This window comes from Alosa sapidissima, chromosome 2, assembly GCF_018492685.1.
Source record: "Alosa sapidissima isolate fAloSap1 chromosome 2, fAloSap1.pri, whole genome shotgun sequence".
NCBI lineage: Eukaryota > Metazoa > Chordata > Actinopteri > Clupeiformes > Clupeidae > Alosa > Alosa sapidissima.
The window spans coordinates 10,087,153-10,231,331 of NC_055958.1; the positions used below are offsets into that span (position 1 = coordinate 10,087,153).

The 144,179-nt window shown below is 39.2% G+C and overlaps 2 protein-coding genes and 3 long non-coding RNA genes across 7 annotated transcripts; 3 read left to right on the forward strand and 2 right to left on the reverse strand.

Moving 5' to 3' along the window:
* Positions 1 to 12,361: 12,361 nt before the first annotated feature.
* On the forward strand, positions 12,362 to 30,378 carry LOC121685731. The gene is made up of 3 exons (XR_006023418.1): positions 12,362 to 12,372; positions 28,466 to 28,607; positions 30,023 to 30,378. It is a non-coding gene; the product is annotated as an uncharacterized LOC121685731 (long non-coding RNA).
* Positions 20,418 to 99,085, reverse strand: tnfrsfa (tumor necrosis factor receptor superfamily, member a). Of its 3 annotated transcripts, XM_042066240.1 has the most exons (11): positions 98,803 to 99,082; positions 70,000 to 70,147; positions 68,710 to 68,841; positions 53,457 to 53,568; positions 43,049 to 43,188; positions 37,993 to 38,073; positions 37,764 to 37,807; positions 37,372 to 37,680; positions 36,340 to 36,376; positions 23,721 to 23,809; positions 20,418 to 23,639 (listed from the first exon to the last, which is right to left on the reverse strand). In XM_042066240.1, the coding sequence occupies exons 1-11, from the start codon at positions 98,833 to 98,835 to the stop codon at positions 23,517 to 23,519; spliced, it is 1,248 nt and encodes a 415-aa protein (XP_041922174.1). In that variant the 5' UTR covers positions 98,836 to 99,082; the 3' UTR covers positions 20,418 to 23,516. The 3 variants fall into 3 exon arrangements, with proteins under 3 accessions (XP_041922174.1, XP_041922167.1, XP_041922159.1); XM_042066233.1 differs by having other exon boundaries at positions 20,418 to 23,809; positions 37,372 to 37,677; positions 98,803 to 99,085; XM_042066225.1 differs by having other exon boundaries at positions 20,418 to 23,809; positions 98,803 to 99,081.
* Positions 55,058 to 60,943, reverse strand: LOC121685743. The gene is made up of 3 exons (XR_006023425.1): positions 60,544 to 60,943; positions 56,454 to 56,462; positions 55,058 to 55,067 (listed from the first exon to the last, which is right to left on the reverse strand). It is a non-coding gene; the product is annotated as an uncharacterized LOC121685743 (long non-coding RNA).
* Positions 99,086 to 115,873: 16,788 nt separating the features above from the next.
* LOC121688038 (vegetative cell wall protein gp1-like) lies at positions 115,874 to 116,308 on the forward strand. The gene has a single exon (XM_042067359.1). The coding sequence runs from the start codon at positions 115,874 to 115,876 to the stop codon at positions 116,306 to 116,308; it is 435 nt and encodes a 144-aa protein (XP_041923293.1).
* Positions 116,309 to 119,418: 3,110 nt separating this feature from the next.
* LOC121685726 lies at positions 119,419 to 120,791 on the forward strand. The gene is made up of 2 exons (XR_006023417.1): positions 119,419 to 119,502; positions 120,439 to 120,791. It is a non-coding gene; the product is annotated as an uncharacterized LOC121685726 (long non-coding RNA).
* Positions 120,792 to 144,179: the final 23,388 nt, after the last annotated feature.

Genomic DNA, 144,179 nt, shown 5'->3' on the forward strand with positions numbered 1-144,179 from the left:
GTTTCTTAACCAGTCATGGGTGTGTTTTGGGCATAACAATTTAAACCAATGAGAATGACATCTGTAATTCCCTTTAACAGCAGGCAGCGCAACTTCAAACAGCGCATCGGTATTTTGATAGTCAGCGCATTTGAAGGAATCTGCTTGCACGTGAGACCCTGAACAAGTATTCCACTAAACCATGCTTTACTAAAACCTATATAGCCTACACACATCTGCACTCGTCTATTATTTGAACTCATTGGCAAAGTGAGACTAACTTCACCGTGGGATCATAATCAATGACAAAACAGTAATACATCGATAATTTTATTTGTTTTTCATACTTAGTTCATTAACAAAGTTCAATAGTTATATATAGCTACACATTTTATCATATCTCCGCTGTACTTGTTTATATACAGAGTTGAAGTCTGACATGCCTGACCTGCGTCTTTGACTGGAGGATGCAAGTAACGTTAAACTTCATCGCAATAGCCTAGCCTAAGCCAAGGCCCTCTAGGACTAGACCTACTTACCCACAACAAATTCCTGCATCGGCTACATCTGCTGGAGTAAGGATGAGGAAATATTTAAGTGAACTTTAACGGCTATGGGGAAACTATGCACCTTCTGCAGAGCTTTTGTGTCAACGCGACATTCTCCGACGTCCAAAGTATGTCCACAGAGGATCTCGTCGCAACAAAATCTGCATGGCTCGCAAGGATGGCAAAATAATCCCCTGTCTCTGGACTGTTGATCGCAGTCATTTGAAGCCTGATCGACAAGTTGACCATACTGTGCTTGCCCGTCTGCCCAGATCGGATGTGCACAGTCAGTCAAACCGACTGAAAGCTGGATTGTTCAACATAAGATCCCTCACCAACAAAGCTTCTCTCGTCAGCGACTTCATTTTGGACCATAAACTGGACTTTCCATGCCTCATTTTTTTACATTTAATTTATATAGTATATTTAGTATTTAGTTTTTCTTATCTCCTTGTAGCAGGGCGAGGTTTTGGAAGAGGACGGACAGCGGCACTAACAGCCAATCACTGTAGCCAGACTACGCCACCCTAGGCCTAGCACCCAGAGAATGAGTTAAGAGAACACACAATTGCACACAGGTTTGTATACACGAGGCAGAGACGTGAATTCCAGGGAAAACATGACCAGGTTTATTGAACTGAAGCCAGGGAAAAGGAAGGGGGGGTAGCTGCAAAAAGACAAAGACTAATATGAGTTAGGAAAGTACAAAAATATTTATTATGTTATGCTTTAAAATTGATCATAACCAACACAGGTTCAAGTCAAGTCAAGTTGGCTTTATTGTCAATTTCTTTACATGCACTGGTCATACAAAGAATTGAAATTTCGTTTCTTACTTTCCCATGCAGACATAGACATACTTTAGACAGACATACTGTAGCCATAGACAATAAAAAATAAAAATATACAGACATACCACATACAGACATTAAAGTGCGAGACTGAAATATAGAACATATATCAAAATATAGAAATATAGAACATATATTTAAAAAATAGAGGTAGTTGGTGTTGTATATTTACATAGTCCTAGCGTAACCTTCTGACAGTAGTAGTAGCAGCAGCAGCAGCAGCATTGTGGCAGAGTGATAAATAACATTGATAACATTTACATGAAGTTTAAACTTGTGCTTGTATGTACTGTATATTTACATTGATATGCATAGGGGTTGCATTGGTTCCATAGGGGAGGTACGATGGAGCAGGATGAGAAAGGCAGGGGCTTACCTGGGGGAGGCAGACTACTGATAATGTGCCCTAGAGCCCACACACATGCACAGCAAGAAAGCTCAAATAGTAACACCGCAGACCACAGCAAACATTCTGATAATTCACACCAAAATGTGCATCTTTACTGCACCCCCACTAAGTGACTGACTAGCCTCCCACCAGCGAGAATCCTGCCTGCCAAATTAACAAACAATTGAAAGTTGTTGCTCCCAGACTCTATGGATAGACAGACACTTGATAACTAAGATAAAAGTAAAGTAAAACAAAAGGGTACAAGTACAATGCAGGCAGTTGCCAAGTGCAAGCAAAGCTAAACAGAAACCAAACAAAACTAAGACAAGACAAGACAGCAGCACGACCTACAGTGGGTCCCAGTTAAGTTTGGATGGGTTCCTTCATGAATCACGCACCCCATTTTCTCAGCAGAAATGGCACAAACTGCAATTGACACAAAAAACCACAAGGTGTCACTTGGAAGTTCTGCCACTACTATTTTTGATGAGACTTGACTGCTTCCATGACGCAGTGAGCTTACCAAACATATATGATAATACAATAGCGTGAGTTTATATATCTTATACCCCATTTGTCACGGTTACTTATAGATGTGATCGTGTAACGATAAGCGCATGAGACTTTCAGCGGGGGCACGGGAACTTAAATTGATCACGGTAGTTTAAGCTTACACTTAAACAGACAAAACATTCTAATATGAAAATGTAGATGCAATTGTTGTAAAATGGTGCAGCTCCTTTAAGAAAGCCCCGTGTGCAGGGATGGAAAGAGAGAAAGCTAGGGGGGATCTGTGTTAGAACTTAGATGCATGTGGAAAAAGTAAACGTGCTGTTGAGACTGGAGCGTCATATTCAAAATAATGCAAAAAATAAATCCGCAGATAAAACCAATTATCCTCATTCATTGCAACCGCAGCATGCCTGCTTGCCGACGTTGCGTTTGAATGTAGCACGATTTTTTTTTAAACAGCTGGACAAATGATTTAGCTAATTGATTATAGCCTGCACACCAGCAATTGTTGAACATTTACCTGTACAAGACAGTAGCCCAGCCTAACAAGCATGTTGCATGTTGTTTGGCCTACTGTAGAAATTTCACTTAAATTGCAACCGCAACATGCCTGCTTGCCGACGTTCAAACGACAACGAAAAAGATAAAGCAACAAGAGGGTTGAGTCTGAATGACACTGAGTTCAGATTCATATTGCTCCTCATAACCATAAAAAAGGTTTTTTTTTTTTTTTTCTTTTTGAGCACGTCCGAATCCCAGGACATAACGCACTGGACCTTATAATAGGCTCGAGATATAATTCCAAAGGGGGCAGATAGGGGCCTACTGCACTTAAAACTTAAAAAGATTGAACGAAGCTTCCCGAAATTTGAAATTGCGATCAGTGACTGGCATCGGGTGAAGCTTTTCGAAGTTGAACAGGCTATTAAAAACTATTTGCGCACCTCAATGTCACAGGAGAGACTGGGCTCTCCCTTCTATGAATTGAAAAAGACGTTATGCTACAGTACCTGCAAACTGGACTATGATTTCATTGCTGAGTTTGCGGCAAAGCAAGACAATGTTTTTTCAGAGTCAGGATATGGCGAGTCAGTGTCATTTATTTGTCCAATGTTAGCCTACAGACCAGTTTCCATAGTGCACATCTTATCAACAGTTTGAATGTCGTGTGCGTTTCTGCTCATTGACAAATACCGTTCAGCACAATGATTCATGCCCAATTAATTTCCCCTGTTAAAGTGTTCGCCTTTGTTACACTATTTGGTTTCGTGATGTAGCCTATGATAAACACCATATGGCCAAATATGTGACTCAGCTAATGTTATAGGCTATACAATTTCCCCTCTTAAAGACAAGCTGGTGTAGCTTATTAGACTAGGCTACTAAAATGCACCGACGGTAGCCTTGACTATGTGTAAAGTAAGCCATCGCATGATTTCATGCACGTAAGTTCATGCATCTGTCAAGTTCGCACAGGGCCTCGCACCCCCTTGCGACGGCCCTGCAGCTCCTCCTAAGACAGCGAGGAAAAAGTTAAAATACGCAATAAACCCGGGAAAAGTTGACAGGTTTGTTTCGGTCCCGGTGATTATTTGTGAAATTGTGCAAACGACAGCCTTTTTAAGGCATTTCAAGGAAGGTGTTGTAGCATGCAAGTTCCCAAATTGACCCAGTAGCCTACAGTTTGGACAGAGACTGTAAACTTTCTGGCAAAAAGAAGGGAGGCGGACTGGCGCTGTACATTAACAATAGATGGTGCAATCCCGGACATGTAACAGTAAAGGAGACTGTATGCTGTAAGGATGTGGAGTTATTAGCGGTTAGTCTCCGTCCGTACTACATGCCGAGGGAGTTCTCGCACGCAATTGCTGTCTGTGTTTACGTTCCACCTCGAGCTCTTCCGGATACAGCGTGTGACGTCATCCACTCCACAATCGCAAGGCTTCAAACCCAACACACTGACGCCTTTTTTGTGATCTCTGGCGACTTCAATCACATAACACTGGACTCCACACTCACAAATTTTTACCAGTATGTTGACTGCCCTACAAGGAAAAACAGGACAATAGACCTCATGTATGCAAACGTGAGGGATGCATACAGTGCAAACCCCCTCCCCCCACTGGGAAAGTCAGACCACAACCTCATTCATCTCCAGCCAATGTACAAGCCCAAAGTACAGAGGCTACCAGTTCCCACACGCACCTTCAGGAAGTGGACACCCGAAGTGGATGAGGCTCTGAGAGACTGCTTCGAGTGTACTGACTGGAGTGTGTTACAGAATGGAGAGGACTTGGAGGAGGTCACACAGTGCACAACTGACTACCTGAACTTCTGCATGGACATTGTTGTTCCCACCAGAACTGTACGCTGCTTTCCCAACAACAAGCCTTGGATAACCAGCAATGTCAAGACCCTTCTCAACAGGAAAAAGATGGCGTTCCGAGAGGGGGACATGGCAGAGCTGAGGCGCGTGCAAGGGGAACTCAAATTCAAGCTGAAGGAAGCTAAGGAGGATTACAGAAAGAAGGTGGAACAGAAGCTGCAGGAAAACAACTTGAAGGAGACATGGGACTGCATGAAGGTTATCACTGGCCTGAAGAAGAACAGCAGCTCTGTGGAGGGGGACCTGCACAGGGCGAACCAGTTGAACCACTTCTACAACAGGTTTGACTCCCCTGCTCCAGCTCCAATGGCAGTGGTCTGTCCACCATCCCCCAGCCCCCACCCTCACACCCCCTCAATACCAGCGCAACACTCACCTCCATCATCACAGGCTATCGTACCCCCACCATCACTGGATTTTGCACCCCTCCCCCACACGGTGATCACGAACAATGAGGTGACAACGACCTCAGTCAACAGCCATCAGACACACAGATCCCAGATGCACCCCTCCCCCTCCCCTCCCCTTACACCCCTCACCATTACAAAGGATCAAGTGACAGTCCAACTTAAGAAATTACGCAGCAATAAAGCAGCTGGGCCTGACAGACTGTGCCCAAGGCTACTCAAGGCCTGTGCTGCTGAACTGGGGGAACCACTGAAGCACATCTTCAATTTGAGCCTACGCCTTGGACAAGTTCCAACACTGTGGAAGACATCATGTCTCACCCCTGTCCCTAAGAAGCCACACCCTAGTGCAGGGGTGGGCAAACTTTTTGGCTCAAGGGCCACACTGGGTTTTGAAAATTGGCCGGCGGGCCGCACAACAACCGCCCCCCACGACACACACATAAAAAAATTACATTTTTTATAGCCTATAATTTAGTATGACAAAATATTTCTTTTAAAATATCAATTGCTTAAAATACTGCTAATTTAATGCTGTTTAACAAATGTATAAATTGTGCACTGTCGCTTTAATTCACGTTTATTTCTCAATGATCTTCTGCCCGCTACGGTATGGCCCTCTTACACTTTTTAAATGGTCAGTAGTGGGAACTACTGCTGCCTTCATGATTTCCTTTTAAAAGTTTCTTATAAGAAGGAGATATCAATTATCAACAATGACAAGCCAGCTGGAACCTGCGGCTCTCTCTCCCTCTCGTGAGTGCAGACGCGTTCCCAATTAAATGGATCGCATGTTCACGTTAGATCTGCTGCAAAGGAGATAACTAAGAGTTAACTTAGTTTAACATGATGTTATCTCTATTTAACATGATGTTTTGACATTGACATTGTAAACGTTCTCTAAGGAGAGTGAAAAGCAGTTTGCAGTAAAGCTAACCAACGTCGTCTCTATCGCAGGAAAAAAATAGCGAGCAGCCTGATAACCAAATGAAATGCTCAGCGGGCCGGATGAAAGTGCTTGGCGGGCCGCAGTTTGCCCACCCCTGCCCTAGTGAGCTTAATGACTACAGACCTGTCGCTCTTACATCACATGTGATGAAGACAATGGAGCGATTGGTCTTAGGCATGCTCAGACCCCAGGTACGCCATGCACTAGACCCGTTACAGTTTGCTTACCAGGAGAAAGTGGGCGTGGACGATGCCATCACTTATCTTCTACACAGGACACATTCCCACCTGGACAAGGGGAAAAGTGCTGTGAGAATCATGTTCTTTGATTTCTCAAGTGCTTTTAACACCATCCAGCCCCTCAGATTGGGAGACAAGCTCTTGCAGATGGGTGTGGACGCTCACCTGGTAACCTGGATTACAGATTACCTGACCGAGCGACCACAGTTCGTCAGACTGAAGAACTGTCTCTCTGACACTGTGATCTGCAGCACCGGAGCGCCACAGGGAACTGTGCTCTCTCCAGTCCTGTTCACCCTGTACACATCTGACTTCTGCTACAACACCGAGTCATGCCACATGCAGAAGTTTTCTGATGATACTGCAATTGTGGGGTGTATCAGGAACGGGCAGGAGGAGGAGTACAGGAGCCTGGTGGAGGACTTTGTGCAATGGTGCAAACTCAATCATCTTCAACTTAACACTTCAAAGACCAAGGAGATGGTGGTGGATTTCCGCAGGTCTAAGCCCACTCTGCTACCAGTTCACATTGATGGGGTCAATGTGGAGGTGGTTAGCACCTACAAGTATCTGGGTCTCCACCTGGACAATAAACTGGACTGGTCAGCCAACACTGATGCACTCTACAAGAAAGGGCAGAGCAGGCTGTACTTCCTGAGGAGGCTGCGATCCTTCAATGTGTGCAGTAAGCTCCTCAGGATGTTCTACCAGTCTGTTGTTGCCAGCGTCCTCTTCTATGCAGTAGTACGCTGGGGTGGAAGCACAAGGAAGAAGGATGTGGGGCGAATTGACAGGCTGGTAAGGAAAGCTGGCTCTGTAGTGGGAGCTGAACTGGAGTGTATCACTTCACTATCTGACAAAAGGACCCTGAACAAACTGATCAACATCTTGGACAATGAGTGTCACCCACTCCTCAGCACTATTGTTAAACAGAAGAGCCTGATCAGCTGGAGACTTCGCTCACTGCCTTGCACAACTGACAGACTGAGAAAGTCATTTGTCCCCAGGGCCATTGAACTGTTCAATGCCTCACTTAAGGGAAGAGGAGAGATAGACTTCTCTGCATAGTCTGTCTGCCTCTTCATCCCCTCCATGTTTGGTACTGTCTGTCCACTAGCCACTTGTACCACTGTCTTTATGCCTCACTGTTTGCGTGCTATATTAGCACATTAGCACATATGCATAACCCCCCCCCCCTCCATGCCACAGACTAACTGTGGCCACACTTATACATTTTCTTAAATAGTTAAATATATATATAGATATATAGACTTTACTTTACTTTATTTCTGCATTGTTGCACTGTTGACTTCACTCACTCACTACTTCACCATTGCACTACCACCAATCAGACTTGCAAGTAGCTTCATCCACCAAGCAATCAGGATGCTGAACACTCTATCTACCCACTCTCCCATCACTGACAGCCCATGATGATGGTGACCGTCCAGTGGAGGACTGGCCAGCCAACTTGCCCGACATGGTCTTCTACTTGCCCTGGGCCAGCGGGCCTCTGCTTATGTTCAAACCTGCCGTGTGTGTGTGTGTGTGTGTGGCCAGGCATGCTCTGCAGCAGTCTTTGCCCTCAGTCCCTGTGGCACTTTGCCAGGTCTGGCACTCCCTCTGTGTGTGTGTGTGTGTGTGTGTGTGTGTGTGTGTCTGTAGACAACAGTATGTTTTTTGTGTTTGGATTTGTATGGATGTGTTTGTGTGCATTCTCCCCCTGTTCGCCTTTCTTATTTCCTGACCCTGTTCAAGTACTGTGTCATCAGTATAATTACAATAATTCTCTCTCTCTCGCTCTCTCTCGGCCTTTCTACCCCCCCCCCCCCAACGACTAACGTTGCGATGTTCGTTAGTCAAAAACATCGACACATCGAAACGTTAGTCAAAGTTTAATAATGTTCTGCACCTTTTACTAAAGAATAAAGAAAATTTAAGAAGACATCTGAGCTGCACTTGTTGTCTACCAAAAAGTGTTACTTTGTGCCCCGCGCTCCCCCACTGCTTGTAAAAGAAGGGGGTGGGGGAGGGGGGCTTAATGTGAAAAAGCTTAATGTCCCAAAACGGCAACAAGTCGTCATGGAAGGCTACAGGAAGTGGGGGGAGGGTATGGGATGACCAGAGCCGTCTTCGCTGTGCTATTCAGAAAGCATCTTGTATTGTCTTTCCAGGCGCACACAGCTCGTTACCATATAGCCTATCGAGTGCCTTAACAGATCTGCTCTTGGGTTTGGCCTCACAGCAAACTCAACCCTCTTGTTGTTTGCAGTTTGTTAAATAAAGCGATGCAGATTACATCATTTATTTCTGATTAATTGCGTCTTTTGATGTCTTTTGCAACATCTGCTTGTTAGGCTGGGCTACTGTCAATGTCCTGTACAGGTAAATGTTCAACAATTGCTGGTGTAGGCCTACAGGCTATAATCAATTAGGGACTGTTCGTTATTTATTTAATAGGAGTTTTGGGAGCGTTAGTCAAAAAAGACGTGACCCTCCCTGGCCCTCCAAAGTGATTGAGAAAAAACGCATGACCCTCCCCAGTCCCAACAATTTATTGATGCCTTCTGATAGATAGATACTTTATTGATCCCCAGGGGAAATTCAAGGTCTCAGCAGCATACATACAAGACAAACACATTCTTTAACAGCAGAAGAGTAATTAAAGTATATAATATAAAAACACAACTAAGCAGTAAGGACAGTAGAAGATAAAGAATATGCTAAATATACTAAAATACAAATTATACTAACACTTAATACAATATATAAAAATATACTAAAATACAAATAACAAAATTACAAAATTATACTAACACTTAATCTAAATCAATTCTAAAAACAGTATCCACATAGTGGTGATTAATAAATGAGAGGCGCTTGCAATAACTGAGGCAGGGACTGAGCCTGTGATTCTCTGTGCATAGTAAGGTGCTCTGTGTGAATGAGGGTCGTGCGGGAGCGGAGGCTCCTGTACCTCTTTCCAGAGGGCAGGAGGCTGAACAGTTCGTGTGCAGGGTGGGTTGTGTCCTTGACAATCATTAGTGCTTTGCGGGTGGTGTAAATGTAAATGTCCTGTAAATGTTCTGCACCTTTTACTAAAGAATAAAGAAAATTAAGAAGACATCTGAGCTGCACCGGCGTCTCTCCTTCTCTCTAACACTTTTTGGCTTTGGCTAAATATTTCTAAAATCATTTGAGTTTCACTAGTCACATGTTTTAACAAGGAACACTTGTTATTGAACTAATAACAGACGTGTGTCGAAAATTTACTTTATTTCCATACGGAGAAATAACATATGCAGAGTCTAACAAAGGTCAATCTTGCCAAAAAAGCCCTCAAACCTGAAAACACATGAGGCAAAAGTGCAAAACATCACAAAACTAACTAAACTAACATGCGCATATTTTTGTATTGCAATCATTGTAGCCTACAGTTGTAACAGCGCGTAACAGTCGTTTTACTCCCCGTATGCGCTCATTATAAAGAATGTTTAACGTGTCCCAAAAACAGCTATCAACTAATCACCAAACGTCTTATAAACAAGTATTGCCAGGAGCAACACCTTGCAAAAAATGATAATAATAGGCCTAGGCCTTTATATGGCTCTGCTCCTGCCTAGATTCGAACTCAGAACTGCCTGCCTAAAGTCCAAGGTTCAGTGTGTGATGTCATATCGCAACATTAAAAAGGTGGACCCAGAGGAACTTGCTTCTGTAATTGCTACTTATCCCTCCCCTGCTTTTAATACTTCCTTGGGGGATTTAGTTGACCACTATAATGACTGCATGTCTACAGCACTTGACAGACTTGCTCCTATGAAGACGCAAACTGTTTCATTTGTGCGCTCCGCTCCTTGGTTTACACCTGAACTTCGGCATATGAAATCCTTGGGCCAACACCTGGAGCGGCTGTCAAAAAAGACTGGTCTTAATGTGCACAAAGACATGTAATCTGGACACCTGCATCAGTATAAAAACACACTCTGTGTTGCAAAAACACTATGCAAAGATGTTGTGAAGGACAAGGAAACACCAGGGCTCTCTTTTCTACTGTTAATGGTCTCCTTAAGCCATCTGATAACATCACCCACCAGGAACTCTCTGATGAACGCTGCTCAGCCTTCCTGAATTCTTTCAATACCAAAATTGAGGCAATCCACCAACAATTAGAATGTTCCATTACTCAGTTGAAACAACCATACTCACTGAGCACTCTGGGCTCACCTTCCATCAATGAACTCTGTGAATTCAGTCTCTCTGCTGAAAGTGCCATCTGGGGCCTCATCAAAAAGTGCAATTCCTCCACCTGTCAGCTGGACCCTCTTCCAACAAACCTGGTTAAGAGCTGCCTGCTATCTATTGCTCCGATGATTACATCAATATTTCACACCTCTTCTCTCTGGCACTGTACCACCATCCTTTAAAACTGCTATCGTCAGACCAACGCTGAAAAAACCTGGATTGGATTCTGACAACTTCAACAACTACAGGCCTATTTCCAACTTGCCTTTTCTCTCCAAAGTTCTTGAGAAATCAACTCCAGGATCACCTGAAGGACAATGACCTCTTCGAGCCATTCCAGTCTGGATTTCGTCCAATGCACAGTACTGAAACGGCCATGATTAAGATTACTAACGACCTCCTCTGTGCAGATGCTATGCTGATGACATCCAGCTGTACTTATCTACAAAACCCACTGCCACTCTTCCGCCAGCTGCAATTACTGCCTGCCTCCATGACATAAACTTGTGGATGACACAAAACTACCTGAAGCTGAATAGCAGTAAGACTGAGCTGTTATTGGTTGGCTCCAAATCAGCTCTTGCTAAGATGGAACCTTTCACTCTTTGTATAGATGGCAGCACCATCTCTTGCTCCAACCAGGTCAAGAGCCTTGGTGTCATACTGGACAATACACTTTCATTTAGTGCACACATAAACAGTATGTCTCGAAGTGCCTTTTTTCATCTAAGGAACATTGCTGGGTGAGCGCTGGGCGAAGCCGTGGAGAGTGCAGAAGTCCTTGTAAATGCGTATGTGACATCCCGCCTTGACTACTGTAATTCCATCTTGTCCGGAATCACTCCATCGGCTCCAACTAATTCAGAATTCTGCAGCAAGGATTATTATAGGCTCAAAATCCACTAGTCATGTAACACCATTACTGATGCAACTGCAGTGGCTTCCAGTTGCCTACAGAATACATTTCAAAAAGTCCTACTCCTGGCATACAAGGCCCTACACAATTATACCCCCACCTACCTCACTGACCTCCTAGAAGTCTACACTCCTGCCCGCTCACTGAGATCCTCCTCAGCAGGCCTACTGCATGTCCCTAATGTGAACCTCAGCACCCAGGGAGAGAGGGCTTTCAGCTACATCGCCCCCAAGCTGTGGAATTCACTGCCAGACTACATCAGACACTGTGACTCAATTACTGACTTTAAAAACAGACTTAAAACATATCTCTTCAAGAAGGCTTATGGACTGACTGACTGACTGATTTTTACTTTTACTTTTATTTTTTGAGATGACTAATTTTAACAAACTTTTTGTTTTTGTTTATTTGTGAAGTGACCTTGGGTGACATGAAAGGTGCTCTAAATAAAATGTATTATTATTATACACTTTTTTTATAGACCCGACAAGAAAAGCAAAAACAATGTTTAAAGGTGCGATTTGTAGGATTGATACCGAACGTTCTGTGGCCAAAATCAAAACACTGGTGAACGTTCTCAAGACTACCAGACGCGAGCCTCTTCTGGGTTGCCAGATGTAGGCCTAATGAAGACTTAGCTAACGTTAGTGGACGTAGATAGATAGATAGATAGATAGATAGATACTTTATTGATCCCCTAGGGAAATTCAAGGTCAGGACCTGCAGCTGCTTTAACGTTTCTCCAACCATGACCCAGCTACACATTACGGAAACAGTGAAAACAAAAAATACCTCTCTAACCAACGTAACATATTTAGCTGAAGTTAGCGATGCAGATGAAGTTTAGCATAGGCTACCTGTTGTGGAGAAATATGGCCAGCTCTGCGTCAGACTTCCAGATATTCTTCGTTTCATGAAGACGTCACCATCTCAGGAAGCTCCTCCGATGTCCACTTAATTTTGAAATTTGCCTGCCTCTCGTAGACGTTCATGACTACAACTGACAGCTGGCAACCCAAATAGGAGGACGCGCTAGCCCATTATTAATACGCTATTCTAGAATTAATCGTTCAAAACATAAACGAAAATTCCAAGAAATTCCGCCCCGTAACTCATTTTTTTTCATTGGTTTTACAGGTTAGAGTAATGTTGTCAAATAAGCCATTACTTCAATTTATCGTGTTTCCTTACTCTCTGACAACACATGGTGATCATTTTTGGAATGGTTACAGTTTATTTTCCATTATTTCCTACATACTGGTCATCATGTTCATTTCAAATACTTATATCACTGACAACAGTAGTCCGGCCAGGATATTGTAATTTTTAAAGTGAAGTTGCAGCCCTCAACTGATGTTGTGTTTTGTCATGTAATGTTGTGTTTTGGCCTGATGCGCCACCCTCTACCTATCTACTAATCACAAAGTTAGTAGTGTTTCGGCATCCGGGTTGGCAACCTTGAGTCAGGGGGGAGGGGGAGGGGATACACCGCTCTACAGTAATTTGAAAGTGATTGCAGTACCAGTTTTGGCCACAATCTTACATATGGTTCCTTTAAACATTCTATTTTGTTCCCAATCTACTTCCTCTTAGATAACATATGGAATGTTAAAACGGAAGCCTGGTGGGAACAACTATGATGCTGATAATGAAACTCTCTTGAAACGGTCAAGTTAATGGGTCTGTTTGAAACGGAAGACAGCTGCCTACTGCCTCCCTCCCTACTAGGCTAGTGACAAATGGTCAGAAAGGGCTTTAGTTTTTGAGATACCCCTACCGGAGGTAGAACTAAACCCAACAATGTTTTTCCTGGATGTGAATATCTTGATGTATGGAATGAATAGAGACATGTAAACATACACCTAAAATAAGAAAATTCTGAAATATAATTTTTCCTTTTCACTAGTCTTTTGAATTATGGAGAATGTCTTACAGGCATTGGATCCAAAGCGTTGTATCATTTGTGGGAACATTGGGGCAAGAAAAAAGATCCCTATGTCCAAAACCCCACAGTAGAAGGCCTCCAACGCATACTTACCTTTGCTCAGCAGAGAGAGAGAGATGGTGATGTCCATAAAACTCTGGCTCCATATACAGATGATATTTCCTCCAAAATCAAAGTTTCATATCATGTATCATGTAGAGTGAACTACTGCAGTAAGACAAAAATCAGTGAGCAGCAGCAAGTTGCAAATGTTGAGTGAGAGCACATCTGCACCAAGAAGTAGGGTTAAAACAACATCATTTCAAATACTGAGAGATTGTTTCATTTGTGGGAAAATGGGGGTAAAAAGTTGATTTAGTTATTGCCTTCTTTGTAGCTGTTCAAATGTAGATCACTGTCAATAATGACACCAACATTTTTAACAGTATCCTTTGCTTTAAACCTTTCTGTATCAAGGAGAGTGGCAACCTTAAGTCTTTCCTCCTTTTTTCCCAAATATGATTACAGTTTTTTCTTTGTTAAGCTGAAGAACATTGAGACATCCAGTTGTTGATCTTGTCAATACACTGACAGAGATTCAAGGGGACCATAGTTATTAGGTGACAGAGCTAAGTAAAGTTGGGTGTCATCAGCATCAGCATCAGCTGGAAACCACACAGCTGGATAAACTGAGGTAATATATGTTTTTACACCGGTTCTAGTTATGGTTTATCTTAATTTGTAGTCCTAAAATCATGTTATTTGACAGAAATATGCTTTCTCATCAGCATCAACATCAGGGTTCTCAAGTCTCACGCAATGGGCGTGAGACGCACGCAATTCAACAAGTTCACACGCTCACACCGTGCATTTCTCACGCAGAAATAATATTAATAATAATATTACTAGGAATGTCAAGGTATCTGCATAATTATTAGTGGAAGCGCAGGGATACGAGAGGATATCTCGCAGGGTTCGGAACTAGCGCACCACTCACCAGCCAAATAATAAAAAAAAAAAAATAGCCACCAACATCAAAAAATAGTGTTCGTTGTATCCGGGTAAAATTCCAAAATAGGACACCACGTTATGTTTGTGCGCTTATGTGGGGTTACATGTTTAAGATGTCAAAACTGCACCAACATTATTTTTATTCAGAAATTCAACTGTGTCATTTTGGTAAACCAGCCTACTTATGGCACTTTAACAGTGTGTGTAAATCAGGCCTTTCTACAAACACTTGTAACGCTGTAGCTTACATTATGGCAAAATTATTTTCCTATTTATAAACTAAACTGTCGGTCATTAAGAAAACATAATGAAGTGTCGTTGTAGCTTTGTGTAACCCAGACATCAGCAACGTTCATTTTATACGACCTTTCACTCTTGTGGCTGCCTGCATTTTCCCTGTCGTCACGGCTGCAACTTTCGCACTCGTTTGTGCTTTTTAGCGGCGTGTTCATCAGGTCCCGAGACACCCGTCTGGGCCTCTATGGCTGGACCATGTCAACAATGAATGAAATTAGCTTATTATCAATGAGTGTTATAAATTTGAGCGAGTAGCCTATTCTACACATACATTGTTTTCTTAGGATACAGGACTGCTACAGACAATACAGGACTGCTACAGACAATACAGACAAAAAGCTGCCAACCACCACAATGTAGCAACCCAAAATAATTAACTTGCTGTCCTTATAAGTTGGTCTCGGCATGCCAATTCTTGATCCAATGGTTCAGTGGCAATAGACTACTCAAGTGAATAAAGCAATTAGCCTAATAAATAAAATATTTGTCTCACTCCGTAGCCTACATATATCTCGTAAATTGGTGAGCCATAGAATATCCCACCGTCAAGATTATTATATTTGAAAATTCCAATCTATCCCACCTAAATATCAAAAGTTACTTCTACTGACATGCTTCCTGGTGACATAAAAACACAAATGGGTTTCCCCTTGATATAAAGGCTGACATAAGAGACATAAGCTATGCAAGATACAAATCCCAGACTGTCCTGAAAAATAAACAAAAACAAGAGGATGTACTGTATACAATGACAAATTCAAGGTCTCAAAGTGTTAATGCTTCTTTCCAAAAATCTCACCAGAAGTTGTTATTTAAGGGGTTATTTAAAAAAAAAAAGTTACCAACCTTTTGAATTGGAGGGCCCATTTCACATCTGTGCCTGGGGGGGGGGGCATTTCACATCTGATAATCCGCCCATGTGTGCACACCTTTTGCTACATAGTGCGCAAATTTTACACACTTATTTTAGTAAATGGTGCACTCATCTTAGTAAATAATGCACTTACTTTATTCAATTCTACACACAAGCAAAACATTTTAGTGAGTGAGTCCCCCACCCCCCAAATCTCACTCCAAGCTGAGCTCAAAACTTGAGAACCCTGATCAACATTATGGCATAGCGGGGGCTAGTGCATTTTTTAGCTAGCTGCATTACTCTGAACTGCTTGCAGTATTCTCATTTGCTTTTGATGCCAGTTATTTTCATTTGACAATTTCATTTTAAAACCTGTTAGTATATAACCTATAACTATATAACCTGTAAGTAAGTACCAATTTGCTTGTTAGGTAAGCATTATTGGCAAGTCAGTATAGCATACCAAAGCTGAATAAATCAATGGGCGCCGGGTTTCTAAGTTGCGTCGTTACGTTCTCTGACATAAAATAAGTTGAGCAATATTTTTACTCCTCTCAATATAGAAAACATGATGTGAAATCACGGATTCTGTCAGAAATGTAATTAACAACTCGAGTTGTTACCTCGCTAGGCAATTTGTAGTGAACTATTTTAGCATGCTAACTTCTAAAAGATGACATGACTTGATAGCTATTCTACTCCTCTCAATATGAAGTTATAGAAAACATGATGTGAAATCACATATTCTGTCAGAAATGTCATTATTGCATTTCAGCAGTTAGTTACTAGGTGAAATGTAATCTGTCTTTATCAAGATGCCAGCCAGGCAATCAGATTTAGGGTAGCTAACCCATGTGTAATAAAATTACTTTTCATATTTCTAAATATTTTTGAGTTACTCAGAATGCTTCAATAGTTTAGGCTACCTCTTCTTGTGTATGTATGTGCACACACTCACACATCTGTAGTTTTGTTATTTTATTTTTGGTCAAGTCATTACTGAATAATGGAAAATAATTAATAAAGGTAGTACATTTGTATGATTTTTTTGGCCTTTTAATGACAGGACAGTGGAGAATGACTGTTTAATCAAATGTATTTTATGTCTCTATTCCAAAATGATCTTTAATAAATATACAGTATACTTACTTCCTGTATTACTGGTAAGGTACATGTTTATATCATTCTTATTGACTGTAGCAACTCCCCTAGAGTTAAACTGTTGAGTTTTACCTTTCTCCAGTTCATCCAGCCGCTCTCTGCGTCTGGCGATACCACTTTTAGCTCCAGCCAGGTGCAGAGATATCACGCGACACAGTACTTTCTCACTCCCCACAGCACAGACAATCTCTGTGCCCAAGTAGCAGTGCTTGGACATCTTCGTCACTTTTAAGCGTGATGCTAGTGGGCGAGATGCTAATGGTCTAATCTGATTCAATGATCTATGCTAGGCTAAAAGTGGTATCGCCAGACTCAGAGAACGGCTGAATAAACTGGGAGAAAGGTAAAACTCAATTGTTTAACTTGAGGGGAGGTGGAAAATGAGTGTATTTCCCCAAATGGTGGCGTATCCCTTTAAGGACACCAATTTTCTTGGGGGGGGGGGGCTCTTTGTTCATTGTTTTTTTCTGGGTGTGACATACACAGGAATAAAAAAACATATCAACACTTGAAGCTTTTATTAAAAATGTAAACATCCTAGATACATTTTAGCAACAAACATATATAACAATACAAACAAGCCAACAACATGGGATGTAAAATATGAGACTTGGATTTGGTGTGCAAAAACACTAGCTGTCAAATTTAGTGAGAGTATCGTCAACTTTACAACATAAGATGACAGCCATCTACTCCTTCATGAAACTACATTTTACAACATTTACATGCACACCATATTCCTGTTTTAATAGGAATAATGACAATATTCTGATTGCATATGAGTCATGTAAACACCATCACTAAATTAAGATCATATTCTGATTACCGATTGCGGCATGGAAACACATTAGTTGGAAAATGCCCCTTTCAGAATACCAGTTTATGTCTGCGAATGTTTGTACAATTTTGGCTACATGGTGAAAAATGTGTTTTCTAAATTTTGCACTTCTGGAGTGAAGATGAGGCCAATTTATTTGTTCAAATTATGAAAGTTTGAATGTTATGGAATTTATTGATGAGCGGAAATATCACAATAGTGGCATCTTTGAAAGAATTAGTGGAAAATCCACAAAGAACATTATTGTAAGGCTAAAAAAGCAAAACAGTAGCGGCTCTTATCCAGCCAATTTCACTTATAGATGAAATTCAGGGACAAACCGCTGAGAAGTCATTTATTTACAGTGTATTCAGGACACAGGCAGCTAGCGGATGGTGAGGTGATGTGTGCTGTAAGTGACAAAAAAAGTTTTAGCCTAAAAAACGTATGACATCGCTTAGAGCACCTTTAATCAGAATATGGATTGTAATCGGAATATGCCGTGCATGTAAACAGTCCTTGGTACAACCTAACAACATGTCAGCAGTTGCTGGTCATTCTGATGTCTTAAGTATTTTCTGTGTAAAGAAGAAAATGTGTATAAGAGCTAAATTTGTAATTACTATAAACAACTAGTAATATTAAGGTAATGCATGAAATGCATGAATACATGAAGCTGTGCATGTCATGTGGATGTGGTTTTAGTGTTTGTACAGTCTTAGCTTTATGACCCTAAATGTTCAAACATAGTAATTTTCAAATTAGTTTGAAAGATTCCTACTAGTTTGGATATGGTGCGATCAACAGGACTATTACTGTAATTAATTATTCCAACAGCGTAATTATGGATGACGGTTCATTAACCATTACCACAAATAGAAAAAAAAGATAGAAACCAACTATTGATGTATAGTGCACTACTAATGTACTTCTATTTGGAGGTTTCTCATTTGACTATAAAGATCAGTATAACTCACAAGTGCAGTCATCATCAGATTTCAACACAGAAACAGGTAACAACAACAAATCAATTAGGAAATATATTATGTATACCTTCTCTGCGTACCCTTCTGTCTGTATAGACTCAATTGTCAAAGGGCAATATATGAATGATTCTGTATTGTACTTTGTAGGCAAGTACTGTTACTGTTGTAAGTTATATATATATATATATATACACACACACATATATACACATATACAGTGGGTTGCATAAGTATTCACCCCCATGCTAAAGTTGACTAGAAAGAGGAATAAAAAAAATCCTCTTTTGGAAATTGATCTTAATGCCTTAATTAAAAAAATGAGGAACATTTTGGATGATGGACACCAATAAGGACACCAATTTTCTTTGTGAATGAATCATGTATCGTAAATAAACACATGTTATTCCTCATTTTTTAATTAAGGCATTTCCAAAAGATGATTTTTTATTCCTCTTTTTAGTAAACTTTAGCATAGGTTTCTTAACTTATGCACAGCACTGTATATGAAGAGCTCTTTTCCAAAACACTATAAATTCATTTAATGTCATGTTATTTAATTTATTTAGTATTTCAGGTAATATCAATAAAAGTGCAGTTGTATTGTTTTAACCCAAATGAAAATGATATATGAAAATGCATTTAAATGGTGGATATAGCTTTTTGGAAAAGAGGTCTTCATACATACATACACACACACACACACACACACACACACACACACACAAGTCAAAAGTTTGGACACACCTACTCATTCATGTTTTTTTTAAATTATTATTATGACTATTTTTCCACAATAACTTTTTTTAACTAAAAAAAACATTGTTTGTATGATATTATGCAATAAGCAAAAATGTGTAACCAAACCATTTAAAAAATATATATTTTAGGTTCTTCAAAATAGACACCTTTCCACCACACTCTTAAACAAATTCTGGGAATTTGGAATGGAATGGGTGTCTTAAAAGGAATTTGCAGATATTTTTAAGGAATTGTTCGCTGCTTTTCTTTCACAAATTTTAAATGAAAAGCATGAAATTGACTTTAATAATGCCAATAGTATGCAAAGATTCATTTTTAATATAACATGTGAAACAGATCTATTTAAAGACATTTGTGTTCTGTTTAGGGCTGTCAAAAATAATAAAAAATTTTGATTAATTAATTACAGAAAGAATAACGTGTTAAAAAAATTAACGCTGATTAATCACATTTCATGGTGACATTTGACCCAGTCCAGTCTGGCTACAGTAACTGAAAGAGGCAGACGAGAAAGCACTGTTTGGTTAAGTGAATGAAACATATAGCCTAGGCTACGCTAAAAAAAACGCCCAGACCTCTCTACTATTTCTGTAATAGGCTAAAGAATTTCCGTTGCCTACCATAGGAGTTCGTCAAGTCTCACATCAAATTACCTCAATGCAAAGCAGTCCGGACGTACGAGTTAGCACACATCTTCATGATAATAATGCTAGACGCCAGACTTGTCAAAGCTAACTTTGGAAACGTATTGTTTACTTAGCCTAACCTATGATCGACTAACTAACCGACGAACTCCCTTACTAAATCGACTAGGCCTACATTTGTTGCATACTTGAAACAAAATGTCTTCACAAGTATGTTGAAGGTGGTTACATTTATTTCCACTCCAATAACACACATTACATTTCCGTTCGCACTTGTATGCTGCTTTTATTTGTATAGTTTTTACTACTGTTTTCATCTTTTTCTACTCAACTACTTTGTCTCAGAGCCATATATATATATATATATATATATATATATATATGGCTCTGCTATGTCGTATCCTGGACTGTCACCTACTGGATAGAAAAAGCAACAACATATTAATTATATGAATAAAATATTCAACATGTTTGAATGGCCAAAAAAAAGACAAATCATGGGGGGTATACCATTTACAGTGAGAGGAAACTTCAGTCATTTGCATTTAAAATGCTAAAAATCTGACACCAGGCACTACACTGCGCCAAAAGGGAAAATTATAATAAAAGAGAGACGTTGAACTTTAAAGTTTATAATGTTGGTTTGACTCCTCAATGATTTACTCATCTGCCAAATGTTTTTTTTTAAATAAGTTCATAGCAAAAGTGGATGCATGCGATTAATTTAGATGAATCAATTAGAGTATGTAATTAATTAGATTATTATCGGTTGACAGCCCTAGTTACAGTATGTCAAACTTTTCATGTCTTCAGTAATGTTACATTTCTAATGTCCAATGTAGGAATCTATTACAGTGCCCGTTCAAAACATGCTATTAGGTAGGTAGGCCTGCTTTAAAAATAGGACTAGGGCTGGGACGATTAGTCGACGTGATCGATTACATAAATTTGTCGATGTAAATAATTTGTGTCAACTATTCGCAATGTTCACTTCTACCTGTCAAATTTGAAGTAATAGTTGTAGTAATAATAACAATACATCATGCTGATAGCTTCTGCTTTTCCCAAATACAATGTAACCTACCGGTGTGCATGACCTTTTATCAGTCCAGTTGCAATTGATGTACTGTGATGAACTGTCCTACATGTGATAGTTTTTAAAGATTTTTAAGGTTTTATAACGATGCTAGAGATTTTGTGACTGGTGCTACAAATCTATTCACCAATACTCTGCGCAAAAAAAAGTTAACATACAACCCTGGTATCGCACATATCTTATGTAGGCTATTCTATCTGATACGCCATGCTGATGTTATAACCCTAAAATAACTAGCCCTCATCACCTCACACATGAAACATAAAAAGGTTAATGCAAATAAAATGAATGAAAATGTTAGAGAAACTTTCTGATATTTCGGAATGGAAAATTAATAACTAATGGACAAATTAATCGTTAGATTAATCGAAAAATTAATCGTTAGATTAGTCAACTAATAGAAAAAAATAATCGTTACATTAATCGACTAATCGGAAAAATAATCGTTAGATTAATCGTTTATAAAATAATCATTTGGGACAGCTCTAAATAGGTCCATAGGGATAATTCTAGCTAAATAAATAATGAATATTGAATATTATTATATCATAGGCTAATATATTAAATTGTATTATAATAAGTAAGCATAATTTAAGCATGGCTGCCTGTGAAATTTTTTACAGATCAAAATGGCATAAGCGTAACAGCTGTTTTGAGTTAAGGCTATATGTTTAGCCGAATTAATTAACTTGATGATAGGGAAGACAAACCATTTTGTGGAATGATGCATTGTCATTTGAAATTTGCAATGATGTGACTTTGGTAGCCTGTAAGTGACACATGCTCTGTCTGCCACTCCGTGTCTGTAGCTGGCCATGCTTTTCATGTGTGCCATTCTGAAACTCGGTCCTCGGACCAAACAGTTCAAATTTTCCCTTGTTTCAATTTGGGACCCTGCAATCGGAATTGTTGTTTGTTTATTCATAGTCCAAAGACAGTCCAAATTAGCCTAGGCTATTCGAAGTGTTAGTTAATGAACACTTTGTTTCATTTTCGTTGATCATTTTGAATAACCAATGCATAGCCAACCCGTGTGGGCTGGCGTGTTGTTGCAAAATCCTCTGAATCATTTTATGCAAGCACACCACATCTATAGGCAGTCTTTATATTGTTGAAGTCAGACATGATAATCATTCAAACATCTGGCATTCACTTGACTTTCTACCCGTGTGCATTGACTCAGTGCTGCCAAAGCTCTGCTTCTACCCTCTCTGGTGCTGCTGCGCTGTGCTGTGTGGGCTGTGAGAGGAGGGGTGGCTACAGTGGCTATATCGTTTTGCAGATATTTAACGCTATCTTTTGTATTTCTTATCCAAACAACATGAAACTTGGCACTCTGGTCCGCAGCAAGACACTTGCAAAGTCTGAAATCAATTGGACAAAATATAAAGGAAAAGTAATGAATGAATGCATGTGTCCAAACTTTTGACTGGCATATACATGTTGCAAGGGCGATGTGAAGGTCTCTGTAATGAATATCATGGTTACAGACTTGCCAGTTGAGTCCCAAGTACTACTGGTGAAATATCTATAAACAGTATAAATATTGACAACATATTGACAAATAAATAAATGTATCCAAAAAATAAATTAAGCAAGGAAAGCACTGGTGACTTAAGAGACAAGAAAAAAAAGCTTTCCAAAAAAAGATGTTTTACTGGAAAAAAACAAATATTGGTAGATATTGATAGACAGAAAAGGCAATCAGTGTTGATAGGTTTGAACTGTGACTATGTTAGTGTACTCCATTCCTGTGCTTCTATTCTATTAGTTTACGTGGAATACATTTACAGTGCACCTGAGCTATAGCACCACATATGAATCCTTAGAACTGCCACTGAGTGTTTTTAACATAAATCATCTTAAAGTTAAAGCTGACTGGTATTTAGCAGACACTTTTATCCAAAGCAACATAGACTCGCATCGGCAGGTCAACCAATTGTCAGGTGAACATTGTCAGGCTCCACCATGCCCACTAATCATCTTGTGGCCAGTACGTGCACTCAGAGCAGTAATGCACCATTGGTAATCTGTGGTAATAAGTGGTGGTAAAACCACTTTAGCAATACTTTCGAGAAGAGTGCTTACCAGTAAGGTAACTAAGTCCATGCATTAACTTAAACTGGCCATGGAAACACAATAAAGTAAGCCTACCATGTTTTACTTTTTTAAGCAGTGCATACCACTGACATCACAGAGTCTTCACAGAGATATTAATTCAGCTAATTATTACAGTCATAAACATGCCTGAGAGCAGTGCATAGGGCCTGTATGGATAGGGAATGTACAATCCAGAGCAGAGTTCAGTGTTGGCTTTATAAAGCTAATCATATGCTACATACAGGGCAGAGAGCTCCACTCTCAAAAATGTCTGGATCATTCCAACCAGCTAGTCCACAACTGGTGAGTAGAGACAAACCAAAGGGCTTGGTTTTGGTTCACAAACACCCCAATTATCAGGAATCTAGACCTCTAGGTTCTCCTTTCAGTCCTAATTTGACTTTTCTTCATACTCCCTTCCTGAGTTGAACCAGGCATAGGTCATGCCAACCGGTAAAATCCTCTCTCTACAGCCTTAGTGGCAATGTTTTCAGCCGAGTAGCGTTGGTCCAGCTGCAGCAGTGCCTGGATCAGATCATTGATGTTGGCACGGAGCCCTTCTCTCTGCATCCACACACAAAGTAGTTCATACACCTTGTCCGCAGCTGGACTACTCTCAGCAATCTTAATAGCATTGTCACTCACTCCAATACTGCGGAAGAACTTGTTGTGGAACCGTACATCCAGAAAGGTGTCAAACAGGTCAAAACTCTTGCTGAGGGATGTCTCCTCTCCTGGTGTGAGAAATTAAAAAAAATGATGTACATAGGTTATATATGTTATGTTACATGACAATATTACAGAGGGTTGTCAAACAAAATGTTAGTTCATGTGACATTGGTTCTGGCTCTTTAAAAAGCTTAATGGTAGAGATCTGCAAGAGGATACTCTTTGTTTCTGGTTAATACAACTGGTAGCTTACATTTCATATATTAAAGATGCAGTCAGCGGGAAGTCGCATTTGTTTATGTTTATGTTTATAGTTAAATGTATAATTTAAAAGTAATCATCTCCTTACAGCTGCTAGCTGCCCATTTGGTGAGTACAGTGTAAAGAAAAAATGGTTTCCAGGCTCCGAAAAACTGGAAACAAACAAAGTGGGGGCAGCCTGTTCCCCAAACAAAAATGAAGCCCTGCGTGGAATTTCTCTGGGAATACTGATGGGAGGGGAGAACTACCTCTCTAGTGTGTTTCGTTTGGTCCTTGGTTAAATGATAATATATGCTGTTTTGGACTAAAGCATCTGCTAATCATTTTAAATATAAATTTAAACATAAACAAATGCAATCGCTGACTGCACTTTTAACGTAGACTTACCAATATATATATATATATATATATATATATATATATATATATATATATATATATATATATATATATATATATATATATATTTTTTTTTTAATTGTCTTTTTAAATATCATTTTTAACTATTATAATGTTGTTCATATTCTGAAAGTCACTTTGGACAAGTGTCTGCTAAATAACCATTACTGGTAATAATAAAAATCTGGATTTGGCTTCTGATCATATGGCATTGTCAAAACTATAACATTTCAGGAACACCATGAGGAAATTTCGTACAAAAATTCCCTTGGGCCCAATCTTAAAGGAACCGTATGTAAGAAAAATATTTCAATTAATCATAAAATGGCCCTGATATGTCACTAGACATTAAGAAATCATGTTCATTTCAAAGACTTATATCACTGACAACAGTAGTCCGGCCAGGATATTGTCATTTAAAAAGTTGCAGCCCTCAACTGATGTTGATGTTGTGTTTTGTCATGTCATGTTGTGTTTTGGCCTGATGCGCCACCCTCCACCTATCTACTAATCACGAAGTCAGTAGTGTTTCGCCATCAGGGTTGGCAACCTCGAGTCAGGGGGGAGGGGGAGGGGATACACCGCTCTTCAGTATTTTGAAAGTGATTGCAGTACCAGTTTTGGCCACAATCTTACATATGGTTCCTTTAATATCCAATGATTCATGGTCTTAGAGGTCCATTTCCCGCTAAGTATATGGGGGCTAAGGGCTGTCCCACTGTCAAATCGTGGGCATGAGGTGTTTCCTTCAGAATTTTTGAGACCTTTATGCCTACTTTCAGTATGTTGGCCTTTCTGTAGACTTTACACAGGGGGATTACCCAAAGTTCATAGTGTTGTAACATGAAACAATATAGGGAGATAGTTCATTGTGCTCTGAATCAAAGTGTGGATTCATCTTCTGACATACACCTTCTCCATTCTGGTGGTTAATATGGAAAAGGACAGGCCTCACTCCACTTTTTTCCACATATACAATCCACCTTCCTCAACGCAATGAAAAAAGACCTTTATTACCCCAAATCAGAGGCGTCACTAGACTTAAGGCACAGGCCCCCTCCACCAGTCAGAAAATGTTGCTTATTTTAAATGTAAAATGTATCCGTCTGGTGCTTGAAGGCGGCATGACAACGTGGAATTACATCATGATTTTTTCGATGGAATGTCTTTTTTTTACATCGTTTACATCGTATCCTAACTGCTTGTCCTATCTTAATTTAAGTTACAAAAATAGGAAAAATCCTATCTTCCTATAGACCTCCAAGACCTCCTATCTTATCTTAACTCAAGAAATGCTAACTGTAACTGTCAGTTAGATTTTTAAATCAGCAATCAGCCTGTCATGCCTGTTTCTATGATTAGAATGTATGGACCCTTTCAACAATAAAAACAAAAACAATGCTTGAACGTTCTATTTGGGCCCCAATCTACTTCCTCTGCATTAAGATAACATATGGAATGTTAAAAAGGAAGTCTTGTGGGGCCAACTATGATGCTGATAATGGAACTCTCTTGAAAGGGTCCATACGAGACTGCCTGTATCTATGATTAGAATGTCAGGTTGCAAAGATGGTGTTCTAAAGACAGTTGGTTGCTCAAGATAAACAAACCAAAATATCAGAGAGAAGTAGTGTGGGTACCTGATCTGCACGGGTTGAACAACAAACAACCTATTTCACAGTCTTTGGTTGACAACTTCAACTATCAGTTGCGTTAAAATTGTTCAACGTCCACGACCAGAATGATGATTTGATTACTACCCATCTCCATAGAAACGGACAAGGTAGTAGCCGGCCAATCACAGGGCAGGTAGGGCGGGACTCCTCCCCTACCATCCTGGGAAAAAAAATATCGCCCACGGAGAGCCGGATCACTCCCTATTAACTCCATTATACCTGCAATCTGCTGCAGTTCCGCTAGGGGCGATCACGAATAAGTGCAAAAACAATGGGGGACTATGGAGCTAGACGGCTAAATGTGTCTCTCTAACCTGGTTGTCCTTGAAAAATCGAAGATTGGATTATGGTTTCTGCAAGATCAATATGGATTATAGGTCAAAAGTGAAATGAACGAGTACTTACGTCCTTTCGCTTTCTTACAGGTTGGGTCGTTGTTGCCCACAACTCACTAGCTTTCTGCTAAAGCATGACGTCATTGACACATTTGAAAGGCTTCTTAGAACAAATAAGTGACTCAAAAAATATAATACTCAGCGGTGTGTATTTTCTCTGCCCTCTCTTTCGCATGCAACATTCAAATTTCTGGCCAAAAAATTATATCCCGAGAAAAGTGGATTTGAGGGGTACAGCTCCATAGCCCTCCATTCATTCTGCACTTATTCGTGAGCGCCCTCATGTGGAACCAGAATTGGAACTGCAACCAGTTCAGAAACCGGAAGCTTCCCGAGAGTGGCGGTTCTCCCCTTATTAGACGTTAGGCGAGTTCGACTTGCGGCAGATCTGTGCAGATCTGACTTGATGTGATGCATGCTGGGTTGAACACAATGCATACTGGGATGGACGCAATGTTTGCTGGTTAGAAATTCTGTCCGACTTCTGTCAGCCGGGGAGGGACTTACCACCGTGACACCATGTCACATGGCCTTAAAATATCGCGGGAGTCTTAGCCTGCAGACAGATCTTGCAGTTGCCTTCCACCAGCTGCACGAGCTGAAACACGCCCTCATGACGTCAGTTCAAAGACGCGATAGGGCCATTTGGGAGGAATGTCCTCATGATGATTATGACGGGAGTCTCATGCTGCTTCCTTATGTTGGAATATGCGAAAATAAACAGAAATCGAAGGGATACCTTCTAATATGTGATTTCTGCAACAATGGTAGGCTAGCCTACTGAAAACGTTATTATTACGTTATTATTACGTTAGTAGATATTCTGTTATTTTCTGCTGTTGGCTAAATAGATAGACACACATATAGGGGAAACACTTGATATTGAATTTATGTGCTACAATGCAGGCCTGTTAACTGTATGACAACAGTGGTTTATTTAAACTACATCATAATAATTTATTTCGTCAGTCATCATGCTCATTTTAATGAGTAAGAATGAAAGTTCTGCTGTGTTTATTGCAAACAACATTCCGCGATATCTCCCGTGATGTCTCCCGCGAGTCACGTCAGCCAGACTGTAGCCTGCCTGTCCGGGATGAGCTGCCCTCTGTTGTAGCTCCTCCCGGCTAGCCTCTGAAGATCACGTTTACGTAGAAAGCCAGACCAAGTCAGACTCAGTCGAAGTCGAACGAGCCTGTTCTCTGGCACGGGTTACCAGATCTGCATGATTACGTCATAATAGATGATGTGTCGCCACCTCATTCGTCCAAAGTCGAGAGTAGAATTCGGCTGGGTTTGAAGCGTAGCTGCTCAAGCGATGCCTGAGGTAAAAGTTTTAATATTTAAAGTGGACCCTTTCACAGCAACAGTGGTGTGATTGGCTGGTTTGTGTGACGTCACCTACGACTGGGCTCTGAACGCTGTCTGATTAACCCTGCTGTAATTGCGGGAAAATAAGCTAACTTTAGGTTATACTTTGATCTATTTTTATGTTTCTTAAGTGTAACGCTATTGCATTGCTGTTTGACAGTAGTAAAATCAACCGTAAACTAGCTCATATTTGCGAGTTATTTAGCTAATGCTATTGTATTGCTGTTTGACAGTAGTGAAATCAACCGTAAACTAGCTCATATGCTAGTGGAAACATCATATAAGTATAACTGCAGCAGAAGTTTATTCTTCCTGCCGCTCTCACCGCTCCCACACACAGCTGCGTGCATCGCGTTGCTGGAGACACATCCCATTCACTTTAAATGGGCTCACGTGATCCGTTGCCGAACTGAATTGTGGGTCCGTCGCGTCGCGTTTCTCCCGCTGCTCGCGTTGAGGAGTTCAGCTGTTGCTGCACCGACAGACGGCACCGGCCAATCAAGCCAATCTACGGACGGCACCAACCAATCATATTACGGTTTTACTTCAAGTCATTTGCATAGCTACCGTCGGGAACACCAACTGGAATGCGTTGACGGAACGCAGCTGTGTGTGGGAGCCGTCAGAGTAGCACTTCCATTGTCAAAAGCAATCCTCAGCCAAAAGCTATATTTTCTGAAAAACGACTCTTGGATATCACCTTGTCGTGGGAAACAGCAGATCACCACCCTCCAGCTAACAACAACTCTCCAACGATCAAGGTAAGTACATGAATTACTTGAATTTACCATAACAATTGCTTGATAACATTTGTGAAGTTACACAACTATCACTTCCTCTCATGAAAACAACGTTAATCAGTCATTTGGTCTTATAAGTAATGTTACCCTAGCATAGTTATTACGTGAGAAGTGTAAGTCTAACAGTGGCTAGCTAACAGTCCAATTTGTGAATGGGTTTTCCAACTCTCGGTCAGGGTCAATCTTACAGTTGTAGACCTATGGAACCGTTGTTTTTTTACGTGTATCGGTAGAGTTAATACATGTGTGTTTATTAACCTTTTCCTCAGTTTATAGCTAAGCGCCACGGTTCATTAGTAGCCTCTGGTTTGTGGTCAATCATTTGCGCGTAAAGCGACGAGCTATTAGGACTTATGAATGGGTTTTCCTGTGGCCATCACTCGATCGAGTCAATCTTACAGTTGTAGACCTATGAAATCGTTTTTTTTTTTTTTTTTACGTGTATCGGGAGAGGAAATACAGATCGTATTGAAAGCATTTCCCATATCGTAGCCTACTAGTTCGCTCGCAACAACAGCAAAAATGAAACATGGAGAGTGGATGTCTCCGCAGAGACACCACTGTTACATTAGATGCGCACTCAATCGCAATTCGACGCAGGGGAAAAAAAGCAACGACTAGTAGAAACGAAGGTAAATTGGATTAAAGCAAAACCTGGCCAAAAACATTGTGTATGCACTTGCGGTGAGCCTAGTGAATAGCGGACTATAGCCTAACCAACGAAAGTAAAGGAGATTTGCACCAAATAAAGGCAGTGTTGTGGGTTGTGTTTCTACAACATGTTGGCACCAAAGTTTATTTCTGTCATAAACGGAGTAAGCTAAGCGTTTTCTCCATTGTCCACTCGATTTTCGCATAGACCTCAGTACCAGGCAGCCACAGAACCACACTCTTGGGGGCATGCTCATGAGCCCCCATGTCCATGCCCCCAAGACTGTAGTGCTGTGGCTGTCTTGTAACCTACATATTGTTTTTATTTTTTCCCTATTATTAACACTCTATGATTTTCCAAAATAGTAAAGGGGAATTCCTGCGATTTTCGCATAGACCTCTTTACCAGGCAGCTACAGCCGTTACACTTACTGCCCATGTTCATGCCCCAAGACTGTAGCGCTGTGGCTACCTGGTAACTCGAGCTAGGTGAAACCAACTGAAACAGAGATTTATGAGAATTATGTTTTAACCAAGGACTAAAAGCGTCAGCGAATACATTTTAATCATAAACATAACACATGAAAACTTCCTGTTCTAGTTCGATGTATGTTATACACAGCAGTGGTCATGCTTTTCTATGTATGTCCTTGTGAAGTTTGTATGTCCTTGTCAATGATTGTCCTAACTTTGTTTGTCTTTTGTTGTTCTTTGTTGTCCGTCAGGCCTCAACGAAAAAGACCACCTTCAGCATTCACTCCGCATTACTCCCGGCAGAGACAGGTGTCTTGTCCTACTAACACCCCACTCGTGGCCTGCACCTTGATGTGGTGAGTGGGCTTTCAACTATACAAGTCTTACTTTCATGTTCCCATGGAGTATGGAGGTTAACTGGCACCATAATTGATGTAAAAAGTAGTGATGCTCCGATTGAAGTGGCGTGAATGCGAGGCTATTGACCAGACGGATAAGCTACCAAGTTGAATTGAACATAGCCTCACGCAGACACACACACACAGTGAACCACTACGCAACCATGGCGAACGTATACATTTGGAGAGAGCTCCTTCCTAACTACCACGCTAGCTCACGTCTGTCAGTAGGCCCTAGAGCTCACTAAAATCATTAATGAACATTGCAAGACACTTATCTCCTATGATCCCAGAAAGATTTTCTTCCGATTTGTTATCTAATGACATAGAAAACAATGAATTGCATCCACATTGCATCCTTATGCACTATTACATTACATTTGGCACTATGCGCAACTTGTATTCACTAGCGTGAGACTGATAATTACTCTCACGTATTTCTTAAAGTGACAGGCACTCAATTACACCTACACATCACCAATGTGCACTCAATTAGACCTATACACCACATTAACGATATGCCTAAGTGTAATAGTTTAAAAATCAATATGAAGTATTCAGATTACTAATTATGTTTAGCTACTAGTAATGGTGCAATCATTGTTACAATTGGTGCAAATTCTGATAGATTATAGATAAAAGATTCCCATTCCCCTGCCATTCTGTGATCGGCAATCGGCAGATCATGATTTTGGTGATCGGCCCCAAAAATGCTGATCGGAGCATCTCTAGTAAAAAGAGCAAAGAGAGGCTGAGTCTCTCAGAACTAAAGATACCGAGGTATTCATCTCTGTGAAAACTTCTTAAACTGCTTGGTTTTTACTGCAGGTACGTTAATCTTATAATATCAATAAGGACCTAGGTACAATAATGTTACCGTTAGCATTGGTTGAGTTATGGAGGCTAATTTGATTGCATTTGTAGAAAACTATAAATGCGGTTATACCAAGCAAATTGATAGCAGCACTGTAATTGTATCTATCGACTGTCATCTCATTTTGGCCTACTAACAAGATAAGTAAGTTAGCCACAACGTTCCCTAACGCGATGGTTTTCTAATGGAAAATATACCTGAAAGATAACCTGTCTATGATGCAAACACCGGGCTGGGACATTTCTGCTTGCTAAATAGGTTATTCTGCTGTTGATTTGGTCACAGTCCTTGGTGGCCCTGTCAGTGCTTTGTAAAGTGCTGCATTAAGACCACAAAAAGTCTCAAAAAGCATCTGAGCTAAGGTTCATTCCCAAACACCAACTAGGCTACTTCAATACTCTATTTTCAAAATTAACGCACCCTTGATGATCTACATCTAAACCAAATATTTTAGAGCGCACTTTGAGAGATGTATCCAAGGCTGGGGCTGTACACATAATCGTAATATTATTTGTTGCACGTGCTACAAAACTCATTCTGTGCAATGGAAGATTTACCAACGTTACACTGGTCTGATACAGTTTTGCCTATGGCTATACATGCGTGAGACTGAGACGCCTGTTTATTTGTTTTAAGTGCGTGCAGGGTGTGAGAGGGGAATCGATGTGCTTTGATTTCATCTTGGTAGTTGTAGTCTGTGAGATTAAAAAGCATGTGTGTGTGAAGTATCCAAACCGCTTGATACTGTAAGGCGTAAGCCATTGGTTTCCAAAGGAGATTTTATATGTTGCCAGCATAGCCTATTGACAATTTATGTTGTAAATAGGCCTACCTGTAGCTTAGGGAAGCTAACAGCTTTCTATTAGGATCTAGTTTGTTAACAGTTACGGTTTTGTCATAACTCCCTGATGCATTTTTGCATTTAGAATAGCCAGAGCGTGGATATTTCAATCAGAAAATTAAACAATATCAGGCGCCTACCATGGACTAGGCTGGGTGAATCCAGCCTGATCTGCCGGCGATTTATTTTTTGATTTCTTAAAAGATTGAGCTTGGTATGGTGAAAGCCAGACTAACCATGGACCTCAGTTACAACATGAATCAGCCTATATTTGCACGAACAATAACGGACAACAGCTCTTCAACTTGGCCCGTTAAAATGTGTATGAACAGTCTAGCGACGCATTTCATGAAGGCCCATTTGGACATGTCAGTTATTTGCACCACTGGTTAGATGTAAAACTGCATTTTGTTTCAGACTACTGGTAAGCTTACTTAATTTGTGCATTGACAATAAAGTATCACATGAACTAAAGATGACTAAAATCTTATGTAGAAGAAGAAACATTCACAAAAAATCCATCCATCCAAAAATGACCTTTGTTTTTGATAGCTGTTGAAAACTGCATGGAACTGACTGAGATGTTTTTGTTTATTAATAAATAAATAAATAAAAATATAACATTACCTTCTGCTTTTCCCAAATACAATGTAGCCTACAGGTGTAAGTGACCTTTCATCACTCCAGTGATTATATATATATATATATATATATATAAAATTAGGTGGCAGTGCAGGATAAGAAATAGAAGAGCCGTATTAACAGGCTAGAAGTTTGCAATTTAGGAGCCTACTGCAACAAATGTTTTCTTTAAATTACAAACAGTAGGTAAGACTGCATGTTTTGGTGGCTAGCTGGGTAGTTCTGTATTTCAAGGTTTGACAGGCTAGAAGTTCGCAATTCAAATTTCCACTGGAGCTCCAAGCAGATTTCTACACGCAGCCTTCAACACTGTTTACAGCTCTTTTTAGATACACGTGTGGGTGCTTGTGTTTCTTTAGGAATCCGCCGTCTTGGTTTGTATAGAAATGAAGTGACACACATAAGAGGTTGGAAATACATATATAGCCTACATCGATGTTTGATGGCTAGCTATTAAGTGACATAGTCTACACTAAGGTAGGAAAATACATTCCTGTAAGTAAGACAGTACATCGATGTTTGGTGGCTAGCTGGTAGTTCTGTATTTCAAGGTTTGACAGGCTAGAAGTTTGCAATTTAATACTGCAACTAATGTTTTATTTGTTTATATTACAAAAACGGTAGGTAGGCCTATCGGTGTTTGGGCGGCTTGCCGGCTAGTTCAATATTTCAAAGACACTTACGTTCCTTCCTGTACGTTGGGTCCTTCCAACAGAAAACAATAAACTCAGGCGAATTATCGAACAGCAAACAACATTCTGACCAATGAAATTCTGGAAGTGCAAAGGATAATAGACCAATCAGAATGTATTTTATTTATTTTGTGACGTAATCATGCAGATCTGGTAACCCGGGCAGATTAGGTTAGACTAGGTTAGGCCTATGTAGGAAGCAAGAGTCAATATTGATTCATTTGATGAACAGGATAAAAAGATGAAAAACAAAAAACATATTTATAATAATACATACCGGTAATAGTCTAATATTCTGTTATAATGATTAATATTTATTTGTTATAAATGTTTTAAAACACATAGCTTATAGGCCTAGGCTACATTTTTAAGTTTTCACTTAATTAACTTATTTAGTGAAATATGCTTTATGGTGTCCATAACAGTCATGTCCATCATCTTGTCATACTCATAGGCTAGGCAACAACTCAACAAGACTGTTGCAGTCAGTTTTGGCAGTTATTTTTAATTTAGGACAGGGTATGTGCCATCCTAAATTAGGATTCCTAAATTAGGAAATTCTTGAGTTAGGATGGTTTTGTAATGGCCAAATTCCTATCTTAAGTTAAGATAGGCCTTTTATAAATGCAGTTAGGAAACATGCTTCTGTAATACCAAAAATCCTAAATGATTAGATTAGATATTTTATTGTCATTGTACACAGAATACAACGAGACATAGTTTGGAACAATCCTGAGATGCCCACAGATAAGCTAAAAAAAAGACAAAAAAATATACATAAAATAAGTTAAATAAATAGGTAGTTACACATGATATGCCAATTGCACTAGTACCCATACAAATAGTTTGCAGTGACTAATGTGTGTACACTAGCACACAGGCTGGGGTGGTGGGGGGCAGAGGAGGTGAAGTGTGTTCATCAGTGCAACTGCTTGTGGGTAAAAACTGTTCCTTAGCCTACTGGTCCGGGCATAGAGTGCTCTGTAGCGCCTGCCCCTGCCCCTAAACTGAGATAAGATAGGAAGTTTCTGTAATGAGGCCCCTGGAGAAGAGTTTTATTCCGAGTTTTTGTTCACCAATCTTCAGATGTCACTACTGGTGGTGTTAGCAATGTCAACGGGTTGCCAGGAATTTTGATGTACGTGTCAATGGCTTTGCGGAACGGAAGGCCCATAGAGTGAACTTCTAAGGGTGAGTTAAGGGCCTATCACATTACACGCTGTATGCGCTATGAAATGCATTATTGTCAATGGCTTGCACGTGCAAGAACTAGTCTGCTGCTGCGCTGAGCAAAAGCCAGCGCAACCGGCATTTTGCCGCAGTCAAGTTTAACTTTGACCGCGGTGCGCTGTAAGTCATTGGTATTTTGTGCTGAGCCCAGCAACAAGCACAACAAAAATCTTTGGGACGTTACCTCAACCAAGAGCAACCTAGCGGCGAGCGCAGCCTTTACAGGTTTATTTTTGTTATGGAGTTAAATCACCAGGGATAGTAATTGCGTTGGCGTTGTTGGGTTTGAAAATAGGGCCAGTGTGTTGCAAATGCCAGGGTCGTTTTTTGATCACAGTAGATCACTGCATTTTACTTTTAAGAGACTTACGTTTGCTAGCTACAGCTTGTTAATCACCAACTACAGCCAGATCTTACCTCCCTCACCATCCTCCATCATCTCTCCTCCTTAACATTACTGATTCCCTGACTCTGCTTCACATTCATCCAAAGAATTTCCTTATATCCATTTACAAAAGTAATTCAATAATGTTTTAGTTAGTACGAGACCATCGGTTCCCGTTAAAAACTTAATTTAGTCGCGTCATGTTACCTCCTCAATGCTGCTGCTGCGATATACGCAGACACAGACACACAGAATGTGCGTGTTTTGATTCTATTGGGGCGGTGGTAGTGTAGTGGTTAAGGAGCTGGGCTAGCATGCAGTAGCCTGAAAGTTGTCGGTTCAATTCCCGGCTTCAACCGTTGTGCCCTTGAGCAAGGCACTTAACCCCAAGTTGCTCCGGGGACAATGTGATCCCTTGTAATATAGCTGACATATGTAAGTCACTTTGGTCAAGAAGTGTCTGCTAAATGTAATGTAATGTAATGTAATGTAATGTAATGTATTGGGGTTAAAACAATCTTACTACATTTTAGAGTGGAAAAACAGCCACTCTTTCCCCGATATATTATCAATCTACATGAATGCAAAGATTTTACTGGTGCACAGCTTATAAATACTGGGGCACGTGCCCCAGTAAAAAGGGTCTAGTGACACCCCTGACCCAAACATTCTCAAATTAATTGAAATGTCTACTATTTGGAGTTGCATCAACATAATGTTTAAGAGCCATGTTGGAGCATGGTCAGAGATCAGACTACATGCATACTGTACCGTGGCCAACTTCAGCTCAACCATGCCATCTCGTCAAGCAGGCTCAGGCAAGGATTACTGAACCATGCCCGTGTACAGTATAGAGCATTCACACTACTATAGTCAAACAAATTGGACTTAGGGGCTCAGAGTTGCCAACCATTCTATGAAAGCTAGAAACTACCTCGTTCCAGAAACTCGTTCCGCTAAAGGCAGGTTTCGGCGACAAGAGTTAGTTGCCTGTGATTTGTCCTCCTATTTTGTGATGTCAGAAAATCGGGCTAATCATCTTAATCCTCACGAATTATCTTTGATTTTTGCCGCAGTGGGTCGTTAATAATGTGGCAAAAAAAACTCCATCGCCCTTAACATACCTTGTGAACAGCACTTGACTGGAACCAACCATGACTGGAACCAACTTGACTGGAACCAATTTCATACAATTTCACAAAAAAACGTTTATTGTGCCAAATATGAAGACATTTATCAAGGCAGTCTTGAGACATCATATTGTGACCTTGGCCCATGACCACCAAATTCTAATTAGTTCATCCATGAATAAGGTTGTGCCAAATATGAAAAGATTCTCTCAAGGTGTTCCTGACTGGCATTCAAAAAATGTGTTTTGTGACCTTGACCTTTAGGCGAAAATTAAAGAAATCCTTCAGGGCGTTTCTGAAATATTGTGTTTACAAGAATGTAAGGTGACAGTGGCTTTTAGCTGCCTCTTATAAGAATATCATGAGTGTTTCTTACCAAGGAGAGGCACCAGGCGTCTGTTCAAAACTTCATCCTGAAAAACATACATATAATCAGACAAAGCTGTATTGCCTCATGGTCAATCTCCTATAGATCTTAAAATGAGTCAAACTAACGCATAAATGCAGCTAGGCAAAATTAACTACATGAGGGGGTCAGCAGAGATTGCATTAGACTTTTTAAACTGTCCGTCATTTTGCCAGAGAGGGTTGTAAAAATTCCATTGTTATCTATTTTTGCTTGTTGTTTTAATTTTAATGTCAGTTTGATGTGACATCACATCCCACAAATCTCAGTGAAAACAATCACTAGTAGCCTGCTTTCACTGTTTCCTTGCGATTGTTGTGTTAGCTCATGGCTTTTGTGACATTTTGATAGTGACAGAAAACGCGGCAGAGTTTTAATCATAAGAGAGACCGAAGACTTACTTATTTTTTAGAACACCAGTGGTTGTAATGTTACACCATGAGTCAAAAACGGGCTTACAGGCTTGTAACCGAAGGGTTGCCGGTTTGATCCCCGACCAGTAGGAAAAATGTGGGCGGGGAAAGTGGTTAAGTACGGCCTATGTCTGGCGCATCATTTAAAAATCGATCGCTCACACCCTCAAAAAATCAAAATAATCCGTAAAAATCTGTGAGGATTTTTATTCAGTCATTCAAACATTATTGGGGTGTGTTGCTTTTTTCAGGCTATTTTTTCGATTGTAACCCCTTGTCAGTCAATTGTGAAAGTAAATAACTGTGTAGATCTGTTTTTTCCGTTGCTTGTGAAAACACTTAGTTTCACTTGCCTATGAATTCAAATAATAGACGAGGCTGTATAATAAATGTAATAATAGATGTAGGCTATACTCAGCTAATCACACACAGGTTTTAGTAAAGCAAGGTTTAGTGGAATTCCTGTGCATACACTGTCTCACTTGCAAGCAGATTCCTTATGCGCTGAAAATGTTTCATGTTGCGCTGCTTGCTGTTAAAGGGAAAGATGGCAAGAGATATGAAAGATAAAGAACAAAACAGCACCCACCTTGGACCAGTGCTCTGGCTCACAATCTGTAGAACAATTGGGCCTCATCATGGGGGGGCTGTGGTCTGGTGTCTCCCCTCCACTAAGTATAGCTGCAGGCACTGCAGTTAGACTTGTCTGAGAGGAGCTTGTGGTGTTGGGCAGACTATCGCCCAACCCCCTGTCCTCGTCCTCAAGGGCAGAACCTTTAGTGACAATGCCCTGTGTCTCCTGGAGCAGGGGGCTTGACTCAGGACGAGGCTCCTCACCCTCTTCCAGTCCAGCATTTTTGGTGTTCTGCTTTTCCTCTGCTGATTGGGGGGAAACCTCCTGAGTGAAAATAACAGTAATCATTTACACCTGATAAACTACAACACATAACTGCTTTAGTATGATATGTATGCTCCACTTACAATTGGAATCTTCACATCCTCAGTTGGACATTCACATACTGAAGCTAAGAGAATAGTAAGTTCACATTAGTCTCATTTCAATCATTTATGTAATTTCGGACAATTCATCTGGTTTCAAAATGGGCTAAAAAAAAACACTTTTTGATGGATTTAATTCAAATCTAAAAAGGGCAAAGTTAGGTTGGGCAGGCATATTGAATGGAGAGATGGGACAGAGGTTAATACTCACCCAAATCGGATTGGCTCTTGCACCAACAAAAACCACCAACAGCACATCCACTCAGACAGAAAATTAGTAGTATGACTCCCCCTGGATGATGAAAAAAAGCCCATACTCAGCAACTCTATGTGCTACAGTGAAATAAAAAGATACAGTGCCCCCGTAATTATTGGCACCCCTGGTACAGATGAAAAAGGCCTATTTTAAATCACCTTTCATTCATCAAAAAATCTAGCCTGGCCACGCTCACCTAGATCTCCTTTCAGGAAAATACTAGTCTGGAACACCAGAGCCCCAAAAGGTCAGGCCAATCAGTGACAAGAAAGGATGACGCTATAATTTCGAAATTGAAAGTGGCTTGATAACGGGTGAGGAATGTTTAGGCAACAGACTATCGTAAATCTTCAAATTATCGCTGGGGTCTTTTTATTTAGGCTGCGCAAAGCACAGCACCTTTATTTGGGGCATGGCTTACTGTTTGATTATATTGCTAAATATCGGGACTGATGACCACTGAAATCTATGGGGTATTTGATGGTTCACTATTAAGTTTCATGTATGGAAGGGTGTTGGGATCTCCATCCGCTTACTGCGAGATAAGGCATCCGCTTTCATTTATTCATGGAACGTGTGTTATGCTGAAATGGAAACCTTATTCAGCCTAAATTTAGTTATTTTTTTAATTATGCTTGATTTACTTTTTTATAAAATTCGTAAGCTCAGAAGGGGGCGGCATGCAACTGGTAGCTTGAGAGCAAGGTGTTGGAAACTCATGGCAACAATATTAAACCAACCAACAATACAAAATATTAGGAAGAGCTCTTTTAGGAGTTAAATTGAAACAAATTATTACTGGCTTTTATTTGTTCGAATCTGAGGCCCAAACAGAATCCTGGGCATAATTTGAGGATTTAGGTATGCACGTGTGTTTCAGGCATAGCGCAACCACTAATCTCTGACTGGAAGTGCACAGAACTTGTGCATTTGAGAGCACTCTCTCGCGGCTAGACAGTTCATGTCAGTTTAATATGAATTAACATTTAAAAACATGTTCAATTATATATTTTTTTCATATATAAGTCGCACCTGACTATAAGTCGCAGGGCCAGCCAAACTATGAAAAAAGTGTGACTTATAGTCCGGAAAATACGGTACATAGGTACAGGACCCAATTAGGAAGAGACTCAAACAAATTGGTGACCTTAGACCTATAGGTGGCGCTATAATTAGCAAAAATATGTTTTTGCCTATAAAGGTTGATGTGTTTGAAATAAAACTTACTAGTGATGTCCTTTCATACTTTGGGAGGTCCTTAGGCCGACACATACCAATTTGTGATGTCAACGTAATTGATCCGGCCTCCATATTTGATTTCATCAAAAACACTTAAAAGTTTTCACAAATTTCATCCAATTTTCACAAAACTTGGCACAGATGATCTTCAGACCATCCCTCAAAGAAGATATTCGTTTCATGTTGATATTCAAAAGCATTTGCCTGTCACGACCAATCAGATTTGGCAGCAAAGCCGCCAAACAGGAAGTGAACTCGTATCTCGGCAAGTCTTTCATGGATCAACACCAACCTTTGTACATAGGTACATGACCCAATTAGGAAGAGGCTCAACCAAATTGGTGACCTTAGACCCATAGGTGGCGCTATAATTAGTAAAAATAGATTTTTGCCTATAACGGTTGATGTGTTTGAAATTGAAACTTACTAGTGACGTCCTTTAATACTTTGGGAGGTCCTTAGGCCGACACATACCAATTTGTGATGTCAACGTAATTAATCCGGCCTTCATATTTGATTTCATCAAAAACACTTAAAAGTTTTCACAAATTTCATCCAATTTTCACGAAACTTGGCACAGATGATCTTCAGACCATCCCTCACAGAACTTATTCGTTTCGTGTTGATATTCAAAAGCGTTTGCCTGTCACGACCAATCGAATTTGGTGGCAAAGCCGCCAAACAGGAAGTGAACTCATATCTCGGCAAGGCTTTCACATATCAAAACTAAACTCGGTATATAGACTCGGGACCCAATTAGGAGGAGGCTCAAGAAATTCGGTAATCTTTGACCACTAAGGGGGCGCTATAATCACAGGAAGTAGGCTCATATCTCAGCAACGCTTACACATATCAAAACCAAACTTGGTATATGGACTTGGGACCCCATCCCGAGGACACACAATCAATTTGGTGACCTTCGACCACTAGGGGGCACTAGAGTTACAGGAAGTTAGCTCCTATCTCAGCAACGCTTTCACGTATCAAAACCAAACTTGGTACATGGACTTGGGACCCCATCCTGAGGACACACAATGCATTTGGTGTACTTTGACCACTAGGCGCGCTATAATTAGCAATACTTTCTCGTATCAACCTCAAACTTGATACATGGACTCGTGGCCACAACCTGAGGACGCATAATACATTTGGTGACTTTTGACCACTAGGGGTGCTAGACTTTCTCGTATCAACACCAAACTTGGTATGTGGACTCGTGGCCACAACCTGAGGACATAATCAACAATCACTTGAAGTAGGCTCATATCTCAGCAATCCCAATCCAATCCAGTCCATTCCAATCCAATCCAGTCGGCTCATTTCTCAGCAATCCTAATCCAGTCCAATCCAATCCAATCCAGTCCAATCCCTGCATGCAGCCTACCAATGACCGCTGTTCCCTGCACTGCTCAGCCTGATGCACTGCTCAGTTTGGATGCACTGTGGACTAGTAGAATTATGTTAACTATTAGTAGGGTAGTTAGCCTATACAAATAATGACGATCAAAAATCAAATGTGTGGCACAGCAGAAGGCCAAGAGCTTGTCCCTCGAAACGGATCAAACGTTGTTCGAAAATATTTCGGATTTCAGGCAAGTGAAGTTAACCAACATAAGCAAAGCAGGGCTCTCAACTCATACCGTGAAACACATGCCTTTTTATCACGTTAACTTTTAGTCCTTGTTTGCTTCCTCCGATATAGCCTATAATAAGAGTTGAGCTAACGACGGGATCCGTGAATTATATTCATGTATTTTATGAGATACATGTGCAACCTACAATGCATATGCGTTTCAAGACACAGCCTACTCAAAACGAGTGAACAATAATGAAAATGTAGCCTACACGTCAGTGTTTCACATATCAACGAATGACTAAACCAGGGGCATCCAAACTGCGGCCCGCCACGCACTTTAATCCGGCCCGCCGAGCATTTATTAGTTTATCATAGATCCGGCCCGCCACACTTTAATCCGGCCTGCCAAGCATTTAATTAGGTTATCATAGGCCGCTCGCTATTTTTTTTTTCCAGCGACAGACGACATTGTGGTTAACTTTAGGCTACTGCAAACTGCTTTACACTCTTCCTAAAGAACGTTTACAATTGTCAATGTCACGTTGTTGTGACAATGAACGTTGTCAATGTCAAAACAGCTTGTTACATCGAGATACATAGCATCTCCATTGCAGCAGATCTAACTACCTTATGCTACTCCATTTAATTGGGAACGCATTTGAGCGTGCACAACAGGGAGAGAGCGCAATTGCAACAGTTCCCACTACTGACCATTTACAAACTGTGAGCGGACACAGCACTAGCCATAGGCTATTTGAGTGGAGCTGGCAAAGGGTCTTAAAGTGCAGTACACCATTTATAAATGAATTAAAAAACATCAAATTAACAGTATTTCTTAAGAAATTAATTTTCTACAACAAAATTACTTTGTTGTAATTACTGTGCCGTTAACGTTTCCCCAAATATTAACAAAGTAGCTCGCTCAAAAAATTTGTTTGGAAGTTGTTTGGAAGTCGCAGTCAATCTATATTTGCTGTAATTTTGGGGAGTAAATGTGAGGGGAAGAATTTGGGTGAGCCAGATAGCAAGTCCAATATGTTTAAGGGAAAAAATATTTTTGTCACTAAAATTAATTAATAATCGTGATCTCAATATTGATCAAAATAATCGTGATTATCCTTTTGGCCATAATCGTGCAGCCCTACAGCAATCCCAATCCAGTCCAGTCCAATCCAATCCAGTCCAGTCCAGTCCAATTCAATCCAATCCAATCCAATCAACAATCACATGAAGTAGGCTCATATCTCTGCAATCCCAATCCAGTCCAATCAAATCCAATCCTGTCCAATCCAATCTATAGTCACAGGATGTAGGCTCATATCTCAGCAATGCTTTTACGTATGGAAACCAAATTTTGTACATGGACTGAAGACCCATTCCCAATCCAATCAAGTCCGGTCCAGTCCCAATGCAATCCCAATCCCAACTACTGTTCACTGCTTGGCCCCCACATTGCTGCTTGAAGATATATTTAGCCTAGTTTTTGCTGTGTGTTGATCATCTCCAAACAAGCTGCGATTTTATCCCATGCTCATTTCTACAGGCTGTCTCTGATGTTAGGCTATGCCTTTCGCTCCTTAGCAGATAACTTTTGACGTAGCCTACGCATGCGTGTGAAATGGTTTCATGAGTTGTACATGATATAGGCTATGGCTGTTTTATAGCGCGTTGGCATATAACATTTTGCCATGTAACATTTTAAATGAGTTGTTACAAGTTGTTAGGCTGCACCAGACTAACCTGTTGTTGATTTTTGTTTTGTTTCTTTCTTCTTTGTTTGTTATTTGTCGGAGCACCAAGTTTTGTCCACTGTAAATAAATCTGCACCATAAATAACTCTCCACCCATTTTTACACAACCCCTGAACTTCATAATGTAACCAACTAATATACTAATACTAATAACAACACAGTATCCACAATTTAAGAATCTCCGAATGTTAAGTCACATTTCTCACAAAGTGGTCTAGAATTCTGTAGAAATGAACTTATTCCATTTGAATGTGACTATAGTTCACATTTACACAAAGACGTATTCCTATATTGTATTTTTAAGTTTGAGAATTTGGCATTGCAGTTGGGTAAGTCACATAGACCATTCCAGTGTTTGTCTATGATTGTGTGTGTGCGTGTGTGTGTAGGCTACCTGTGAGGATGCCAGTGGCATTTGGGAACATGAGACATTATTACATCTTACCTGCAATCATAGCAATGTGGCTGGAAAAATTAGTGGTTGCAGGAGAGTCAGTTGCGGAGTCTAAGGGAGGGTTGAGCTTCTCACAAATGGTGTTGGATGTTGGTGTGCATTTCTTCACCTCCTCCTCTTCTACCTTACACCTGCTCATAGATGGGAAAAGGAAGAAGTAGCTGGTAGCTGCTCTGAAATGTACACAACACCTCATTTGATCTTATATAATTTCTCAAATGATTGTACATGTGATTCAGAGAAATGCACACACAAACAATTGTGAGTATGCCACTCTTTCAGACGTGCCATTTATAAATCACAAATTGTGAAATATTGCACAGCTGAATGGTGGGGAATAGAGACATGACAGGTGGGGCGCGATGAACAGGAGGAAATTAGTTTCTTTGTGCCTATATTTAACTAGATGTACCGCATAGCGGTACAAAATATGACCGCCGCTCAGTCCTGTACATCTGTTCCGCGAAAATAAATCACACTTCAATTTGTCTCCATATTTTACTCCATCCCCCACTCTTGAAACTTTTGTGTATGCTTGTTTGGCATGCCTGAGTGTGTGTGTGCGGCTGCACAGAAAGTACCCTACTGGTGCTGAAAAGGTGAATAGATTGTAGAATAGCCAAAGAAGATGTAGAATTGTTATAAAACCTTTAAAATCTCTAAACAATCACAAGTAGGGCAGTTCATCACAGTTCATCCATTGCAACTGGATTGATGAAAGGTCACTTACACCTGTAGGCTACATTGTATTTGGGAAAAGCAAAAGGTATCAGCATAATGTTATTTATTTATTTATTTTTTTATGTATTTTTAAACAAAAACATCTCTGTCAGTTCCATGCCGTTTTCAACAGCTATCAAAAACAAAGGTCATTTTTGGATGGATGGATTTTTTGTGAATGTTTCTTCTTCTACATAAGATTTTAGTCATCTTTAGTTCATGTAATACTTTATTGTCAATGCACAAATTAAGTAACAGTAGTCTGAAACGTTATTGTTAATGCACAAATTAAGTAACAGTAGCCTAGTCTGAAACGAAATGCTGTTTTACATCTAACCAGTGGTGCAAATAACTGACATGTCCAAATGGGCCTTGATGAAATGCGTCGCTAGACTGTTCATACACATTTTAACGGGCCAAAGTTGAAGAGCTTTTGTCCGTTATTGTTAGTGCAAATATAGGCTGATTCATGTTCCCTTGCATTGTTTAACTGAGGTCCATGGCTAGTCTGGCTTTCATCAGACCAAGCTCAATCTTTTAAGAAATCAAAAAATAAATAGCGGGCAGATCAGGCTGGGTTCACCCAGCCTAGTCCATAGGCACCCGATATTGTTTAATTTTCCGATTGAGATATACACGCTCTGGCTATTCTAAATGCAAAAATGCATCAGGGAGTTATGACAAAACAGTAACTAACAAACTAGATCCTAATAGAAAGCTGTTAGCTTCCCTAAGCTACAGGTAGGATTATAAGGTAGGCCTATTGACAACATAAATTGTCAATAGGCTATGCTGGCGACACAAATAAAATCTCCTTTGGAAACCAATGGCTTACGCCTTACAGTATCAAGCGGACTTAAACTGTCATATCGTGGCGAAAAGTTGTAATAACATTCACGCAGCTCCATGAGTCAAGGAAAGCGCGAATGAAGTAGCCACTTCTAAATGGGACCCACTACACAGTAGCTTAAGGTGTTTTGCTAAAGCAGCCATAATGAAATGAAGGTGTCATTGTTTGGATACTTCACACACACGTGCTTTTTAATTTCACAGACTACAACTACCAAGCTGTAATCAAAGCACATCGATTCCCCTCTCACACCCTGCACGCACTTAAAACAAAATAAACAGGCGTCTCAGTCTCACGCATGTATAGGCAAAACTGTATCAGACCGGTGTAACGTTGGTAAATCTTCCATTGCACAGAATGATTTTGTAGCACGTGCAATAAATGACAGTCGAAAGATACAAACAGTGCTGCTATACATTTGCTTGGTATAACCGCATTTATAGTTTTCTACAAATGCAATAAATCAAATGCCTCCATCACTCAACCAACGCTAACGGTAACATTACCTAGGTCCTTATTGATATTACAAGATTAACGTACCTGCAGTAAAAACCAAGCATGTCCGATAAACAGCCGCAGATTTATTTCGGCTTCAAGAAGAAATGGGAATTACACTTCATGTGAACATCGTCCTATCCTTATTAGATGTTCGCTGCGGTAAATTACAGTCCTTGTATGAAGCGTCCATTGTTTTTTCCAACCCACTTTTAACTTCCAACAAAATTACGTCTCACTGCAACGATGCGCCATCTAGTGGACAAACGACTACTTCTCGCCAATACTGAAAATGCAGCCATGATGATGATGATGAATATTTATTTTGGCTTTCTTTTAATCCTACTGATTTTCATTTTTTACCGGGGGGGGGGGGGGGGGCAAATCACAAATGAGTGATTATGAGCCAGGTTGATGTGGGCCCTTGAGACCAACATACCATAAAAGTTTCACAGAGAACTGTGTCTGCCCTACCCTCCTTTCGGGGGGTCCAGTCCAGCGGGGGGGGCTGCAGATGAAAACGAAAAATGACGGTTCCATGCTATCCATGTGGGGGTACATGCCCACCAAGTTTTGTGTACCCCGGTCTTTCAGTGTCCCGGGAATCCTTGTTGGTGTACGTCACTAAATGTACACATAAATTATTTTATTGTAAGGCCCTCCATGAACGAAAGTACACAAAACTTGGCATGCATTCAGAGGGTGTCATAATGATCCTACACTTTTAATTTCGTGCAGTTTTGACCTTGTCAGCCAGAGATATTGAGATGAAAACACCTAATTTTTTGCTTTTTAATTTTTAACTAGGTGGCGCTATACATGAAATAAGTGGTAATGGGATGGGTTGACATGCCCTCTTAAGACCAACATACAAAAAAAAGGTGGACCTCCTAGGCCCTACGGTTCTCGAGATATTCACAGAAAACTGTCTCCGGCCACCTACAGGCCAGTTGGTGTATAGTAACATAAATTAATTTATTGTGTGGCCCCCCATGAACGGAATTCCACAAAACTTGGCGTGCATACAGAGGGTGTCATAATGATCCTACACTTCCAATTTCGTGCAGTTTTGACTATGTTAGGTCACAGATACCTTCAATTACACCACCTCATTTTTACTTTTTTGTGTTTAACTAGGTGGCGCTATACATGAAATGAGTGGTTATAGAATGGGTTGACATGGCCCCTTGAGATCAACATACAAAAAAAAAATGGTCCTCCTAAACCCTACGGTTTTCAAGATATTCACAGAAAACTGTGTCTGCCCTACCCTCCTTTCGGGGGGTCCAGTCCAGCGGGGGGGCTACAGATCAAAACGAAAAACGATGGTTCCATGCTATCCATGTGGGGTTACATGCCCACCAAGTTTCGTGTACCCCGGTCTTTCAGTGTCCCGGGAATCATTGACGGAAATTTGGGCATGCGAAAAAGAAAAAAAAAAAAAAAAATCTGACTAAACCTATATGACCGCCGCTTCGCTGCGCGGCGGTCATAATAACAGCTTTCTTTTTTGACAAGGAAGACACTTACATTAATAACAAACATAGTGGAGAGTGCATGTTGATTTGGTCATTTAATTGACAACTTTATACCAGACAGTTGTAAGTAAAAAAGTAAGCCTAACTATTTGATCATGTGTGTTTGGATCATAAGCATATGACCTGTATAAACTTTTGTTTATTCATGGCTTCATAAAATACCACCATCCCATGTAGCTGTTAAGAGTATGCAACCATTGGCCCAAGCAGTGTGAAATAACTCAAAAATAATAAAAGTAGAATTGCATAGGCCTAAGTGTAAAAGCTGAGACTTCCCACATAGCAAGAAGATGGTCTCTGGCATTCTGCACATTCTCAAATTTGGCAATTTTGATCAAAACATATTTTAAAATATTATGATGGTCGTCAGTGGGTCAAAAGTGGTGGTCTTATAACTGGAAGCCTGATTTCACTATGTGGGTTTTTGCTCACAATTTGGTCCCCCTCACTTTGAAAATATCTCCTACGCCGCTGGTTTTCTGAGTATCAAAACTGCAGTTTTGGAGGAAATATTTGCTAGAAATATGTGTCTTATACAGGAAATACAGTATTTTGGACACAACAAAACTACATTGTAGGCCAACTGCATAGTAGGCTACTGTACTTTACTACAGAAATGCAGTAATTTAGACATGAAAATACTAAAGTACTGCACTGTATTGTAGTATAACTGCACTGTAAAAACTGCAGTTATTCTTTGTAAGGGAGGTTATTTTGTAGTAATGGTAATGCTGCAGATGCTCAAATCTACATAAAACAGATATATTAATTTACTTTGAAATGACTAGGGCTAGTTTACAGCATGACATTTGTTGTGCATTTGAATAAATTGCACTTAATAACACAAAATATTTTTTCATGGTATATGTTTATACTTCTCATCCAACCACAATCAAATTCACACTATCTGGATGGCGAAATTTACCTGATAAGTTTATTTATTTATTTTTTTGAACGATGACAAGCCGGAATGAAAACAAGCCAAAATGAAATAGGAGTAACAAGGCTATTTTTAAAATGTAAGTAGAAAGTATGGATAATTGCGTTTAACTCATTGAGTGCCAAAAACGTAATATTAGGTTTTTCCTTCCCATGCGCTGAGTGCCAAAAACGTAATATTACGTTTTTAGTTTTTTTTTTTTTTATTACGAAACTAGACACTCTAACACACCTTATATGTGATTTTGGGAACTCTGTGATGAATGGAAATGAAATATATGACGATCGAAAACTCATGAAAACGCACATCTCGACATTTTATCTGGACATTTTATAATAACTCAGTTGCCGCTTTGGGTCGAATCAGTGATGCATGCACGTCATCTCAAAACCAGGCCATTTTCGTGGGTCTATCACTAGGTGGCAGTCTCGCTGATCACTTCCTGGAAAGTTTACAGGCAACACATATATATTTCATGAAAGACGTTATATCTCCATTTCCAGAAAAAAACAGTGATTTTGATGAAAACTAGCCACTGTTTAGGGCTTTCTCAGGAACAGAGGCGTGTAGAAATACACGGTTTGCACCCACTGAGAGCTTAAAGTCTCACCTTTTAAACGAGCCATTGTATGTGTTCATAGCTATAACACAGAATATGCTGTGGCTGTACAAAAATCATCAACAATGGTCTAGATTGCTGGCACTCTAGGACAAAGCTTCCGAAAACAGCTTGGCATTCAATGAGTTAAAATGTAAGGAGTAGAAGTAAAAAGTCGGCTGAAAAATAATTACTCCAGTAAAGTATAGATAGATAGATTTCTACTTAAGTAAGGTAACAACGTATTTGTACTTCTTTACTTGACACCTCTGATGATAGGTAGATAAATAGACAGATAGATCCCAAACTTGAAATGAAATGTTTGCAGTTTCTGTTTATATTTTGTTGTAGGCCTATGTATTGTACAACCCCAAAACAGAAAAAGTTGGGACATTCTGTAAAATATGAATAAAACTATAATGTAATAATCTGCAAATCTCTTAAACTCATATTTAGTTGCAAAAAGGACACAGACAACATATCAAATGTTGAAAATGACAAATTTGACTATTTCATGGAAATTATATGTTAATTTCGAATTTCATACCAGCAACATGTTTCAAGAAAAGTTAGGACGGGGTAACAAAATGCTGGAAAAGTTGTGTAATGATAAAGAAAACAAAAGGAAGAATGTTTCACAACTAATTAGGGTAAGTGGCAACACTTATATGAAAAAGTATGAAAAAGAGCATCCCAGAGAGGCAGGGTCTCTTAGAAGTAAAGATGTAGGGCAGTGGTTCTCAACCTTTTTTGAGCAAACGCCCCCCTGACCTTACTTTGATCCTCTGCCCCCCCCCCCCACACACACACACACACAACTTAAAAAAAAAAAAAAAAAAAAAACCTACACCCCTGGGTAGGCTATAGGCCACTCACACTCATGCTATATTGCTTAAATAAAAAAACAAGCCCATTTCTGTGCTGTTTTGGTTTCTTCTGGTATTGTAAGAAAATGTCCCTATGCCTATTTTATTATTAAGCAGATTTAGGCCACTGTTAGAAGCAATAGGAGACTGGTTGGGTAAAAAACAAAAAAAAAAAAAAAAAAAAAAAACACTACCACATCAGCATTGGTTGTAATGATTTTTTTTTTTTTAAATCAATAGGGAACAATAAATGTAGGCAACAAGACATGTCAATTTTATCATGGACAAAAATCATGTGCACATCACGTGAACAACATATGCACATCGCAACAATCCAACCAATCAAAAAACAGATTCCGTGCGTGAGGCCGGTTTAGGCCTATATATATTTCGTATTTAATTAGTAACGGTCTTTCGTGCAGACTACGCTCAGAGCAGCTGCAGAACAAAAGCAAACGGAAAACGGGCTATGAAACAAAGTTAATGAGAGCCCTGTGGTTGATGGCTCGCTGCCAGCGTCTTGACGTCTGGACATTGAGAGGTCAATTTCAATCTGAGAGCACCAGAGCTAATCAAGTTTAGGCGGTTGCGATATTTTGACTGCATGTGCAGTGCTTGGCTGAATCCCTGCTCGACAAGATAGGACGTGGGGAAAGCGAGGAGGAGAAGGTGAACTCTCTCCCACAACTGAGGGAACCGCTGTCCATGGGTTATCCACAACGCTCGCCAACCAGAGGTACGGAACGTGGCCATCGCCTCAGCATCATTTTGAAGGTCAATAAGGCTCTCTTGGATAGCCTCCTCACTGCTGGCAACATCTTGTTGGAGCGGCTCCATCACCCAATCGGGGACGGCTAACTGGTCCAGATCTCTGAAACGGACCTCCATATCTGCCTTGACTGCCTTCAAGTGGTCCGTGTAAACCAGCAGATGGCCATCAGTCAGTTCATCCAGCACCTGAATATAAGTAGTAAGTAGGCTACAGTAAGTTATTTTATTGATAGATAGATAGAAACTTTATTGATCCCCCTGGGGAAATTCAAGGAAATTGTATGTGAGGTAATTGGTGTGTAGTCAAAAGAATGATGACAATGGTAGCCTAATAATTAATTATTAGCCTACCTTGGTCAACTGTGGAAAGTTGTGAAACTGACGCCTGCTCAAATTTTGTCCATACAGCTCCAGCTTTGTGAGAAGACTGCGTATGGCGGCCCTCGAATGGATGAGAGTCACACCATTCCCCTGGAGCTTCAGCGACACCTCGTTCATCTTCCCAAAGAAGTCCGAAAGATAGAACACAACGTGGCGGCAGGACCATATCTGAGCTTTAAACGTAGCATCGGCCTTTCCCAAGAATTCGAGGACCGAGGGGAACAGCTCACACAACCTGCCCAAGCAGTTCCCCTTGGAGAGCCAGCGCACCTCTGTGTGGAAAAGCAGGCGCTGATAGGATTCGTCATTTTCCCCACATAGCTGCCTGAAGAGCCGGTCATTCAAAGCATGGGAATTTTGTTTATTGATTTGACCGCTACATTAAGGGACTGATGAAGTGAGTCGGATATGTTTTTTGCTACTAGGTTGTGACGGTGCAGTACACAGTGCACGGTCAGCACGTGAGGGACCTGGTGCTTTAGGAGCGTTGCAAAGCCACGGTATCTGCCGACCATAGCTGGCGCTCCGTCTGTGGCACAGGCGATGATGTTCTCCATTGGGATGGCTCTCTCCTGCAGGAACTCAGTCAGGGCGGCGAATATGGTCTGCCCTCGAGTGTCGGTGGCGAGATACTGCCCAAACAAGAAGTCCTCCTTCAGATCCCCCCCAGACAAATAACGCACATAGCCCATTAAGAGGGCATTGTTGTCGGCAGTTGTTGTCTCGTCAAGCTGGATACTGAAGGGACACACACGTAAGGTGGCACATAGCTGCTGCTCAGTGTCGAGTGACATCTCCCGTATGCGCCGGGCAACAGTATCATTGCTGAGCGGGATGGCCTTGATGACTGGCGTAGCGTCCCGCTCCATGACAGTGGAGATGGCCTCTTTTATTGCCGGAAGACTCACCCACAGTGAACGGTAAGCCAGACTTGGCAATTAATAAAGCAATATTATAAGACGCCACCAACCCGCTCTCACTTTGATTGGCATTCCGGGCAAACAGGGTGTTGATGGTAGGACGCCTTGAATGCTGATCCCTCAAAGACTTGAAGTAGGCCGGATCTTTGGATGCTTTGTCGGGATGTTTTTTAATTAAATGTTCCTGTAACCGCGAGGGTTTCATGGCCTCATTCGAGAAAACGTGATCGCAGAGCAGGCACATAGGTAAAGTAGTGTTCATCGGTGAAGGAATAAATCCATAATTGATGTAATTTGCATTGTACTTTCGGCACTTTTTCTTGCTATCCGCCATGTTTGTTTGTGTTGTTTTATTAAAGATGAAGACGTCACAGTGAATTGTGTACATTTTTATTGGTTATTGAACTGTTAAGCCGCAAACTTGGGTTATGTTTATCAACGTTACTATAGAGATGACGATGGCTGGGGCTGGGGGACGTGAGTCCGGGCGTGTGCAGCATAGACATGGTGTCTATGTCTATTATGGTGTGCAGGCCCGAACTGCACTGTATGACCACTGAGCATAGATAAACAGTAAAATATAGCTGGGACGGTAGAGGGGTTAGAAACCCATGAATGAAAAAAAAAAATGTTGCACCAAAAATATGTGAAAACCATGAAAGTTTAAAATGTAAAATTTTTTTTAAAAAAAAACCTCACGTTCCCAGCGCCCCCCTAGGTTGTACGAACCGCCCCCGTTGAGAAACCCTAATGTAGGGGTATTCATCACACACATGCACAAATGATGAAACAATGTAATTTTAATGCTTCTTAACATGACATTGTGACGTATTTGGGGAGTTAATAATCTACAAGACATAATATTATTAAAACATTCAGAGAATCCAGAGAAATCTTGCAAACAGGGGAAAGAGCTGACAAACAAATTGGATGTCCGTGGTCTTTTGGACCTCAGATGTATGGGCTTAGGAAAACCTCGGTCTTTGTGCACAGTTTGATACTCAAGTCAAAATGACATGATACAGAAAATACCACCCTCTTATCTGGGCCTGAGCTTGTTTAAAATGGACTGAGGTAACGTGGAAAAGGGTCCTGTGGTTAGACCAATCAAAGTTTGCCATTCTTTTAAGAAATCATGGATTCCTCTGGGCTAAAGAGAAGAGGGCCTATCCAAGTATCCAACCTATCCAACTTGTTTTAGTGCTCAGTTCGAAACCCAACATATATGACGGTGTGGAGGAGCGTTAATGCCTACAGCATGAGCATCTTGCACATTTGGCAAAGCACAATCAATTCTGAATGATGTATAAAGGTTTTGAGCAGCATATACTGCCATCCAGGCAACGTCTTTTTCAGGGACGACCTTGAATATTTCAGGAAAACAATGGCAAAAGGAATTCTGCACATATTTAAATAGTATTTCTCCATAGAGGAAGTGTCCAGGTGCTAAGAGGGCCTGTCTGCAGTCCAGAATTATCAAATTAGGTGCATAATGGAATGAAAAACATGCTAAGAATACCCCATACTGTTCAGCAACTGTAATCCTATATCGGGGAGTAATGTGACAACATTTCCTTCCAAAACTGTAGCAAATGGTCTCCTCAGTTCATAAACATTTACAGAATTTTGTTAAATGAAGAGGTGAAGCTGCACAGTGGTAAACACGCTCCTGTCCCAACTTTTTTTGAAACATGTTGCTGGCATCAAATTCAAAATTAACAAATATTTTCCATGAAATAGTCCAAATTTTAATTTTCAACATTTTATATGTTGTCTATGTCCTTTTTGCTGCTAAATATGGATTTACGATACTTGTATATTATCACATTCTGTTTTTATTTGCATTTTACACAATGTCCCAACTGTTTCTGTTTTGGGGTTGTACTTTATATGTGTTCTCCATGCCAACAATGTTAATAAAATTATCAAATGCATTCAGTGGCACTCATAATTTCTCTTATTTTCACCGGAAAAAATTAGTGGAAATTCTGATTGGCTGGAAACTTTAGAAAGTTACCAGCCATTGGCTGGTGATCAAAAAAGTTAATTTAGAATCCTGGTCATCAGCATAATGTTACTCTATCAAAGCCCCATTCTGTGTTTTCATAGTATACAATAGGCTCCTCAATCAAACTGTTTAATTGATCAATGGTCACCTTATTACATTGGAAAATGCACTAAAGGAAAACTTTACATTTGGACCTGAAAGTAATAGAGGGGCCCAGATAGCAAAATCATATGGTCATGGATTTGAGATTGAGAATTTCATTCAAATGTACGCTCTAAATATACAGGATACACAGGGTATAGAAAAGCTCACCTAGTGCATTTTTTGCACACCTCACAGGCTTGGTCTGGCACACAGAAGAAGCCGGTCTTGCACTGACACTGTGTGTCCCTCCTACTGGAGCATGGCTCAGTCACGGTTTGATCTGTGTGCATGAAAGAAAGAGAAAAGGGAGGGAGAATGAAAGAGAGGGAGAAAGAGAAGACGAACAGAAGGACAAAATCAGGGCCAAAGCAAAGCCAGATACTTTCCTTCAACAAGGGTTGAGTGACTCAGGAGACTCATGGCTTGTGGGATTTTAGACAATGTGGGAAATCTAACCCCCTCTCTGTGGAATTAAGGTCTCCAAATTCACAGGGACAAGACACACCCTCCACTCACTGTCCTGCAACCCCCCCCAAACACTGAGAGAGAGAGATAAAGAAAGAGGCGCATGAAACAAAAAAGAACACAAGACCCCACAAGACCACACCCTGGCAATAGAACAAGAGCAGATCCAATTCCCACAGGTCAGACATCTAGGACAGGAAATTCTAAACTTTGGTGTATTCAGGCTTTCAACATCTCTGAAACAAAATTTTACAGATGCCTACAGATTATGACAGTGTACAATACAGTATTTATAATCAGACCATTGGGCTGAGATGATGTGTGTTTGGGAGAATCTGCTTCATACTATAACAGCCAGTTATATAAAATTAATATAATTTGTTGATGGCAATAGTCTGTCTTCATTTCAGTTGATTTAATGGTAAATGAAAATATCCAATACTAAAAATGTATTTATTTAGCTGACGCTTTTATCCAAAGTAACTTACAAATGGACTGACATTCAAGCTGTAGTGCAGAAGACATTTTACCTTAATAGCAAATGGAGACAAATGCAGGTTCTTTTTTATATTTTGAGTAGGGGTGTGCATACTAAAAATTAAACATATCTAAACAACCTACAGTGTTAACCAACAGTTCTTTGGTTATTTGCGCAACCAACACTACTATTTTGAGGGTGCATTATCAAGAACATAAGGTGGATAACTATGTGTCCCTAGCAATGAGGTGGTCTTAATTTGACTGTGAATTTGCTGGTCTCCCTATTATTTATCTGCATTGTGTAAGCTACACCAAAATCCTTTTAGGCAAGTCCCTCCACTCGGCGACCATATCTATTGTTATGTCCTGGGGTTGTTAAGAAGACATCGTTTTTTCCCAGTAAACTGTTACCTACCATTGCTCCATTGAGATTGAATGGGATTTAGCTAACTAGTGGTGGTTTTGCTAACAAAGTCATTGCTAGTTGTCTGTTGCCCTCATTTGTTGCTCTGTGTCTCACCTGATTGCCCATTGCTGATAACATTGCCCAAAAAAATGTCCCGTTGTATCATTAGCTTTACAGTTAGCAATCACATTTTAATTAGAGGGGGACAAAGAATCAAGCTTGAGTATGGATGAAATATCTCATAGCCTACCTAGTGAGAGGCCTGACCCTGGTGAGTGGTACAGAGCTCGTCAGATGTTTTGACGCAATAGGATAATTAAATGGTGGTTCCCACAGTGATCACATGATTGCATGAAGACTCATGGGTAGCCTATGTGTTATTTGAAAAATGAATAGAAAGCATATTTTCTACCTTTTGTTTATGTAGGCTATCAACATTTTTTTCATTTTTGGAAGAGGAAAAAAAATGCTTCAGATTAATTTGCCGGACCCCCTGCAGTCCCTTAGTGCAGTGTTTTTCAACCACTGTGCCGGGGCACACTAGTGTGCCGGGAGAGATCATCAGGTGTGCCGCAGAAAATTACCCAAATGTCACTCACTGGTCAAAAAAAGCAACTGTTGCATCAAAGAATTTATAACCACATGCTCTCATTGATTGTATGATTGCACTATTTGTGGTATGCAGGCATTGTACAACGGGGGCCCCATATCCAGTACAGAATCATCACATATCCAGTTCATAACAACAATAAACAGAGGGCGCTTGTTTTATTGAGCAGGTCTTGCATAGAAGCCGGCCATATCTGTGTATTATTTGAAATTTTAGGCTATGGTATGTTTATTTTTGCTAAGTCACATGGTTAGCATAGATAGCATGCTAGTTAGCATAGTTAGCATAACTACTAAAAATGATTAGCTAGGTTAGCTAAGTCACATGGTTAACATAGTTAACATTGTTAGCATGCTAGTTAGCATAACTACTAAAAATGATTAGCTAGGTTAGCTAAGTCACATGGTTAGCATAGTTAACATGTTAACATTGCTAACATAGTTAGCATGTTTAGCAAAACTGCTAGAAAACATTAGCTAGTAGTATGGTTAGCATGTTAGCATTGCTAGCACTACTATAAAACATTAGCTAAGTAGCATTGTTAGCATAGTTAAATATCTTAGCATAACTGCTAGCAAACATTAGAGCCATTCCAACTTTCAGTTATCGTCAAATATCTACCTATACACAGCCATTAAACTATTTGAATATCAACATTCATTATGCCAACATTAACCCTTTGCAGACCGCACGTTCTAATTTCGGTACCCCAGTACCGATGACGTTCAGTCTAATAACTCCGCCATACCCCAACCAATTTTATCAATGAAAACTTCCTCAAAAACGTCACATCATAGGCTTTCTGGCGATATGATTAGTTAAGGGATTTGTGACGCGAATTACTTTTACTACGTGAAGGAAAAATCAAGAGTTGACGTCTCCCTCCACTAGAGGAAAAACAGCAGGAAGCACTATGCATCGTTGATCTTCACGTCGTCCAAAGGAGAAACTACTGGATCATCTGAGGTAAAAACAAGTCTTTTTATGTTATTACTACTTGTTATCCATGTTATTACTTCAAAATCGTTTTTAAAAGTTATTTTTCCTGGTAATTACACCTTGTATGCATGGCCGTAACATAATGCGTGTGTGTGTTCACTTCAGCTGATATGACAGCTTGTGTTTTAGCACACCGTAATCTTTAGTAAACTCATTATTTTCAGTCATTTTTGGGGGTTACTCTATGTCAACCAAGATTACAGACCTACTAGGACTGAAACTTTAACGATTTGTTCTATTTTGAACGATTGCTTGCTTGTCATCTGATGATACAGAAAACTAGCTAAGTAAGGTAACGTTAGCATCAGGAGAGGCTGCAACATGTCCTTGACGCGTAGTCGCGATAAAGTTCACTCCCCTGCTTCATGACTGGCAACTTTATGTCAAGTACACCTAATCGGTATTGTATTGTCAAATAAACCTTTCATTCCTTCGTAATATGTGTAGCACAATTTACAGTTGTTTGTAGCCAAGTTGCTTAGCTTACTTAGATAGAAACATCTGACATGAATGACAACGTTAATGTTATGTTAGTGTTACGTGAGTGTGTTGATCACCGATGGTGTAATGTAAGGATTTTATTCATTGACTGCTGTTTTCATCAATACATGACTGAAGATTTGTTAGAAATGTGTCTTAATATTGTTTAACTTTTAGGCTGTAAGGTTTGCTGCTACGATTATGAGGTTTTTGGTTGGCTAACTATGATGGGAGCTCATACACCCAAGCCTACTCGTCGACATATCATTTTCTAAGGGGGTGTTTTGTCTTTACGCAACTGCAGTAGCCTATGTACGGTGTGTAAGTGTATGCATACGCTGTTTAGATGTTTTCTGTCATATCTCCTGACTCATGTTCATGAATCAATGTTCGCTTGTAAGCTGGTATGCTATGTATAGTTTAGCCAAGGCAATAACACTTATAGTGAGCTCTGAGACTAATGTTACCTCTCCAAGCAATATTGGAGTCCTATAGTGACAAAAATACTTTTAGTGAAAAGAGTCATGGTTGGTGGTGATTAAGATTATGTGGAAGTAATGTAAAATAAAACTAAACAACCTATTCACTATCAGACCTGTGGTTTTTTGTTATTTTAGATGGAGGGAGAGAAGTACGTGCAACTGAGGTGAAAGTAGCCGACTGCTGATGGCAAACATGACCCCAAGGACCACGATGGCATGGACGGGTAGTTTCTGGATGAAGAGGAAGACAATGATGTGCTAGAGGAGGAGAGTAATCTCCCATCATCCTCAGATGGGTAAGCATGTTTGTGTGTGTGTGTGTGTGTGTTCGCCCAACTGGGCGTATGCACATTTCTGGTTGTGATAAGAGTGTTGCTTATAACAATAATGACAGGGATTATAGTGATAATAGTTTGCTTAGATTTGTAATTCAATTTCTAATTTTCTTATCTGACAATTTCTTTATTTTGAGCTTGGTCAAGTCCCATGTCAGGTAGAAAGCATACACTTTGCCTATCCTTCTAACACAGACAGGGACACCAACTCCAGTAGCATTTACACCTCATCGTCTGCTAGGCTTAGATGGACACACACACACACACACACACGCCACAGCTGTGACAACACACACACCACAGATCTGGTGTGAATGCGGCGTTAGTGTATCACCTTATGTGTAGGGCAAATGATATCGATAATTATATATTGTATCGAAATATATGCTGTATGGTTGTTAAATGTATTGAATTTCTTCTAATGTTTTAATTGTTCATATGTGTGAATGTGAATTGATGCTTTGTTATGCTATAATATGAATTGATGCTTTGTTCATCATGTTAAAGTATTTTGTTGATCTTTGTTATACTGTTGTCTTGTCATTCTTGTAGTTCTAATAGTTACTGCTTGTTTGTAAACATATGTTTATGTTATTTACCTGAAGTTGTTGTTCCTGATTGTTTAATGAAATTGTTAAAGACTTATCTAAATAAAATTATTTATTTCCTCTTTCGTAAACCTAACACATGTGCCAGTGTCTCTTATTCTTGTTTTCATAGTAGAATGAAGCACACGGAGAAGCAGTTACCACCTGCCTAGTCTTTATTTCAGCCTTTATCTTTCCTCCCCACAATTGATTTTGCCTCCTCAGAGTACAGTAAGACATCCTATTTTAGCTATGCATCTTGTTTTTATGGTAAAACATCTTATATTTGTTACATGACCATTATATCTGTGTATTTTTGGTCAGATGTCAAACCAGGAAAGGAAAACATCCTACTCTTTAAAAATTCTACTTGTTACTGCGACTTGCAGTTATGAGTAAATTAATCATAACTTCTGAACCAAAGGTGATAAATTGATTCTGTTTTTTTCACTGAGGAGAACACAACACTGTCTATCTTTCGCACACTATATCTACAATAGACATTAGGTGAAAAGTAAGATTCATCTTGACAAATTGATATTTTCGTGTTTTTTGATGTTGAATTTTGAAGGTATTGTTTAAAAACAATGTGTGTTACCCTCAAACTTATTAACTATGATATGTACCATTTTAAAGGGCTAGTTCTCCTGATTACAATGGTGGGTATATCTTATCTCTGTCATGTAGCATGGCCACACAATAAGCCTTTTTGTCTCACAAGGGCATCAAGTATGAAAAAACGGAATGTTTCGTGCCGTCTGCAAAGGTCTAATAAATTTATCATAACTTTTGAACAAAAGGTGATACATTGATTCTGTTTTTATCACTGAGTAGAGGACACAATTGTGAATCTCCCATACACTCTAAGTTTTTCTCTATCTACAACAGAAATTGGGGGAAAAATGAGATTAATCTTGACAAATTGATAGTTTTGTGTTTTTTGGGGTTGAATTTTGAAGATATTTTTAAAATAATATGTGTGTTCTCCTCAGAATTATTAATTATATTTTATACTATTTGAAAGGGCTATTTCTCCTGATTATAATGGTGGGTAAATGATATCTCTGTCATGTACCATAACCACACAATAAGCCTTTTTGTGCCATAAGGCCATCAAGTATGAAAAAATGGAATGTTCGGCGCGGTCTGCAAAGGGTTAAACACCACATATGCATCAGTAATAATGAGGTTTGGATTATTTTCTGGGCTCTTATGAGTGGTTTAACAAAAAAAAAACAATAGGCGGAATTTCTTTTTTCAAATCAGAGGTCAACTTTGAAGGCCTGTACAGCCACAAAGCTACAATATTCAACTTGCTATCATACCATTTTATACTCCAGAGATATGTAGCTTTCAGAAAAATATAGTGAGAATTTGCCCCCCCAAGTGGGAGTGACACACCCCTTTTTGGGCCTGTGGCTCATGGACTATCTGTGGAGCTTACAGATAACGTTAAATTACTATAGGTTCTGTATGCTATTTAAAGCCGACCTAACGATGAGTCCCTTCATGACGGTGTGTTGCAATGCATTCTGGGTGCTGTGCTGTGATTCGACGGCTCGTCACCTGACCCACCAAACAACGATGCTTGAAATAAACGTAGAGTAAAAATAAATCGCTACCAAGGCTCCGAATAGCAACACACTTACACCGTAGCATAATGAGGGTATCTACATGTAAACCGAAGCATTGACAACTGTGTAAGTCTACAGGCAGTTTATTAAAAAGAAAAACAGTACCGTTCACGTCTCGTTCACATATACAGACGGGCGCCATCTTGGGAAAACAGAACTCTCTGGGATGTGAAGACATCGAAGAACGAACCCTTTTAGTTTGATGGACGTCCTTATCAGTCTATGGTCTAACTTATGAACGTGTCGGGTCAACGTCAACGATAAGTAAGTTAGGCTAACGTAAACGTTAGCTATTTGCTGTTGTCATATGCTTTACGTGATGGCCATTCATCACACTGTTTGGATGTTACTTACTTGGCAGTCTGAATCAGAATTACCTTAGCTCTCAGTAAGTTACAGTTTATTATAGTCATGTGATTTACATAAAGCAGTAAACAACAGTAATGTTAAACGTGTCAACAAGTTAGATTCTACCCCACAAGCCACAATAGGGAACGTTCAAGTAAGCGTTACCACATATACAAACCTATTAATGTTAGTTAACATGCTAAGCATTGAAAATGAATGTGTTAGCAATAGCCACTGCTTTTTTTGACCTGACAACTAAGCCCTGGAAATGCGTTAAAAACGCAATCAGCCAAATTGACTCACTTCTTAAGACCCTTGGTATGGTGTTACAACGATGTGGAGTCGAAATGTAAATTGTTAGTATAGTTTTAATGTGTAAACAGACCAACCGCGATTTTGCAATGAAGTGAATGGAGTCATTTTAGGTACTACTTTCACGAGGTCTGTAGTTTTGTCAAAATTTATCTTATCTTTGAACAGACTACATGGTTATCTTCCTTAGACTTCGTAGATGTAGTTACTACAATTTGGAGGCGAAATTCGAAGTGTAATGGTTTTAATGTGTAAACAGAACAGCCGCGATTTTGCGAGCTAGAAAAAAGGAAGTGAATGAATGAATAGTTACTGCTTTTCTGAGGGCTGGCGTTCTCATAAAATCGACGTAATCTTTGAAAAGACTACCTGGTTATCTTCCTTAGACTTCGTAGATGTAGTTACTACAATTTGGAGTCGAAATTCGAAGTGCAAATATGGTTTAAATGTGTAAACAAGACGCCTGATGTTTAATATGTTAATGAATGGGCACAGTATTATTGTGTACAGTAATGGGCTATCAGTAGTATCCTGAATTCTTACATTCAGGCATTCAAATGAAATGTAATTAAATAGCATATACTGTATATACTCTATCAGTGTATGATGCTTGCATGAGGGAAACATCCAAAAACAACGGCACCCATATAATTGCTGTTGTTTTGAGAAGTATTTCTCATGCAAGCATCATGCAACAATGCAAAAACAATGAAACTATTGTAGGCCTAATTATATTTTACATTAGTAAAGCAGTACTCTGATGTGCATGCTTTCACAAACTTTTGTGAACAATCTTAGCACTTTAAACATTGACTGTTTTGAAGTGCATGTATAGCAATATAGTATAAAAATAATAATAATTGTGATATCATTACAATTTGATGGGGGGTGGGAGGAGGGGGTGGGTTCATGTAAGTGGGCCCTATGACCCCAAAGTATGCCTTGACTGGGCCTCAGGTCAAAGAAGTTTGAGAAAGGCTGATGTAGACGACAAAGCAGCAAGGAGGCGTCATGTGATCATTTAAACAAGTTTTATGACAAGGTCGATGAGGGTGGGAAAAATCGTACATTTCTGTGCAAACTAGTCACATTCAGTCACATTGTCTTTTAAGAAAATGCAGTCCATTTTTCGGTTCCAGCAGCCAACAACCTCAGAACTGACCCTTCAGGCCTCTCAGGAGGTGCTGGCCTTCTAACCTAGCGACCACCATAGCAACCAGCATGATTGCCCTAGCAACCAGCATAGCAACCACGTTATTTATGCGTTTTAGCTTATTGGATGTTGCGTTAATGCAGATAACTTTTGATCCGTGTGCCCGATTTTCATAAATGAGGTACCGTCGGAATCCTTGGATGATCAAATGCCCTTTGCCCCTGATCAAACCCACTCTTGCAGTTCCTCGGAACCGCAATTCTAGTTTACAACTAACATTCCATTTAATTAAACTGCTTTATAGGCTATGCCGAAATAGTTTTCAACATTTTGAATATTAGTGTCGGGTGAATTGAAATGTTCTCAAAGTAGCCTTATGGCTGAAAGCTGCTTGGGACACACACCCCCCCCCCCGTCAAGCAATATAACCATACAAACGCGCTTCCTGCACTCATCGTTTCAAAAGGAGTAATTTTGGCTGTCAGAACTGAAGAGCTGTGGACGGCACGGCACGGTATGCCCAATGAAAATAAATTAACGTAACGCAACACAACACAACACAGACCCGGCTTCTCTCGCGTCAGTCACTGACATGAACGAAACACAGAACCCGCTTCTCTCACGGCAGTCACTGACAGTAACCTAGAATAAATGCATGGGGAAAAACACTTCCCCATGACAAAGACATCGTAAAACACTGAAAGTTAATATTTTGTCACTAGCAACATTCATCTGTCCTTTGTCAAATGTATTATGTTCCAAGTACCCTATGCGTAATTCTGCTTCATAAAGTTGAACAAATACATTTGCTTATTTCACAGAAAAATATAAATAGCCAGTCTACAGTGCAGAGTTGGTAAGTTATGGTAGGCCAACTTGCAGTGAACATACAAACAGGGGAAATTATTTCTCTTGCAGCTGAGTAGCCTCAGGTGCGCACGTAGACATAAGGCCGAACATGCAAGCGCCAATGAATCGTGCTCTCACGACAATCGCGCCGTTAAACTTAAATAGGTTAACATCACTCTAAATTCGCCTTCAAGCAAGGAAAACGATGATTTGAAGACATCTGTTTCGTTGGAAGGGCAAGGGGTAGCAACAGGGCAACACAGAGACAGGCCCGATGGCAGGGCTGTTATGAGAGTATTAAAATATGGGATATTCTACGGGAAAACATTAAAACGGCAAGACAGCGGGGAAAGTTAAAATACGTGACCATCAAAAATCGTTTATCGCCTGTAACTCCGTGGTAACAGGAAGGCATTTGGCTGAGCAAAGGAAGTTAATACTCTATATTTTGTCCAAATGATGTCTGTCTATCATCGTTGCACTCGGAGAAAACCGGAATGTTTAATTTGTCCTGTGTTTCTTCTACCACTGCAAACGGGATTCACTCGCAGTTAACCAAAATATTTCTTTATTAGGGCAGGGCAGGCATATTTCTGGCTATTAAATTATTTCTAAACCAGTCTGCAGTAAAGTCTGTGTAGCGTTTTGCAGGTTCCATTTCTTTTTACGAGACACCCTGCTCACAAGAGACATCTGCCGGTTGTTTGGGTTGTTGCAGTGTCACTGGAAAAATACAAATTAAAGTCGCGCGGACCGCGAGGGAAGCTGGCCAAATCGAAGCAATGCCCACTGTATATTGACAGAATAGTAACATATTAAGACAATACATTAGAAAGGCTAATGTATACATACTATATATACTATATAGTATGTATATTTGATACATACTATATATATCAAAAAGCTTAGATCAAGACCAACTAGTTGCTTATTAAGGATTTAACAAGAATAAATCACCTAGAGTGAGAATAAGAAATTGTTGAATAAAGAACTAATAAATGTGTAATGCCACTTAATGCAGATCTCATGCAGATCATGTTGCCACTGCGCTTTTCACATGTTGACTGAGGTAAGCATCAGCAACAGCTATATAATAAGGCTACAGGATGAAAACAAGCTAGCGAGCCATATTTAACACTTTGAGTGTCAAAAACGCAATATTGCGGTTTTTTGTTCCCATGCGTTGAGTGCCAAAAACACAATATTGCGTTTTTAGCTTTTTTTTTTTAAATTACGAAAATAGACACTCTAACACACCTTATGTGCAATTTTGGGAACTCTATGATGAATAAAATTGAAATAGATGACCATCGAAAACTCATGAAAATGCACAATCTGGACATTTTATCTGGACATTTTATCATAACTCGGCTTTTGATTGTTGCCGCTTTGGGTTGAATCAGTGACGCATGCACATCAGGTCAAAACCAGGCCATTTTCGTGGCTTTATCACTAGGTAGCAGTCCCACTAGGTCTCGCTAGGTCACTTTCCGGAAACTTTATAGGCAACACTTCATATTTCATGAAACACGCTATATCCATTTATAGAAAGAAAACAGGGATTTTGATGAAAACTAGCCACTGTTTAGCTTGGGATTTCTCAGGAACAGAGCCATGTAGAAATAAACGGTTTGTACCATAGACTGTATATATAGAACTGGACAGTGTGGCTGCATTCTGCAGTGTTCTATGGAATTGAAGCCGCCGAGGCGACGCCATCTTGGAAAATTTGGAGCCAATTTGAAGTGCGGCTGCGCAGCAAAAGTTGAAGCATGTGCAGTGAAGAGGAGTCGCGGTCAGGCACGCCCACTCAGTTGCCACTCAGCGAGTTAAACACGCCCCTTGTCAAGTGAAACCCGCCCCCTTCTCCTTTCCAAAACGCAGGTCGACTTGGCGCCGAAGGCTAGCTGGCTGGATGAATTTTGTGGCTGTGAGTTAGCTAAACAGTACAAACAACAATCGGTTTGTTCTTGTCTGGTAAGTGTTGCGTATCAACTGAAACGTTTTTTTTTGTCTGTTGGTGTTCTTAAATACGTCTAAGAGAGCTTATTATGTTGATTATAGACTGTGACAATTTAGTATGGTGAATACTAATGAGCTAACAACAGAAATACGGACAGCAAATTACATGCTAAAGTTAGCAGCTACATTAACGTTACCGTTAACGGGAGGCTAAATTAGTCGTTGAAGTGAAGATTAGCACACAGCTCCCTTAACAGTCGATGCATGATATACTTGGTTTTATTAGTTGTTGCTGTTTTCAAATATCTCAATGTATGCCATCTCAACATGGAGTAACCATTGACTGTACATGGGGATTAATAACACTAGACAGTCAGTACAGTATATGATGTGATAAAACAACGGTATGATGTGATAAAGCAACGCAAGCTAACGTTAACGTAATGTGAAGCATGGACCTCATCAACCTCATGTTAATGTAACTACTAGCCAGTTTGCGAACGTTGCATTTTTTCTAACGTTAACGACAGACACCTCTGTTAGAGCTACTTCTGTGATGGTAGGTCGGTAGCATAGAATGTAAAAAATAGATCGGTAGGTCGGTAGTTGTAGACCACATAAGTGAAGGATCGAGAAATGAAACGCCTGCATTAAACACTACGCAAAGAACCAGTTACTTCCCAGGGATATCGGTGAACATTTGAGAAAGACCTCAGTTTGTCATCTAACGTCCATGATCAGTCATACTGATAACGTTATTTTTCAAGCTGATGCAAGTTAATAACACTCACACCGCATATTTAAATGTGTAGTTAACATTAGGTCGGCTGTGAAGTTTATTGCACACATATATTTAATTAATTGGTATTACTTGTGGTGTTGAGTGCCTGATTAGATGCTTTGTAATGTTGTAAAATTGTCTGACTAACTTTATTGTAACTTTCCTTTTTGCAGGTAAGATATGGGTGATGGCTGAATGTACTGGAGGTGGTCTCCATGGTCTACATCAGTCTGCAAGCAAGGGAATGCCTACGTGAAGTGGTTTGGCTGGGGTGGTCTGAGGTGGCATGTCCTCCCCCTTTCTCCAAGTCCCCTGACATCCATCACCCACCGTCACTGGATCAACCTGAAGCCCCTTATACATGGGACATGGCACAGCACCACTACGTTCTGAAAACACATGACTTTCAATAACTTTCGTGGCACCAAGAAAGGTCTGCCGCTGCTATGAACTTTCTGTTAATGTGACATCATTCATACTTGAGGCTGTACACATCCCTTTGTTACTATTTTCTTTATTGATGTCACCCAAACTTCAACTTTCTGCATGCCCCTGAACTTTACAAATTGTAAATTGCAATGCGCCATTTAACCAGTGGTGTAGTCTAGTTAGTTAGTTGTAGTGGTGGGTATACTGTGAGCAACCCCAAATGTTATTAAATACGTATCCTTGCCCATTTTAAATGGGTATACTGAGATGATGATGCTTTTTAAATGGGTTTACTGTGTAGTGCTGTGTAGACTATACCATACCACGGTCATTTAACTGCCTTGGTATTTAAGTCAGAGGCCATTGTATTTTAGTATTTTAACTGTAGCCTACACAAAGATGTAGACGTTACAAGAATATTAATATCAGAATAATTATTGGTTGATACCAAATCAATATTGAATGTTTTTTTTTTTATTTCTTTTGTGTGTGATATCATTCAGAATGCTGCAACATGACTGGTCTTCAGCCAAAGAGGACACATCGTAACTCCTCTCCTAGTTACTCTCCATTGGCTCCCTACAGTAGCCAGAATTAAATTTAAATCTCTCACTTTGGCCCATAGAACACTGACTGGATCTGTTCCTTGTTATTTTAATTCAATGATCAAGATATACCGGTACATCCCCAACCGCCCACTGCGGTCTTCTGATGAGCGTCTGTTGTGTCGACCAGTCTTAAACGCTAGGTCAAATTCAAGACTCTCTTCATCAGTTGTTCAATGTTGGAATGAGTTGTCCAGTGCTCTTCATTCTTGTGATAGTTTTTGGTCTTTTAAGCACTTCTTATACATTATGGTTTGTATGCAGTAGTACTGTTTTATTTTCATTATAGGTTGTTGATTAGTTTGACATTGTTTATTATTGATATTCTCCTTAATGTAGTCTTACCATGTTTTTGTTATTATATTATTGATTGAATGGACATTATTATTTAGTATTGCTTTCCCCCCTCATTTTCATTGTTTATTTCATTAGGCTATTGATTGATCCCCGCTTTAAGTATTATATTGTTTTGTATTTGTTAAGGGTAACCATAACCATCATCATCATAATGTGGTAGTTTCTTATGCACTTGAAACAAAGAATAAAAATGTTTCTTTAAACGTAGTACCACTTTAAACACATCACACACTGAACAGCTAATTAGCTTCCTGATTATGTGTAAAATGTTTACAGAGTATCCTGATGTAGTAGGTCCATGTTCTCATATTTTTACAGCTGACATGAAGGCTGCAGTATTACATTTTTGATTTATAATGGAGCACCCTCTCTGGTGAAAGACTAGCAAGCCTGTGATAGGCATACAATTACAGACATATTGAGAGAGCCTATCAATGAGTTGTCACAGTTTTCAATTTAGACATATTATTTTGAAATGATGTACGTCTACGGGAGGATTTACACATCACTGGCAAGACCTGATCAAATCATACCAATGCAAAATGCTTCTCCAGCAGTGCAATCGCAAGTAACAACGATGCCTTAACGCATTTTCAGATACCGCTGTTCTAAGCATACTAAGCAAATTGGCCATTTGTAACTTTGAATCCCTCCTCACGTTCAGCTATGGTCCAATAATGTGTTCACTAAAACGAGTGACGTTATTTGTCGGGCTGATTCATAAATAGGCATACCGAGGTTGTCGACCTAGCAGGCTAGGTGGCGTTTATTGCCATTCGCAAAACTAAGCAAGAGTTAACGTTAATGAAACTTAACATTGCCTTCTCCAGTGACAAAGTGTATTCAAATGAAGTTGCAACGATGATGGCGGCAATCACTGGTTATGTTAAACCATTTGAAACAAGTAGGACTGTAAATGATGGTGAATATGGCTAATGTCACTTGGGATCAATATCAGAGCCCTTTTACTTTACCTATCAACTGGCTAATGCTAGCATGATGTAGCATGCTATGAGCTAATATACTTAGCATCAACTTAGTTCTTTCTACGAAAGAACAGCACATATCTTTTTTCACAAAGAATCTGTCACAACTAACAACGATGTCTCTTACAAACAACTACACAATGTATGACTATCAATTTTGTATTTAGTCAGACTGTGATAAGATATAGCCTAATGATAATAACAGCAACACTTATTTTGGTTAGATTATGTGTCGAAATCAGGAGTCGTTAAAATAAGTGAGCGATGACGTGGTAGTGTCTGCAGCCTAGACGGTAAAACATAATGGACAAAGCGTCGTGTCTGCAGCCAGCCAGCTGTCAATCATAGGTGTAAACACGCCCTTTTTAGATTTGTTAATATAACATTAAAAAAAATCATTTCAGCGAGAAAAGAAAAATTGTGTGTATTGAAGCATCTTGAAAACTATTTTTTCGAATAAAAAGTTGTTGATACAAAAATAGTTTTAGGTGAGAAAAGTGACACGGAAAGTTGGCTACTTGGCCATTGAAATACATGGGGATGGGCGGAGTTACACATTGTACTGCAGCCAGCCACCAGGGGGCTCTGGACTAACGCTTGCATCACTCTTAACAGACGGCACACTGTCCAGTTCTATATATACAGTCTATGGTTTGTACCCACTGAGAGCTTAAAGTCTCACCTTTTAAACGAGCCATAGTATGTGTCCATAGCAATAACATAGAATACGCTGTGGCTCTACAAAAATCATCAACAATGATCTAGATTGCTGGCACTCTGGGCCAAAGCTTCCGAAAACAGTGTGGCATTCAAAGTGTTAAAGGAGAAAGAAATGTGCTGATGTTTGCTTCAAATGTCACTTGAAGTTGTCTTAAACACCAAGGTCAAGCATTTGACAGGGACTCAAGATAAAAAAATAAACAAAACATCTTAAAAAAAAAATAATTTGACAGATATCCCATTTAACATAATATAGGGTATTAAATTATACTTTACTGCAGAATTCTAACAGGCAGTCAACTGCTGCTTTGGGGTATATAATATTAATATTTATGTAGTATAGTCTCAAACAGTTAACTGGTTATTTGACTATCCATGCACAACCCTAGATTTTCGTGAGTATTATTTAGAACCTTAAACCTCGTTAGAGGCCTACATTACCCATGCGGCACTGAGTGCACTGCAAGCAGCGGTCCATGCCATTTGGGTGTTCAGTGTAGGAGCGCCCAGGTTCACAGGGGGAGCAGGTTCCCTGCTGGAGATCCTGAGTGCAGGGTTTACTTACAAAGGTCCCTGTGGGGCAGAAGACACAATCCGGTTACATTATATATAAATTCCAATGTAAAAAGCAAGGCCAGCGTGCCGACATGCACTTATGGAAAAATTAAGCCAAAATTGATCGGCCATGTTGGGAAAATTGGATCCAGTCTGGGGTGCGTTTCCCAAAAGCATAGTTAGCAACTTACATGGTTGGAACTATGTCAGTACGACACAACTGTTTCCCAAAACAATAGTTTGAACTTGCATAGTTCAATGCATCGTTAAGCTACACAAGTGTTTCCCAAAACCACAGTTCCAACGAACATTCACGTACACTGTTGTAAAGTTAGTTAGTTCGAAGTACACCTCTCGACCTGTAGTAAGGAGCATAGTTCCCGGGACCTTTATGTCAAAGACGTAACTGACGCCAGTTATTTGTGTGTTAATCATTATAAATGGATTTAGGATCCTTCTAAACACCATACATGCATAAAATGCCTTAGGCAGAAAATATATGATTTATGCACGCAAGTCAATGTCACACACAGCAGATAATAATACAAGGTGCGCACTTTTGATCAGTCAGTTGAGAATATGTAGCCTTTCATTTTAACATTGTCATGGAGTGGGGGGATAATATGATCTGCACAATAGATAGTCTTATAGGTAAACAATGGTGAGAATATTGTAGTCAAAATCTCAACCCAGATTCAAACTCTTGGACATGTAACTCAATTGCTGCACAGTCGGCCTTAACACACTGCGCCACAGGGCTGACGGCGTAAATGAGTGAATAGGGGGTAAGTAACAAGTAACTGTTTCACCAGCACATTTAAATGACACGTGTAAAAGTTAATTCAAAGCAGTCGTTAATTTACAAGGTCAGCCTATATGAACCAATGAATTAACTTGATGACCCTGAATAAAGAAAAACAGATGATTTATGGAATAAATTAAGGTAGTCCATCATTAAGTATCATTAATTTGCAGATGTGCCAGTCCAAAGAATTAAACACCCCTAATCAAATCAATAGTATGGTGCTGACTGCATTGTCAGTAAGGGCAATTTGCATGTGTACTGGGAAGCATATCTGCAACTGAGTGGGCTTTGCTCAAATCCCTAGTCCCCATCTCCCTCCCACCCCTCCCTCTTCAATGCCGATAACCCTAGGCCTAGATGATTATACTCACCTGCTGCACAATTGAGACAGCACAAGCCTGCTGCAGGGTACTGCTGGTCCTCCAGACATTTATTCTGTTTCACTGTAAGGTTTTGAGACAACTCACGGCTGCCACTGGCGATGACAAGAATAGATAGGAACAGGACAACAGGACAGGCCTAATGAGAGAGGGAGGATGGACTTATTTTAGATTGCAGAAAATAAACACTGATAGATTCAGATCTGCTCAAAAAGTGGTGTCCTATAACAAACAACAGCAATATCATGTTCGCACATACACAGTAAACCACCCTTGACACTCACATACAAGCAAGTTTTACACACAAGTGCACACAAACACACGCGCACACACACACAAACACAATGAGGCAGTCACAGTTCTCATGAGCAACCTTATGTGAGCAATCTGGGACTTAATTTGAAACATCTGATGTGAAAACCAGATGAGGAGCATAACAGGACAGGGGTTTACAGAAAAAGACAATGGTGTTAAGATGAGAGAGCAAGTAAGTAAATATACCGAGAGAGAAGCACACAACCCCCTATAAAGCAAAGAAATGTCATCCCTCCTTAGTTTCGCTTGTCAAGTCAAGTCAAGTCAAGTCAAATTTATTTATATAGCACATTTCAAAGCAATAGCATTGCACCAAAGTGCTTTACATAAAATAATAATAATAATAATAATAATAATAATAATAATAATAATAAATAAAAAAATAATAAAAATAATAACAATAATACATATACATACATATAAACATATAAAAAAAAGGGAGTGGTGAGGGAGTCAGGGAGTGTTAAAAGCTAGGGAGAAGAGGTAGGTCTTTAGGTTGGATTTAAAACTACTAATAGTGGGGCAGGATTTCACAACATCAGGAAGGCTATTCCAAAGCTAGGGAGCATAGACATAGAAAGCTCTGTCACCTTTGGATTTAAGAGAGGCAGAAGGAACACAAAGAAGACACTGGGAAGATGATCGGAGAGGTCTAGGAGGACAGTAAGGAATTAAAAGATCACATACATACTGAGGTGCTAAACCATGTAAAGCTTTGAAAACAAAAAGAAGAATTTTAAAATTAATTCTTTGTTCCACAGGAAGACAGTGCAGTTTAGCCAACACAGGTGAAATGTGGTCACGTTTCTTAGATCCAGTCAGTAATCTGGCTGCAGCATTTTGGACCAGCTGGAGTCTGTTTAGAGTAGATTTAGTTACACCTACATACAGTGAGTTGCAATAATCAAGCCTAGAGGAAATAAAGGCATGTATAAGGATTTATAAATCACTGTAGGAGAGAGAAGACTTGAGCTTTGCTATTGTCCTAAGTTGGTAAAAACTTCCCTTGACAACGCTGTTGACTTGCTTATTAAAAGTCAGAGAAGAGTCTAGGAAAACACCTAGGTTCTTGACCACACTGTGATGGTTAACAGACAGAGGGCCAAGAGCCTTGCTTACATTGTTGACAGCAGGCTTGGAATTTCACCATTCTGGGGGCAAGGCCACTTGGCCTTCAGTTGGGCATATTTGGTGGGGGGCACAAAGGCCACATGTCAGGGCACCAAGGCCAAAGTTAACTATACAGTAGTAGGCTATAAAAATGATCAAAGTTGTATTTAGCCTATTCACTGCAGTAGACCTGCATCACTGTATGAAAAATTACAGAAACATCACATAACAGAACTGTAAATCATCTGATCATCTAATATTTACAGATATCTAGGCTATATATAACATTTATTTTATATTTGGCCTGTTATTAAATCATGTATTGAACAATTTAAGCACAGCTCAGCTTTAAGAAACTCAATTAGCCTAGATGCATGCTTAGCATTTTGTGATCATTAAGGCTACTCTCACAAACTCTTAGTCAGCTGTCCTCTGATTTACCAATATCTAGGCGATATTTGTAACATTTATTTTGTATTTGGCCCGTTATGAAATCATGTGGAACAATTTAAACACATTGTAAAACTTAAAGCCCAAATTTGGAGACATCCATGTATGTCGAACTTTACTGCAAATTCAAAACTGGATTACTCTGGAACGGCTAACTGTACAGGGGACCGCTTTACACCTTTGTGTCCGGTAAGGTCTCCTGTTTATTCTGATATATGGTTTGTCATGTGTTAAAAGAAGGGTTCGTAAAGTATTTCACCGAGATGAATGGGTAGGGAGATCATGGGACGCAACCTTCAGTAGAATGTATGATTAAATTGATTATATTATTTACTTTTCTCGCGAACCGTTCAACACAGCAATTATCAGCTAACATCGTTTAAAAGCTGAGAAAAAGCTCTTTCATGTGATACTTGTGATGTCTGTGTGATGAATAGGCTACTTCGCGAGTAGTTCAACTGAGAATGGGTGAATTTGGACACTCTTTCTTGCGCTGTCACTTTCTCCACTGCATAAAAGACTAAATAAATTTTATTTAGCACAGGCTAAATAAAAATCGCTATTAGTAGGACGCAAAGCAGAATATTGAAAGAAGGGGGCACCAAGGCCACCGTGGCCTGTAAACCTCTGATTTTCAAAGGGGCCTTACGGCCAACGCAAGGGGCTACGACGGCCGTGAAATTCCTACCCTGGTTGACAGAATGTGGTGGTCCAAAAATGATTACTTCTGTTTTGCTGTCATTTAGCTGTAAAAAGTTGTTAGCCATCCAATTCTTAATGTCATTAAGACAAAGAAAAAGGTTTGACAATGAGCAGGAATTTTCAGGGGCCACCGGTATATAAAATTGGGTATCATCTGCGTAGCAGTGGTAACGAATATTGTATTGATTGAAAATGGAGCCCAGGGGAAGTATGTATAAAGAAAATAATAGAGGCCCTAAGATAGAACCCTGGGGGACACCACACTTAATGGGAGCAGATGACGACAAAGCATTGCCTAAATGCACTGAAAAAGATCTATCAGTTAAGTAAGATCTGAACCAATTTAATACAGTGCCTTGCAGACCAACTTCAACATCCAGGATCTTGTGGTCAATGGTGTCAAAAGCAGCACTAAGATCTAACAGGACCAATAGGGCACAAGAGCCAGAGTCAACAGAGAGCAATAGATCATTATGGACCTTAACCCATTTACTCCTAAAATGCCTGCTAAAAAAGCCTATAGAATCCTATGGCATTCTAGACTAAATAACCTTATTTCCTGAGGGTTTTCTGAAAACATACTAAAAATTGTCAACATCTACCAAAATTTAATATCTAAGCCTCTGTAGCACCTAGAAACATGAAATAAAAAGCATGCTGCGCTACGCAGCATCCAGCGGGAGGGTCAATGTTGCGCTACGCAGCATCCAGCGGGAGGGTCAATGTTGTGTCATGCAGCATCCAGCGCGAATGGGTTAAGTAGGGCAGACTCTGTACTATGAAGTGGTCTAAAACCAGATTGAAACTTGTCAAGGATATTAGAAATAGGAAGAGACTTGTGACAGAACAACTTTTTCTAAGATCTTAGAGAGAAAGGGCAGTTTAGAAATGGGCCTATAATTTTTCAAATCAATGGGATCAAGGGAAGGTTTTTTCTGGAGAGGTTGCACAATAGCGTGTTTAAAGCCAGATGGTACTACTCCATTAGCCAGGGAGCTATTAGTGATGCTCAAGATAAAAGGGCAAATAGCCACAAAAGCTTCTTTGAAAAGGTGAGATGGAAGAATATAAGAGTGGCAAGAAGAGGGCTTCATATGAGACACCACGTCTGACAACTGTGAGGAAGAGACTGGTTGGAATTGTTGGAGGCGGCAAACTACAGACTGATACAAAGCAGGATCAGAAATTGACTTTTGGTCTGTGAGCATTTTTGTGAATAAGCTCAGCATAGAAAGCTGCCTTTGCTGCTTTGGCAGTGATTTAATAAGCCTTAAGAGAATCTCTAAATATATCATAGGAGACCTGTAGTTTATCTTTTTTCCATTTTCGCTCTGCTTTCCTACAAGCCTTTCTGAGCGAACAGGTAGTGGAATTTAGCCAAGGAGTAGTTGACCTATTGGATTTACACCGCTTTTGTTTTAAAGGAGATACAGAATCAAGAGTGGCAAGATGTATTAAAAAGAGTAAGTAGATCATCAGTGTCTGTGCAGGTGGAAAGAGAATCTAAGACAGCAGGTGAAAGAGAGCATAAAAGTATCTTTATCTTAAGTTTCTTTTTTAGCATTTGCCACTTTCACTTTCACACATTTGCCACTTTGAAATTCATTGTGGATGGAGTCCTGACTCCACTTATCAAGATTGGTTTTGATACTTGAAAGTGTTGCTAAATCAAGTGCCCCCAGTGGATAAATGACACCACGTTTATTGTGCGTCCTCCGGATTAGGTCGAGTCCACGTACCAAGTTTGTCTTCAATAAGTGAAAGTGTTGCTAATTATAGTGCCCCTCGTGGTCAAAGAACACATTTATTGTGCGTCCTGAGGATCAGGTCCCGAGTCCATACACCAAGTTTGGTTTATATACATGAAAGCGTTGCTAAGATATGAGCCTATTTCCTGTGATTATAGTGCCCCCATAGTGGTCAAAGGTCACCAAATGTAGGTCCTCAGGATTGGGTCCTGAGTCCATGTACAATGTTTGGTTTCGATATGTGAAAGCGCTGCTGAGCAGTGATGGGCAAGCTTTTTAGAAAATGTAGTGAGCTAAGCTACCAGTTACTCAATATGAAATGAAACATAACTACACAAAAGCTTCGTCTAGACAAAATATAGCTAGCTAAGTTACATACATTTCATAAAAGTAGTTTAATACATCAGAAGCTACTTACAAAAAATTAACATGAACAAACAAAGTAAACCAGCTTCATGCCAAGTCAGTGCTATTTGAATGACTTAGCCAATATAACTCAGTCAAACAGACTCAGTCAAACAAACAGATACAGTAACTTAGTCACCTTTATTTACACATGTAGGCAATAATAACCCTTGATTGTTACTCTCACATCTCCAAAATCAAAATTGGGGAGCAACTGAGAGAGTGTACATATGCATAGGCATGCTTAATTTGGGCATTTCTTAAGTTTGCAGGATAAATTGCAAGCTAACTTCTCCTTAACTATATTTGAAGTACAATAGCAAAGGAATACACTGTGTAACTGTGCATGAATGTTTGGATCTTCATTTGGTGGATTTTTGCCTATAAAAGCTTCACCTTCTCTTGATTAACTCAGTTTAATTCCACTTGGCTGAAATTGTGGTGCTACATTTAGAAGTACAATTTTTACATTACATTTGGCTGACACATTTTTAACAATTATGCTACCCAGTCAGTTTATCTTTACCATGTGCAAGTTAAAACCAATACAAAAAAAATTGACAGCCTATTATATAACCATGCAGTAGAAACCATACTCTACCACCAACATCTTTACAAGCACAATTTTGTTGCTTCAGCTCTGCCATGAAAAATGTTTCCTAGACAATGTAGTGCAATAAAGGACCAATGCCCATCTCTTCTCAGATTTAGTTGGACAAATGTGTCATGTTTGTCAGATCCATTGAATAGAACTGAACTTGCATGGGCGGCAAGAAGGAAGCTCTACTGTGAGCTCCACAAATGCTCTGGAAAATGTAGCTTCTGTAAAAGCTACTGCACTACATGGTCAAAAAAACAGCTAAGCTATTGAAAAGCTATCTGCTTCAGAAAATAGCTACGCTACCACCGACCTACTGAGAAATGTAGTTAAGCTAGTAGCTTCATTACAAGTACTAAGTACTCCTCCAAATTGGGTCCTGAGTCCACGTACTGAGTTTGGTTTTGATACATGAAAGCCTTGCTGAGATATCAGTTCACTTCCTGTTTGGCAGCTTCACCATTGATTTAGATCGGCTGTGACGGGCAAACACTTTCAAAAATCAATACGCAAAAGCAGAACTTTTGTGAGGCTTAGTCTAAAGATCATCTGTGCCAAGTTTCATGAAAATCGACAAAATGTGTGACCTGTGAACATTTTGTTTTGCTTTTGATAAAATCCAATATGGCGGAAGGTCCACCATGGCATCGCTGGGTTCATTGAGATCGCCATCATTCACGGATTCCAACGATACCTCGATGTTCAAAATTGGACATACAGTTCAAAAGTTAAGTGCATGGATGCAACGGCAACTTTGACCCATTGGTGTCGATGGGGTGGCTGAGGTGCAGACATGAAACTTTGTGAAAAGGATCATAGGACAGTACCTAAACAATGTGGTAAATTCCACAACTTTTTACCAGGCGGTTCTATGGGCTGCCATAGACTCCCAATGCAGAAAAAAAGTATAAAATTATGATAGGAAAAGGTAGAAACGGAATAGGCTTCTCAGCTTCGCTGCTTGGCCCCAAAATATAGCTGCAAGCAGCTGCCATGGCAACAACAGACACGTGGCTGTTAGCAGTCACACCAAATTTGATGTCACGCAACCAAAGATTGGCTGAGATATAAGGTAATTTCCTGTTTGGCGGCTTCACTACTGATTTTGATTGGCTGTCACGGATGAGCGCTTTTGCATCTGGCTTCCAAAAGCAATGACTTAAGTTACATTTCCAAGGCTTAGTCTGAAAGTGTACCAAGTTTGTGATAAATGGACAAAATCTGTGACCTATGTAAATGTTTTTCTGTTTCATCAATCTAAGATGGAGGCCGGGTCAATTATGTTGATAAAACAGTTGTCGTGTGTCCCCCTGTAAACAATGCTTTTGTTGTGGAGGTGAGGGATTACAACAGGCAAAAACTATCTCCAAAGAGCTATATCTACTGACAAGGTAATGTTTCACGATTCTCACGAGATTTGGCGGGGCGCCGCTCTTGAAAGTTGCATGGCTGGTTTTCTCGGTAGGGACTCTCTACGTCTATGCTGTATAGCTATGCTAGATGAACGATTTGCCTGTTACAAATTTGTTTACCATCAAATTGGCTTCGTAAAGGTGAAAATCTTGCATAGTGTTATTCAAAGTCCAAAGTAGCCTGGGCTATAAGTGTCAGTTTATTGCACATCATTTTGAGTAGCTACTGCATACCCGTGTTTATTGCCGTGTTGTTGCAAAATCCACGGAATCATTTTATGCAAGCAAACTGCATACAGGGAATCTTTATTGTTTACGTCAGACATGATAATCATCCAAACATCTTGATCTGTGCTGTGCTCTGATTCAGTGCTACCAAAGCTCCGCTTATCCCTTTGTGTCTCTGGTCCTGTGCTGTGCTGTGTGAGAGGCGAAGTGGCTACAGTAGAGCGGAGAAACCCAACGTGTGCTTCTTATGCCAATATATTTAACAATATCTTTTACATTTCTTATCCAAGCAGCATCAAACTTGACACTGCACTTATTCGTGCCCGTAGCAAGACACCTGCCAAGTTTCAAATCAGGGCCAACGGTTCGACAGATATGCGGCACACACACACACAGACAGACAGACAGACATTCCTGCAATTTATAGATAGATGTAGTCTACATAAAGGTTATGTTTCAGGCGAAAGACAAGGATAAAGACAAGCCTGCAGCCCATACGTTCTGAAGTAGCCTAGGCAAACATTACGGCTACACCCTAGCAACAACCCATCCATTAGATACCTAAACAATTCAGTTTACTGTGCCCCCATAAAATCTCAAGTCCAGATTCAACTAGCCTTAAATTACCTGTAACACCAATATCACACACATCACGATATTTAGCGCCAGTTGCTGTGATAAATGGTTCGCAAGAAATTAACATTAAGCTCTACACACCCATTGCTCTCGGTGAAATATCTCATGAATTCATCACTCAACACATGGCAAACTGCATATCACAATAAACAGCAGACTTTACAGAATATGAAAATAAGAAAATAAGCAGTTCCCGAGAAATCCAGAGTGCTACATTTCATTGAGTGGTGAAACTTAGTAATACTTTATGGTTGTGAATTTATTGCAGTATTATCATAACTATTCCATTTTTGTGTGTATGGTTAAAATTATGAAGTGCAAAATAGTTTATAAGTATAAGTAAGTATATATAGTCTTTTGATCCCATGAGGGAAATTTGGTCTCTGCATTTATCCCAATCCGTGAATTAGTGAAACACACTCAGCACAGTGAGCACACAGTGAGGTGAAGCACACACTAATCCCGGCGCAGTGAGCTGCCTGCAACAACAGCAGCACTCGGGGAGCAGTGAGGGGTTAGGTGCCTTGCTCAAGGGCACTTCAGCCGTGTCTACTGGTCGGGGTTCGAACCGGCAACCCTCCGGTTACAAGTCCGAAGCACTAACCAGTGGGCTACAGCAGAGATATTTCCAACCATAGATAAAAAATAAGCAAGTCTATCCTTTGAATTTCTTTTCAAAGTGCAACAGATTAATAGCCTGGGTTTTCCCATGATGCCTTGCGTGCGACTTTATTCACGCTGCTAGGCAGCCTGGATTCTATGGACTTCGTTTTAACCTCAACGAAGGAACCAATCACATAACGGAGGGAGGGCAGCAAGACGATGACAACACACCGAAGCCGTTATGAGCTACGTACAGATGCATTTGATAGACATTCGTAGCTCCCAATAAATGGCTCTGGGCATTCGTAAACCACGTCTCAAATACGAGAAAATTAATGTCTAGTTCCCAGACCCCATCTCAATGAGATGAGGTCTGACATTCGACGCCAGGCTAACAGATTAATGCATTTAAACATTAATATATTCAAAATGTTCTTCTGGGGGGGGGGGGGGGCATGTCCCCAGAAACCTCCATTGAGGTTTATTCAGTGGTTAGTTGTTGAAACTACAATTGAACCTCCTCTGAATCCAAGATGGCTGACAGATAGCCACACCTGCTGACCACTGCTAGAATATCCTGTCAATCCTTCTATACAAAAAATATCTGAATATCTAGGATTATCTAAGGCAGTGTTTCTTAACTGGTGGGTCGGGATCCAAAAGTGGGTCGCGGAACCATTCTGGGTGGGTCGTACGTGGAGCTTGTGGGTAAAAAAATAAATAAATAATCACCCATTTTAAGTGCTACTTTGTCAGATCTACAGTACTATCTTAATATCCTGGAGACTTCACAAATGTAATGCCAAACATCAGCATGTTCTAAACAAGTAGGCCTACAGGCACTTTGCGTGTCTTACCATGTACAGTAGCTCACCTTATCTGTTGGCTTGAACACAAAAAAAAAAAAAAAATGGGTCGCGACTAAATTAACATGGGAAATTGTGGGTCCCAAAGCCAGACCAGTTAAGAACCACTGATCTAAGGAACAGTATTATTCTTTTAGTTTTTAATTTTTTTTTTTCAAATAAGTACTAAATTGCGATTAACTATGTGTCCAATGAAGTGGACGTCATGCATTGCTAAGTATAACACAAGTAGGGCTGGCACAACGCATCGACGCAATCGATGACGTCGACGCAAAATATGCGTGTCGATTCGTCAAGCATAACGTGTGCTGCTAAATATTTTTAATTTTACACCTTCAGTGTTTCCCATGACTAATCTGTGGCTAGGTGCCACGAAATCGAAACCGGCCACCACACATTGATGTTCTATGTTGTACTATTCAAATTAAAGATCATTGAGCTGCACTTTTTACTCACGCAGCCTTTCCTCGCCCCGCCTGCTCTCTCTCGTAACGAGCCCACTGCTCCTCCTCTGCATGTGCATTTAACAAAATATTCACTTGTTGTTGCCACATAGAAGCACTGCATAGAACACGGCGGGCTAAATTGCTATTAAATCCGCTTAGCATCGTGACCATGCTGCGCAAATTTGTTCAAAACTGCTGCATTAAAGTTAAAGTAAACTCTAGGTCTTATCACAACATGGTACATTGAGGAGACTAAACTAAGTTAAAGTTCAAGCAGTATCTCAAAGCTAACGTTAGAATACTGTTTGGATGTCAAGTTTAGCATGCTTACTTACAGCTGTTTGTATTTCGTTACTCATGCAGGGCTCATTTTATTGACTCTGAATGTTTGCAAAATCCCGATGTAAATGGAAAAGTGTTTTCAAGACTCGAAAGTGCTTGTCCCAAGGAGAAGTACGAACCGTTATTTGAACTAACTACGTTATGAATTGCATCCACACATCAGCAGCCTTTTAACTGTGTTAATGTTAATTGCAAGGATTCCGTCACGAACGTCTTAAAGTGACAGGCACTCAATTACTGTAGACCTATACACTACTGAACTTTATTGAATGCTACCTCTGACTAAGAATGCATTACTTTGCACTTGTATAGTCTTTTATTTTAGAATCTTAAGAGCAATAAACATATATTGCAATGTTAAAAAAGTCATGTTTTTTTCATTCAGATATGTAAATCAACATGTATAAGTTGCTATTAGTCAATTAATGGGGAGATAATCGAATCGAAATCGAATCGGACTGAAAAAATGAATCGCTAAATTAATTGTTTAAAAAATCATCGTTTATCCCAGCCCTAAACACAAGTCATGTGGTTGATTCATCTTTTATTATGACTATCTTGGTTGCAATTCAGTGCACGTTGGGTATATGTATGTTAGTTTTTCAAAAATTATAAATGTTTGTACAGATTAGTTGTAGATTGTGTTAGTAAAAAATATATTTTTGGTCAATTTTGTCATTTGTGTAGACCACAAGTGCAGCAAAGAATAGGGAAGACTATAGAATAGTCCAGGAAAAGAAGTATGGAGACTCACAAAAATGTTTCTTCCTTTTAGGGATGTTTTAAAAGCTTAGATGGAAGCTTTACAGTTGTGAACGCTGTTTGTTTTCTTATTTAGGTCTAAACAATAGGTCTATAAAATGTTTAAGTGTGTGAAAGTATGGTTAAGTGCTTTTCAAAGCATAAAATGAAATAATTGTTCATGTAGCTGGGAAGGAATATGTGAAAAATCATAAAGATTGGGCACTTCTGGATATGTTTTTGATTTTTGGCAGGGTGTTAGGTATAGGCCTTAGGTTTTCAAAAATCCATGGATACAAGTTGGGGTGGCCCCCATAGTGGCAGTTATCCATAAAATCCAAAATGGCCCCCACCGAAAAGAAAAAAGGTTATATCTCAGCTTCCTTTAGTCTTAAATTGTTGTATAATGTATTTTCTCTACTTTGTTTGATACAAGGAATCCAATTTTGATATATTCTTCTTATTTTAAGTCCATTTCCATGTTAAATCTAGTAACATAGGGGATACACCGCTCTACAGTAATTTGGAAGTGATTGCAGTACCAGTTTTGGCCACAATCTTACATATGGTTCCTTTAAACTGGCATAGCTTACATAGGCAGTGTTGCAGAACTGTTTGGATTTACATACAAGTTGGTTCAATATTGCAAAAAAACTCATCTATATTATATTTTACCACGTCTGCACGCAGACCACACTTTGAGAAACTGGTCTAGCCAGAGGCTCTAGGGTTAGGGCCTTCATCAATGAACCAATCAGTGGAGCTGACTGTGCTGCCAATATCCAATCAGAAATTCAGGGGAACTGTACTGTACAGGAAGTTGTCATATTGCAGGAAAGACAGACTGTCTGTCTGTCTGCGTGTCTGTCTGAGTGCCTGTTTGTCTGATGGTCTGTCTGTCTGTCTGTTTGATGTCAGACCATACAGAAATGGGGGAAAAACCTATGTAAAGCTTCTTTTTAACCTGCTACAGCAGTAATGAAAGAGGTAGCCCCGAAGGTTTTAATAACTTATAATGACCTGTCTGGAACTGAAGCAGGAATCGTTAACTTATTTCTTGGTAATACAAAATGGGTACAGGGGGAGCAAGTCATGATAAGTAGCCTAGGCCAGTGGTTCTCAAACTGGGGGGCGCGCCCCTCTGGGGCGGTCCAAACATGTCACACATATTATTTCATTTTCAAATAATATTTCTGTGGGGCGCCTTTCAGTAAATACTGGATGTTGAGCATATTTGAGCAGATGTTTTTACTTTTTTGTAATTTCATCAATATGACAAATGCAAAGGAAAACAGTAAAATGTAAATCAACATTAGTAAACTATTACTATAACTACAAAGCCTACTAAAGCCTACCATAAAGTAGGCTAATAAATCTGTTCCTATCTCAGGTGACTTGTAGTTCTTCAGAGCCCTATATTACTATCAATGTTGTCTTGGCGAGAATCACTTCAGTGTCAATACAAACACATATTCTCAGTTTTTGTCACATTTGATTGTACTACTTCCACTGCACTTTAAGAAGTGAGATCGGGCTTGAATTGAAGCTACTAAGCTACATCATCCTAGCTAGCTAAATACATCATCCTAGCAAGCTACATTAAGCAGTAGGCAACAGTAACTTCCCTTTGATGCGTCCTAAAACAAAAGCAAAGAACTGTAACTGGGTGTTACGGCTTTCTGCCTTGGTTTCTCTTGGGCTTTTACCAGTTACTCTTATTCAACCCCTTAATTAAAAAAAAAAAAAAAAAAAAAAAAAACACAACCAAATTGATTTATCCACATGATAATGGAGGTCTTGAATATCCCAAAAATCACAATAACTCATTTTCGACCAAAAATGAAGTTATGGCCTTTTGCCTTTGCACAGCAGAGCTCTTGTTGAATGATGCCACAAAGGTTATTTCAAGTGATAAACTATAAAAGTTGGGACACTTGACCATTACACCTAAGGATTTTAATGACATCCCATTCTATATATCTATAACAGCTTCTACTCTAATGAGAAGGCTTTGCATAACATTTTGGATTGTGCCTGTGGGATTTTTTGCCCATTCATACAGAAGAGCATTTGTGTGGTCAGGCATAGATGTTGAATAAGAAGGCCTAGCTCACAATCTCTGTTAGGCTACTTAATTCCAAAGGTGTTTGATGAGATGAGGTCAGAACTCTGTGTGGACCAGTCAAGTTCTTCCTCACCCAAATAACCTAACCACGTCTATGGACTAGAGCCCGACCGATTTATCGGCGGGCCGATATTAGGCATTTTCCAAACTATCGGTATCGGCATTTATAATGGGCGATAAATGAATATTTTAAAAATAAAATAAAAACGGACGAAACACCCTTCAACCATGTCATGAGTGTTGGCGTTGTATAGTTTGTCCACCAGAGGGCACTCTACACCGTCCCTGCTGGTAACACTCGTGTATAACGCGTCACACATCCTGCAACCTGCTGATCCAGCCAGAGTCGGGCAGAGAGAACCAGTTATCCGCGAGTAAGATCATCAGTGAAGTGTGTTCATGGTGATTTGGTCATGAGACATACATTGCTTGAAATAACAATTAAAAGAACATCCCCATTAGTTCTCTTAACAAATAAGCATGACAAAATTCATGAAAACAATGTCCAGTTTTGCTGCTGTTAAATAAGCCGAGAGTGAGGCGGAATTAGCTAGTAATTACGTTACGTTGTTACAGTGTAGTTGACTGTCTGTCCTTTTAACTTTTGACAATGTGACTGAAGATGTATTTCTTTAATAGCGTGACAGTTATAGCAGTGAGACGTATCATCTCTCCCCGGCCTGTTATTTTGAAAGCGTATGTTTTACAATTTGCAGTATGACGTTATCCATTGCTAAATTAGGGCTCATCATAGACTAACATAAGCTAACCACAAAGCTAGCTAATGCCATGAATATCAGTGGAAGACCGCTAACGTTAACATTAATGAGCTTGGAAACCACAACGAACTTATTCTGCCTAAATAAAGTAATGATTTATAACTAGTATATCTGTAGTTACAGTCCCTGCATTGTAAAATGTAAGTTAGACGTGCGAGGAGTGAACATTTAGACATAGAGAAAAAGTATCAAACGTAGCTTGTGTAAAACGTAGCTTGTGCATAAAAGTTAGCTTTTCTTTTACACGTGTGTGAAATCCAATGACGCTAAGTGTGCGTTTCAGAATGTCGTTTAGCCGCAGAATTATGAGTTACATAATGGATTTAGATCACTAAATAGTAGTTTTTAGAAGGCAGGCAGCACCTGATGATTGAAAATGGTTTGATGTAGCTTGATGGAAATAATTTTAAAAGTGCAGGTAAAGGGATAAGCAAGCTGACATTGTAATTATAAGGTAGCTTATAAGGCAATAGGGACTCATTATTACTCACGCACAGTCAAACATTGAAGAGTGACCTTTATCTTGTTTAATGATAATACAAATGATGATAGTAATAATGTCATCATTATTTTTTTGTAATTATTAAGTCTTAGTTCAAAGTTATATTTATGAAGCTTCTTAAGTCTTTTAATACTGGTAACTTTGATTTGGTTGTTGTTATTATGTTTTTGTTCAAAAGACTAAGTTTCATATCTTAAGTTTCTATTTTTATACATTTTATTTATCAGAACTTTAATATATTTCGATGTTCCTCTGTTCCACTGTGACAATATTATTTAAAAATAAACAAGTTTGTTTTTGAAATGCATTATCATATTATTTTAGTCAATACTCATCAATAACTACAAATAACTAATGTTAGGGAAATCTGTTAATGTTTTGTTGCGCGTTTCTGAAAAAATATATAAATCGGCCGATATATCGGAATATCGGATTTTTAAATCAACAAATATTTGTATCGGTATCGGCCTTCAAAATCCTTTATCGGTCGGGCTCTACTATGGACATTGCTTTGTGCACCCTATGGCAGTACCACACTTCAATTTTTTCTGTTTGTGAATGCAGACTGCATGACTAGATGCTTTTAATCACTAGATGATTGTACACAATATGTGGCAATGGCTCTGAATGAACATACGAATGCAGTGATTAAGTGGTCCAATACTCCTATATAGTGTATGAATTCATGAGAAAGTATACAACTTGTTTATTGTCAGCTTCAAAGAAACTAAATCTGTCAGTTATAGTTTTCAGCCATGTACCTATAGGCTACCTTTCTCAGGGTGTAATATTCTCAGTCATGTTTGTCAAATTTGTTTAACTTGTCTATTTGGTGTGGTATTCTATGTATATTTAAGAGCATTTTAATATATAAGCTATGAGATGCAATGTGAATGTGAATCTTATCTTTGTTATTGGGAGCTATTGTCAGATCTTACTTTGCATGTGCTTTACCTGCCCTCAAAAGTAGGAGAGATTATTGAATGTAACCCTTCTTAAGCATTCTGGCTAAGACTGTTGCTTTTTTCAATGTTCAGCTGTCTGATAAGGAGAGACACTCTGCTGGTCATTACCCCAATCACTGCAGTACACTTCTCATGTGCCTCCCATTATCACAGAAATAGTAAAGGAGCATGAGAAAGAGAGTGGAATCGAGGGAATGCGAGAGGTGTGTGGGAAAATGGGGGTATATTAGCAAAGAGGCAAACAAAACACATTACAAACAAAACTATACAAGAGTTCTCTTATATATTATTTTATAGTTAGCCTGCTTGGGATCAATTTTATGCCAGTTAATTTCCAAGGACTATGAGACTCACTATAGGGTTTAACACATTTTTGTAATTTTACATTACAACATTTTCATCAACGGGACTGAGGTGGAGCATGTCACCAGCTTCAAGTTTCTGGGTGTCCACATCTCTGAGGACCTCTCTTGGACCCTCAACACATCTACCCTAATCAAGAAGACTCACCAGCGTCTCTTCTTCCTGAGGAAACTAAAGAAGGGCCACCTGTCTCAGATCCTAATGAACTTCTGCCACTGCACCATTGAGAGCATCCTCACCCCACTCCCCTCTGGCAGGCGTTCCAAGGCGTTACAAGCTTTATTATCCCCACGGGCAAATTTGTTTTATACTATGTACAATAGCTGCACTGCAGTGTACAACACAATAGGTATAGGTACAGTATAACTGCACTTTTACTGCAGTGTCTTAGCTGTACTGCAGTGTTATTTTAAAAAATGCAGCATATTTGCAGTTTTATTGCAATGTTTTGGCTGTGCTGCAATGTCCTTCAGAATGTACTTCAGAAAAACTGCAGTATAACAGCCGTAAAATTGCAGATTTTTAGCTGTACTGCACTGTACTGTAATGTCCTTCAGACAGTAATATTCCAGATAATGCAGTTTTTTATCTGTACTGCACAGTACTTCAAAATAACTGCAGTAAAACTGCAGTTTTTTTGTTGTACTGCATTGAAAAAAAATAATAAACTGCAGTATTACTGTAGCCTGACGAGCCAGACCCACATTAAAATGTAGGGTCTGGGCACTCACCGTTCGCAGTGCTCAGTCCGAGGGGCGGGATAATCAGTTGTCTTTCAAATTCCCTCTGCACGCAATAGGACAGCAGCAGCGCTATGAGTCCCATGCGTTTCCCACCAGCGGAGCTAGTTGGCTAGTTCAAACGTTTGCCAACTTAATAAAAGCAGAGCCCGTCTACGGAGAGCCTTGCCACTCCGTATTAAGTCCCATTGTACCGAATTTTGGATGCAGTTCCACCAGAGTTCCACTGGGGGCGATCGCCATGAGTGCAGAATGAATGGGAGTCAATGGAGCTAGACGGCTAAATTTGTCTCTTTCACCTGATTGTCATTGACAAATCTCAGATTTGATTGTAGTTTGTAGAATTTCAACATGGGTTATAGGTCAAAAGTTGAATGAACGAGTACTTATGTCCTTGTGAATTCTTACAGGTTGGGTCGTTGTTGCACATAACACTCTAGCATTGTGGTAATGAATGACGTCATTGACACATTTGAAAGGCTTTTTAGAACAATTAAGTGACTTTAAAAAATAGAATACTCAACCAAGTGTATTTTCTTTGCCTCCCCTTTCGAATACAATACTCAAATTACTTGAAAAAAAATTATATCCCGAGAAAAGTGGATTTTGAGGGGTACAGCTCCATAGACCTCTATGCATTCTGCACTCGTGGACGAGCGCACTCATGTGGAACCACAGATGGAACTGCAACCAGTTCAGAAACCGGAAGTTTTCCGAGAGTGGCAGTTCTCCCCTTATTAGACATTCTCTGATAAAAGTTTAAGGGGAATAAGCTACAGTATAGCGACCAAATCAGAGTTTGTGAGGGAAACTTAGGTTTAGTGTCAACTGCGGGTAAGTGAATAAAGCTGCAACTCCTCAGACTGTATCTTATGTCCGTCTACTCTGTTGCGCACAACCTGCTGCAGCAGAAATGAAAGGGGTTAGCCCCGAAGGTTTTAATAACTTATTATTAATGACCTGTCTGGAACTGAAGCAGGAATGGTTAGCATATTTCTAGGTAATAATACAAAACCCAAGCTAAAGTAATGCAAATATAATACTAAAACACAACTTAGGACTAGGCCTACTTATGTACTCGTCCCACTAACGAGTTTGTTTATTTGTTTCCCCGACAAGCGGTAAAGTGCAAACACATCAGCACAAGACGACTCTAGATAGGGCTGAGCTCCGCTCTGGAAGGTTAAATGGCGATCATTCACGAGAGGATTTTGAGATGCACAGATTCCCAAATGAACGCATATCCACAGATTTTGTTAGAGTGGTGAAATACATTCACACCGCTGACATTATATTGAGGAAAAAGTATAGCCAACCAAGCTCAAGTAGCTCAGTGTAGCCAGACGGACCTTACGTAGGCCTAAATTAGGACTTTAAAAAATATCGCGCAAATTATCGGCCAGAATTCTGTTATCGGACCGATAATAATATTTTCATTTTTTCACTTATCGGCCAATAATATATCGGCCGCCGATATATCGTGCATCCCTAATTACAATGTTAAAGAATTCATGTTTTTTTTCATTCAGATATGTAAATAAACATGTATAAGTTGCTATTAGTGAATTAATGGGGAGATAATCGAATCGAAATCGAATCGGACTGAAAAAATGAATCGTTAGATTAATCGATGCATCTAAAAAATAAATCGCTAGATTAATCGTTTAAAAAATAATCGTTTATCCCAGCCCTACTTAACTCGTGTCACACTGTTCGCCAACAGCAACATCCATCTTATTTGTTTTCAAGTAGCAGGGAATTCAAGCCAAACCGTTGCAACTCTGCCATCAATCATTATGTTAAGCCTACCCTAACGACTCTATACACGATTTCATTGGCCTGATTGAGTTTCGATTTCTGGAGCTCACAAGCCAGCGGAGAGTTGCTAGACTAGCCCTGGCAGCAAATGTAATTTGGGAGCGCGTCTAGATTTCTAGGCTAGTATTACTGTAGTTTTCTCCCAAAAATTGCAGTTATTTTGTGTAAGCGATAATTTCATAGCTTTCACTGTAGAGCTATGCATAGTATAGAGGTACCTTATACCCTGTCTCCTTGCCCCTCCCTCTCTCTCTCTCTCTCTCTCTCTCTCTCAATGGACACGCCCCTCAGCATGCCCATTTAATTCAAATAAAACATTCACAATCGCGAAGGCAAGGACGCATAGAAGACCTAATGTGTGCATAATGTGTGCTGTAATGAATATCAGAAATTCAGCATTTTCTTATTTTATATCAGTAGTTTATATCAATATGATATTAATATAATATATATGAATATCATAGAATATTGAATATTGTATATTATTATATACAATTTGTATGTAGCTTATATTCAGTGTTCAAATCAGTCCAGTTTATACAGGTTTTCAAATATTCTAATCCTCTAGTGTTCCAAATGAATGAAATGTCTATTTTTTTTTTTTTTTTTCAAAACACACCCAAAAAACCGAGGTACTGTATATCGAACCGTGAGTCAAAAAATCGTGATATAAACCGAATTGTGAGTTTGGTGTATTGTTACAGCCCTATCACACAAACAAGACCCCCCGCCCCCAAGTCTGATGGCAAACCCCACCCTACCACCTTAACTAAAAAAAATTCTGCGGGAAACCCTGAAATCCCATATCGGTCAGGGTCTATAGGAGATGGAAACAAATTGACATACACAAAAAAGCATGCACACACACATCCACACGCACACTCACACATGTGCGCACACACACACAGGCATGCACATACAAGTATACACAAAAGTTGTAAGAATAGGGGATGGAAAAGGAGATGGAGACAAATTGACAAGCGGGATTTTTTTTTTTCCAAGAGAGGATGTACAGGACTGACCGGCGGTCATATTTTGTACCACTATGCGGAACAGTACATCTAGTTTTAAAATAAAGTTAAATTTGGCAAACTTTTAATCGTTTTGACAAAAACCAAATCTCCAGTGTTTCCCCTTTCTCTCTCTCTAGTGTTTTACCTCTCTCTCTCTCTCAGCAGGATTTGTCACCGCTAAAGTCAAATTATGCTAGGCCTAGGTGCTTCAACAGCTATCGACAGGAAGAGAAAACAAAAGTTTAGCGATCAGGAACCGTCAGGAATTTTGCAAACACAGAAGCATGACAGCCTGTAACGCGAGAGAACATGGATGTGTTCTCCATTTGAGGAACCTTATAATCGATTGTGGACGTGAGCCGACAGACACGGAGCGCATAGTAGGCCTACTTTCACTTTCTTAGAGTGCGCATTCATTACGTGAAAGATAATTTGTAGCAAAACAGCGATCAGATATTACATATATGGCAGTGAGTTTTGTTTTCAAATGTTTTCATGCATGTCTGGATAACGGGTAAGCAGACCTCACAAGTCTGAAAAATCATTTTGGTTCTCATTTTCAGGGAACCCAAACATTTTTGTATATTCCCACAAGGTGTTAAGGTACTCTGAAAATGAGAACCAAAATTATTTTTCCACACTTGTGAGGTCTGCTGTTTAGACCCTGACGGAATTGCTTTTTGTGAGAGTGTATCTACTTATCTCAATAAGGGAAATAAATTAAGAGCCTATGTTGAGTACAAATGTCTTCTGAAGGCCTAAACAGAGCCCAGCCAAAAACTCCAATAAAATTTTGATCAACTTTGAGGGACAGCTATGACCATGCAGGATCATCCAGACCAAATGTGACGATTTTACTACTTACTATTCCTATTTATGTACCAGCATGCATAATTTGAGCCTCCTACATGGTTTAGTTCTTGTGCTATGGGCTTGTGAACTTTGACAAAAAAAAAAGAGGCCGAACAAAATCGACACCCCCCTCCCCCTGTAAAACTGGCTGTATCTTTGAAAGTATTGATCTTACATAAAATCATTTCAAATCACATAATTTTACAGTGCGTCTCCTGGATAACATAGGTACACCTGGTAATTTTTTTTGAGACCTTAGTGCGTGGGCCCTGGTTGAATTGACGTGGAATGACCCTGAACCAACCAACAATAAAAAATATTAAGAAGAGCTCTTTTATGAGTTAAATCGAAACAATGTAGGCAATTATTACTAGCCTTTATTTGTCGAATCTGAGGCCCAGCTATAAATAGAATATCAGCCATAATTTGAGGATTTAGGTATGCACGTTGTGTTTTTAAGGCATAGTGCAAGCACTAATCTCTGACTGAAAGTGCACAGAACTTGTGCATTTGGCTCTCTCGCGGCTGTAGACGGTAATTTTTCATGTAGGGTTCATGTCAGTTAATATGAACATTAAAAACATGTTCAAGTAAGGGATAATGGACGACACGGTGGTCTGTTCACAGAAACTAATGCACGGTCAAGGTTGTAAAACAGCCCCGACACGAAGCAGAGGGCCGTTTAAACCTCGTAAGTGCATTAATTTCTGTGAACAGACCACCGTGGAGTCCATTATCCCGCTTATTCCACTGTTGCCACTTGCGTTGTGTTCCTTTCCTGTTACAATTTAAACTTTTTAATCACTAAAACTGTCTTGTTTGTAGAACTAATTTCTTCCGACACATATCAACTAATTTCTCAACTTGCAGGACAAATTGCCGTTAGTTCTAAATGGATGGTTGCAACGGCCAAAGGCCAGTCGTTAGTTCTATCTCTCCCGTTGTCAAGCGGGCGTATCCCAAGATTCTGATGAACTTTAGCTTTGAAACATCGCTATTTTACTTAGCCTGCTGTCATCCATCTAGCTAAAAGCCACCTCAGTCATATGCTACAATGTTGCCATGTTCTGAACGTCTGCATTTTACAGCTCGGATGCAACATGACAGTTCATTTAAACTTCACAACGAGTTCTGCGAATTAATATGCAAGTGTGATACGGCCAAAAAAATGGATCTACTTCATAGGTGTGCAAATAACATACGGTTAATGGTCGTTCTAAATTACGTAGGACAATGGGAAATTCAACCAAGCAGTGGAATAATTATATATATTTTCATATATAATAAGTCCACCTGATTATAAGTCGCAGGATCAGCCAAACTATGAAAAAAAGTGTGACTTATCGGAAAATACGGTAATGAAGTAGCCTACACTATTTTTGACCTGTGAAACAAATATGCTTTGTGGTTGTGAACTTATTGCAGTATCATCAGAACTATTCCACCTGTGTGTGTATGGTTAAAATTCTGAAGTGCAAAATAGTTTAGGCTACAGCAGAAATATTTTCATCCATAGATAAAAATAAGCAAGTCTAATCTTTTCAAAGTACACCAGATTGATGCATTTAAACATTAAAATATTCAAAATTTTCTTCCGGGTGGGGCATGCCGCTGGACCCCCCACCGTGGCTTGATTAAAACTTCCGACACATAACAGCACAGCTGCCTGAAGAATTTCTAAGGGAAACCACTGATCTCTATTGGGGATCAATAAAGTATCTATCTATCTATCTATTAAAAGTTAGGGCCAGGGGTTAAAACTACTGGTCAGCCATAAGTGGATAAGTACTCGGATGAAAGGGCCATGTCTCTGAAGGCAAGACATGTCAGACAAAAGTCTTAATCATCTAAATGAAGTCTTCCACACACACATATTGTTGAAGGAAGTCACCCCACATGCTAAAAATATACTTCCTCACTTCCTTGAGGTTTCCTGACCTGACTCCCTGGAGATGTACAGTGGGTTGCATAAGTATTCATCCCCATGCTAAAGTTGACTAAAAAGAGGAATATCTTTTGGAAATTGATCTTAATGTCTTAATTTAAAAAATTAGGAAAAATCCAGCCAGCCTATTAGCTAGTTTGATTTGCATTGAGCTCAATGAGCATCAAATCAGTTAATAGGTTAACTGAAATACACACCATGCCAATCTCTAGGTATGGTGAAGGGTATGTAATGATGTGTGGCTATTTTAATTCCAAAGGCCAAGGGAACTTTATCAGGATGCATAGTATCCTGGATCCATGAAATAACTGGCCTTTAAAAATAGAAGTCTGCCTGCCTCTATGGGAATTTAACATAGGGGGGTGTATACTTATGCACCCTGTTAAGGGCTCTACAGTGCGCCCATTTCACTCGCACATGCGAGTAAAAATGATGCCGTGCGAGTGCAAAAAAATATTTAGGCACACTGGTGCGAATGACTTCTAACCATGTCAATGTTTGTCTACAAAATACACCGCAACATCGAGAAGCATTACTGGTGCAGACCATAGAATCACGTCACGAATGCAGCATAAAAACTACACCTCCCATCAACGTTAGCAGTTTCGCGTTGTGACTCACTAGTAGTCGCTTCTATCAAATCCAAGAGTGCGCAGAAAAAGCGGAAAGTTAGACTAGCCAGCCAAGATGCAAAGATCGAAGAAATGAGTTCTTCTATCCACCGAATTCATTGGATATAGGAGGAACAGGATGAGATTCTGAGAATGCAGCGAGAGAAGGAAAGGTAACCCAACATGCATTTTAAGCCCAGTTGACGTATTGGCTGCAGTATGCAAAATATAGCTGTAGCGAACAAGTCAAAAAGACAAAAGTAGCTTCGTGTAATACTCCCATTTTATTCAAAGGTAGAACGCTACTGACAACTCCAGGCTTCCACGCATGCTTGTTTGTTTACACCGAGTGTGTGTAAGTGCAAAATGAAAGTAGGCCTAACATTTGCCTACTGCCCCCATCAATGCAGATATTTCAAATAAAAACTGAAAGTATAAAACATATATCCTTGATTAGCCTATGTTGCGTTTTGTGGAAGAGAAAATGGACTGTTTTAGTAGTAGTATTAGGCAGTATGCAGTCAGATAGGTCACCATGGGCATATTTGGATTAGCTACAGATGGATTCACAAATAAATAAATTAGCCTACATTTGGCAGGATACTTGATATACAGGCTAAATGCAAATATGGCAATGTATTATATTATTTTACATTAACAAAATGTAGGAAAATAGAACAGACTGAAAATAAAGTAGGCACTGATCTTTAAAATCCTGTTTCCTGTAGCCTAAATGTTGTCAGTCATTCTTAATATTCGCAATTGGTGCACTGGCATGTTTAACTGTTAGCTGCAGTATAATGTTAGATTATGTGTAAATTAAGTACAGAACTGACTGTGCGCCCAAATTTTTGTCTGTGCTATACATTTTTTAACTTGGGCGCACAAGTGCTCCTGGAAATTTTTTTTAGTGTAGAGCCCCTGTATTTTAATGAAGAACTTTTATTTATTTACGATACATTATTCATTCAGAAAGATTCACCAAAATTGGTGTCCTTAAAGGTTGGATTTTTTCTCTTATTTCATAATTAAGGCATTAAGATCAATTTCCAAAAGATGATTTATTTTTTTTATTACTCTTTTTAGTCAACTTTAGCATGGGGATGAATACTTATGCAACCCACTGTATCCCCTACCACATCCCCTACCACATATCCAAGCATGTTCAACCATAAGGTATGTTGTCATGTTCAAGCAATTTTAGAGTGAGTAATTATTTTATTACGCAGTAGACCTAATAATGTCCAAGTTAAAAGCAAAAACATGAATTCCTTAACATTGGAATATATGTTTATTGCTCTTAAGATTCCAAAATAAAAGACTATACAAGTGCAAAGTAATGCATTCTTAGTCTGAGGTAGCATTCAGTTCAGTTCAGTAGGTCTAATTGAGTGCCTGTCACTTTAAGACGACGTTCGTGAGGGAATCCCTGCAATTAACATTAACACCGTTAAAACGCTGCTGATGTGTGAATGCAATTCATAACATAGTTAGTTCAAATAACGGTTCGTAGCCTACTTCTCCTTGGGACAAGCACTTTTGAGTCTTGGAAAACACTTTTCCATTTACATTGGGATTTTGCAAACATTCAGAGTCAATAAAATGAGCCCTACATGAGTAACAAAATTGACAAGCAGATGTAAGTAAGCATGCTAAACTTGACATCCGAACAGTATTCTAACGTTAGCTTTGAGATACTGCTTGATTGCATAACTTAACTTAGTAGCCTACATTGAGGAGACCAAACTATGTTGTGATGAGACCTTAGCAGAGTTAACTTTAATGCAGCAGTTTTTAACAAATTTGCGCAGCATGGTCACGATGCTAAGCGGATTTAATAGCAATTTAGCCCACCGTGTTCTATGCAATGCTTCTATGTTGCAACAACAATCCTTCAACAATCGTGAATATTTTGTTCAATGCACATGCAGAGGAGCAGCGGGCTCGTTACAAGAAGGAGTGGCCGGGGCAAGGAAAGGCTGCGTGCGTGAAAAGCACAGCTCAATGATTTCGTGGCCCCCAGCCACAGATTAGTCAACGTATGGGAAACACTGAAGGTGTAAAATTCAAAATATTTAGCGGCACACATTATGCTTAATGAATCGACGCGCATATTTTGCGTCGACGTATTTTTTGCGTCGACGCGTTGTCCCAGCCCTAAGCCTTACCCAATAATTATTGATATGCTCCAACGGTCTGACCCACATACTAGCTAGGTAACTTTAGGTGGGGGAGGTTTACTAGGCCTATTCAGAATAAACACTTGTAGCGTTATTAGGCCTAACACAAACACAAAAATAGGGAAGAATACGGCTAGTCCTAAAATTCAGTTTTCTATTACACTTAACATGTTACTTAACATGTAATAGAAGTAATAACTTCTAGTAAACTTAACATGTTTTCAGATCCTTTCAAGTTATCCATATTTTGTTATGTTTCAGACTCATCTTAAAATAGATTCAATCCATGTTTTTCCCATCAATCAACACACAATACTCCACAAAAAGCAGTTGTTTGGAGTGTAAATGTATAAAAAAAAAATATTTAATTTACTGGTCAGAGACACCAATGTACAGAATTGTTTGAAAAATACTGTACAAAGTTTACTGATTTTTATAGTATCAAAGTGGCAAAATGTCATGCGGTAAAACAGAGTCAATGGAGAGTTAATGAAGACAAATTCCAGAAAAATTATAAAAATGCTTTTAAATTTATCAACTTTTATCCTTATTTTTAGTCTCTATGTAAAGTATTGAATTTGTAGACCCATAAGAAATATTCTTAATATCTAAAATCACTTTGTTCTGCAAACACAAGTTTTCATGACCTTAGTCAGGTGGCATAATATGATCTACTTCAGAAGAGCCCTGACAATCACCCAAGTTCAAAATGAGTTTGAAATCGAGCTCCTCAATTTATGTTACTTCAACCTCTTCCAACTGTGGCATTATCACAGATTTGAGTGTCAAATGTCAAAAAAGTGGTGGCAAAGCTGCAATTTTGAAAAACTTTCATTTGGCAAAACAAAATTTGTCGTTTGAAAAACCAAAATTCGTCATTCGGCAACACAATTTATCATTTGGCAAAACACAATGTGTCATTTTGCAAAACAAAATTTGTCATGCGGTAACACAATTTATCATTTGGCATAACAAAATTTGTCATTCCGTAAAACCATTTCATGAATGACATCTTGTTATTCTGGCTATCATTACTTTATTTTATTGTTTTAATCTACTGTAGGGTATTTCTAATAAATAAATAAATATATATATATTATTTTAATAATATATTTTACATGTTTTCTAACAATATATTTATAAATATATAGGCCTAAATGTATAATATGTTCTATGATTTTAACAGATGCATCTTTACATAAAGTAGAGGGGTGCACATTTACATGTAAAATAAGAGTTGATTCTGCTGCTGTACTGACTCGTCCCACCAAAGAGTTTGTTTATTTGTTTCCCCAACTAGCACAGTAAAGTTCAGACACACCAGCAAAAGAATTTGTTCTGGGTAGGCTGAGCTCCGCTCTGCTTAGGTTAAAAGGAAGATCATTCACAAGAGGATTTTGGGCTGCACAGATTTAACGCAGATCTTGTTAGAATGGGGAAATACATCTGCACAGCTGACATTATTTTGAGGAAGAAGTAGCCAACCAAGCTCACGTAGGGTGTAGCCAGACGGGCCTTACGTAGTTGGGAAATAGGGCTTTACAAAATATCGGTGCAAATTATTGTCCGAAATTCGTTATCGGAACGCTAATAATATTTACATTTTTTCACTTATCGGCCAATAATATATATCGCCCACCGATATACCAGTATCGCTAGTCTGAATACTTATGTAAATGGAATATTTCAGTCTTTCAGTCTCAAAATTGAATTGAATCCATTTTAAGATGAGTCTAAAACATAACAAAATTAGGAAAAAGTGAAGCGCTGTGAATACTTTCCATACTATATTTATATTTTTGTTTTGTTTTAATTGACCTAAATAAATGAATTAACATAGGAAATGTACAATAATATTCAGTTTTACATGATGTGGCAGCATTTTTGCATCTCTTCTGCAATAATGTTGGGGGGAAAAAACTGATGAAGATGAGTTTGATGAAAGATGAAACACTCAGGCATTAAAACATGTGATATATTTGCAACTACTGTGTGGGCTTTTTGTAACTGACCATAGACCCATTATGGATTAACAATTACATTTTAATACTATACTTTATGAGTGTATCAGTAACATTGATTTTAATATATAAGGAAATAACTGTTTTGCCAAATGACATTTATAAGGACTAATAATAGTTATAAGGGTGATTATCATGTCTAACCTCAACAATAAAGACTACCTGAATGCGGTTTGCTTGCATTAAAATGATTCCGTGGATTTTGCAACAACACACCAACAAACACAGGTATGCAGTGGCTATTCAAAACTATGTAAAACATGATGTGCAATAAACTGACACTTTGAATAGCCCAGGCTACTTTGGACAGTCTTTAGACTTTGAATAAACAAACAACAATTCCGACTGCAAGGTCCCAAATTTAAACAAGTGGTCCCGGATTTAAGGCCGTTTCAGAATGACACATTCAAGCACAATCAGCTGCAGACGAGAGGCAGATAAAACGTGATGTCACTTATAGGCTACCAGAGACCAGTTTTTCAGTCACATCATTGCAAATTTCATATGATGCAACATTTCACCAAATGGTTTGTCTTTTCTATCATCAAGTTATTAAATAAGCATATAGTCTCTCAAAGCTGCAGGCTTATGCCATTTTGATCAGCTACAGACAACGAGTTGCAGACAGAGCGTAATGTCACTTATAGTCTACCAGCGATTGTTTTCACATTGTTGCAAATTTCATATGATGATGCATGATTCCACAAAACGGTTTGTCTTCTCTATGATAAAGTTATTTAATAGGCTAAATAACTTATATTAGGCTATGTCATTTTGATCTGTAAAAAATGTCACATGTAGCCATGCTCGCTGCACATTTATTATATTAGTTCTGCTAATTTCAAAAGTAGAGCACAAAACCAATAACCCTTTCCTTATCATGAACTGAGAGATTAAAAAAATGCAATCACACTGTACAGGTTGTATTACAATTACCACCAAAATGTAAAAACATAAACGGCCTATCGTCAGATAATACCATGGACCTAGACAAGGGCATATGGGAGAAAGATCAACTTTATTGTCATTGCGCAGAGTACAGAGACAACGAAATGCAGTTTGCGTCTAACCAGTAGTGCAAAAAAGCAGAAAAGTGCAATGTGATGTACACAGTATAGACTGGTGGTGCAGTACAAACAGTATAAGACATATAGTACCATGTAGACAGTAGTATACAGTTAAGAAAGTGGTATGTTTTACAGTAAATTCAATATAAATATGCAATGTATTAGTTGTAGCCCTAGAAGAGCAACAATAAGAGCAATAATAGAAAGTCAGGAGGAGAGAAGAGGTAAAAACCTTTCATAATGGGCAGGGGAAGAAGAAGAAGAGGAAAATAATTTGGCAGTGCACTGGCGGATCATTGATGTGTGGCTAGACCTTCAATTACGATTAATTTAGTGACCAACCCTTTTAAGTCAATTGTAGCACCAAGATTAGCAAAAACATTCAAAATCAGAATAGCACCTTGTTTTACACATTTTCCCGAAGTAATGTGAAAAAGACTGATTTTAAATGCCGCACCCTGGAATGTATAAAAATCTAAATATGCTAGAATGCACATATGAGTATACAAATGTGTGTGTGTGTGTGGTTAGGTAAGCCTACGTCACACGTCACTGTGCCCCCCCCCCCCCCCCCCCCCGGAGAAAAAACCTAGGTGGCAGCCCTAAAATAAGTTTTTCAACTGCTAATTCCGATTACCTAATTCACACATTTAGTTTGGCTTCTTGGCAAATGTAGCAGTTTGCGTGAAAAGGCAAAAACACGAACATAATCAAACATTCTGTTGTGGTAGTTGTGGTAAAAGTTGTGGTAAAACCGTGGCAGTGCATGAAGATGAGTGGCTCTCAAGAAGAAGAAAAAAGTCTGACATTTCCGCTTCTGAGGGCAGTTGTTGGACTAAGCAATGAAACATGGAATAGGCGAAATAAGGCCCCAATCCATGGGATCTTCCCTGTAGTAGGCAAACCGATACATTTAACAACCCCAACTTTGAAGAAATGTTCACTTAGTTAGCAAAATAAGCTACTTACTCATCCTTAAATTTTAATTAGAATAGGCCAGTTTTGTTGCGGGTCGCGCGTAGGCATTGTAGACTAACGTTAAGAAGTTGTTAATTTAACGTTAGTTCTAAAACAATCAAAGCTAAGATGAATATCAAGCGTGAACTGGTCAACTTTTAGCTGGCGTAAATTCGCCATTAAAAGTTCGCACTTCGTGTTGACTAGCTTTATGTTTGCCTAGAACCAACTCAACAGTGAAGCATTTGTCTTACCGTGTGCCGTGAGCAAAACAGTTTGCAGTTCATTTTTGAGCTGCGAGGGGATCCGGACTTTGAAAGTCGTTGGTGCTCCTGAAAATGAATTCGGGCGATTATCCCAAAATGAGCGATGTCATTTATAAAGTTTAATATTGTTTATGCCATTCCGTTAATATTTCCTTGAGGTTTTTTTTGTGACGAAGTATGTAGAGGTCTAACTAGCCCAAGTATCCAGGACAATTTTTACAAGTTTGACGTCAGCGGGTGTTCACCAATTACATTCAAGCACAAGCAGAGATTGAGGCGTCTTATGAGAAGCCTAGCTACTAGCCCCTGGCTGCAGCATGCCGGTCAGGGCTGGGGTGGGGCGGAGCCCAACGTTGATCATGTCGTCATAACTGTAAATAGTCCAGTCATTTTATGAAAAAAGGTAAAAAGGTAGGACAAATTGCAACAAAAGCAAACTCAACTGATTTTGTATCCTCAATATGTCCTGGGTGGGGGTGGGATAACCCCCCCCCCCCCCCCCCCCCCCAACAACAACAACAAAACACTGTTTTATTCAGATGACAATAATGACAAAGTATTTTATTTTTTTTTGTAAATATAATTTTCTTAAGAAATGTACCATTTGATGCTGTTTAATTTATAAATGTATTTATATATGGTGCACTGTCACTTTAAAGGAGAATTCCGGTGTGATATTGACCTAAAGTGTATCGAAACATGATACCGAGTGTGAACGTATGTCTCATAGCCCATCTCGGCTTGTCCCCTGCACTCCAAAATCTGGCGCTAGTTAGCCGATGCTACCAACATCTTTTTCAATAGTGGTGCTTCGGCATCGGGCTAGCCATGCAAATAAATCACTGTTTTACACCCATTTACGAGGCTCAATGTATCTCCACACTTCATTGGTAGACTTCCGAGGGCCCTGACATTTAAAACGAGACATTGAGAACTTTGAAAAAGCACTGGTAGTTTACTTACAAGACGATTTATACAGACAGTATCTTCACGAAGTTTAGCGTTTGCAGCCATCTTGAATTTAGTCACGATAAGTCGAGCAACGAGTAAGAATGAACAGCTATGATAAGGGATCAGATTCCAAAAATAATTCAGTGGAAATGCATGGATTCCAGTTGCTGCTACTGGAAGAAACTGGAATCCATGCATTTCCACTGAATTATTTTTGGAATCTGATCCCTTATCATACCTGTTCATTCTTACTCGTTGCTCGACTTATCGTGACTAAATTCAAGATGGCTGCAAACGTTAAACTTCGTGAAGATACTTTCTGTATAAATCGTCTTGTAAGTAAACTACCAGTGCTTTTTCAAAGTTCTCAATGTCTCGTTTTAAATGTCAGGGCCCTAGGAAGTCTACCAATGAAGTGTGGAGATACATTGAGCCTCATAAATGGGTGTAAAACAGTGATTTATTTGCATGGCTAGCCCGATGCCGAAGCACCACTACTGAAAAAGTTAACTAGCGCCAGATTTTGGAGTGCAGGGGACAAGTCGAGATGGGCTATGAGACATACGTTCACACTCGGTATCATGTTTCTATACACTTTAGGTCAATATCACACCGGAATTCTCCTTTAAGAACATTGTCTACTACACATGCATAAGATTTTGCCAGCTCCATTTATGGCTAGTCCACAAACTCTTTGTTTGTGCCACATGTATAGCACAATATTAACAATGATAATTATGCTTAAGTATACTATTAAGTTGGTATAAACAACCTTCATATCTTTGGAAATAGAAGCATGTAATGAGATGATGCTAGCTAGATATTTTCTGTTTGTAATTATGAACCTGGTAGCCACCTAGCTATCTAAGTGGAATGTATTTCAATTAGCATATCATGTGCTTCACATAAATACTTAGTTAAAGACTTCAAGACTCACCATTTCCATTACACAAATGCAAAGACTACTCTTCATATTCCATCACAGTCCAAATCACAGTGCATGCAGCCTGTCAAAGTGCCCTCTCACATTTTATAAATGGTCAGTAGTGGTAACCGGATAACTCCACAATCTCTTCTAGCGTTGTTTTTGTTGTCTTCATGATTTCCTTTTAAAAGTTTATCATATTAAGTTCAAGTTAAGATCTGATGCATAATGGAGACTGAGAGAGTACCCAAAAAGTATCATCCTTATGTAAGATGCTGTTGGTGTGTTTTGACATTGTAAACATTCACTAAGAAGAAAAGCAGTTTGCAGTAAAGCTGCTCTGGCTAAATTGTGGTGCTCCCTGAGCGGGTCTGTCCCTTGGTGCCCTCACAGTGCGAGATGCACGTGGTGGTAGCAGCGGCACTGGACACTTTTTCCAGCTGAGTTACAGTAGGCTAGCCTACTATTGGCCACTGAAAATTAGACAAGGCCGATGAGGCTGTGATTAAAATTCGGGACTGGAGCTGTCCCTCACGGGACAATTATAGTTATAATCACCCAAAATACGGGATGTCCCGGACAATTCGGGACGGTTGGCAACCTTAGTGGTAGGCAGGAGTGTAGAGGGCGTTGGACGCGGGGGAACGCTGCCCCCCCCCCCCCCCCCCACCACCACACACACTTCTTGGAGCATTGTTTTGACCATTTTACTAGGCGTTTATATAATAAGCGTTTTTTTTTACCAAATTACAACAAGTGCATGCATCAGGCAAACATCTCCAATTACATGGGGAAACTGAACAGTCCAATCAGTAGACTATGATAAGCTAGCCAACTATGCCTACTTTGTCTACAATATTTCCAGGCTTGAACCAGACAGCTGAATTAAAGAGGTAGAGTTAGTAGGCATAGGCTATAGGCTAATCTGCATAAAGTGTGCTGTCATAAATATCAGACATTCAGTATTCTCTCTTTTTATATCAGGATATAAAATAATACAGATAATAATAATACAATGAAAAGCGGTGAATATATGCCTTATGTTACCAAACAAAGGAATCTGAAGTTTCAGGTCAATATCTCAAACGGTTTGCCCGTGGCGTCCATTTGAATTTCGGGTGCCATGGCCCTAATTGACACATTGGAATTTCACATTTCATCCTTTGCCATTTTGGAAGCCCATAACGTCTGTTCTAATAGTGGTAGAAGGCTGGAAACTGGTATGGTAGTTCATTGTAGCCTGTATTATACATTATACAAATGAGGCAGAATCAACATTACTTACTGTTTGGGTGAGAGGTGGGTCACCAAAGTCCTAAAAAATGTTGACTTTTCAGTCATTCCAACTATATTAAACCTCATCTACCTAGTTCAGTCATTCCAACTATATTAAACCTCATCTACCTAGTTCAGTCATTTGAACTATATTAAACCTCATCATGTTAACAATATATTTCACATCATATGTTTTGCATTTTCATGCACTGGTAATTCCCTGGAATTGCGTTTTCTAGTTATAGTGCATGAAAATGCACTCTACTGTTATCCGAATTATTCTTATTATTACAGTGCATGAAAATGCACTGTACTGTTCTTCCTAGGCATTTTATTACAGTGCATGAAAATGCACTGTACTGTTCTTCCTAGGCTTCTTCTTATTACAGTGCATGAAAATGCACTGTACTGTTCTTCCTAGGCATTTTATTCTTATTACAGTGCATGAAAATGCACTGTACTGTTATTCCAAGGCATTTTATTAGAGTGCATGAAAATGCACTCTATTGTTATCCGAATTATTAGAGTGCATGAAAATGCACTCTATTGTTATCCGAATTATTCTTAATTACAGTGCATGAAAATGCACTGTACTGTTCTTCCTAGGCTTCTTCTTATTACAGTGCATGAAAATGCACTGTACTGTTCTTCCTAGGCTTCTTATTACAGTGCATGAAAATGCACTGTACTGTTATTCCAAGGCTTTTTACAGTACTGTTATTCCAAGGCTTTTTACAGTGCATGGAAATGCACTGTACTGTTCTTCCTAGGCTTCTTCTTATTACAGTGCATGAAAATGCACTGTACTGTTCTTCCTAGGCTTCTTATTACAGTGCATGAAAATGCACTGTACTGTTCTTCCTAGGCTTCTTCTTATTACAGTGCATGAAAATGCACTGTACTGTTCTTCCTAGGCTTCTTCTTATTCTTCTTCTTCTAACGCGTTTAATGCAGCTTCAACCGTTTAACGTAGAAACTTCATTCAAACTATGTTACGTAGGTCTTACTTAGGACATGGGTGCTATGTATTTTTCAGCTTTGTAACTTTTATACTTTTTAAACTATTAATTAAAAACTATCAAAATTTCCCCATTGACTTAACATTGCCCTTTATGACATCACAGCAATTAGAATCCTATGGCAGGTGTTCGGGCCACCTGGACCAACTGCCAGTCTCAGGCTTTAAGCATACAAACTGGCCCTATTAAGACTACACATCCTGTTCAACTGCTTCCTCTGCCAAAAACAAAATAAAAGTCCTCACTATAATATTTCACTGTTAAACAATTTAACCCTTTAAACTACTGAACTTTTTAACTGTTCAGCCATTGTAACTGTTACTTATCATCAACTATGACTCCTACCCACTGTAGCTAGTTAGCTAAGTAACATGGTTAGCATAGTTAGCATTTTTAACAAAACTGCTAAAAATGATTAGCTAAGTTAGCTAAGTCACATGGTTAGTATAGTTAGCATGCTAGTTAGCATTTTTAGCAAAACTGCTTAAAATGATTAGCTAAGTTAGCTAAGTCACATGGTTAGCATGCTAGCATGTTAGCATGCTAGTTAGCAGTTTTAGCAAAACTGCTTAAAATGATGAGCTAAGTCAGCTAAGTAACATGGTTAACATACTTAGCATTTTAACATTGTTAGCATGCTAGTTAGCATAGTAACTTGGTTAACATTATTATCTTTGTTAACATAGTTAGCATAACTGCTAGCAAACATTAGAGCCATTCCAAGTGTCAGTTATTGTCAACTATCTACCTAAATAATTTAACCATTTAAACTATCCACTTATTTAACCGTTCAATCATTCCAACTATATTAAACCTTATCTACCAAGTAAATCATTTACCTATATAAACTATCCACCTATTTAACTGTTCAGTCATGCCAACTATATTAAACCTCATCTACCTAGCAACCAATATAGTTTGTTTTTACTCTGTATGATATTTTACATCATATTTTTTGCATTTTCATGCACTGTATTTCCTTCAGGAAATGCTTTTCTAGTTATTACAGTGCATGAAAATGCACTGTACTGTTCTTCCTAGGCTTCTTCTTCTTATTACAGTGCATGAAAATGCACTGTACTGTTCTTCCTAGGCTTCTTCTTATTACAGTGCATGAAAATGCACTGTACTGTTCTTCCTAGGCTTCTTCTTATTACAGTGCATGGAAATGCACTGTACTGTTCTTCCTAGGCTTCTTCTTATTACAGTGCATGAAAATGCACTGTACTGTTATTCCAAGGCTTTTTCTTCTTCTTCTTCTTCTTATTCTTCTTCTTCTAACGCAGTTAATGCAGCTTAAACCGTTTAACGTAGAAACTTCATTCAAACTATGTTACGTAGGTCTTACTTAGGACATGTGGGCTTTGTATTTTTCAACTTTGTAACTTTTATACTTTTTAAACTATTAATTAAAAACTAGTCAAAATTTCCCCATAGACTTAACATGGGCTAATGACATCACAATAGAGCCGTTAAGCAATTAGAATCCTATGGCAGGTGTTCGGGCCACCTGGACCAACTGCCAGTCTCAGGCTTTAAGCATACAAACTGGCCCTATTAAGACTACACATCCTGTTCAACTGCTTCCTCTGCCAAAAACTGTTTCAAAATAAAAGTCCTCACTATAATATTTTACTGTTAAACAATTTAACCCTTTAAACTACAAAACTTTTTAACTGTTCAGCCATTGTAACTGTTACTTGTCATCAACTATGACTCCTACCCACTGTAGCTAGTTAGCTAAGTAGCATGGTTAGCATTTTTAGCATGCTAGCATGTTAGCATGCTAGTTAGCATTTTTAGCAAAACTGCTAAAAATGATTAGCTAAGTTAGCTAAGTCACAAGGTCAGCATAGTTAGCATGCTAGCATGTTAGCATGCTAGTTAGCATTTTTAGCAAAACTGCTTAAAATGATTAGCTAAGTTAGCTAAGTCAAATGGTTAGCATAGTTAGCATGTTAGCATGCTAGTTAGCATTTTTAGCAAAACTGCTGAAAACGATTAGCTAAGTTAGCTAAGTAACGTGGTTAGCATCATAGACATAATATACATAGACGCCGCATTGGCTGCTGGAAACAAGAAATGCGGCCGCCATCTTGGACCGGTCATACTCCTCATTGCGTTGCAGCAGAAAACACAAGATGACAGCACTGTGCAGCATGTTCCTGCTCAAATCGGCGGACCATACTCGGGGGATTTACTTTTCACAAGTAAGATTTAACATTACCGTACTATTGGTTGTATTTTGTATTTTCGAACAATGTGGCCTGTATCATAGCTACATGTATGACCTTTGCAGCAAAAAAAACCGCGTGAAAATCTGTTCGGTATTCAGTGAGATATGATTAATTAAGTGTGCTGACAGCTCATTGCACCGGCCAAACAGATTACACTGAGTGGAGTGGATGACCGGTCCAAGATGGCGGCTCCAAATCTCGTCAGCGCTAGTAGGGAGCAGCGGTCGATGCGGCGTCTATGTATATTATGTCTATGGTTAGCATAGTTAGCATGGTAGCATGTTAGCATGCTAGTTAGCATTTTTAGCAAAACTGCTAAAAACGATTAGCTAAGTCAGCTAAGTAACGTGGTTAGCATAGTTAACATGCTAATTAGCATTTTTAGCAAAACTGCTAAAACGATTAGCTAAGTCAGCTAAGTAACGTGGTTAACATAGTTAGCATGCTAGCATGTTAGCATGCTAATTAGCCTTTTTAGCAAAACTGCTAAAAACGATTAGCTAAGTTAACTAAGTAACGTGGTTAGCATAGTTAGCATGCTAGCGCTAGCATGTTAGCATGCTAGTTAGCATTTTTAGCAAAACTGCTAAAAATGATTAGCTAAGTTAGCTAAGTAACATGGTTAGCATGCTACCATGCTAGTTAGCATAGTAACTTTGTTAACATTATTATCTTTGTTAACATAGTTAGCATAACTGCTAGCAAACATTAGAGGCATTCCAACTGTCAGTTATCGTCAACTATTTACCTAAATAATTTAACCATTTAAACTATCCACCTATTTAACTGTTCAGTCATTCCAACTATATTAAACCTCATCTACTTAGCAACCAATATAGTTTGTTTTTACTCTGTATGATATTTTACATCATATTTTTGCATTTTCATGCACTGTATTTCCTTCAGGAAATGCTTTTCTAGTTATTATTCTTCTTCTAACGCACTTAATGCAGCTTCAACCGTTTAACGTAGAAACTTCATTCAAACTATGTTACGTAGGTCTTACTTATGACATGTGGGCTTTGTATTTTTCATCTTTGTAACTTTTATACTTTTTAAACTATTAATTAAAAACGAATCAAAATTTCCCCATTGACTTAACATTATGATTATGACATCACAATACGGCCGTTAAGCAATTAGAATCCTATGGCAGGTGTTCGGGCCACCTGGATCAACTGCCAGTCTCAGGCTTTAAGCATACAAACTGGCCCTATTAAGACTACACATCCTGTTCAACTGCTTCCTCTGCCAAAAACAGTTTCAAAATAAAAGTCCTCACTACAATATTTCACTGTTAAACAATTTAACCCTTTAAACTACTGAACTTTTTAACTGTTCAGCCATTGTAACTGTTACTTGTCATCAACTATGACTCCTACCCACTGTAGCTAGTTAGCTAAGTTAGCTAAGTAACATGGTTAGCATAGTTAGCATGCTAGCATGTTAGCATGCTAGTTAGCATTTTTAGCAAAACTGCTAAAAACGATTAGCTAAGTCAACTAAGTAATGTGGTTAGCATAGTTAGCATACTAGCATGTTAGCATGCTAGTTAGCATTTTTAGCAAAACTGTTAAAAATGATTAGCTAAGTCAGCTAAGTCACATGGTTAGCATAGTTAGCATGTTAGCATGCTAGTTAGCATAACTGCTAAAAATGATTAGCTAAGTTAGCTAAGTAACATGGTTAGCATAGTTAGCATGCTAGCATGTTAACATGCTATTTAGCATTTTTAGCAAAACTGCTAAAAATAATTAGCTAAGTTAGCTAAGTAACGTGGTTAGCATAGTTAGCATGCTAGCGTGTTAGCATGCTAGTTAGCATAGTAACTTGGTTAACATTATTATTTTTGTTAACATAGTTAGCATAACTGCTAGCAAACATTAGAGCCATTCCAACTGTCAGTTATCGTCAACTATCTACCTAAATAATTTAACCATTTAAACTATCCACCTATTTATCTGTTCAGTCATTCCAACTATATTAAACCTCATCTACTTAGCAACCAATATAGTTTGTTTTTACTCTGTATGATATTTTACATCATATTTTTTGCATTTTCATGCACTGTATTTCCTTCAGGAAATGCTTTTCTAGTTCTTCTTCTTCTTCTAACGCATTTAATGCAGCTTCAACCGTTTAACGTAGAAACTTCATTCAAACTATGTTACGTAGGTCTTACTTAGGACATGGGTGCTATGTATTTTTCAACTTTGTAACTTTTATACTTTTTAAACTATTAATTAAAAACTAATCAAAATTTCCCCATTGACTTAACATTATGATTATGACATCACAATACGGCCGTTAAGCAATTAGAATCCTATGGCAGGTGTTCGGGCCACCTGGACCAACTGCCAGTCTCAGGCTTTAAGCATACAAACTGGCCCTATTAAGACTACACATCCTGTTCAACTGCTTCCTCTGCCAAAAACTGTTTCAAAATAAAAGTCCTCACTACAATATTTCACTGTTAAACAATTCAACCCTTTAAACTACTGAACTTTTTAACTGTTCAGCCATTGTAACTGTTACTTGTCATCAACTATGACTCCTACCCACTGTAGCTAGTTAGCTAAGTTAGCTAAGTAACATGGTTAGCATAGTTAGCATGCTAGCATGTTAGCATGCTAGTTAGCATTTTTAGCAAAACTGCTTAAAATGATTAGCTAAGTTAGCTAAGTCACATGGTTAGCATAGTTAGCATGCTAGCATGTTAGCATGCTAGTTAGCATTTTTAGCAAAACTGCTTAAAATGATTAGCTAAGTTAGCTAAGTCACATGGTTAGCATAGTTAGCATGCTAGCATGTTAGCATGCTAGTTAGCATTTTTAGCAAAACCGCTCAAACGATTAGCTAAGTCAGCTAAGTAACGTGGTTAGCATAGTTAGCATGCTAGCGCTAGCATGTTAGCATGCTAGTTAGCATTTTTAGCAAAACTACTAAAAACGATTAGCTAAGTAACATGGTTAGCATAGTTAGCATGCTAGCATGTTAGCATGCTAGTTAGCATAGTAACTTTGTTAACATTATTATCTTTGTTAACATAGTTAGCATAACTGCTAGCAAACATTAGAGCCATTCCAACTGTCAGTTATCGTGAACTATCTACCTAAATAATTTAACCATTTAAACTATCCACCTATTTAACTGTTCAGTCATTCCAACTATATTAAACCTCATCTACTTGCAACCAATATAGTTTGTTTTTACTCTGTATGATATTTTACATCATATTTTTTGCATTTTCATGCACTGTATTTCCTTCAGGAAATGCTTTTCTAGTTCTTCTTCTTCTTCTAACGCGTTTAATGCAGCTTCAACCGTTTAACGTAGAAACTTCATTCAAACTATGTTACGTAGGTCTTACTTAGGACATGGGTGCTATGTATTTTTCAGCTTTGTAACTTTTAAAACTATTAATTAAAAACTAGTCAAAATTTCCCCATAGACTTAACATGGGCTGATGACATCACAATAGAGCCGTTAAACAATTAGAATCCTATGGCAGGTGTTCGGGCCACCTGGATCAACTGCCAGTCTCAGGCTTTAAGCATACAAACTGGCCCTATTAAGACTACACATCCTGTTCAACTGCTTCCTCTGCCAAAAACTGTTTCAAAATAAAAGTCCTCACTACAATATTTCACTGTTAAACAATGTAACCCTTTAAACTACTGAACTTTTTAACTGTTCAGCCATTGTAACTGTTACTTGTCATCAACTATGACTCCTACCCACTGTAGCTAGTTAACATGGTTAGCATAGTTAGCATGCTAGCATGTTAGCATGCTAGCATGTTAGCATTTTTAGCAAAACTGTTAAAAATGATTAGCTAAGTTAGCTAAGTAACATGGTTAGCATAGTTAGCATGCTAGTTAGCATTTTTAGCAAAACTGCTAAAAATGATTAGCTAAGTTAGCTAAGTAACGTGGTTAGCATAGTTAGCATGCTAGCGTGTTAGCATGCTAGTTAGCATTTTTAGCAAAACTATTAAAAATGATTAGCTAAGTTAGCTAAGTAACATACAAAAAAACTTGGTTAACATTATTATCTTTGATAACATAGTAGCATAACTGCTAGCAAACATTAGGGCCATTCCAACTGTCAGTTATCGTCAATTATCTACCTAAATAATTTAACTATTTAAATTATCCACCTATTTAACTGTTCAATCATTCCAACTATATTAAACCTTATCTACCAAGCAAATCATTTAACTATATAAACTATCCACCTATTTAACTGTTCAGTCATTCCAACTATATTAAACCTCATCTACCTAGTTCAGTCATTCCAACTACATTAAACCTCATCTACCTAGTTCAGTCATTTGAACTACATTAAACCTCATCATGTTGGTTGCCAATTAGCACATAATCTGTTTTAACAATATATTTCACACCATATGTCTTGCATTTTCATGCACTGGTAATTCCCTGGAATTGCGTTTTCTAGTTATTATTACAGTGCATGAAAATGCACTGTACTGTTCTTCCTAGGCTTCTTCTTCTTATTACAGTGCATGAAAATGTACTGTACTGTTCTTCCTAGGCTTCTTATTACAGTGCATGAAAATGCACTGTACTGTTCTTCCTAGGCTTCTTCTTATTACAGTGCATGAAAATGCACTGTACTGTTCTTCCTAGGCTTCTTATTACAGTGCATGAAAATGCACTGTACTGTTCTTCCTAGGCTTCTTCTTATTACAGTGCATGAAAATGCACTGTACTGTTATTCCAAGGCATTTTATTATTACAGTGCATGAAAATGCACTGTACTGTTCTTCCTAGGCTTCTTCTTATTACAGTGCATGAAAATGCACTGTACTGTTCTTCCTAGGCTTCTTCTTATTCTTCTTCTTCTTCTAACGCATTTAATGCAGCTTCAACCGTTTAACGTAGAAACTTCATTCAAACTATGTTACGTAGGTCTTACTTAGGACATGGGTGCTATGTATTTTTCAACTTTGTAACTTTTATACTTTTTAAACTATTAATTAAAAACTAATCAAAATTTCCCCATTGACTTAACATTATGATTATGACATCACAATACGGCCGTTAAGCAATTAGAATCCTATGGCAGGTGTTCGGGCCACCTGGACCAACTGCCAGTCTCAGGCTTTAAGCATACAAACTGGCCCTATTAAGACTACACATCCTGTTCAACTGCTTCCTCTGCCAAAAACTGTTTCAAAATAAAAGTCCTCACTACAATATTTCACTGTTAAACAATTCAACCCTTTAAACTACTGAACTTTTTAACTGTTCAGCCATTGTAACTGTTACTTGTCATCAACTATGACTCCTACCCACTGTAGCTAGTTAGCTAAGTTAGCTAAGTAACATGGTTAGCATAGTTAGCATGCTAGTTAGCATTTTTAGCAAAACTGCTTAAAATGATTAGCTAAGTTAGCTAAGTCACATGGTTAGCATAGTTAGCATGCTAGCATGTTAGCATGCTAGTTAGCATTTTTAACAAAACTGCTTAAAATGATTAGCTAAGTTAGCTAAGTCACATGGTTAGCATAGTTAGAATGCTAGCATGTTAGCATGCTAGTTATCATTTTTAGCAAAACTGCTAAAAACGATTAGCTAAGTCAGCTAAGTAACGTGGTTAGCATAGTTAGCATGCTAACATTCTAGTTAGCATTTTTAGCAAAACCGCTAAAAACGATTAGCTAAGTCAGCTAAGTAACGTGGTTAGCATAGTTAGCATGCTAGCGCTAGCATGTTAGCATGCTAGTTAGCATTTTTAGCAAAACTACTAAAAACGATTAGCTAAGTAACATGGTTAGCATAGTTAGCATGCTAGCATGTTAGCATGCTAGTTAGCATAGTAACTTTGTTAACATTATTATCTTTGTTAACATAGTTAGCATAACTGCTAGCAAACATTAGAGCCATTCCAAGTGTCAGTTATCGTCAACTATCTACCTAAATAATTTAACCATTTAACCATTAAACTATCCACCTATTTAACTGTTCAGTCATTCCAACTATATTAAACCTCATCTACTTAGCAACCAATATAGTTTGTTTTTACTCTGTATGATATTTTACATCATATTTTTGCATTTTCATGCACTGTATTTCCTTCAGGAAATGCTTTTCTAGTTCTTATTCTTATTATTTTTCATCTTCTAACGCGTTTAATGCAGCTTCAACCGTTTAACGTAGAAACTTCATTCAAACTATGTTACGTAGGTCTTACTTAGGACATGGGTGCTATGTATTTTTCAGCTTTGTAACTTTTATACTTTTTAAACTATTAATTAAAAACTATCAAAATTTCCCCATTGACTTAACATTATGATTATGACATCACAATACGGCCGTTAAGCAATTAGAATCCTATGGCAGGTGTTCGGGCCACCTGGACCAACTGCCAGTCTCAGGCTTTAAGCATACAAACTGGCCCTATTAAGACTACACATCCTGTTCAACTGCTTCCTCTGCCAAAAACTGTTTCAAAATAAAAGTCCTCACTACAATATTTCACTGTTAAACAATTCAACCCTTTAAACTACTGAACTTTTTAACTGTTCAGCCATTGTAACTGTTACTTGTCATCAACTATGACTCCTACCCACTGTAGCTAGTTAGCTAAGTTAGCTAAGTAACATGGTTAGCATAGTTAGCATGCTAGTTAGCATTTTTAGCAAAACTGCTTAAAATGATTAGCTAAGTTAGCTAAGTCACATGGTTAGCATAGTTAGCATGCTAGCATGCTAGTTAGCATTTTTAGCAAAACTGCTTAAAATGATTAGCTAAGTTAGCTAAGTCACATGGTTAGCATAGTTAGCATGCTAGCATGTTAGCATGCTAGTTAGCATTTTTAGCAAAACTGCTAAAAACGATTAGCTAAGTCAGCTAAGTAACGTGGTTAGCATAGTTAGCATGCTAGCATGCTAGTTAGCATTTTTAGCAAAACCGCTAAAAACGATTAGCTAAGTCAGCTAAGTAACGTGGTTAGCATAGTTAGCATGCTAGCGCTAGCATGTTAGCATGCTAGTTAGCATTTTTAGCAAAACTACTAAAAACGATTAGCTAAGTAACATGGTTAGCATAGTTAGCATGCTAGCATGTTAGCATGCTAGTTAGCATAGTAACTTTGTTAACATTATTATCTTTGTTAACATAGTTAGCATAACTGCTAGCAAACATTAGAGCCATTCCAACTGTCAGTTATCGTCAACTATCTACCTAAATAATTTAACCATTTAACCATTTAAACTATCCACCTATTTAACTGTTCAGTCATTCCAACTATATTAAACCTCATCTACTTAGCAACCAATATAGTTTGTTTTTACTCTGTATGATATTTTACATCATATTTTTGCATTTTCATGCACTGTATTTCCTTCAGGAAATGCTTTTCTAGTTATTATTATTATTCTTCTAACGCAGCTAATGCAGCTTCAACCGTTTAACGTAGAAACTTCATTCAAACATTGACGCGTAGGTCTTAATTAGGACATGTGGGCTTTGTATTTTTCATCTTTGTAACTTTTATACTTTTTAAACTATTAATTAAAAACTAATCAAAATTTCCCCATAGACTTAACATTATGATTATGACATCACAATACGGCCGTTAAGCAATTAGAATCCTATGGCAGGTGTTCGGGCCACCTGGATCAACTGCCAGTCTCAGGCTTTAAGCATACAAACTGGCCCTATTAAGACTACACATCCTGTTCAACTGCTTCCTCTGCCAAAAACTGTTTCAAAATAAAAGTCCTCACTACAATATTTCACTGTTAAACAATTTAACCCTTTAAACTACTGAACTTTTTAACTGTTCAGCCATTGTAACTGTTACTTGTCATCAACTATGACTCCTACCCACTGTAGCTAGTAAGCTAAGTTAGCTAAGTAACATGGTTAGCATGCTAGCATGTTAGCATGCTAGTTAGCATTTTTAGCAAAACTGCTAAAAACGATTAGCTAAGTCAGCTAAGTCACATGGTTAACATAGTTAGCATGCTAGCATGTTAGCATGCTAGTTAGCATTTTTAGCAAAACTGCTTAAAATGATTAGCTAAGTTAGCTAAGTCATATGGTTAGCATAGTTAGCATGTTAGCATGCTAGTTAGCATTTTTAGCAAAACTTCTTAAAATGATTAGCTAAGTCAGCTAAGTAACATGGTTAGCATAGTTAGCATGTTACCATAGTTAGCATGTTAGTTAGCATAGTTAGCATAACTGCTAAAATTGATTAACTAAGTTAGCTAAGTAACATGGTTAGCATAGTTAACATGTTAGTTAGCATAACTGCTAAAAATGATTAGCTAAGTTAGCTAAGTAACATAGTTAGCATGCTACCATAGTTAGCATGCTAGCATGTTAGCATGCTAATTAGCATTTTTAGCAAAAAACTTGGTTAACATTATTATCTTTGATAACATAGTAGCATAACTGCTAGCAAACATTAGGGCCATTCCAACTGTCAGTTATCGTCAATTATCTACCTAAATAATTTAACTATTTAAATTATCCACCTATTTAACCGTTCAATCATTCCAACTATATTAAACCTTATCTACCAAGCAAATAATTTAACTATATAAACTATCCACCTATTTAACTGTTCAGTCATTCCAACTATATTAAACCTCATCTACCTAGTTCAGTCATTCCAACTACATTAAACCTCATCTACCTAGTTCAGTCATTTGAACTATATTAAACCTCATCATGTTGGTTGCCAATTAGCACATCATCTGTTTTAACAATATATTTCACACCATATGTTTTGCATTTTCATGCACTGGTAATTCCCTGGAATTGCGTTTTCTAGTTATAGTGCATGAAAATGCACTATGCTGTTCTTCCAAAATGTCTTATTAGAGTGCATGAAAATGCACTCTACTGTTATCCGAATTATTAGAGTGCATGAAAATGCACTCTATTGTTATCCGAATTATTCTTAATATTATTATTCTTCTTCTAACGCTTTTTGTGCGTTTAATACAGCTTCAACCGTTTAACTTAGAAACTTCATTCAAACTGCGTTGCGTAGGTCTTACTTATGTGACTTCAGCTGTATTTTTCAACTTTGTAACTTTTATACTTTTTAAACTATTAATTAAAAACTACTAAAATGTCCCCATTGACTTAACATTAGATTATGACATCACAATAGCAATTAGAATCCTATGCCAGGTGTTCAGGCCACCTGGAGCCACTGTCTCAGGCTTTAAGCATACAATATGGCTGTATTAAGACTGCAGATCCTGTTCAACTGCTTCCTGTGCCTTAAACTGTTTCAAATTAAAAGTCCCTTTAAACTATCCAACTTTTAAACTGTTCAACTGTTATCAACTGTTCAACTGTTGTAACTGTCAGTCAACTATGACTCCCATCAACTGTATCCTCTGCCTTCAACTGTTTCATAATCATTCTATTAAGACTACACATTCTGTTCAACTGTTTCCTCTCTCCACAACTGTTTCAAAATAAAAGTCCTTGCTACAATAATTCCCTATTAAATAATTTAACCATTTAAACTATCCACCTATTAAACTGTTCAGTCATTCCAACTATATTAAACCTCATCTACCTAGCAAATAATTTAACCATTTAAACTATCCACCTATTTAACTGCCCAGTCATTCCAACTATATTAAACCTCATCTACCTAGAAAATAACTTAACCTTTTAAACTATCCACCTATTTAACTTTTCAGTCATTCCAACTATATTAAACCTCATCTAGGCTACCTAGTTCAGTCAATCCAACTATATTAAACCTCATCTGCCTAGCAAATAATTTAACCGTTTAAACTATCCACCTATTTAATTGTTCAGTCATTCCAACTATATTAAACCTCATCTACCTAGTTCAGTCATTCCAACTACATTAAACCTCATCTACCTAGCAAATAATTTAACCTTTTAAACCATCTTTAACTGTTCAGTCATTCCAACTATATTAAACCTCATCTACCTAGTTCAGTCATTCCAACTATATTAAACCTCATCTACCTAGTTCAGTAATTCCAACTATATTAAACCTCATCATGTTGGTTGCCAATTAGCACATCATCTGTTTTAACAATATATTTCACACCATGTGTTTTGCATTTTCATGCACTAGTAATTCCCTGGAATTGCGTTTTCTAGTTAGAACAAGAAATAGCAAATACCTGCCTATTACGAAACAAGATTGTGGTTTAGAGAGGTAATTGAGCCGATAGCCAGGGTTAGCGGGGAGCTCCCAGTTAGCTATATTGCCAGTTTTGTGGGCCTCTTACAGACACAAAATGCAATTGAAATTTCGGTGCAACATGAACAACAAGATGCATTTAACGTTGAGCCCCTAGGGATCAATAAAGTATCTATCTATCTATCTATATATATATATATCTATCTATCTATCTATCTATTTTCATCTCATACATTGCGAAGAAATCGTTTAAATTCAAAGTTTGTACTGTCACCGACCTATGTTCCTATGGTTTCTTTGCAATGTATTCATTGAGTTAAATGTTTCTTCGCAATGTATTCATGAGTTAAAAACGCATCTTGTTGTCACGTAAGGCCCTGTTCATGTTGCACCTCTGTTAAGAGGCACAAAGACACTCCAGATCATGCCCCTAAAACGTCGTTTTTGTACCCCCTTTCACTGCAGTTAAACTAATCATGGTTTCCGGTTGTTTTTCTGTTTTGTTCTTAGTGCAGTCAGCACCCAGCTATCCAGCCCCCCAGCACCCAGTTTCACAGCTACCCAGCCATCCAGCACCCAGCTACCCACCCAGCCACAGGCACCCAGCCATCCAGCACCCCAGCTACCCAGCTACCCAGCCATCCAGCCGCCCAGCACCCAGTTTCACAGCTACCCAGCCATCCAGCACCCCAGCCACCCAGCTGTCCAGCCACAGGCACCAGCCATCCAGCACCCAACTACCCAGCCAGCCACCCAGCTACCCAGCTGTCCAGCCACAGGCACCCAGCCATCCAGCACCCCAGCTACCCAGCCATCCAGCACCCCAGCTACCCAGCCATCCAGCACCCAGCTACCCAGCATCCAGCTACCCAGCCATCCAGCACCCTACCAAAACATATAATAAAGCATAATGAAATGTATTTAATTTACCTTATTGACGAAGTTATCGTTTGGTTATTAGGCGAGTTCGACTTCGGCTGAGTCTGACTTGGTCTGGCTTTCTACGTAAACGTGATCTTCAGAGGCTAGTCGGGAGGAGCTACAACAGAGGGCAGCTCATCCCGGACAGGCAGGCTACAGTCTGCCTGACGTGACTCGCGGGAGATATCGCGGAATGTGGGACATTCTAAAACGCTTAACGTGAAAAAGCTTAACGTGGCTTACGGTAGGAAAACAACGATGAATCATCACCAAATTTCGCATGGCCATATGTTGTCATGAACACTTAAGTCTGTCAAAAAAACTAAACCGAAATCCAACGATTATAGAACATATCTCACGTTAACGTTTTCTTCTTCATTGACGCCTATGGCGAGAAAAAGGCTTAACGTGATTCAAAGTACCTAAACAACGCTCAGTGATCACCAAATTTATCTCATATATTGCTTATCATAACCACTTAAAACTGTCAAAAAATCGAACCCAAAGTCCAATTATTATGGACGTTATCCGACATTAAGCGTTGCTGCTTCATTCAGGCCTATTAAAAGGAAAAAGCTTAACGTGGATCAATATACCTAAACAACGTTCAGCGATCACCAAATTTCTCTCATATATTGCTCTTCATAAAACCATCAAAAAATCGAAACCAAAGTCCAATTATTATGGACGTTATCTGACATTAAGCGTTGCTGCTTCATTGAGGCCTATATTAAAAGAAAAAAGCTTAACGTGTTTCAATGTACCTAAACAATGCTCAGTGATCACCCAATTTCTCTCATATATTGCTTATCATAACCACTTAAGACTGTAAAAAATCGAACCCAAAGTCCAATTATTATGGACGTTATATGACTTTAGCGTTTCTTCTTCATGAGGCCTATATTAAAAGAAAAAAGCTTAACGTGATTCAATGTACATAAACAACGCTCAGTGATCACCAAATTTATCTCATATATTGCTTATCATAACCACTTAAAACTGTCAAAAAATCGAACCCAAAGTCCAACTATTATGGACGTTATCCGACATTAAGCGTTGCTGCTTGAGGCCTATTGAAAGGAAAAAGCTTAACGTGGATCAATATACCTAAACATACATAAACAACGTTCAGCAATCAACAAATTTCTCTCTATGCTCCTCATAAGCACATGAAACTATCAAAAAATCGAAACCAAAGTGTTCTGCCGTTTATCTACATGCGCACCTGCATCAGGCTACTCAGCTACTAGTAGAGAACTGTCCCTGTTTGTACCCAACTCTGCACTGTAGACCATAAACTGGCTATTTATATTTTTCTGTGAAATAACCAATTCTATTCAACTTTATGAAGCAGAATTACGCAGTAGGCTACTTGGCACGTAGGCCTAACACATTTTTGTTTGCGCAGGAGAGAGAATGACAGCTATTAACAAATTTCCAAATATTTGTAAGATGTTTTTTTTTACCCTAAATAGATAGGAAATCTCAACAATAAAGACATTTGTCGGCATTTTTTTCTTGGTTCTCATGGGGATATAAATAACGTAAAAAGGCGCACCTCACTGCAAAAACCAAGTCCTGTCTGATTGCTGCCTTTGACGTGCGCAAATGTGCACAGGGAGCATTTCCCGCCCTTGTTTAGTGGCGGGAACGAATATATATATATATATATATATATATATTATTAGCCAACTACAGTAGGCTACTGATCTGGAGCTATGACAGATATAGGATATCGTAGGTGGCATGTGTTGTAGTCAATGTTCAGGCCAATATTCATCTTTGCTAGTTCAGTAGGCTGTCAGTGTGAAATCTTTTTTTTAATTTATGGCTTTCTGTAGCCTATGTCCATTTAAACTATAGGCAATCTCTGGTGTAGTTACAAGAAAAATGAGTGAAGTTAATTGTGGCTTATAGGCTCAATTATGTTATGAGGTTTCTGCATCAGATACCATCCTTCTGTTCAGTGTAGGCTTAATCCTGTTTTTGTAATCCTGTACGCACTGTGCGTACAATTTCTTCACAGCTTTATTTATGAAATCATTCAATATTAGCCTATAAAAAACACTTGTGTGACAACTAGCCTATATTTATTGACTCATGTGCAATCTGAATATTGGCATTATTCCGAATAAAACCGGAATATGGTGTGCATGGAAATCATAGAATCATATAAATATGAAAACGTAGCATTGCCATGCCTTGGCCTGTGTGGCGTGGCTTTGCATGGGTCAATCCTGACGCTTAAAAACACAACGTTCCATTCAATTATAGGATAATAGCCTAAATCACTCAGTCATGAAAAGAAAACAGCAGCAGCAGCTTCATATTTTTCAGGCGTTTAACCGTAACGTTAAAAGACGCACTGTTCTTAGCAGTGATGCTGACACTGACAGCAGCGAGAGATTGTCCTCTACGGTCACGGTATACACACGTTTAAAATGTTGAATTGTTTGCTTTCCTCTGTAGGCTTATTTAAAAAAAAAAAAAAAAAGCACTGTTTGGAACAAGGATTCAGTTTCTAGAGCAGAGGTTCTCAACCTTTTTGGGGCAAAGGCGCGTCATGACGAGTAGGGTTCACTGTAAAACCGAACAGTACAAGTAAAACAATGTTTGTTTTCAAAAATGAAAAAAAGTTAATAGTACTCTAATCGTCTGTGTTACTTGAACAAATGTGAACTTTTAAGTTGACAGCACTCATCCGCTTTAAGTCATTTGAAAAAATTGAAAGCGTGGGAAACTTCCCCACGCAAATTGTAGCAAATTTGTAGGCGGATCTTCTGCCATACGTGGACCTTGTGTACAGCACCAACTATCATATGAACTAATTAACCCCCGTTAGCACTATTTAACACAATAGCTTGGAAGTGCAAGCTTTGTGGTGCACTGCTTGATAACAGGGCACAGGTCCTGCAACATTATCGTTTACAGCATGTTAGCAATGTTTCCTCCATTAACGTTAGTCCACTGTCATGTTACTGACTGTCTGCACATTTAAGTCAGTAGCCTAAATTCATTTGACACGGTCACACACAGTTCATGCTCAGTCAGAATGTGTATTATTCGCATGTCAGCTGTGTAGGTGAAAACAACCATTTAAATATCCGACGTGCTGTGGCGCTCCGTGGCCTTCCTTTCTACCTCCATGAGGATGATGCCACTTTTCTAAAGACATGGGATGTAAGTAAGTATGTTTTCTATTGACATGACAGTTAAAGCGTAACTGTGGCATTAAGCGACCCATGGCCTGTTGTTTCGAGGTCAACGCATGCTATTAGAATGAAAAACAATGAGAAAATTGAGTACAACATAAAGCAAATACTGGTCCAGCAGCTTAAATGGGTGGTTCAGGATTTTGGACATAGGACCTAATTTCCAAGTTAGCAAGTGTGATATTTATCAGTGGAGACCGTTTTTAACACGTTTCATCCAGTCCTCGTCTATTCAGGCGTTATATTTATTTGCCTCGGTGTACTATGGAGTGGGTAAGACAGTTTTTAGTGGCAGGCTTACACATACTGTTGACTCGCGCCAGCCTAGCACCTGCGAACTCTGCAACTAGAAGGACTGGATGAAACGTGTTGAAAACGGTCTCCAACTTGTGTTTTTATCTTGGATCTTGGCACAAGGGATTATAACACCTAATCCTGTGTATTAATGTAATATCACACTTGGTAACTTGGAAATGAGGTCCTATGTCCAAAATCCTGAACCACCCCTTTAAACTAACCTAACAAGGCATTTGAACTGAACTGAAACTAAAGCCAAATTCCCTGGTAGGTTATCAATAGCTGCTGGGCCACTACTCAGTCTATGTTGCACCAATTTTTTAAATTCTTTTAATTTTATTCTTACGAACAGCCGTGACCTCGAACAACAGGGCAATGTGTCGAATAACGCTGGAGTTACATTTCAAGCTTTTGTTTTTCTGTTTGTTTTTTCACCAAGAAACTCCAGGGAAGTTACTTAGTATTATTTCAAGTAATTATTTCAATAATGCAACTGCCCTGGAAAAGTTTGAAGATAAAATTTTAAACTTAATATGACATGGTATCACTTGACATGTAATGCCTATTAGATATTCAATTAACACACAATTGTTCTTTGTTCATTTCTTCAGGTCTCTCAATCGGAGTTTCCAGATATTGAGGACCTTACTGTTGAACTCATTCTGATCAGCACGAACAGTGCAAATGCATCCCTCTGCCCAAAGAAGACTCCTGTTGTTTTGGATTGAAATGACTGTTGAATTTCCTAGCATTGGTCAGGCATTTGTCATAAAGTATCTATCTATCTATCTATCTATCTAGATAGATAGTATCTATCTATCTATCTATCTATCTATCTAGTCTTTATGCCCTTGATCTAAACTGTGTTTATTTGAATTTAGCCTCCACTACAGCCCTGTTCTGAACTCCAACCTGTATTTGTTTCCATGGTTTACATGAAAATAAAAGATTAAGAAGAATTTCACTGGCCTTTGTCAACCTTTTTAATAATTTTCTTTCAAGTCCTTAGTTGAAACTAATCAAAATGGACAAGTTTGTTCAATTTTCTGGAAATTAAAACTTTTAAGTTTTAAATTTAATTTAAAGAACTGGTTGAAGCAAAATGAAATATTTCAGGCTGACATCAATAAATCCAATTAAGCTATCTAAGCTTAATTGTATTAATTACCGTGAACTCATGTAGTTGATGTTTCTTTAACTTAAAAAAACCTTGTTGAACACACTCAAAATTTGCTAGTGAAGACTAATTAAAAAAGGTTAGGTAAGGAAAAGGAAAGGTAAGTTTCTTTGACTTAGCAAAACTGAGTTACTATTACTTAAATTTTTTTGTGTAATCGGTTTCACCAATTTTTTTGAGTTCAATTAACTTGTCGGGTTTTACAGTGTTGGTGCGGGTGTTAAAAATCCTTGACTGCGTAGGCTTGTCATCTAAAAGTTTGGGAAAACCAAAACAGCAGTGCAATGTATTTAGGGTGTTGTGAGCAAATCGTTATTGTTAGTAGATTACCATAACTGTGTTTTTCTCTATCGCAAATTGCGACATAAACTTGTTTTTTTCTTTCCCTTTTTCATGGGTTGGGCAGTGAAGTTAATGCGCATAAGGTATGTTCACCTAATTTGAGCCTCTGGCTTTAGGGAATAAGGGAAAAGTATTTGTAAGACAAACTGGGTGGAAACCGTGCTGACCAAGCACATGGTAGATAGATAGATAGATAAATGAACTATTTACACAATTTACACAACCATTGGCTTGCTAGCACTGCCAGACGCAAGTGCCCTACCCAGACGCTAGACGCTACCCTGGGTTTACCAACCCTGCAAGATGCAAAGTTGTAGTGTAAGGATGGAAGTCACTCAAACTTGCCTGCAAAACTGGCTGAGTTGTAACCAAAAAAAAATCTGGCCCCTCTGGCTTTAGGGAATAGGGGAAAAAACTAAAAGAGCATGTGAGTCGAGGTCTAGTTGAACCTAGATAAAAAGTAAACAACTAAAACTATAATACAAACTGCTATTCTTTTTTTTTTATTATTGTAACAGTCTCTTGCTTTATCCCTCAGACTTGACTTCAGTCAACAAACAAGAAAAGGCGATGATTCCCTGGAAGACGAAGACGATGAATGCCTGGAAGACCCTCACAGCTTGTTAGGTGAAAATGCCTAGGTTGAGTTCAGTTGGAGCACATAACACATTTGTGGTAATCAGTGCAGGCGATGGCTACACGATCTTCTGCCATACACTTCACATGAAACCACTGCCTACAAATTACACACAAAATGTACTCATCTCTATATTCTGGATCACCCTTGCATTTGGCTGAGTAGCACAGGGTCCAGTTCTTGGAGTTAGCATTATCCAACTGTAGCCTTTTCCAGGTGGACTTGTAGTCTCTCTCCCTAAGTTCTACAGCCTTAGTCTCCGCATCATACGACTGCACCTTTCTCCTATGACATAGAAGTTTTTTTTGGGAGAGGCCTGAACGTCTGATTTACCTTGGCATGTACTCTTCAACGAGAGAGTGGATCCATAGTCTGGCTTTGTGGCTGTCCACTGGCCCTAATTGATCGTTCCTGATGATTGCACAGGCATAGAGAACAGTAAAAACACCACAGTCATATCCATTACTTTGTTGTGGGACATTTATGACGTCTGTAACAGTCCAATCAGATACCTTAAAATCTTCTCCAGCAGCCGTGAAAATACAGGCCACAACTTTGAGAAGTGTTGAACAGGCAGTGTTTGCAGTTTTAGAGCTGTGGATGGAATTGTAGATGGAAATGTCCCGATCCCTAAAATCGGCTGATGCTAGAACCCAGTGTAAGCCTGAACCTTGAACATCGGTGTTAATAATAATAATAATAATAATAAAGCTTTATTTGTATAGCTTGTGTTGTGTTGTGTTGAAGGGCATCAATATCGTGTCAAAATTCAGAGCCCTTTGTGCTGCGCAGAACTGCAAAATTGGGCCAAAATTCGAAACTGCAGCCATCTGATAAATGTACGTCGGCACACATAGTACAGAGTCCATTTTTGCCGCCTGACCAATGTAGCCTGCGATGGCCTGCTCAATTGTCTCCCCTTCAAGCCAGATCTTGGGAGCAAGACACTGGCTTCTGCGAGACACTGACGACCAGTTAGGCTCAGGTGTTTGTACATGTAGCCAGGGAGCAAAGGTATTGTTCTCAGGATCACTTGTTATATCAGGATGCTCAGGTTCTTGCACTTGGGAAAGGACTGAATCTGGGGCCGGATTGACTGTATAATCGTAGTCCTTCGTTCTAGGTTTTTTTCTGCCAGATTTGCTTTCATTTCCTCTACAGCTTTTCCGCATCAAAGAAAGGCTGTAGGTACGTTTTGTGGGTAAATGCAGCCCAGTAGCCATTTCCACAGCAAGGATGTGGAAACATTTCCCTGAACTTGGACAGGAGCATGTTGTGCCACTGGAGGTGTTTTGAACAACATGGACAGACTCATTTGTTGGACTTTTAACTATGAACACCCCTGAAGATGCATTCAGACTCACCAGGCCCATCTCAACCACAGTTCTAGCTAAGGAGGTCTGTGACATCAATGGTTTTGATGCAGGTTTTGATGCAGTTGTTTCAACACTACATTGCTCACCTTTAACACTAGACTTGACTCGTTCCACATCTGGCTCTTTGAAATTCATAGAGGAAGTATGACTGCATGTAATACAATGACAAAATCATTGCATCAACAGGAAGTTCCTTCCACTCATTTTGAGACTTGATAATTTTGTTTATGCTCTCACTAATGTTGTTTGTTGGGGTTTTGGATTTGAATGCTTCAAATTGTTTCGTATAAAAGGAAGCCATGTTGCTTAATAGATCTTCCTTCAAATGCTGGTTGAAGTATTTGACAAATTCCTCGGACCACCCCTTCGCCAGTCTGCAACATTGTGCCTCAAATTCGTCTTTGTCAGCCGAATCAATTATTTGTTCAATTTGGTCTTTGAGTACCTTTACATCATCTCGTCCTCCCCCGTGCTTTTTTACCCAGTACTCAATATCATGCAACACATGATTCCTGCAAAAGACAAGGCTAATGTTAGGAAACCTCCTCTTCAAGGCCCCAACAATTCCCTTCTCTCTGTCAACAGTGATGGGCACTCTTTTGAATTGTTTCACTCCCATCCCAAGTTTGCCCAGAATGTCCTGTAAGAACATTTCATGATGCTGCATGAATTTGCGTTCATGCAGCATGAACCCAACAGGAAACACAGGATCATTAACAAGCGATGTGTTCCTCATCGCAAGCACAGAAACATAGAAATCACCCATCTGAAATGTGGTGTCATAACTCAGCATTTGAGGGTAGTTAAATTTCATTGCTTCGTCCAAATTGGTGCGTGCTAAATCAATAATTTCTGGCATCCCTGCAAAAACCAGAAGGTCAGGAAAACATGAAATGTGCCAGACAAAACCGTAAGCTGATATGCCAGCTCATGGAGACTAAACATTTCATCATGTGAGATTCTGTCTTTACTTCTGCTAGCGTACACAGTGTTTTGGACCTGTTTGAGGTTACGTGGGCTATTAACAGGCATGTGCTCCACATTACCACTGGAGGCTCCAGACAAGGTGGATCGGTAGATGTTCGATGGAGCCTGCCCCTGGTCATTTTGCAGGATTTCTGTAAACACCTCTTTTTTAGAGGGAATGAACACCCAATCTGACTTTGCATTACCATGCTTCATTGGCACATAGATGGACACATCTCCCAAATAATGGATCAGATACAAATTTCCCAAATTAACATCTTCACCTTGCTGCAGCAGACAGTAAACATTTTTTTCTGAATTGAGACGTACCTTTGCTAAACTGCGCTGTCCTGATGTGATAGTACCGCTTCAGCACTCTACCACCATATTTTTTTTATGTTATGGTAGTTTGATCCCTTCTGTTTCCAAGACATTTGGTCAAAACGAAAGTCCATATCTGATCTACCTCCCTTCAAATTCCGATACAGGTACACATCACCCCCCTTGGGATCCAGGGGCGGTTCGTGCAAAATACTGTCTTTGTGCTTCTCATAATCGCACAGAATGGTCTCTATTTCACCCAAAGTAAATTTTGACTCTTTTTGCATGAAAGCCATGACTGTTCTAAAGATTTTAATGAAAAACTGTAATACTGAAATACTGTACTGAATTGTAATATGTTAAACAAAATAAAAACAAGAATTTGTTTGCAAATTGGACAATGACTTTAATAACGTTCTATACTGTATGTGTTATACAGGGGTTTGATTGTGGAATATAGTTTTTGAAAACAGAATAGCCTATAATAAAAAATAAAATAAAAAGTTCCTTTTTCAATATAGACTGTATTAGATACAGTAGCCTATAGGCTTAACTGTAATTATATGGGCCTAACACTATACTAGTCTATTCTATAAAATAAGTTGCTATAAAAGATGGATTAAATAGCCTTTAAAAAGGCTGTTGGATTTAAAGAAAGAACTAAGCTCAATGCAATGCTGTAGGAAGGCTACTGAATAAACTGAAGCTCCAAGCTGCTGTGAATTGTACAAGTGAAGGTCTGTGCTGCTGACAGTGTTATGATGTTCCCAGAGTCCGTTATTCAAGTTTCAAATGACAACAAACATTTTCATTGGACCTTCAGTGTGCTTTGGGGCTGACTGGAGGAGTGACTTCACCAACGGCAATCGAGATGGGCGGAGCCAGCACTTTCCACGACTCCGGGTGGAGCTACACTCGGCATAGGCTACTTCCTCTTAACTCTCAACTCGTTTCTCCACTATTTAAGAAAACATTTTAAGATAAGCGAAATACACACATTAGCCTACATAAATGTGGATCTTTCATCAAAGGCCTACTATCCATGACTGCTATTTTGATTTAGGTTATGTAGGAAATCATCTTTCATTTGATTTAGTAGAGAAAATGAACAACCTTCAGTAGGCACACAAAAAACGTCTGAAACGCCACTCTTCTTCATTGTGGCTGAAGTTAGCCAGAGAATGTTATGAAGAATGTTGACTTAGAATGTGTATTTAGAATCTATTCTAATGGAGAATGGTTACTTGAAATGGCGTTTATCCATTTAGAATGTTTGCATAGAATGCGGATTTAATGGTAACAGAGAATGCCTATGAAGAATGTGCATTTGGAATGTAATGGTTAAGTGCTTATGATGAGCTAGGCCTATAGAAATTTGGTGATCACTGATCGTTGTTTAGGTACATTAAACCCCGTTAAGCTTTTTCCTTTCAATAGGCCTCAATGAAGCAGCAACTCTTAATGTCAGATGACGTCCATAATAATTGGACTTTGGGTTTGATATTTTGACAGTTTTATGTGCTTATTAGGAGCAAAATGAGAGAGAAATTCGGAGATCATTGATCGTTGTATAGGTACATTAAACCACGTTAAGCCTTTTCTTATAGCCAGCCCAGGCCTATGAAATACTTAATGTCAGATAACGTCCATAATAATTGGACTTTGGTTTCGATTTTTTGATAGTTTCATGTGCTTATGAGGAGCAATATATGAGAGAAATTTGGTGATCGCTGAATGTTGTTTAGGTATATTGATCCACGTTAAGCTTTTTCCTTTCAATAGGCCTCAATGAAGCAGAAACGCTTAATGTCAGATAACGTCCATAATAATTGGACTTTGGGTTCGATATTTTTATAGTTTTAAGTGGTCATGATGAGCAATATGAGAGAGAAATTTGGTGATCACTGAGCGTTGTTTAGGTACATTGAATCACGTTAAGCCTTTTTCTCGCCATATAGGCACCAATGAAGCAGAAAAGCTTAATGTCAGATAACGCCCATAATAATTGGACTTTGGGTTTGACATTTTGACAGTTGTATGTGCTTATTTGGAGCAATATGAAAGAGAAATCTGGCGATCATTGATCGCTGTTTAGGTACATTGAATCACGTTAAGCTTTTTCCTTAGGCCTCAATGAAGCAGCAACTCTTAATGTCAGATAACGTCCATAATAATTGGACTTTGGGTTTGATATTTTGACAGTTGTATGTGCTTATTAGGAGCAAAATGAGGGAGAAATTCGGAGATCATTGATCGTTGTATAGGTAGGCTACATTAAACCACGTTAAGCCTTTTCTTATAGCCAGCCCAGGCCTATGAAATACTTAATGTCAGATAACGTCCATAATAATTGGACTTTGGTTTCGATTTTTTGATAGTTTCATGTGCTTATGAGGAGCAATATATGAGAGAAATTTGGTGATCGCTGAACGTTGTTTAGGTATATTGATCCACGTTAAGCTTTTTCCTTTCAATAGGCGCAATGAAGCAGCAACGCTTAATGTCAGATAACGTCCATAATAATTGGACTTTGGGTTTGATTTTTTGATAGTTTCGTGTGCTTATGAGGAGCAATATATGAGAGAAATTTGGTGATCGCTGAACGTTGTTTAGGTATATTGATCCACGTTAAGCTTTTTCCTTTCAATAGGCCTCATGAAGCAGAAACGCTTAATGTCAGATGACGTCCATAATAGTTGGACTTTGGGTTCGATTTTTTGACAGTTTTAAGTGGTTATGATAAGCAATATATGAGATAAATTTGGTGATCACTGAGCGTTGTTTAGGTACATTGAATCGCGTTAAGCTTTTTCCTTTCAATAGGCCTCAATGAAGCAGAAACGCTCAATGTTAGATAACGTCCATAATAATTGGACTTTGGGTTTGACACTTTGACAGTTTTATGTGCTTATTAGGAGCAATATGAAAGAGAAATTTGGTGATCATTGATCGTTGATTAGGTACATTAAACCACGTTAAGCCTTTTTCTCGCCATATGCGCCAATGAAGAAGAAAACGTTAATGTGAGATATCTTCTATAATCGTTGGATTACGGTTTATTTTTTTTGACAGGCTTAAGTGTTTATGACAAGATATGGCCATGCAAAATTTGGTGATGATTCATCGTTGTTTTCCTACCTTAAGCCACGTTAAGCTTTTTCACGTTAAGCGTTTTAGAATGTCCCCCAAACGTTGTTTGCAATAAACACAGCAGAACTTTCATTCTTACTCATTAAAATGAGCATGATGACTGACGAAATAAATTCTTATGATGTAGTTTAAATAAACCACTGTTTTCATACAGTTAACAGGCCTGCATTGTAGCACATAAATTCAATATCAAGTGTTTTCCCTATATGTGTGTCTATCTATTTAGCCAACAGCAGAAAATAACAGAATATCCAAACGTTTTCAGTAGGCTAGCCTACCATTGTTGCAGAAATCACATATAAGAAGGTATCCCTTCGATGTCTGTTTATTTTCGCATATTCCAACATAAGGAAGCAGCATGAGACTCCCGTCAAAATGGTCATGAGGAGATTCCTCCCAAATGGCCCTATCACGTCTTTGAACTGACGTCATGAGGGCGTGTTTCAGCTCGTGCAGCTCGTGGAAGGCAACTGCAAGATCTGTCTGCAGGCTAAGACTCCCGCAATATTTTAAGGCCATGTGACATGGTGTCACGGTGGTAAGTCCCTCCCCGGCTGACAGAAGTCGGACAGAATTTCTAACCAGCAAGCATTGCGTCCATCCCAGTATGCATTGTGTTCAACCCAGCATGCATCACATCAAGTCAGATCTGCACAGATCTGCCTCAAGTCAAACACGCCTAATGACTTAACCCCTACTGGAGAGAAATATTGAACTAGCCGGCAAGCCGCCCAATCACCGATAGGCCTACCTACCGTTTTTGTAATATAAACAAATAAAACATTAGTTGCAGTATTAAATTGCAAACTTCTAGCTGTCAAACCTTGAAATACAGAACTACCAGCTAGCCACCAAACATCAATGTACTGTCTTACTTATAGGAACGTATTTCCAACCATAGTAGACTATGTCACTTAATAGCTAGCCATCAAACATCGATGTATGTATTTCCAACCTCTTACGTGTGTCACTTAATATTAATTTCTATACAAACCAAGACGGCGGATTCCTACAGAAACACAAGCACCCACACGTGTATCTAAATTAGCTATGTTACCGTGACTCAAAGAGCTGTAAACAGTGTTGAAGGCTGCGTGTAGAAATCCGCTTGGAGCTCCAGTGGAAATTTGAATTGCACACTTCTAGCCTGTTAATATATAGCCTACGGCTCTTCTATTTTCTATTTCTTATCCTGCACTGCCACCTAATTTTATTTTTATATATATATATATATATATATATATATATATATATATATATATATATATATATATATATATATATTATCGCTTACAGCCCGACAACATTCGTCAGTGAATCTTTATGGGCACAACCCTCCTACCTGACATGAGGTTAAAACGAGACCCTCGATATATCGGACATTACAATTTCTGTAATATGATTTACATGCAAACTACCGGAAACATGGACGACCCAACCCTTGACAAAACCAAATCAAACTAAAGAAATTGACGAGCTATACATGTGTGAATAAAATGGGCAGCAAATTAAATTAATTTCTGTGAATTTTACTTTAAGTACCTTTAGTTTAAATCAATGTTTTCTTAAGTTTAAACACGCCACTGTTGTAATATTAAATATACATTTCTAAAATACATAATTTCTAATATCAGCTGATTACACACATAAACAGTAAAATGAAGCTTGTCCATACATTTGGAAATCCATTACCACAAATGACCACAAAAAACAAAACAATTCCAGAGAAAACAGTGGACATGTTTATTAGTGTCTAAAGTGTTCCACAATGTGTGTTGCATCTTGTAAAGATATTCATGAGAAATCAAGTTTCAGTGTCCAAGTCTGGTCGGTGCCAGTCCAAAGGTAGATCACTTTCTCACTGTCCATTGAGGCCTGTCAACCTGTGAAAATAAAACCAACAATCAGTGTTTTAAACCGGTTTTAAAAACTGTGGAAGAACTTTAGCTTGGTCTATAAATACCGAGAGTCTGAAATAAGGTTTTTGTCTCTTTAGTAGTTTATTAATCTCTGTGCAAAGAGGTCTCATAACAGTGTTTCCTCTACGTTTATTTCAGCATGGCGGCCCACCACGGTTTAATTAATACCGCCATGGTATCAGAATCAGGGCAGACGCACAATGTAGCTGCAGTTGCTTTTTAAACTAGATGTACTGCATAGCGGTACAAAATATTACCGCCGCTCAGTCCTGTACATCCGTTCCGCGAAAATAAATCACACTAATCAATTTGTATCCATCTTTTACTCCATCCCCCACTCTTGAAACTTTTGTGTATGCTTGTTTGGCGTGCCTGTGTGTGTTTGCGGCTGCACAGAAAGTAGCCTACTGGCGCTGCAAAGGTGAATAGATTGTAGAAAAGCCAAAAAAGTTGTAGTATTGTTATAAAACCTTTAAAATCTCTAAACAATCACAAGAAGGGCAGTTCATCACAGTTCATCCATTGCAACTGGATTGATGAAAGGTCACTTACACCTGTAGGCTATTGTATTTGGGAAAAGCAGAAGGTATCAGCATAATGTTATATTTTTATTTATTTATTTATTAATAAACAAAAACATCTGTGTCAGTTCCATGCAGTTTTCAACAGCTATCAAAAATAAAGGTCATTTTTGGATTGATGGATTTTTTGTGAATGTTTCTTCTTCTACATAAGATTTTAGTCATCTTTAGTTCATGTGATACTTTATTGTCAATGCACAAATTAAGTAAGCTACCAGTAGTCTGAAACGAAATGCAGTTTTACATCTAACCAGTGGTGCAAATAACTGACATGTCCAAATGGGCCTTGATGAAATGTGTCGCTAGACAGTTCATACACATTTTAACCGGCCAAATTGAAGAGCTGTTGTCCGTTATTGTTCGTGCAAATATAGGCTGATGTTCCCTTGCATTGTGTAACTGAGGTCCATGGTTAGTCTGGCGTTCACCATACTAAACTACCATAAGGTAGGCCTATTTACAACATAAATTGTCAATAGGCTATGCTGGCGACATATAAAATCTCCTTTGAAAACCAATAGCTTACGCCTTACAGTATCAAGCGGACTTAAGCTTCCACATCGTGGCGAAAAGTTTTAATACAATTCACGCAGCTCCGTGAATCACGGAAAGCGCGAATGAAGTAGTCCCTTCTAAAAGGGACCCACTACACAGTAGCTTAAGGTTTGTTGCTAAAGCAGCCATAATGAAAGCCATAATGAAGGTGTCATTGTTTGGATACTTCACACACACATGCTTTTTAACCCTTAGAACCCGATTGATGCAAAGTGCGTCAAAAAACACACCCTTTCTTCTCTGTTACATTGCTCCGGAACTGTTCATTGCAGCGAGATGAAACCTTTATTACGTGACAGAGCAGAAGTGGGGCTTTCCAAATAGACTACACACTTGTCTGTACGATCAAGTATGAAAATTAAAAAAAATCATGAAATGAAATCAAATTGCATCATATTTAAAGTCTATACTTCTCTGCGTTCACCTGCGCACCCATTACTCTCGTTTAAATTACTCGCGCACCCGTGATCGCATCGATGTGGCAAGCATATCAGATGAAAGAGGGGACACAGGGCTATCCATTGGTACCATGTTTATCGATCTTTCTGGCTTATAAAAACAGACGAAGTGACTGCAAAATAATAGCATCATGTACAAAAACCAACGCTGCACACCCATTACTCTCGTTTGAATTACTCGTGGACCCGTGATCGGATAGATATGCCACGCATGTCAGATGAAAGAGGACACTCAGAGCTATCATTTGATACCAAGTACATCCTTCTGGGTTATAAAACAGACGAAGTGACAGCAAAATAATAACTTCATATAGCTGGACTTACCCCACGTTTTTTTTTTTTTTAAGTATATTTTTATGTCTTTAATGATAGTGAAAGTGGAGAGTGACAGGAAGCGAATGGGAGAGAGAGCAGGGGTGGGATCCGGAAAGGACCACGGGGCGGGAATCGAACCCGGGTCGCCGGCGTACGGTGCAGGTGCACCAGCCAGTTGCGCCACAGCTGGGGCCAGGACTTGTGTTCTTGTGGCAAAGCATGTTTATAATCCAACGCTATCGTGTGTTTCTCTATGGCAACGCATGTTCATAATCCGGTTTTGAGATCCTAGTAAATTCCTGTGCATCTGCAGCATCTACCTTTCCTACCAAATAACCTAATTTACAAAAAAACTGCTGTTTTCACAGTGCAGTTATTCTACAATACAGTGCAGTACTTAAGTATTTTCATGTTTAAAATACAGAATTTAATTATTTTGAGTTACTCGAGTAATCAATTCAGCCCTAACTTAAACCTTTAACAAGTCCTTTAATAATCAGCTTTCCATCACTACCATCTCCAGTTGTTGTGGATATTGTGTTACCTATTTCAATCACAACTAAAACAATAATCATGTGTTACCAAGCTGGACCTAAATTGATTCCGAGTCTGAACTATCTGAGCTAGATGAAGTTATTATGTTAGGAATGTGTTAAGTTCAATTCACGGTTAATAGAAAATGAAATTGGTTCATGCATAATAACACTGCTTTTGAAATTGTATCCTTAAAATTATTATCTTTTATGATTCCTTTTAGGAGTATTTGTGATGCACACCACACTACTCTGTGAAGTGCTCCTGACCTTCAGGAGGAACAAGGATCAACTGGAGGTCAACCTGGGAAGAGGATACTTGAAGCTGTTGCTGCCACTGAATAGCGCAACCCTGTTGTAAGAATTTTGCTTTCATACTCATCTTTCATATACCTTGTTCACTTTCAGCAGCTTAAACACGTTTTAGATTAAAACTTCTTATTCCACTGCTTGGCTGGATTTCCCATTGTCCTACGTAATTCAGAATGACCATTAAAATTGTTATTTGAACACGTATGAGGTAGATCCAATTTTTTGAACCGATCACACTTGTATATTAATCGCTCGGGGGGTATACCATGTCATTTTTTTTTTAGTGGTTAGGATGGCCAAATGTATATTTACTTTCCATTATTTTTTATTTATGCTCCATACAGAAAGGACTCGAGCTGGAAGTCAAGTGTGCCGATCTTGGCAGACCTGTGCCACTGTGAGGTGTTGAGTGCGTCTTGGGAGAGCTGACATCTCTTCACAGCAAGAACATTGATTGGTGCAGAGCTGAAGCATCACACATAAAGGAGCACACAATCACCTTTAGAGGTTTACCTCTGGTCACTCCATAGACTTCTGAAAATAACATGGGGACACTGGTCCTGGTGTTAAGATGTTATGTAAAACTCCCATGATTTCATTTCGTCTTTGGAAATGTAGTCGCTGACTGCAATTGCTTGAAAATCGTATGGTGTAAGCCGACCATAAGGCTTTTGAAAGGATAAATCATGAAAAAATATTTTCGAAAAGTGCTCTGTAGAAGGGCCCCAAGATGCATACTTGGAATATTAATTTTCTGTTATGCCCATCAGACAATGAATCTTAAATGTGGTAGTGCTCTATCCACCCTTTCATGTAGGTACCTAGATGGTGTAGTGCCAGTCCTCTATTTGTGTTCTCTACATGAGTGGCAATCCTCAGAAACATTATATGTGAGTTTGTGTTGCCTGGACAAACCTGAAAAGTGTCTTAGAGGCCTTAACCAGCCCTAAAGAGCTGTGTGTGGTAATCATCCAGGCTTAGAAAACCACATTGGCAGCCACATTGGCAGTGCAAAATCAAAAGGAGAGACACTTTTGCGACAACATACTAAGTCACCTTTGCAAATGTGCATTTCTACATATAAATTGGACATCCCACAAAAAAGAAATAACACAGCCAATACATTTTCATTTAAGACCAGATTTACTTTAATACTGGGATGAGCGGAAGCTGGCATGCATGTCCTTGACTTTCTTCATGCTGTATTTTTAGTATTAGTAGTAGCATGTTTGACAATGCCCTCTTTAGGAGGCACCATTAAGGCTTAATAACTTCATAAATTCAGTAACATTACTGTATTTGGGTGAAGGGGGAGGTATAATTTAGATGTTTGTGTTTTTGTAGTGCAGTATTGTATGTTTATGAATCACATTTCAAAAAATGTATTGACTGTTACCACAGTGGGTCCCATTTAGAAGTGGCAACTTCATTCGTGCTTTCTGTGAGTCATGCACCTGCGTGAAATGTATTACAACTTATCACCACAAGGTGGCAGTTTAAGTCTGCTGTAGCATTCAAAGGCGTTGCAGTGGCAGTGAGATACTGTAAGCAGAACGAAACTTAAGATCACCTTGTTGAAGTCATACAGTAGACTAGGCTAAATCAGAGCCTACTTTTGTTTTTATCAAGCTGGGGCCAGAGGTGATGGCCTTTGGCGAACAGTTTAGGCAGGTTTAGGCCTACTCAAAATGTGTAAAACCAAATTTGCCGAAATCTTGCCAAAGCTACCATGCGAGCCACCAATTATTGCTTGACGAGCAACTGTACTGTAGATTGATTTACTGATTATGTGTTTGTTAGATACATTGATCATGTATGTACATCTCTTCCCCCCCCCCCTCCCCCATTTACTTCTGCTATGAGAATGTTCACATGGGCATGCTGATCAAAATCATTGTCATTTTACAAATTCGTAAGAATTTGTCCTGAAACTCCCCAGATTAATGTTGAGCTTGTTTAAATGATCTGGTTATTTGTCTATTTTGTTTTCATAAATGAAACATATTGCTAGTTTTGGAATTACAGCATGTCTCAGTGGGGCAGCCATGGCCTACTGGTTAGCACTTCGGACCTGTAACCGGAGGGTTGCTTGAGCAAGGCACCTAACCCCTTACTGCTCCCCAAGCGCCGCTGTTGTTGCAGGCAGCTCACTGCGCCGGGATTAGTGTGTGCTTCACCTCACTGTGTGTACACTGTGTGCTGTGTCTGTTTCACTAATTCACAGATTGGGATAAATGCAGAGACCAAATTTCCCTCACGGGATCAAAAGAGTATACTTATACTATACCATAAGGTGTCAAGCAGTGTTTAACAAATGTTTGATTAATGTGTAGTAATGTTTTTTTTTTGTAAAAACTGTAAAATAATAAAATGTGTTTGAGTTATTGGTTTGCTCTGTAAATATTGTCAGAAGCATCTATGAAAAACCATGACCTTTAGGCTACTTGCATACACAAAATGGTAGGAACCACTAAAACTCTCGAAATTTAGATTGATTGTATGGTGATATTGGCTGTTTTGTAAGAATTAAAATCACTGAATACTTTGCTATAGCCTGCATAATTGAATTTGCCATGTTAAACTGGTATAGCATTGATGTGTGCTTGCTTATATCCATTCAGACTTGCTAGGATGTGTTACATCAAATCGTTAGCTACAAGTGTATGTGCGAAGTGCTGCTGTGATGTCAAATGACAGCCTTTTGAAGGTAAGATGATGATCAGCCAGCACATAATATTTCTATACCTAGCAGATGACGTAGGCTATACTGGAATAAAGCGTATTTTAGACATACAGATTTCCAGCAGATGTAGAACTAAAATGCATCTTGACGGTGAAAATAGCACCGACATTTGTAAGATCAAAATAATACGTTCTAAATGGAACGCGATCATATTTAAGACATTAAATAAGTTAGGCTACATTAAGTTTTGTTTCTGCGTAGTGCGAGTTTATAAGCAAGCAAAACTTGCAGTTTCAGCAGAGGGTTGAAGAAGCGCATTGAGTGTTCCCATAATTCCATGCGAGTTGATGTTAATGCAGTAATATTAGATTACCATGGCCTGCAGGCTGTTAATAAAAATATTTTTAATGTTTTCACATGTAATGCATCCTATGTAGTCGTGTGTTTTTTAGTTGAAATTGTAATATGTAACTACTAAACTACTTCGGTGCCTCAGGCCCTTTGTATAAACAATTGAAGTCACCCTTAATGTGTATTGCATGTATCAGAGCTAATTCATCATGGGCCAAAATATGTCGCTATGGGCCCGCATGGTGCTCTCGCACCTGGGCCTACCATTGGTTTGTTACGCCACTGCTTATACAACTGTAGTCTGTATGTTTTAAATGGTGTAAGCTAATAAATGCTGTAGCTAATAAATGCACGGAATTTTTAAATGTCTTTGGGATGTCAGGCAAGATGTCGAAGCTAACGTTATAACAGTCAGCATACATACGTCTCCAAGACGTCTGGAAAAGATCTGAACAGCTTAATTACATAGCGTTACATTTAGAACGTCTTTTTTGATCTTACAAACAACGGTGGCATCTCACTGTCAATGTGTGTAATAGTTCTACATCTCCTGGAGATCTTAACCGTGCATTTATATGCATACAATCCTCAATATGCGTGAATTAGGCCATTGGCCATCTTACGAGCCTTTCGTTGTGCAAAATCGTTAACAATGTTCCCAATATTTAATGCTCTGGCTCTCGTATTTTCAATGGACAGGATAGCTAACCCACTGAGCCTCTCCTGCCCCATGCTGCTCCTTAGGTAGGTCTTAATAAGTTTGAGTTTGGAAAAAGATCGCTCAGCTGTTGCCACAGTCACAGGCAATGTCAGAAACAACATGAGAGCAGTAGGCCTACACACTTCCCCGAATGTGGATGTTACACTGTCATAATCTACCACCAGCATTTTGGCAAGTTGAAAAATAGATGACTTCTGTGAAATCTCTGCTTTAAAGCAAGACCTGAATGAGAGGAGTTGTGTTGGGAATGTCGGTGCAATGTCCCTGCTATAATGGTCTGACAAACGTCTTGCCTTTTCAAGCAGTTCATCATCACCTGCGAGTTGAAGGGTCATAGGACGTAAAGACTCAAACACATGACAAGTTTCCCGCATACTTGCAAATCTTTGGGAGAGCTGACTGATTATGATGTCCAGAGTTGCATGAAATACCTGCACTTTGAAGTATCTCTCTGCATCGGTTAAGCGCTCATCTTCCGATAGTTCGTCAAAGTGACGCTTCACTGTCCGTGCTCTAACATTTTCAAATGTACTCTGAACCCCCCATTTATTTGCGAGCCTTGGCCTGGTCAAAGGCACGCCGGTAGTCAGAAAGGACCTGTTTAGAATTTTCCAGCAATTGCATTGCGGGGGTAGCGACGTGCCCTGGGAGGTCACGGGCCCTGGTGCGACTGCATTTGCTGCACCTACTATAGTTACGTCACAGATTAGACCTCTATTCTTTAGCCTACACCCTACCGCGAATAAGGACATAGGTCTAGTAGGCCTACAAAACGCTGACCATTTGAAATAACAATACTACAGACATCACGCAAACAAAAAAAATGAAACACATTTTCCAAGTGCTTTTTTGCCCTGTATTTTTCTCTTTTGCCCATTAAAAGTCAGGCTGTTAAAACAAGTCAGTTTACAACCCCGAAGGCTATCACTTCTGTGTCACTGGTCACGTTCAAACACGCAGTCAGGGTTGATATTAGCCTATGCTTCATGAAACTTACTTCAATAAGGCAAGGGTGACCTAAGTTTATCAGTTTTATTGAGGCTATAGTTTTTGAGATCGCATTCATCACAAAAGCGGGCCAGGTCTAGCCTACTTCAAGACAATATTAGACTAAAAGCACAACCAGACTACAACCACAGCAATAAAGCCTAAGGATATAAAAAGCGATTCAATTTCTGCCTAGAAGCCATCACCCAAACTATCCCCTCCCCAATTCCATCAACCACAAAACAAGACATGATTGAGAAAAGATTGAAAGAAATCGTAAATTTTAAACAACCAAATGCAAGCAAGAATTTTTTAACAAAGTCAAGGCAAACACAACAATAATCAAAACACCACAACATAACACATCAACACCCGTAACAGCCAATCGAAATTGGTGGCGAAGCCGCCAAACAGGAAGTGAGCTCATCTCAGCAACCCTGCCATGTATCATAACCAAACTTACTACATGGATTCATGACCCCATTAGGAGGACTTTGCATTTTGATGTGTAGTTGCTGATGTGTTTTATCAATCTTTTATTTTTTGATGTGAAACTGATGACAACATGTTCCATCCAGTTCATTCTAATGCGTGCAAGGGCAGGGCAGGACGGGGTGGGACGGGCTGGGGTGATTAGGGGGGGGGCTGGCTGGTGGAGGCGGTGGAAATACTCAGCCCTGTTTCAGCCCTGTTGATCCCGGGTGTCTGCTGAGTTCTATCTTGTCACCGTGGCTACTCCGGCCTATTCTGCTTGGCCCCCTCATTGCTGCTTGCAGCTATATGTAGGCTTTAATCTCCCTTTGCTGTCCAAACAGTCTACAACAGGGGTTCTTAACCTTTTTCATTAAACGGACCGGACAACAGTTCTCATATTTCTGACGGACCGGGGGCAGGGACGTTGATCGTATTTTGTGAGAGGTGGTGCTGATGATATTATGGGGGGTTTGGGGGTTTCTCCCCCGGGAAAATCTTGAAATTCTGTTAAATAAAGTTAAATAAACCCTTTTAACGCAGTTTGGAAGGGGCATACCAACTTTAACAGAGCAAGCAGGGCCCGTTTTCTGTCTGATTCAGGTGACGTGAACATTGGCTACCTGCATGATAAGGTTTTCACTTCACTGCTGCTTGACACTACCTTGCATGGAGACATATTTCACGTTAACAGTGGAGATGTTAGCAAAACTATAGCGTTTGGTAAATGGAGACGCAGATCATATCCCTAATTCATTTCTTTGCGCAACAGCCCACATTATGCGCTCACTCCAGCGAGACGAGTGAAATAAATGTAGGCCTATTTTAAATCTGTCATTGGCATCGCCATAGGCTATTTGCTACGATATAAGCTACTGTGAGGCCTACAACAAGTCGCGATTTACAGTATTAGGCTATCCAATCGCTATGCTGTTTTCATGAACATTGCAGGAATCCACTTCATTCACCTACCCACGAGTGGTTCAGTTTGTCAGTTTCACTTTCGCAAACACGCATACACATTGAATGAGCACTCATAGCTACCACTTCCACCTAATGTTATGACTCTATATTTTATAAATTAAGAAGTATTTATTGATCAGGAAAACATTTAGTTTCGGCCCTGGCAAATTTCTCCTGGACCGACGACACCCCCCACTCACACACAAGCCCACCGATACCAAAATCCCCCCCCTGATTCCCCCCATAAATAACAAACACACAGTATTATGCTGTAGCAACACTTCATAAACTGAACCCAAACATTTAGATTTGGACCTATAGCCTATAGGTTATTATAATCACAATAACACGGGGGTCCGGGGTCCGGGGGTGTCTCTCAGGGATTTTTTTTTTAATTCTGGTTGCTAATCACACCATTTTAAAGTGATTTGAGAGGGACAGGATTCAGGGATAGGCTACTAAAGACAGGCTCATCTTCTGTCTGTCTCACGTCATGTTACCCCATGCATTAAACCACATGTCACTGCTTGACTAAATGAAAAATATAGGCTACTGAACATGGACATCGTCATAGTTCACAGAAATTACATTTTGTGCCAACATGTTTGTAGAACCACAGCCTTTATTTGGGGCAAATCTTCTCCTTTAGCCTACTTTGGTTATAGTCCGCGATTCACATTAACTGTAGGCAATCACCACAAGTGTATACTAAACGTTTTTTCCCAAGTTTGTGTGCCGTCATCACATTTTGCAAAATTAGGCTACCTTCATTACTAACCTACCAGTTGATACTTTTTACCTGCATCGACTCGCGATTGATTGTGTATCCAATGTAACACTCGGTGGAGACACTTCCACTTTCCAAGTTTCACTTTCACTGTTGTTGTGAGCTAAAAGTAGCCTGACGAGCCAGACCCACATTAAAATGTAGGGTCTGGGCACTCACCGTTCGCAGTGCTCTGTCCGAGGGGCGGGATAATCAGTTGTCTTTCAAATTCCCTCTGCACGCAATAGGACAGCTGCAGCGCTATGAGTCCCATGCGTTTCCCACCAGCAGAGCTAGTTGGCTAGTTAAGACGCTTGCCAAATTAATAAAAGCTTAACTCGTGTCACACTGTTCGCCAACAGCAACATCCATCTTATTTGTTTTCAAGTAGCAGGGAATTCAAACCAAACCGTTGCAACTCTGCCATCAATCATTATGTTAAGCCCACCTAACGACTCTATACACGATTTCATTGGCCTGATTGTGTTTCGATTTCTGGAGCTCACAAGCCAGCGGAGAGTTGCTAGACTAGCCCTGGCAGCAAATGTAATTTGCTACCGCTAGGGGCGCGTCTAGATTTCTAGGCTAAGCTAAAAGGCTACTATATGGGAAATACTTTAAAGTTCCTTTTGAGTCCACAAATGAATGGGTTTTCTTTAACCTGTGCTACACTTTTCCACCAAGATGTGGAACACAAGGGGGGGTAAAAAAAACTTTACACATAAGTGTCTTATTATTTTTTTTATTCAACAACCTGGCTGTAGAAGTGCAATCCCAGACAAAGTTTAAGTCGTGTTAATTCCACATTTATTCCTTTTTGCAAATAGGCTAAGTCACAATTACACTCGTTTTTTATCATCAGTGATCCTGTTAGCGTTATCACTGTTTTTTTCCAAAATAGTTATTGTGATAGCTGTTTTGCTTAAGTTAAGCTAGTTGTTGTTGCTGGAAAATAATAGTAAAGTTATCAATCGCTCGGTTGCTTGTTGTTGTCTCTGAATAAACCAACAGAGATAAAAAGCAGATACTACCTTGAAAAGTTGGGCTGTCCTAGTCCAACCCCAGGCTGGCAAATCATGTCAAAAGATTGATAGTGAGCAAACCAAAGATCCTTGATTAACATTACTGCTTGGACTTCTGCATGCGTGGCAAGAATATGGGGTTGTTTCATAGCACTGTTAGATCTGACACAAACAACAATTGACTACTTTTACCACTGCTAGGTAATAATAAAAATAATGAAACGAACATATAATCAATATTGAGCCAACTATATCTTCTTTTCCAGCCTTACTGTAGAAATGAAGTGGCCATGGGAACATAGTGCACCCCCATGGTTTCTAAATTTGTGCCATTCCAAAATACCTTTTTTTTTTCTTTAGCAGCCAGTTGACAATGAAGTAGGGAAAGGACAGTCAATTTAGCAGAATCAGCACCTTAATTAATATCATTACCACCTGGGTCTGCTGTGAAAAAATGGTCCTTCGGCTCATATCCGTATCACAGGTTTGGGCCAAATCAGTGTTTTGTATTTTAAACGCATCTCCTGACTTCCAGTTGAGTTGCGGAAATTGGACTGAAGGAAATTGCTATCTGGGTTGTCAATTTTATAAATGGCAAGGACGTCTTATAACTCTCCTTCCAACTGGCTTTGGGAAAAGTTTGATTTATCATGGTGATAGCTAAACCTAAACGCACAAGTGTACTACATGCATCACTACATCATGTTTTCAAATAAACGTTTGCTGCTCATTATTCTCCCCCCTACTCTCAAATTACCTTAACAAAATCAATGCGGCCTACTTAACTCATTGAATGCCAAGCTGTTTTCGGAAGCTTTGTCCTAGAGTGCCAGCAATCTAGATCATTGTTGAGGATTTTTGTACAGCCACAGCATATTCTGTGTTATAGCTATGAACACATACATGGCACATGGCTCGTTTAAAAGGTGAGACTTTAAGCTCTCAGTGGGTGCAAACAGTGTATTTCTACACGCCTCTGTTCCTGAGAAATCCCAAGCTAAACAGTGGCTAGTTTTCATCAAAATCGCTGTTTTTTTCTAGAAATGGAGATATAACGTCTTTCATGAAATATTAAGTGTTGCCTGTAAACTTTCCGGGAAGTGATCAGCGAGACCTGGCGAGACTGCCACCTAGTGATAGACCCACGAAAATGGCCTGGTTTTGAGATGACGTGCATGCGTCACTGATTCGACCCAAAGCGGCAAGCGAGTTATGATAAAATGTCCAGATAAAATGTCCAGATCCTAAGGACCCACATTTAATTTGGTGTGCTTTGACGACTAGGGGTGCTATAATTATCAACACTTCCACCGATTTAAACCAAACTTGGTATGTGGACTTAGGAGTACATCTTGAGGACACACAATAAATTCGGTGACCTTCGAATCCAGTCCAGTCCAATCCAATTCAATCCAATCAAGTCCAATCCAATCTAACACAACACAGTCAAGTCCAGTCCAATCCAATCCCAACTTGTGCGTTTTCATGAGTTTTTGATCGTCATATATTTCATTTCCATTCATCACAGAGTTCCCAAAATCACATATAAGGTGTGTTAGAGTGTCTAGTTTCGTAATTTAAAAAAAAAAGCTAAAAACGTAATATTACGTTTTTGGCACTCAACGCATGGGAAGGGGCACTCAATGAGTTAAGGGTCCTGCATTGGCGGTGGTGAAGGCTGTTCGGACCGCTGACCTTGATGTTAGTCCGGCTCAATGTTTAGAGGCCATTGAAAGTGCTTTTGGTTCTGCTGAGACAGGTGAAGACCTGTATTTTGCTTTTCGGCTGCTACAACAGCAACCAAAGGAAAAACTGTCTGACTTCTTGAGGCGATTAGAATTGTCTTTGACCAAAGTGGTTCGTCATGGAGGTCTTCCACTTGACCGTGCAAATCGTGCTTGAGTATAACAGCTGCTTAGAGGTGCTATACACTCTGACATGATGTTGGTTGAGCTTAAGCTTATAGAATGGAAGGAAAGTCCTCCATCCTTTCTGGAACTTTTGAGTGAGATCCACAATGAAGAGGAATATGAGTCCTCCAGAATGAAGCTGAATTCATCTGTGCAGAGAGTCCATGCAAACGCTGATATGGATAGTAGACAGTTGGATATTCAGACTTTGAGATTAGAAATGAATGAACTGAAGTCAATGTTTGTTTCTATGGCAAACCAACCTTGCCACACAGTAGCAGATAACAAGGAACCTGATTCATTGACAAAAGTGACCACTCCTGAGACATGTGCTGATACTGAAGTAGCTGCATTAAAAAAACAATTGAAAAAGTTGCAAAATCAGATGACAGCCAAACAGTCAAAAGGGTCTGATGCTCCTGCTGCAGTGTTGAGAGTAGAACCAGCCAGATCGGCACAGAGTGAAACCAGACAACAAACAAGTGACTCAGACGGAAACTTTTGTTATCGCTGTGGCGAAAATGGACACTTTTCTGCCAAATGTAGAAACACAGAGAATCAGACTAAAGTTATCCAGAAGTTGATACGGTCTCTAAGAAGAACTAAACAGGGTGAGACATTTTCTCAAGGAACACAGCAGCACTGTGTGTGCAGCTAAGAAAAGTGAGGCGATCACACTGAAAAAAGATATTCCACCAGGATTGATTGGCCCTCCATCGTTCCTGTACAGAGAAATGGCCAACGGTGTGATGCACTTCTTGATAGTGGCTCACAAGTCACCGTTATCTTTGAGACCTGGTACAAGTGTCACTTACCTGATGTCCCGATCCAGCCAGTATCCGGGTTGGCGATATGGGGTTTGAGCGACTCAAGTTATCCCTACCTTGGATACGTAGTTGTGGATATGGAGTTTCCAGAGAAGGTCACAGGCACGAATGAGACCATTTCTGTCTTAGCTCTGATTTGTCCAAGTCCCCAAAGTCCTGAGCAAACTCCTGTAATCTTAGGCACGAACACAAATCTGTTCCAGAGGTTAGCTAGACTGTGCAAAGAAACAGCAGCAGTGGACATTGCACAGACACTCAGCGTAAGAGCAAAGGACTCAGTCTTGCCCACAAACCAGTCAACCGCTGAGGGAGAATATGAAGTGGGATGCGTGAGATGGATAGGTCCAGGCTCCCTTACCTTACCTCCTGGTGGCGAGTGTTGTGCCATCTGCAAAGTAGAGTTGAAGACTCCTTTAGATAAAGACATGCTGATGGTCGAGGCCTCACCCACTGTTCCATTACCGTCTGGTGTACTGCTGCAGCTAGGGTTGCCAACCGTTCCGTAAAATACGGAATCGTCCCGTATTTGCAAGGAAAAAGATGTGTTCCGTATTGAACTGATACGGAACGCATTTTGTTCCGTATTATTGAGAATCAACTTGTGCAAATCCATGACAGATCAGTATTATAAGTTAGACTATGAACGAAAAATACACGATTTGTATGAAATAAAGGGAAACTTTGCTGCTGTCATTTATCCCTCAGTTTGTCTGTCATCACTATCCCAACAGAGAATGCACTTTTCGTTTGAGCCACTGCGAGTCACGTATATTACGCTGATAGCGTAGCGTGAGATGACATGTCTTGTCATGAGTTTTACAGTGCATCTTTGCAAGATAAACAAATAGGCTAGCCTACTTGCTGCAGAATAGCCAAAAAAAGCCAGAAATAAAATAAGGCTTCACCAAATTCAGAGCTTCTGGAGCTGCTTGTGATGTTCAATATATTTTTTTCTATGACAGCATATCCGCCAGTTCAGTTTTCAGAGTTATTTGGTTTGAGTATAATA

Excerpts from the sequence above, each read along its gene's own strand:
- LOC121688038 (XM_042067359.1), top strand. The coding sequence starts at position 115,874 with ATGGTTTCCGGTTGTTTTTCTGTTTTGTTCTTAGTGCAGTCAGCACCC.
- tnfrsfa (XM_042066225.1), bottom strand. The coding sequence starts at position 98,835 with ATGAACTGCAAACTGTTTTGCTCACGGCACACG. Across the intron at positions 37,681-37,763 it reads AGGATGTGAAGATTCCAATT|GAGGTTTCCCCCCAATCAGC; the intron begins GTAAGTGGAGCA and ends ATTTTCACTCAG. Across the intron at positions 36,377-37,371 it reads AGCCAGAGCACTGGTCCAAG|GATGAAGTTTTGAACAGACG; the intron begins GTGGGTGCTGTT and ends TATGTTTTTCAG.